Below are 144,179 nucleotides of genomic sequence, written 5' to 3' on the forward strand. Positions count from 1 at the left end.
CATCGACTACAGAGGTTTGAACGACATTACCGTTAAGAACCGTTATCCTTTACCCTTGATTACAGAGCTCTTCGATAGAGTTAGCGGAGCAACCATCTTTACAAAGTTGGATTTGAGGGGTGCCTACAATCTCATCCGGATCCGTGAGGGTGACGAGTGGAAGACCGCCTTTAACACCCGGGATGGACACTATGAGTACCTCGTCATGCCCTTCGGATTGAGCAACGCTCCAGCTGTTTTCCAGCATTTCGTAAATGAAATCTTCAGAGACATCCTGTGCCTCCATGTCGTAGTTTATCTAGATGATATCCTTATCTTTGCAAATAATCTAGAGGAACATCGCTTCTGGGTAAAGGAGATTCTGTCCCATCTCCGTGTCAATCATCTCTATTGCAAATTAGAGAAATGTGTTTTTGAAGTCAAATCCATTCCGTTTCTAGGTTACATTGTGTCCGGTTCCGGACTAGAGATGGATCCTGAGAAACTACAAGCAATCCAGAATTGGCCGATTCCCCTAACCCTCAAAGGGGTCCAGAGGTTCTTAGGGTTCGCCAATTACTACAGAAAGTTTATACGAGACTTTTCCACCATTGTGGGGCCTATCACTGCTTTTACCAAGAAGGGTGCTAACCCATCCAAGTGGTCTGAAGAAGCTACGCAAGCTTTTTATCTATTAAAGCAACGCTTCATCTCTGCACCAGTTCTGAAACAGCCCGACATCGACTCTCCTTTCATCCTTGAGGTAGATGCCTCCTCCGTTGGAGTAGGAGCGGTGTCATCCCAGAGGGCTAAAAATGGTCATCTACATCCTTGCAGTTTCTTCTCCCAGAAGTTCTCCCCAGCTGAGCGCAACTATGCCATTGGCGACCAGGAGTTGCTAGCCATCAAGCTCGCTCTGGAAGAATGAAGATATCTGTTAGAGGGAGCTTCTCATTCAGTCACTATACTTACCGACCACAAAAATCTTTTATATCTGAAAGGCGCACAATGTCTTAACCCTCGTCAAGCCAGATGGGCACTTTTCTTTTCCAGGTTCGACTTTAAACTCCAGTTCTGTCCGGGTTCTCAGAATCGCAAGGCCGATGCCCTTTCCCGCTCATGGGAGCAAGAAAATGAGTCAGAGTCTTCGGACAAGCATCCTATTATTAATCCGTTGGCATTCTCCACGGTAGGGATGGACTCTACGCCTCCACCAGGGAAAAGTTTTGTGAAGCCGGTGTTAAGGAAGAAGCTCATGCATTGGGCCCATGCTTCTCATTTTGCCGGACATACAGGCATCCAGAAAACCCTTGAGTTTATCTGTAGGTCCTATTGGTGGCCAACTCTAAAGAAGGACGTCATGGAATTTATTGCCTCCTTCCCAAAGTGTGCCCAACACAAAGTCTCCCGCCAGTCGCCTGCTGGGCAACTGGTTCCATTATCTGTTCCCCGTCGACCGTGGACCCATTTGTCGATGGACTTCGTTACAGATCTGCCCATGTGCAACAAGTTTAATACCATCTGGGTGGTAGTTAACCGGTTCACCAAGATGGCACATTTCATACCTCTCACCGGTCTTCTGTCAGCTTCCAAGCTGGCTCAAGTGTTTTTTCAAGAGATCTTCCGACTCCACGGTCTTCCTGAAGAGATCATCTCCGATCGTGGTGTACAATTTGTAGCCAAGTTTTGGCGAAGTTTATGTCAAGCCCTCCAAGTCAAGTTAAAGTTTTCCACAGCTTATCATCCTCAGACCAATGGTCAAACCGAGAGGGTGAATCAGGACTTGGAGGCCTTCCTCCGCATTTATGTGTCTTCCTCTCAAGATGACTGGGTTCAACTCCTTCCTTGGGCCGAGTTCAGCCACAACAATCAATTCCATTCCTCATCTTCTTCAACACCATTCTTCATCAACTATGTATTCCACCCTAAAGTTCCAGAATTCCAACCGCTTCCAGCAACTTCAGTTCCAGCAGTGGATGTCACCTTGCGTCAGTTTTCTAACAACTGGAAGAGTGTGCGAGCGGCCCTGCTCAAAGCCTCGTTCAGGTACAAGAAGTTTGCTGATAGGAAGCGTAGAGCAGTTCCTGCTCTCAAGGTGGGTGATCGTGTGTGGTTGTCCACGAAGAATTTGAGGTTGAGAGTTCCCAGCATGAAGTTTGCACCTCGTTACATCGGTCCTTTCAAAATTGAACAAGTCATCAATCCTGTTGCCTACAAACTCCAGTTACCTCCCTTCCTGAAGATACCCAGGACATTCCATGTTTCCCTGTTGAAACCGCTGATCCTGAAACGGTTTCATTCTGCACTTCCTCCAGCTCCGAAAGTCCAAACTCAACGGGGAGTTGAGTATGAAGTGGCCAAGATTCTGGACTCACGTTTCCGTTACGGTCAATTGCAGTATCTTATTGATTGGAAGGGCTATGGTCCTGAAGAACGCTCTTGGACCAATGCTTCAGATGTCCATGCTCCTGCCTTGGTCCGGAATTTCCACTCTAAGTTTTTCTCAAAAGCTGAAGAAGTGTCCTGAGGCCACTCCTAAAGGGGGGGTGCTGTCACGATCCGGGTATCTGGACGCCATTACTTGCCTTTTAGATACCTTCTGAGGCTGGCTCAGCGTTCCAGGGCCGGATCTCATCTGTGTTACTGATGTCCACATTCTGCATATCCCTCCTGTCACTCTGAGACGCTGTCACATCGGCGCCATGTTTGAATCTAGCATGGCGTCTCCAGTCCTCCACTGCCTCCGCCGCTGCTCCTGTGTTCCAGTATGCAGGTTGTCAGAGTGGTGCCCCATGCCTGCCGCGGCCTCCGCTGTCATCCATGTGTCTCAGTGTGCAGTTGTCAGTTTGGCATCTCCTGTCCTCCGCGGCCGGCGCCGCCATTGCTGCTATGTTTCCACATGGTTTTCCAAACCAGCTTCCCTCCAAGTACTAACATGGGCGCAGCCATGTTTGTTTCAGTCACATGTTCAGTCTCCACCAATCTGCTGCACTGTGAACCTGCATGATTGGCCAGCCAATGCCTGCCCTGCAGCAGGTATAAGTATCCTGTGCTTGAACCAGGAAATGGTCAGTGCTTTGAATGTCAAACCTTGTTCCAGTGTCTCTCTCCTGTGGTTGTTTTTCCAGGTTCCAGCTCCTGTCTCCAGCAGCCACTACGAGACCCGCACCTGCCTTCCATCCTGCGGTGCAGCCTGACTCTGCAGCCCTCCGTGGCTATTTCAGCTTCCAGCTATTTATCCATCTGCTTCCAGCGGTCAGCTTCCAGCAGTATCCAGTTCCTTTAAAGTGCCAGTGTTATTCCAGCGGATCCCTACTTACCTGCAGTATCCACTACCACCGGTAACCTCTTTTCAACTCCTCTGTTTCCACGCTCCCTAGCATCTTACAGTATCTACTGCGTGTCTTCATCACCTGGCTGGTTCCATCCAGCATCCACTCCGTGTCTTCATCACCTGGCTGATTCCATTCAGCATCCACTCCGTGTCTCTACCACCTGGCTGGTTCCATCCAGTATCTACAACAGTCTGTTCAAGTTACCAACTACATCTATACTTCCACTGGCGTGTTCCTCGGCTATCTTCACTACTACAGCCAGGCCTGGTAAGGTTAATCCATCAAGGGACTTTAAAATCCATTCCTCAACCTACTAGTGCTCTGTGATACCTCTCATGGTTATAAGTGATCCAGGAACTGTATTATATGCCATTTGCTTTTATCAACTGTGAATACTGTTGTTTATACACGGAGTCTGTTAATAAAACCTTTTATTGACTTTTAACCTGGTTGTCATGGTCACACCTTCGGGTAATCCTTCTACACTTACATGTCCAGGGGTCTGATTAAACCTCCCAAGTTTAATTTAATTTCAGCCCCTACAACTGAGGCTTCCTCCTGTCAGCCTAAACCCTCAGTTGTGACACCTAAGAACATCCTCCCTTATACGTCACCTGCAGCGCATTCATCTTAAGTCATTTTCAAGTTCAGAAACTTTGGGTAAGAGTCAAAGCAGTCCACTAACACCTAAACCCCTTCTTCCTCTTGTACCCAAGCTCCTGCAAGCCACACCACCAACTCCCTCAATGACAATTTCCTCCTCAGTCAGAAGAATCAGTAGTCCTGCAGGCCATGTCACTGGCATGACTGACGAGTCCTCTCCTAACTGTGATTCCTCTGGAGGATCCTTGAGTAGTACGCCTATTGCTGCTGTTGCCGCAGCTGTTTTTTCTGCTGGGAGTCAATCGTCATCTCAGAGGGGAAGTTGGAAGACCACTTGTACTACTTCAAGTAAGCAATTGACTGTCCAACAGTCCTTTGCGAGGGAGATGAAATATGTCAGCAGTCACCATGTTGCAAAGCAATTAGAGCAGTGGGATTTAGGCAGTTGATGAACGTACTGTGTCCCCGGTACCAAATCCCGTCTAGATTCCACTTCACTAGGAAAGTGTTTCCACCCTTATGTTTTATAAACAGGGCATGCACACTTTAACAAACCAATCATTTCAGTGACAGGGTCTGCCACACGACTGTTTCTGAAATGATTGGATTGTTTTTGCCCACACAAATAAAGAAGCAATTAATCCCCCACCAAAAAAGAAGCAATTCATCTCTCCTTGACACAAACTGGCTCTACAGAGGCAAGATGTTGTCCTCATTCTCATCCTCCGATTCCTAACCTCTTTCAGTGTGTACATCCTCCTGTACCTTTAAAAGCCATGGAGTATTTGGCAGATACACATTAAACCAAGTAGGCATATTTGCAGTTATATTATGTGTGATACAGTTGCTAGGTTTTATTTTTTGAGACTCTGTGATAGTGTAGGACCTGCATGAAGATGGGGTAGCTTGGCGAGCAGTTTGCAGGCTTCCATGCATTGGCCAATTCACTAACTATACCCCCATCATTTATTTATTGATGTTGTGAAAATAAGTGAGCTTGCTTTGGTGAGTGCTAAACTTTCTGTTTGTATATTTTTAAGTAGGAGGCCATGGGCTACATGCACCGCACCCTATGAGTGGTGAGTGAAGACACTGCACCCCACTTCTGGGGTGGTGAGTGCTGTGGTTTTATATTTGTTGGTGTGTGTATATATATATATATGTATATATATATATATAATATTGTTCCCTGAAGAATGGCACTGGAAGCTGTTTCAATTGCAATAAAACATGTATTTAACTAGAGATGAGCAGGTTCGGTTTCCTGAGAACCGAATTCCCCCGAACATCACGTCCCGAGCCCGGATCCGAGTCTGGCTCGGGACTTCCCGCCAGACTTGGAAACCAGAACGAGGCAAAACGTCATCATCCCGCTGTCGGATTCCTGCAGGTTTTGGATCCTATATAAACAGCTGTGCATCGCTTACATTTTCACTCCAGACTAGGAGAGTGAGGGAGACAGACCTCTGTCTCTCTCTGTGGGTTGTGGCATCGGCTCGTGTTAATGTGTGCAATGTAGGGGTGCTGCTGCAGTTACAATGGTGTACCTGTGCTGTGTTAGGGGTGCTGTCCTGGCTGTCCTGGCTGTCACTGGCTGTCACTGGTGTTTCATGTGCTGCAGCTGTACATGGGTGTTGCTGTACATGGGTGTTGCTGTCCTGGCTATCACTGTATTGTACAGGGTGCAGGGGCACTGTCCTCCTGTATGCTGGAAAATAGAGAGATGCTGTTGGCCCTGTATAATGTAAACATTCAGAGGTGCAGTTGTTAAAAATTAAAAGCACACTGCTCCTGTATGCTGGGGTGCAGCTGGCCTTGTATGTTGTAAAAAATTAGGGGTGCAGTTAAAAATTAAAAGCACACTGCTGTGGGTTGTAAAATATAGGGGTTTTCTGTTCAAATAATATTACAATGGCCCTGTATGCTGTAAAAATTCAGAGGTGCAGTTGTTACAAATTAAAAGCACACTGCTGTATGCTGTAAAATATAGGGGTGCTGCTGGCCCTGTATGTTGTAAAAATTCAGAGGTGCAGTTGTTAAAAATTAAAAGCACACTGCTACTGTAAGTTGTACAATATAGGGGTGTTGCTGGCCCTGTATGTTGTAAAAATTCAGAGGTGCAGTTGATAAAAATTAAAAGCCCACTGCTTTATGCTGTAAAATATAGGGGTGCTGCTGGCCCTGTATGTTGGAAAAATTCTGAGGTGAATTTGTTTAAAATTAAAAGCATACTGCTGTATGCTGTAAAATATAGGGGTTCTGCTGGCCTTGTATGTTGTAAAAACTCAGAGGTGCAGTTGTTAAAAATTAAAAGCACACTGTTCCTGTATGCTGTAAAATACTGCGGTGCTGCTGGCCCTGTATTTTGCAAAAATTCAGAGGTGTAGTTGTTACAAATTAAAAGCCCACTGCTTTATGCTATAAAATATAGGGGAGCTGCTTGCCCTTCATGTTTTAAAAATTCAGAGGTGAATTTGTTAAAACTTAAAAGCATACTGCTGTATGCTGTAAAATATAGGGGTGCTGCTGGACCTGTATGTTGTAAAAATTCAGAGGTGCAGTTGTTAAAAATTAAAAGCACACTGCTGTATGCATTAAAATATAGCAATGTTGCTGTTAAAATAACATTAGACTGGCCCGGTATGCTGTAAAAATTATTGGGTGCAGTTTTAAAAAAATTAAAAGCACACTGCTCCTGTATGCTGTCAAATATAGGGGTGCTGTTGGCCCTGCATGTTGTAAAAGTTCAGACGTGCAATTAAAAATTAAAAGCACACTGCTGTATTCTGTAAAACTTAGGGGTGCTGCTGTTCAAATAACATGACACTGGCCCTGTAACATACATACATAGTAACATAGTATCTGAGGTTGAAAAAGGACAATTGTCCATCGAGTTCAACCTATTTGTGGTGTCCTATGCATGATGATTTGACTAAAATTTCTGACTGATGCTGCTGTCAGCCATTGCATTTTATCCCTATTTATAGTAACTATAATGCATGACTATGCACCATACCCCTGGATATCCTTATCCAATAGGTATTTATCTAACCCATTCTTAAAGGTGTTGACAGATTCCGCCATTACAACTCCCTCGGGCAGGGAATTCCAAACACGTATTGTCCTTACCGTGAAAAAGCCTTTACGCCGTATTGTGCGGAATCTCCTCTCCTCTAACCTGAGCGAGTGTCCACGAGTCCTCTGTGTTGATCTAACCAAAAACAGGTCCCGCGCAAGCTCTGTGTATTGTCCCCTTATATATTTGTAGATGTTGATCATATCCCCTCTTAGTCTCCGCTTTTCCAATGTAAACATGCCTAGTCTTTCAAGCCTTTCCTTGTATTCCATCGTCTCCATGCCCTTTAATTAGTTTGGTCGCCCTCCTCTGTACCTTTTCAAGCTCCAGGATATCCTTTTTGTAGTGCGGTGCCCAGAACTGTACACAGTATTCAAGGTGTGGCCTCACTAGTGATTTATATAACGGGAGTATAATACTCTCGTCCCTAGCATCAATACCCCGTTTTATGCATGCTAATATCTTATTAGCCTTCTTTGCTGCAGTCCTACTTTGGATACTACTTCTTAGCTTGCTATCTATGAGGACACCTAAGTCCTTTTCCAGTACAGAATCCCCTAATTTTACCCCATTTAGTAGGTAGGTGTAATTTTTGTTCTTGTTACCACAGTGCATTACCTTACACTTGTCTGTGTTGAAGTGCATTCTCCATTTGGCTGCCCATGCTTCTAATTTAACTAAGTCGTTCTGAAGAGACTCGGCATCCTCCTCTGTATTTATAGCCTTACACAATTTGGTATCATCTGCAAAAATTGACACCATGCTCTCTAGACCTTCTGTTAGGTCGTTAATGAAAATATTGAACAATAGCGGTCCTAATACTGAGCCTTGCGGCACACCACTTAGCACTTCAGTCCAAGTTGAAAAAGATCCATTAACCACAACGCGCTGCTTCCTATTATCTAACCAGTTTTTGACCCAAGTGCATATGGTGCTTCCTAGCCCTGATTCTTGTAGCTTGTATATAAGTCTCATGTGTGGTACAGTATCAAACGCTTTGGCAAAGTCTAAAAAGATTACATCCACGTCTTTACCCTGATCTAGGTTTGCGCTTACTGTTTCATAAAAGCCAAGTAAGTTAGTTTGACAGGATCTGTCCTTCATAAACCCATGTTGATTCCTTTTAATGACCTTATTGGTTTCAAGGAACTTCTGAATACTATCTCTTAGAATACCTTCCAATACTTTCCCCACTATAGATGTAAGACTAACTGGTCTATAATTACCTGGTTCAGCTTTACTTCCCTTTTTGAATATAGGCACTACTTCCGCTATACGCCAGTCTTTGGGAACCATACCTGATATAACTGAATCCTCAAAGATCAAAGATAGCGGTTTTACCAGTTCAGAGTGAAGCTCCATTAGAACCCTTGGATGAATACCATCGGGCCCTGGTGATTTATTAATCTTTAAATGTTTTTATCGGTCACAGATTACTTCCTCGCTTAAATAAGTACCTATCAGTGTGATATTGTCATTATTGAGATTGTGTGTCAGTCCCTGAATTGGGTCCTCTCTAGTGAATACTGTTGAAAAAAACTCATTTAGTGTGTCCGCTATGTCATTATCATTTTTGCTTAAGACTCCCAACTTGTCTTTCAAAGGGCCTATACTCTCCTTTTTTAATCTCTTGCTATTAATGTATTTAAAGAATTTTTTGGGATTCGCTTTGCTTTCCTTTGCTACTAGTTTTTCAGTTTCTACTTTAGCCGCTCTTATTTCCTTTTTGCAATTTTTGTTACATTCCTTATAGTGCTGAAATTACTCTGCTTCCCCGTCAGATTTGTATTTTTTAAATGCTCGCCTTTTCTTGCCCATAAGTTCCTTAATCTTTTTGTTAAGCCACATCGGTTTATGATTTTTATTCCCTTTTTTGCTACTCATAGGAATATATTTGAGTGTATTTTTAGCTAGCAGGAATTTTAGTACCTCCCATTTCTCCGTAGTATTTTTTCCTAAAAACAAACCTTCCCATTCAATATCCCTGAAAAATACCCTCATCATTTCAAAGTTGGCTTTGCTAAAGTTTAAAGTCCTAGTTGAGCCAGTATAGGGCTGTTTGTAGAAACTGATATTGAATGTGACCATATTGTGGTCGCTGTTTCCTATGGGTTCCCCTACTATAATACCCGATACCAAATCCTGATTGTTTGTTAATACCAGGTCTAAGATTGCATTGTACCTAGTTGGTTCCTCAATTAGTTGGACTAGGTAGTTATCATTTAGTGTGTTTAAAAACATACTGCCCCTAGCAGTATCACATGAATCGTTTTTCCAGTTTATCTCTGGATAGTTAAAATCTCCCATCACTACTATGTCTCCTACTCCTGCTGCTTTTTCAATTTGCTTTAGTAACAATTCATCATCAGATGCGTTGATACCAGGCGGCCTATAGCATACAACCAATACTAACTTTTTTGTTCCTTTTTCCCCGCATGCAATTTCTACCCATAATGTCTCAACAGTGTCTACAGTCCCCTCCTGAATATCTTCCCATATATTAGGTTTTAAAAACGGCTTTACGTACAGACACACCCCTCCACCCTTTTTATTTAGTCTGTCTCTCCTAAACAATGTATAGCCCTCTAGATTGACTGTCCAATCATGAGATTCATCCCACCAAGTTTCAGTAATGCCTATAATATCATACTGTTTGCTTGCTGCAAGTATTTCTAGTTCACCCTTTTTACCAGTAATGCTTCTGGCGTTTACATACATACAACTAAGATAAGTATTTTCCGTAGCGTTAGGGACATCTTTCACCTTATGTGGCAAGGATGACCTGTAATCGTCATTGGTTAGTGCTTTGGTAAAATCCCTTTTAGTACCCATGTTAGTAACCTTACTGCCTGCTCTTACCCTCCCCCCAACTTCTCCCCCATTTCGTTTACTACCGCCATCCCCACTATTCTCACTGCATGACCCGTAGTTTCTAGCTAAACCCTCCCCCCAGGCTCCTAGTTTAAAATCTCCTCCAACCTTCTAACCATCCATGTATGTTGTAATAATTCAGATGTGCAGTTGTTAAATAATAAAAGCACACTGCTGTATGCTGTACAATTTAGGGGTGCTTCTGGCCCTGTAGTAAAAATTCAGAGATGCATTTTTTAAAAATGAAAAGCACACTGCTCCTGTATCCTGTAAAATATAGGGGTGTTGCTGTTCAAATAACATTACACTCGCCCTGTATGTTGTAAAAACTCAGGGGTGTAGTTGTTAAAAATGAAAAGCGCACTGCTCTTGTGTGCTGTAAAATTTAGGGGTTTTGCTGTTAAAATAACATTACTCAGGCCCTGTATGATGTAAAAATTCTGAGGTTCAGTTGTTAAAAACTAAAAGCACACTGCTGTATGCTGTAAAATATAGTGGTTCTGCTGGCCCTGTATGTTGTCAAAATTCAGAGGTGCAGTTGTTAAAAATTAAAAGCACACTGCTCCAGTATGCTTTAAAATATAGGGGTGTGCTGTCTCTGTATGTTTAATTTAACAGTTGCAGTTGTTAAAAATTAAAAGTACACTGCTGTATGCTGTAAAATATAGAGGTTCTGCTGGCCCTGTATGTTGTAAAAATTCAGAGGTGCAGTTGTTAAAATTAAAAGTTCACTGCTGTATGCTGTAAAATATAGGGGTTCTGCTGGCCCTGTATGTTGTGAAAATTCAGAGTTGCAGTTTTTGAAAACTAAAAGCACACTGCTGTATGCTTTAAAATATAGGGGTTCTGCTGGCAATGTATGTTGTAAAAATTCAGAGGTGCGGATGTTAAAAACTAAAAGCCCACTGCTGTATGCTTTAAAATATAGGGGTGCAACTGTCCCTATATTTTGTAAACAATCAGAGGTGAAGTTGTTAAAATTAAAAGCACACTGCTCCTGTATGCTGTAAAATATAGGGGTACTCCTGGGTCTATATGTTGTATAAATTCAGAGGTGCAGTTGTTAAAAATTAAATTCACCTGCTGTATGCTGTAAAATATAGGGGTTCTGCTGACCCTGTATGTTGTAAAAATTCAGAGGTGCAGTTGTAAAAAACTAAAAGCTCACTGCTGTATGCTTTAAAATATAGGGGTTCTGCTGGCCCTGTATGTTGTAAAAATTCAGAGGTGCAGTTGTTAAAAATTGAAAGCACACTGATCCTGTATTCTTTAAAATATAGGGGTGCAACTGGCCCTGTATGTTGTAAACACTCAGAGGTGCAGTTGTTAAAATTAAAAGCACACTGCTCCTGTAAGCTGTAAAATATTGGGGTGCTGCTGGCCCTATATGTTGTAAAAATTTAGAGGTGCAGTTGTTTAAAATTAAAAGCACACTGCTATATGCTGTGAAATATAAGGGTGCTGCTATTCAAATAACATTACACTGGCCCTGTATGTTGTAAAAATTCAGGGATGCAATTCCATCAACGTCATCTGCTAAGGCTGGAGCCCAATGTCATAGAGGGCACATAAAATTCAAGAAGCACAAATTAATTATTAGAAAAAAAAGAAATGATCTGACGAGAAACGTAAAATTGGCAATATGCCATTCATGACACAAAGTGACCAGGAAAGCCTGAGGCCTTGGCCTATGTTCATGACTGGTGGCTCAGCCTCTCATGAGGATAGTAGCCCTCCTCCCTCTCAAAAATGTAAAAAAGTAGGCTTGTTAAAGCACACGAAAAAACAACTGTGTGTTCAAAGATATCACAAATCTCCAAGGAAAGTCCAAGTGAGTCAGAAGTTTCGATGTCTAGGCCTGACCTTCCCAAGACTGTATGGAAAGAGGAGTCTCCTACCACCATTTGCATGACACCTGCAAGTGCTGGGAAGAGCACAGCCAGTCCAATTGCTGATATTGAGATTGAGGATGTCACTGTAGACGTACACCAGGATGAGGAGGATATAGGTGTAGCTGGTGCTGAGGAGGACGTTGACAATGAGGATTCTGATGGTGATGTGGATTATTTGAAAAAGGCACCAGTGGAGACAGTTGTTGGCCATGGGATGAAAAAGCCCATTGTCAAACCTGGGCAAAATACCAAAAAAGCCACCTCTTTGGTGTGGAATAATTTCTCCACAAATCCCGACAACAGGTGTCAAGCCATGTGTTGCCTTTTTCAATCTGTAATAAGTAGGGGTAAGGATGTTAACAACCTAATGTCACGATCCGGGTATCTGGACGCCATTACTTGCCTTTTAGATGCCTTCTGAGGCTGGCTCAGCATTCCAGGGCCGGATCTCATCTGTGTTACTGATGTCCACATTCTGCATATCCCTCCTGTCACTCTGAGACGCTGTCACAGCGGTGCCATGTTTGAATCTAGCATGGCGTCTCCCGTCCTCCGCGGCCTCCGCTGCCGCTCCTGTGTTCCAGTATGCAGGTTGTCAGAGTGGTGCCCCATGCCTGCCGCAGCCTCCGCTGTCATCCATGTGTCTCAGTGTGCAGTTGTCAGTTTGGCATCTCCTGTCCTCCGAGGTCGGCGCCGCCATTGCTGCTATGTTTCCACATGGTTTTCCAAACCAGCTTTCCCTCCAAGTACTAACATGGGCGCAGCCATGTTTGTTTCAGTCACATGTTCAGTCTCCACCAATCTGCTGCACTGTGAACCTGCATGATTGGCCAGCCAATGCCTGCCCTGCAGCAGGTATAAGTATCCTGTGCCTGAACCAGGAAATGGTCAGTGCTTTGAATGTCAAACCTTGTTCCAGTGTCTCTCTCCTGTGGTTGTTTCTCCAGGTTCCAGCTCCTGTCTTTAGCAGCCACTATGAGACCCGCACCTGCCTTCCATCCTGCGGTGCAGCCTGACTCTGCAGCCCTCCGTGGCTATTTCAGCTTCCAGCTATTTATCCATCTGCTTCCAGCAGTCAGCTTCCAGCAGTATCCAGTTCCTTTAAAGTGCCAGTGTTATTCCAGCGGATCCCTACTTACCAGCAGTATCCACTACCACCGGTAACCTCTTTTCAACTCCTCTGTTTCCACGCTCCCTAGCATCTTACAGTATCTACTGCGTGTATTCATCACCTGGCTGGTTCCATCCAGCATCCACTCCGTGTCTTCATCACCTGGCTGATTCCATTCAGCATCCACTCCGTGTCTCTACCACCTGGCTGGTTCCATCCAGTATCTACAACAGTCTGTTCAAGTTACCAACTACATCTATACTTCCACTGGCGTGTTCCTCGGCTATCTTCACTACTACAGCCAGGCCTGGTAAGGTTAATCCATCAAGGGACTTTAACATCCATTCCTCAACCTACCAGTGCTCTGTGATACCTCTCATGGTTATAAGTGATCCAGGAACTGTATTATATGCCATTTGCTTTTATCAACTGTGAATACTGTTGTTTATACACGGAGTCTGTTAAAAAAACATTTTATTGACTTTTAACCTGGTTGTCATGGTCACACCTTCGGGTAATCCTTCTACACTTACATGTCCAGGGGTCTGATTAAACCTCCCAAGTTTAATTTAATTTCAGCCCCTACAACTGAGGCTTCCTCCTGTCAGCCTAAACCCTCAGTTGTGACAGTAAGCACTGACCATATGAATCCAGTCGGAGACCAGGATCAAGCGGCCAGGCTGATGCATGAACTGGCAGCCAGGCTTGAACATCAGGAGGCTGCACAAGGCCACATCATCCGCTGTCTCCAGGATCTCTCTACCTGACTGGATGGGATTCAAACGACCCTCCGTGGACCTGGCACGTCCGGTGCGTCCACAACAGTGACACCAGCTGTAACCCCACCCACCTTACCCATTTCTACTCCACGTCTTCATCTTCCAACGCCAGCAAAATTTGACGGACCTCCAAGATTCTGCAGGGGATTTCTCAACCAATGTGAAATCCATTTTGAGCTACAACCTGGCAATTTCCCCAGTGACCGTACTAAAATTGCCTAAATTATTTCACTTCTCAGTGGCTCAGCCCTTGACTGGGCATCACCTTTATGGGAGAAGTCTGATACCCTGTTGTCTTCCTATACTGATTTTATAGCTACATTCAGGCGCATCTTCAACGAGCCAGGCCGGGTAACCTCTGCTTGATCTGAGATTCTCGGTTTACACCAGGGAACACGTGCTGTGGGACAGTATCTTATACAGTTCAAAATCCTGGCATCCGAACTGGCATGGAACGACGAGGCCCTGTATGCTGCATTCTGGCATGGCTTATCAGAACGCATCAAGGATGAATTAGCTACCAGAGACTTGCCTTCTAAGTTGGATGAGCTAATTTCACTATGCACAAAGGTTGATTTTCGTTTTAGAGAAAGAGCAACTGAGCGAGGAAGATCATCTTTTCCAAAGTCTTCTGCTCCTCCTCCTCGTCAACCGTCTCCATCCAAAGATGAGCTCATGCAAATTGGCCGTTCCCGTCTATCTCCCGCTGAGCGCCGAAGACGTCTCTCTGAGTCTCTCTGTCTCTACTGTGCAGCTCCGTCTCACACTATCAATGCCTGTCCCAAACGTCCGGGAAACTCCAAATCCTAGCTCGCCAAGGAGAGGGCCGGCTAGGAGTAATGATCTCCTCTCCATCTCCTCATGATTGTAATCTCCCAGTCTCGCTTCAAATTGCTCAACGTTATAGGAACGTCATTGCCCTCCTTGATTCCGGAGCAGCTGGGAATTTCATAACCGAAGCTTATGTTAAACGGTGGTCCCTACCCACCGAGAGACTTCCTACGTCTATTTCCTTGACTGCCGTGGATGGCAGTAAGATTTTTGATGCAGTTATTTCTTTAAGGACTCTACCAGTTCGTCTGAGAGTAGGAGTTCTTCATTCAGAATTTATTTCCTTTTTAGTGATTCCAAGAGCCACACATCCAGTGGTTTTGGGCCTTCCATGGCTCCGTCTTCACAATCCATCGATTGACTGGATGACTACGCAGATACTAGCATGGGGTCCCTCCTGTGCTGAGACCTGTTTGTCCAAAGTGATTCCTGTTTGTTCTTCCTCCCCCAGGTCGTCTGATGTTCCACCTCCTCCATATCAAGACTACACAGATGTGTTCAGTAAAACCTCCGCTGATATCCTTCCTCCTCATAGAGAATGGGACAGTCCAATTGATCTCATCCCAGGGAAGGTTCCACCTCGATGCCGAACTTATCCGTTGTCCCTTCCAGAGACGCATTCCATGGAGGAGTACATCAAAGAGAACCTGGCGAAGGGTTTTATTCGACCTTCCTCTTCTCCAGCTGGCGCAGGCTTCTTTTTCGTTAAAAAGGACGGTGGCCTGCGGCCGTGCATCGACTACAGAGGTTTGAACGACATTACCGTTAAGAACCGTTATCCTTTACCCTTGATTACAGAGCTCTTCGATAGAGTTAGCGGAGCAACCATCTTTACAAAGTTGGATTTGAGGGGTGCCTACAATCTCATCCGGATCCGTGAGGGTGACGAGTGGAAGACCGCCTTTAACACCCGGGATGGACACTATGAGTACCTCGTCATGCCCTTCGGATTGAGCAACGCTCCAGCTGTTTTCCAGCATTTCGTAAATGAAATCTTCAGAGACATCCTGTGCCTCCATGTCATAGTTTATCTAGATGATATCCTTATCTTTGCAAATAATCTAGAGGAACATCGCTTCTGGGTAAAGGAGATTCTGTCCCATCTCCGTGTCAATCATCTCTATTGCAAATTAGAGAAATGTGTTTTTGAAGTCAAATCCATTCCGTTTCTAGGTTACATTGTGTCCGGTTCCGGACTAGAGATGGATCCTGAGAAACTACAAGCAATCCAGAATTGGCCGATTCCCCTAACCCTCAAAGGGGTCCAGAGGTTCTTAGGGTTCGCCAATTACTACAGAAAGTTTATACGAGACTTTTCCACCATTGTGGGGCCTATCACTGCTTTTACCAAGAAGGGTGCTAACCCATCCAAGTGGTCTGAAGAAGCTACGCAAGCTTTTTATCTATTAAAGCAACGCTTCATCTCTGCACCAGTTCTGAAACAGCCCGACATCGACTCTCCTTTCATCCTTGAGGTAGATGCCTCCTCCGTTGGAGTAGGAGCGGTGTCATCCCAGAGGGCTAAAAATGGTCATCTACATCCTTGCAGTTTCTTCTCCCAGAAGTTCTCCCCAGCTGAGCGCAACTATGCCATTGGCGACCAGGAGTTGCTAGCCATCAAGCTCGCTCTGGAAGAATGAAGATATCTGTTAGAGGGAGCTTCTCATTCAGTCACTATACTTACCGACCACAAAAATCTTTTATATCTGAAAGGCGCACAATGTCTTAACCCTCGTCAAGCCAGATGGGCACTTTTCTTTTCCAGGTTCGACTTTAAACTCCAGTTTGTCCGGGTTCTCAGAATCGCAAGGCCGATGCCCTTTCCCGCTCATGGGAGCAAGAAAATGAGTCAGAGTCTTCGGACAAGCATCCTATTATTAATCCGTTTGGCATTCTCCACGGTAGGAATGGACTCTACGCCTCCACCAGGGAAAAGTTTTGTGAAGCCGTGTTAAGGAAGAAGCTCATGCATTGGGCCCATGCTTCTCATTTTGCCGGACATACAGGCATCCAGAAAACCCTTGAGTTTATCTGTAGGTCCTATTGGTGGCCAACTCTAAAGAAGGACGTCATGGAATTTATTGCCTCCTTCCCAAAGTGTGCCCAACACAAAGTCTCCCGCCAGTCGCCTGCTGGGCAACTGGTTCCATTATCTGTTCCCCGTCGACCGTGGACCCATTTGTCGATGGACTTCGTTACAGATCTGCCCATGTGCAACAAGTTTAATACCATCTGGGTGGTAGTTAACCGGTTCACCAAGATGGCACATTTCATACCTCTCACCGGTCTTCTGTCAGCTTCCAAGCTGGCTCAAGTGTTTTTTCAAGAGATCTTCCGACTCCACGGTCTTCCTGAAGAGATCATCTCCGATCGTGGTGTACAATTTGTAGCCAAGTTTTGGCGAAGTTTATGTCAAGCCCTCCAAGTCAAGTTAAAGTTTTCCACAGCTTATCATCCTCAGACCAATGGTCAAACCGAGAGGGTGAATCAGGACTTGGAGGCCTTCCTCCGCATTTATGTGTCTTCCTCTCAAGATGACTGGGTTCAACTCCTTCCTTGGGCCGAGTTCAGCCACAACAATCAATTCCATTCCTCATCTTCTTCAACACCATTCTTCATCAACTATGTATTCCACCCTAAAGTTCCAGAATTCCAACCGCTTCCAGCAACTTCAGTTCCAGCAGTGGATGTCACCTTGCGTCAGTTTTCTAACAACTGGAAGAGTGTGCGAGCGGCCCTGCTCAAAGCCTCGTTCAGGTACAAGAAGTTTGCTGATAGGAAGCGTAGAGCAGTTCCTGCTCTCAAGGTGGGTGATCGTGTGTGGTTGTCCACGAAGAATTTGAGGTTGAGAGTTCCCAGCATGAAGTTTGCACCTCGTTACATCGGTCCTTTCAAAATTGAACAAGTCATCAATCCTGTTGCCTACAAACTCCAGTTACCTCCCTTCCTGAAGATACCCAGGACATTCCATGTTTCCCTGTTGAAACCGCTGATCCTGAAACGGTTTCATTCTGCACTTCCTCCAGCTCCGAAAGTCCAAACTCAACGGGGAGTTGAGTATGAAGTGGCCAAGATTCTGGACTCACGTTTCCGTTACGGTCAATTGCAGTATCTTATTGATTGGAAGGGCTATGGTCCTGAAGAACGCTCTTGGACCAATGCTTCAGATGTCCATGCTCCTGCCTTGGTCCGGAATTTCCACTCTAAGTTTTTCTCAAAAGCTGAAGAAGTGTCCTGAGGCCACTCCTAAAGGGGGGGGTGCTGTCACGATCCGGGTATCTGGACGCCATTACTTGCCTTTTAGATACCTTCTGAGGCTGGCTCAGCGTTCCAGGGCCGGATCTCATCTGTGTTACTGATGTCCACATTCTGCATATCCCTCCTGTCACTCTGAGACGCTGTCACATCGGCGCCATGTTTGAATCTAGCATGGCGTCTCCAGTCCTCCACTGCCTCCGCCGCTGCTCCTGTGTTCCAGTATGCAGGTTGTCAGAGTGGTGCCCCATGCCTGCCGCGGCCTCCGCTGTCATCCATGTGTCTCAGTGTGCAGTTGTCAGTTTGGCATCTCCTGTCCTCCGCGGCCGGCGCCGCCATTGCTGCTATGTTTCCACATGGTTTTCCAAACCAGCTTCCCTCCAAGTACTAACATGGGCGCAGCCATGTTTGTTTCAGTCACATGTTCAGTCTCCACCAATCTGCTGCACTGTGAACCTGCATGATTGGCCAGCCAATGCCTGCCCTGCAGCAGGTATAAGTATCCTGTGCTTGAACCAGGAAATGGTCAGTGCTTTGAATGTCAAACCTTGTTCCAGTGTCTCTCTCCTGTGGTTGTTTTTCCAGGTTCCAGCTCCTGTCTCCAGCAGCCACTACGAGACCCGCACCTGCCTTCCATCCTGCGGTGCAGCCTGACTCTGCAGCCCTCCGTGGCTATTTCAGCTTCCAGCTATTTATCCATCTGCTTCCAGCGGTCAGCTTCCAGCAGTATCCAGTTCCTTTAAAGTGCCAGTGTTATTCCAGCGGATCCCTACTTACCTGCAGTATCCACTACCACCGGTAACCTCTTTTCAACTCCTCTGTTTCCACGCTCCCTAGCATCTTACAGTATCTACTGCGTGTCTTCATCACCTGGCTGGTTCCATCCAGCATCCACTCCGTGTCTTCATCACCTGGCTGATTCCATTCAGCATCCACTCCGTGTCTCTACCACCTGGCTGGTTCCATCCAGTATCTACAACAGTCTGTTCAAGTTACCAACTACATCTATACTTCCACTGGCGTGTTCCTCGGCTATCTTCACTACTACAGCCAGGCCTGGTAAGGTTAATCCATCAAGGGACTTTAAAATCCATTCCTCAACCTACTAGTGCTCTGTGATACCTCTCATGGTTATAAGTGATCCAGGAACTGTATTATATGCCATTTGCTTTTATCAACTGTGAATACTGTTGTTTATACACGGAGTCTGTTAATAAAACCTTTTATTGACTTTTAACCTGGTTGTCATGGTCACACCTTCGGGTAATCCTTCTACACTTACATGTCCAGGGGTCTGATTAAACCTCCCAAGTTTAATTTAATTTCAGCCCCTACAACTGAGGCTTCCTCCTGTCAGCCTAAACCCTCAGTTGTGACACCTAAGAACATCCTCCCTTATACGTCACCTGCAGCGCATTCATCTTAAGTCATTTTCAAGTTCAGAAACTTTAGGTAAGAGTCAAAGCAGTCCACTAACACCTAAACCCCTTCTTCCTCTTGTACCCAAGCTCCTGCAAGCCACACCACCAACTCCCTCAATGACAATTTCCTCCTCAGTCAGAAGAATCAGTAGTCCTGCAGGCCATGTCACTGGCATGACTGACGAGTCCTCTCCTAACTGTGATTCCTCTGGAGGATCCTTGAGTAGTACGCCTATTGCTGCTGTTGCCGCAGCTGTTTTTTCTGCTGGGAGTCAATCGTCATCTCAGAGGGGAAGTTGGAAGACCACTTGTACTACTTCAAGTAAGCAATTGACTGTCCAACAGTCCTTTGCGAGGGAGATGAAATATGTCAGCAGTCACCATGTTGCAAAGCAATTAGAGCAGTGGGATTTAGGCAGTTGATGAACGTACTGTGTCCCCGGTACCAAATCCCGTCTAGATTCCACTTCACTAGGAAAGTGTTTCCACCCTTATGTTTTATAAACAGGGCATGCACACTTTAACAAACCAATCATTTCAGTGACAGGGTCTGCCACACGACTGTTTCTGAAATGATTGGATTGTTTTTGCCCACACAAATAAAGAAGCAATTAATCCCCCACCAAAAAAGAAGCAATTCATCTCTCCTTGACACAAACTGGCTCTACAGAGGCAAGATGTTGTCCTCATTCTCATCCTCCGATTCCTAACCTCTTTCAGTGTGTACATCCTCCTGTACCTTTAAAAGCCATGGAGTATTTGGCAGATACACATTAAACCAAGTAGGCATATTTGCAGTTATATTATGTGTGATACAGTTGCTAGGTTTTATTTTTTGAGACTCTGTGATAGTGTAGGACCTGCATGAAGATGGGGTAGCTTGGCGAGCAGTTTGCAGGCTTCCATGCATTGGCCAATTCACTAACTATACCCCCATCATTTATTTATTGATGTTGTGAAAATAAGTGAGCTTGCTTTGGTGAGTGCTAAACTTTCTGTTTGTATATTTTTAAGTAGGAGGCCATGGGCTACATGCACCGCACCCTATGAGTGGTGAGTGAAGACACTGCACCCCACTTCTGGGGTGGTGAGTGCTGTGGTTTTATATTTGTTGGTGTGTGTATATATATATATGTATATATATATATATAATATTGTTCCCTGAAGAATGGCACTGGAAGCTGTTTCAATTGCAATAAAACATGTATTTAACTAGAGATGAGCAGGTTCGGTTTCCTGAGAACCGAATTCCCCCGAACATCACGTCCCGAGCCCGGATCCGAGTCTGGCTCGGGACTTCCCGCCAGACTTGGAAACCAGAACGAGGCAAAACGTCATCATCCCGCTGTCGGATTCCTGCAGGTTTTGGATCCTATATAAACAGCTGTGCATCGCTTACATTTTCACTCCAGACTAGGAGAGTGAGGGAGACAGACCTCTGTCTCTCTCTGTGGGTTGTGGCATCGGCTCGTGTTAATGTGTGCAATGTAGGGGTGCTGCTGCAGTTACAATGGTGTACCTGTGCTGTGTTAGGGGTGCTGTCCTGGCTGTCCTGGCTGTCACTGGCTGTCACTGGTGTTTCATGTGCTGCAGCTGTACATGGGTGTTGCTGTACATGGGTGTTGCTGTCCTGGCTATCACTGTATTGTACAGGGTGCAGGGGCACTGTCCTCCTGTATGCTGGAAAATAGAGAGATGCTGTTGGCCCTGTATAATGTAAACATTCAGAGGTGCAGTTGTTAAAAATTAAAAGCACACTGCTCCTGTATGCTGGGGTGCAGCTGGCCTTGTATGTTGTAAAAAATTAGGGGTGCAGTTAAAAATTAAAAGCACACTGCTGTGGGTTGTAAAATATAGGGGTTTTCTGTTCAAATAATATTACAATGGCCCTGTATGCTGTAAAAATTCAGAGGTGCAGTTGTTACAAATTAAAAGCACACTGCTGTATGCTGTAAAATATAGGGGTGCTGCTGGCCCTGTATGTTGTAAAAATTCAGAGGTGCAGTTGTTAAAAATTAAAAGCACACTGCTACTGTAAGTTGTACAATATAGGGGTGTTGCTGGCCCTGTATGTTGTAAAAATTCAGAGGTGCAGTTGATAAAAATTAAAAGCCCACTGCTTTATGCTGTAAAATATAGGGGTGCTGCTGGCCCTGTATGTTGGAAAAATTCTGAGGTGAATTTGTTTAAAATTAAAAGCATACTGCTGTATGCTGTAAAATATAGGGGTTCTGCTGGCCTTGTATGTTGTAAAAACTCAGAGGTGCAGTTGTTAAAAATTAAAAGCACACTGTTCCTGTATGCTGTAAAATACTGCGGTGCTGCTGGCCCTGTATTTTGCAAAAATTCAGAGGTGTAGTTGTTACAAATTAAAAGCCCACTGCTTTATGCTATAAAATATAGGGGAGCTGCTTGCCCTTCATGTTTTAAAAATTCAGAGGTGAATTTGTTAAAACTTAAAAGCATACTGCTGTATGCTGTAAAATATAGGGGTGCTGCTGGACCTGTATGTTGTAAAAATTCAGAGGTGCAGTTGTTAAAAATTAAAAGCACACTGCTGTATGCATTAAAATATAGCAATGTTGCTGTTAAAATAACATTAGACTGGCCCGGTATGCTGTAAAAATTATTGGGTGCAGTTTTAAAAAAATTAAAAGCACACTGCTCCTGTATGCTGTCAAATATAGGGGTGCTGTTGGCCCTGCATGTTGTAAAAGTTCAGACGTGCAATTAAAAATTAAAAGCACACTGCTGTATTCTGTAAAACTTAGGGGTGCTGCTGTTCAAATAACATGACACTGGCCCTGTAACATACATACATAGTAACATAGTATCTGAGGTTGAAAAAGGACAATTGTCCATCGAGTTCAACCTATTTGTGGTGTCCTATGCATGATGATTTGACTAAAATTTCTGACTGATGCTGCTGTCAGCCATTGCATTTTATCCCTATTTATAGTAACTATAATGCATGACTATGCACCATACCCCTGGATATCCTTATCCAATAGGTATTTATCTAACCCATTCTTAAAGGTGTTGACAGATTCCGCCATTACAACTCCCTCGGGCAGGGAATTCCAAACACGTATTGTCCTTACCGTGAAAAAGCCTTTACGCCGTATTGTGCGGAATCTCCTCTCCTCTAACCTGAGCGAGTGTCCACGAGTCCTCTGTGTTGATCTAACCAAAAACAGGTCCCGCGCAAGCTCTGTGTATTGTCCCCTTATATATTTGTAGATGTTGATCATATCCCCTCTTAGTCTCCGCTTTTCCAATGTAAACATGCCTAGTCTTTCAAGCCTTTCCTTGTATTCCATCGTCTCCATGCCCTTTAATTAGTTTGGTCGCCCTCCTCTGTACCTTTTCAAGCTCCAGGATATCCTTTTTGTAGTGCGGTGCCCAGAACTGTACACAGTATTCAAGGTGTGGCCTCACTAGTGATTTATATAACGGGAGTATAATACTCTCGTCCCTAGCATCAATACCCCGTTTTATGCATGCTAATATCTTATTAGCCTTCTTTGCTGCAGTCCTACTTTGGATACTACTTCTTAGCTTGCTATCTATGAGGACACCTAAGTCCTTTTCCAGTACAGAATCCCCTAATTTTACCCCATTTAGTAGGTAGGTGTAATTTTTGTTCTTGTTACCACAGTGCATTACCTTACACTTGTCTGTGTTGAAGTGCATTCTCCATTTGGCTGCCCATGCTTCTAATTTAACTAAGTCGTTCTGAAGAGACTCGGCATCCTCCTCTGTATTTATAGCCTTACACAATTTGGTATCATCTGCAAAAATTGACACCATGCTCTCTAGACCTTCTGTTAGGTCGTTAATGAAAATATTGAACAATAGCGGTCCTAATACTGAGCCTTGCGGCACACCACTTAGCACTTCAGTCCAAGTTGAAAAAGATCCATTAACCACAACGCGCTGCTTCCTATTATCTAACCAGTTTTTGACCCAAGTGCATATGGTGCTTCCTAGCCCTGATTCTTGTAGCTTGTATATAAGTCTCATGTGTGGTACAGTATCAAACGCTTTGGCAAAGTCTAAAAAGATTACATCCACGTCTTTACCCTGATCTAGGTTTGCGCTTACTGTTTCATAAAAGCCAAGTAAGTTAGTTTGACAGGATCTGTCCTTCATAAACCCATGTTGATTCCTTTTAATGACCTTATTGGTTTCAAGGAACTTCTGAATACTATCTCTTAGAATACCTTCCAATACTTTCCCCACTATAGATGTAAGACTAACTGGTCTATAATTACCTGGTTCAGCTTTACTTCCCTTTTTGAATATAGGCACTACTTCCGCTATACGCCAGTCTTTGGGAACCATACCTGATATAACTGAATCCTCAAAGATCAAAGATAGCGGTTTTACCAGTTCAGAGTGAAGCTCCATTAGAACCCTTGGATGAATACCATCGGGCCCTGGTGATTTATTAATCTTTAAATGTTTTTATCGGTCACAGATTACTTCCTCGCTTAAATAAGTACCTATCAGTGTGATATTGTCATTATTGAGATTGTGTGTCAGTCCCTGAATTGGGTCCTCTCTAGTGAATACTGTTGAAAAAAACTCATTTAGTGTGTCCGCTATGTCATTATCATTTTTGCTTAAGACTCCCAACTTGTCTTTCAAAGGGCCTATACTCTCCTTTTTTAATCTCTTGCTATTAATGTATTTAAAGAATTTTTTGGGATTCGCTTTGCTTTCCTTTGCTACTAGTTTTTCAGTTTCTACTTTAGCCGCTCTTATTTCCTTTTTGCAATTTTTGTTACATTCCTTATAGTGCTGAAATTACTCTGCTTCCCCGTCAGATTTGTATTTTTTAAATGCTCGCCTTTTCTTGCCCATAAGTTCCTTAATCTTTTTGTTAAGCCACATCGGTTTATGATTTTTATTCCCTTTTTTGCTACTCATAGGAATATATTTGAGTGTATTTTTAGCTAGCAGGAATTTTAGTACCTCCCATTTCTCCGTAGTATTTTTTCCTAAAAACAAACCTTCCCATTCAATATCCCTGAAAAATACCCTCATCATTTCAAAGTTGGCTTTGCTAAAGTTTAAAGTCCTAGTTGAGCCAGTATAGGGCTGTTTGTAGAAACTGATATTGAATGTGACCATATTGTGGTCGCTGTTTCCTATGGGTTCCCCTACTATAATACCCGATACCAAATCCTGATTGTTTGTTAATACCAGGTCTAAGATTGCATTGTACCTAGTTGGTTCCTCAATTAGTTGGACTAGGTAGTTATCATTTAGTGTGTTTAAAAACATACTGCCCCTAGCAGTATCACATGAATCGTTTTTCCAGTTTATCTCTGGATAGTTAAAATCTCCCATCACTACTATGTCTCCTACTCCTGCTGCTTTTTCAATTTGCTTTAGTAACAATTCATCATCAGATGCGTTGATACCAGGCGGCCTATAGCATACAACCAATACTAACTTTTTTGTTCCTTTTTCCCCGCATGCAATTTCTACCCATAATGTCTCAACAGTGTCTACAGTCCCCTCCTGAATATCTTCCCATATATTAGGTTTTAAAAACGGCTTTACGTACAGACACACCCCTCCACCCTTTTTATTTAGTCTGTCTCTCCTAAACAATGTATAGCCCTCTAGATTGACTGTCCAATCATGAGATTCATCCCACCAAGTTTCAGTAATGCCTATAATATCATACTGTTTGCTTGCTGCAAGTATTTCTAGTTCACCCTTTTTACCAGTAATGCTTCTGGCGTTTACATACATACAACTAAGATAAGTATTTTCCGTAGCGTTAGGGACATCTTTCACCTTATGTGGCAAGGATGACCTGTAATCGTCATTGGTTAGTGCTTTGGTAAAATCCCTTTTAGTACCCATGTTAGTAACCTTACTGCCTGCTCTTACCCTCCCCCCAACTTCTCCCCCATTTCGTTTACTACCGCCATCCCCACTATTCTCACTGCATGACCCGTAGTTTCTAGCTAAACCCTCCCCCCAGGCTCCTAGTTTAAAATCTCCTCCAACCTTCTAACCATCCATGTATGTTGTAATAATTCAGATGTGCAGTTGTTAAATAATAAAAGCACACTGCTGTATGCTGTACAATTTAGGGGTGCTTCTGGCCCTGTAGTAAAAATTCAGAGATGCATTTTTTAAAAATGAAAAGCACACTGCTCTTGTATCCTGTAAAATATAGGGGTGTTGCTGTTCAAATAACATTACACTCGCCCTGTATGTTGTAAAAACTCAGGGGTGTAGTTGTTAAAAATGAAAAGCGCACTGCTCTTGTGTGCTGTAAAATTTAGGGGTTTTGCTGTTAAAATAACATTACTCAGGCCCTGTATGATGTAAAAATTCTGAGGTTCAGTTGTTAAAAACTAAAAGCACACTGCTGTATGCTGTAAAATATAGTGGTTCTGCTGGCCCTGTATGTTGTCAAAATTCAGAGGTGCAGTTGTTAAAAATTAAAAGCACACTGCTCCAGTATGCTTTAAAATATAGGGGTGTGCTGTCTCTGTATGTTTAATTTAACAGTTGCAGTTGTTAAAAATTAAAAGTACACTGCTGTATGCTGTAAAACATAGAGGTTCTGCTGGCCCTGTATGTTGTAAAAATTCAGAGGTGCAGTTGTTAAAATTAAAAGTTCACTGCTGTATGCTGTAAAATATAGGGGTTCTGCTGGCCCTGTATGTTGTGAAAATTCAGAGTTGCAGTTTTTGAAAACTAAAAGCACACTGCTGTATGCTTTAAAATATAGGGGTTCTGCTGGCAATGTATGTTGTAAAAATTCAGAGGTGCGGATGTTAAAAACTAAAAGCCCACTGCTGTATGCTTTAAAATATAGGGGTGCAACTGTCCCTATATTTTGTAAACAATCAGAGGTGAAGTTGTTAAAATTAAAAGCACACTGCTCCTGTATGCTGTAAAATATAGGGGTACTCCTGGGTCTATATGTTGTATAAATTCAGAGGTGCAGTTGTTAAAAATTAAATTCACCTGCTGTATGCTGTAAAATATAGGGGTTCTGCTGACCCTGTATGTTGTAAAAATTCAGAGGTGCAGTTGTAAAAAACTAAAAGCTCACTGCTGTATGCTTTAAAATATAGGGGTTCTGCTGGCCCTGTATGTTGTAAAAATTCAGAGGTGCAGTTGTTAAAAATTGAAAGCACACTGATCCTGTATTCTTTAAAATATAGGGGTGCAACTGGCCCTGTATGTTGTAAACACTCAGAGGTGCAGTTGTTAAAATTAAAAGCACACTGCTCCTGTAAGCTGTAAAATATTGGGGTGCTGCTGGCCCTATATGTTGTAAAAATTTAGAGGTGCAGTTGTTTAAAATTAAAAGCACACTGCTATATGCTGTGAAATATAAGGGTGCTGCTATTCAAATAACATTACACTGGCCCTGTATGTTGTAAAAATTCAGGGATGCAATTCCATCAACATCATCTGCTAAGGCTGGAGCCCAATGTCATAGAGGGCACATAAAATTCAAGAAGCACAAATTAATTATTAGAAAAAAAAGAAATGATCTGACGAGAAACGTAAAATTGGCAATATGCCATTCATGACACAAAGTGACCAGGAAAGCCTGAGGCCTTGGCCTATGTTCATGACTGGTGGCTCAGCCTCTCATGAGGATAGTAGCCCTCCTCCCTCTCAAAAATGTAAAAAAGTAGGCTTGTTAAAGCACACGAAAAAACAACTGTGTGTTCAAAGATATCACAAATCTCCAAGGAAAGTCCAAGTGAGTCAGAAGTTTCGATGTCTAGGCCTGACCTTCCCAAGACTGTATGGAAAGAGGAGTCTCCTACCACCATTTGCATGACACCTGCAAGTGCTGGGAAGAGCACAGCCAGTCCAATTGCTGATATTGAGATTGAGGATGTCACTGTAGACGTACACCAGGATGAGGAGGATATAGGTGTAGCTGGTGCTGAGGAGGACGTTGACAATGAGGATTCTGATGGTGATGTGGATTATTTGAAAAAGGCACCAGTGGAGACAGTTGTTGGCCATGGGATGAAAAAGCCCATTGTCAAACCTGGGCAAAATACCAAAAAAGCCACCTCTTTGGTGTGGAATAATTTCTCCACAAATCCCGACAACAGGTGTCAAGCCATGTGTTGCCTTTTTCAATCTGTAATAAGTAGGGGTAAGGATGTTAACAACCTAATGTCACGATCCGGGTATCTGGACGCCATTACTTGCCTTTTAGATGCCTTCTGAGGCTGGCTCAGCATTCCAGGGCCGGATCTCATCTGTGTTACTGATGTCCACATTCTGCATATCCCTCCTGTCACTCTGAGACGCTGTCACAGCGGTGCCATGTTTGAATCTAGCATGGCGTCTCCCGTCCTCCGCGGCCTCCGCTGCCGCTCCTGTGTTCCAGTATGCAGGTTGTCAGAGTGGTGCCCCATGCCTGCCGCAGCCTCCGCTGTCATCCATGTGTCTCAGTGTGCAGTTGTCAGTTTGGCATCTCCTGTCCTCCGAGGTCGGCGCCGCCATTGCTGCTATGTTTCCACATGGTTTTCCAAACCAGCTTTCCCTCCAAGTACTAACATGGGCGCAGCCATGTTTGTTTCAGTCACATGTTCAGTCTCCACCAATCTGCTGCACTGTGAACCTGCATGATTGGCCAGCCAATGCCTGCCCTGCAGCAGGTATAAGTATCCTGTGCCTGAACCAGGAAATGGTCAGTGCTTTGAATGTCAAACCTTGTTCCAGTGTCTCTCTCCTGTGGTTGTTTCTCCAGGTTCCAGCTCCTGTCTTTAGCAGCCACTATGAGACCCGCACCTGCCTTCCATCCTGCGGTGCAGCCTGACTCTGCAGCCCTCCGTGGCTATTTCAGCTTCCAGCTATTTATCCATCTGCTTCCAGCAGTCAGCTTCCAGCAGTATCCAGTTCCTTTAAAGTGCCAGTGTTATTCCAGCGGATCCCTACTTACCAGCAGTATCCACTACCACCGGTAACCTCTTTTCAACTCCTCTGTTTCCACGCTCCCTAGCATCTTACAGTATCTACTGCGTGTATTCATCACCTGGCTGGTTCCATCCAGCATCCACTCCGTGTCTTCATCACCTGGCTGATTCCATTCAGCATCCACTCCGTGTCTCTACCACCTGGCTGGTTCCATCCAGTATCTACAACAGTCTGTTCAAGTTACCAACTACATCTATACTTCCACTGGCGTGTTCCTCGGCTATCTTCACTACTACAGCCAGGCCTGGTAAGGTTAATCCATCAAGGGACTTTAACATCCATTCCTCAACCTACCAGTGCTCTGTGATACCTCTCATGGTTATAAGTGATCCAGGAACTGTATTATATGCCATTTGCTTTTATCAACTGTGAATACTGTTGTTTATACACGGAGTCTGTTAAAAAAACATTTTATTGACTTTTAACCTGGTTGTCATGGTCACACCTTCGGGTAATCCTTCTACACTTACATGTCCAGGGGTCTGATTAAACCTCCCAAGTTTAATTTAATTTCAGCCCCTACAACTGAGGCTTCCTCCTGTCAGCCTAAACCCTCAGTTGTGACAGTAAGCACTGACCATATGAATCCAGTCGGAGACCAGGATCAAGCGGCCAGGCTGATGCATGAACTGGCAGCCAGGCTTGAACATCAGGAGGCTGCACAAGGCCACATCATCCGCTGTCTCCAGGATCTCTCTACCTGACTGGATGGGATTCAAACGACCCTCCGTGGACCTGGCACGTCCGGTGCGTCCACAACAGTGACACCAGCTGTAACCCCACCCACCTTACCCATTTCTACTCCACGTCTTCATCTTCCAACGCCAGCAAAATTTGACGGACCTCCAAGATTCTGCAGGGGATTTCTCAACCAATGTGAAATCCATTTTGAGCTACAACCTGGCAATTTCCCCAGTGACCGTACTAAAATTGCCTAAATTATTTCACTTCTCAGTGGCTCAGCCCTTGACTGGGCATCACCTTTATGGGAGAAGTCTGATACCCTGTTGTCTTCCTATACTGATTTTATAGCTACATTCAGGCGCATCTTCAACGAGCCAGGCCGGGTAACCTCTGCTTGATCTGAGATTCTCGGTTTACACCAGGGAACACGTGCTGTGGGACAGTATCTTATACAGTTCAAAATCCTGGCATCCGAACTGGCATGGAACGACGAGGCCCTGTATGCTGCATTCTGGCATGGCTTATCAGAACGCATCAAGGATGAATTAGCTACCAGAGACTTGCCTTCTAAGTTGGATGAGCTAATTTCACTATGCACAAAGGTTGATTTTCGTTTTAGAGAAAGAGCAACTGAGCGAGGAAGATCATCTTTTCCAAAGTCTTCTGCTCCTCCTCCTCGTCAACCGTCTCCATCCAAAGATGAGCTCATGCAAATTGGCCGTTCCCGTCTATCTCCCGCTGAGCGCCGAAGACGTCTCTCTGAGTCTCTCTGTCTCTACTGTGCAGCTCCGTCTCACACTATCAATGCCTGTCCCAAACGTCCGGGAAACTCCAAATCCTAGCTCGCCAAGGAGAGGGCCGGCTAGGAGTAATGATCTCCTCTCCATCTCCTCATGATTGTAATCTCCCAGTCTCGCTTCAAATTGCTCAACGTTATAGGAACGTCATTGCCCTCCTTGATTCCGGAGCAGCTGGGAATTTCATAACCGAAGCTTATGTTAAACGGTGGTCCCTACCCACCGAGAGACTTCCTACGTCTATTTCCTTGACTGCCGTGGATGGCAGTAAGATTTTTGATGCAGTTATTTCTTTAAGGACTCTACCAGTTCGTCTGAGAGTAGGAGTTCTTCATTCAGAATTTATTTCCTTTTTAGTGATTCCAAGAGCCACACATCCAGTGGTTTTGGGCCTTCCATGGCTCCGTCTTCACAATCCATCGATTGACTGGATGACTACGCAGATACTAGCATGGGGTCCCTCCTGTGCTGAGACCTGTTTGTCCAAAGTGATTCCTGTTTGTTCTTCCTCCCCCAGGTCGTCTGATGTTCCACCTCCTCCATATCAAGACTACACAGATGTGTTCAGTAAAACCTCCGCTGATATCCTTCCTCCTCATAGAGAATGGGACAGTCCAATTGATCTCATCCCAGGGAAGGTTCCACCTCGATGCCGAACTTATCCGTTGTCCCTTCCAGAGACGCATTCCATGGAGGAGTACATCAAAGAGAACCTGGCGAAGGGTTTTATTCGACCTTCCTCTTCTCCAGCTGGCGCAGGCTTCTTTTTCGTTAAAAAGGACGGTGGCCTGCGGCCGTGCATCGACTACAGAGGTTTGAACGACATTACCGTTAAGAACCGTTATCCTTTACCCTTGATTACAGAGCTCTTCGATAGAGTTAGCGGAGCAACCATCTTTACAAAGTTGGATTTGAGGGGTGCCTACAATCTCATCCGGATCCGTGAGGGTGACGAGTGGAAGACCGCCTTTAACACCCGGGATGGACACTATGAGTACCTCGTCATGCCCTTCGGATTGAGCAACGCTCCAGCTGTTTTCCAGCATTTCGTAAATGAAATCTTCAGAGACATCCTGTGCCTCCATGTCGTAGTTTATCTAGATGATATCCTTATCTTTGCAAATAATCTAGAGGAACATCGCTTCTGGGTAAAGGAGATTCTGTCCCATCTCCGTGTCAATCATCTCTATTGCAAATTAGAGAAATGTGTTTTTGAAGTCAAATCCATTCCGTTTCTAGGTTACATTGTGTCCGGTTCCGGACTAGAGATGGATCCTGAGAAACTACAAGCAATCCAGAATTGGCCGATTCCCCTAACCCTCAAAGGGGTCCAGAGGTTCTTAGGGTTCGCCAATTACTACAGAAAGTTTATACGAGACTTTTCCACCATTGTGGGGCCTATCACTGCTTTTACCAAGAAGGGTGCTAACCCATCCAAGTGGTCTGAAGAAGCTACGCAAGCTTTTTATCTATTAAAGCAACGCTTCATCTCTGCACCAGTTCTGAAACAGCCCGACATCGACTCTCCTTTCATCCTTGAGGTAGATGCCTCCTCCGTTGGAGTAGGAGCGGTGTCATCCCAGAGGGCTAAAAATGGTCATCTACATCCTTGCAGTTTCTTCTCCCAGAAGTTCTCCCCAGCTGAGCGCAACTATGCCATTGGCGACCAGGAGTTGCTAGCCATCAAGCTCGCTCTGGAAGAATGAAGATATCTGTTAGAGGGAGCTTCTCATTCAGTCACTATACTTACCGACCACAAAAATCTTTTATATCTGAAAGGCGCACAATGTCTTAACCCTCGTCAAGCCAGATGGGCACTTTTCTTTTCCAGGTTCGACTTTAAACTCCAGTTCTGTCCGGGTTCTCAGAATCGCAAGGCCGATGCCCTTTCCCGCTCATGGGAGCAAGAAAATGAGTCAGAGTCTTCGGACAAGCATCCTATTATTAATCCGTTGGCATTCTCCACGGTAGGGATGGACTCTACGCCTCCACCAGGGAAAAGTTTTGTGAAGCCGGTGTTAAGGAAGAAGCTCATGCATTGGGCCCATGCTTCTCATTTTGCCGGACATACAGGCATCCAGAAAACCCTTGAGTTTATCTGTAGGTCCTATTGGTGGCCAACTCTAAAGAAGGACGTCATGGAATTTATTGCCTCCTTCCCAAAGTGTGCCCAACACAAAGTCTCCCGCCAGTCGCCTGCTGGGCAACTGGTTCCATTATCTGTTCCCCGTCGACCGTGGACCCATTTGTCGATGGACTTCGTTACAGATCTGCCCATGTGCAACAAGTTTAATACCATCTGGGTGGTAGTTAACCGGTTCACCAAGATGGCACATTTCATACCTCTCACCGGTCTTCTGTCAGCTTCCAAGCTGGCTCAAGTGTTTTTTCAAGAGATCTTCCGACTCCACGGTCTTCCTGAAGAGATCATCTCCGATCGTGGTGTACAATTTGTAGCCAAGTTTTGGCGAAGTTTATGTCAAGCCCTCCAAGTCAAGTTAAAGTTTTCCACAGCTTATCATCCTCAGACCAATGGTCAAACCGAGAGGGTGAATCAGGACTTGGAGGCCTTCCTCCGCATTTATGTGTCTTCCTCTCAAGATGACTGGGTTCAACTCCTTCCTTGGGCCGAGTTCAGCCACAACAATCAATTCCATTCCTCATCTTCTTCAACACCATTCTTCATCAACTATGTATTCCACCCTAAAGTTCCAGAATTCCAACCGCTTCCAGCAACTTCAGTTCCAGCAGTGGATGTCACCTTGCGTCAGTTTTCTAACAACTGGAAGAGTGTGCGAGCGGCCCTGCTCAAAGCCTCGTTCAGGTACAAGAAGTTTGCTGATAGGAAGCGTAGAGCAGTTCCTGCTCTCAAGGTGGGTGATCGTGTGTGGTTGTCCACAAAGAATTTGAGGTTGAGAGTTCCCAGCATGAAGTTTGCACCTCGTTACATCGGTCCTTTCAAAATTGAACAAGTCATCAATCCTGTTGCCTACAAACTCCAGTTACCTCCCTTCCTGAAGATACCCAGGACATTCCATGTTTCCCTGTTGAAACCGCTGATCCTGAAACGGTTTCATTCTGCACTTCCTCCAGCTCCGAAAGTCCAAACTCAACGGGGAGTTGAGTATGAAGTGGCCAAGATTCTGGACTCACGTTTCCGTTACGGTCAATTGCAGTATCTTATTGATTGGAAGGGCTATGGTCCTGAAGAACGCTCTTGGACCAATGCTTCAGATGTCCATGCTCCTGCCTTGGTCCGGAATTTCCACTCTAAGTTTTTCTCAAAAGCTGAAGAAGTGTCCTGAGGCCACTCCTAAAGGGGGGGTGCTGTCACGATCCGGGTATCTGGACGCCATTACTTGCCTTTTAGATACCTTCTGAGGCTGGCTCAGCGTTCCAGGGCCGGATCTCATCTGTGTTACTGATGTCCACATTCTGCATATCCCTCCTGTCACTCTGAGACGCTGTCACATCGGCGCCATGTTTGAATCTAGCATGGCGTCTCCAGTCCTCCACTGCCTCCGCCGCTGCTCCTGTGTTCCAGTATGCAGGTTGTCAGAGTGGTGCCCCATGCCTGCCGCGGCCTCCGCTGTCATCCATGTGTCTCAGTGTGCAGTTGTCAGTTTGGCATCTCCTGTCCTCCGCGGCCGGCGCCGCCATTGCTGCTATGTTTCCACATGGTTTTCCAAACCAGCTTCCCTCCAAGTACTAACATGGGCGCAGCCATGTTTGTTTCAGTCACATGTTCAGTCTCCACCAATCTGCTGCACTGTGAACCTGCATGATTGGCCAGCCAATGCCTGCCCTGCAGCAGGTATAAGTATCCTGTGCTTGAACCAGGAAATGGTCAGTGCTTTGAATGTCAAACCTTGTTCCAGTGTCTCTCTCCTGTGGTTGTTTTTCCAGGTTCCAGCTCCTGTCTCCAGCAGCCACTACGAGACCCGCACCTGCCTTCCATCCTGCGGTGCAGCCTGACTCTGCAGCCCTCCGTGGCTATTTCAGCTTCCAGCTATTTATCCATCTGCTTCCAGCGGTCAGCTTCCAGCAGTATCCAGTTCCTTTAAAGTGCCAGTGTTATTCCAGCGGATCCCTACTTACCTGCAGTATCCACTACCACCGGTAACCTCTTTTCAACTCCTCTGTTTCCACGCTCCCTAGCATCTTACAGTATCTACTGCGTGTCTTCATCACCTGGCTGGTTCCATCCAGCATCCACTCCGTGTCTTCATCACCTGGCTGATTCCATTCAGCATCCACTCCGTGTCTCTACCACCTGGCTGGTTCCATCCAGTATCTACAACAGTCTGTTCAAGTTACCAACTACATCTATACTTCCACTGGCGTGTTCCTCGGCTATCTTCACTACTACAGCCAGGCCTGGTAAGGTTAATCCATCAAGGGACTTTAAAATCCATTCCTCAACCTACTAGTGCTCTGTGATACCTCTCATGGTTATAAGTGATCCAGGAACTGTATTATATGCCATTTGCTTTTATCAACTGTGAATACTGTTGTTTATACACGGAGTCTGTTAATAAAACCTTTTATTGACTTTTAACCTGGTTGTCATGGTCACACCTTCGGGTAATCCTTCTACACTTACATGTCCAGGGGTCTGATTAAACCTCCCAAGTTTAATTTAATTTCAGCCCCTACAACTGAGGCTTCCTCCTGTCAGCCTAAACCCTCAGTTGTGACACCTAAGAACATCCTCCCTTATACGTCACCTGCAGCGCATTCATCTTAAGTCATTTTCAAGTTCAGAAACTTTGGGTAAGAGTCAAAGCAGTCCACTAACACCTAAACCCCTTCTTCCTCTTGTACCCAAGCTCCTGCAAGCCACACCACCAACTCCCTCAATGACAATTTCCTCCTCAGTCAGAAGAATCAGTAGTCCTGCAGGCCATGTCACTGGCATGACTGACGAGTCCTCTCCTAACTGTGATTCCTCTGGAGGATCCTTGAGTAGTACGCCTATTGCTGCTGTTGCCGCAGCTGTTTTTTCTGCTGGGAGTCAATCGTCATCTCAGAGGGGAAGTTGGAAGACCACTTGTACTACTTCAAGTAAGCAATTGACTGTCCAACAGTCCTTTGCGAGGGAGATGAAATATGTCAGCAGTCACCATGTTGCAAAGCAATTAGAGCAGTGGGATTTAGGCAGTTGATGAACGTACTGTGTCCCCGGTACCAAATCCCGTCTAGATTCCACTTCACTAGGAAAGTGTTTCCACCCTTATGTTTTATAAACAGGGCATGCACACTTTAACAAACCAATCATTTCAGTGACAGGGTCTGCCACACGACTGTTTCTGAAATGATTGGATTGTTTTTGCCCACACAAATAAAGAAGCAATTAATCCCCCACCAAAAAAGAAGCAATTCATCTCTCCTTGACACAAACTGGCTCTACAGAGGCAAGATGTTGTCCTCATTCTCATCCTCCGATTCCTAACCTCTTTCAGTGTGTACATCCTCCTGTACCTTTAAAAGCCATGGAGTATTTGGCAGATACACATTAAACCAAGTAGGCATATTTGCAGTTATATTATGTGTGATACAGTTGCTAGGTTTTATTTTTTGAGACTCTGTGATAGTGTAGGACCTGCATGAAGATGGGGTAGCTTGGCGAGCAGTTTGCAGGCTTCCATGCATTGGCCAATTCACTAACTATACCCCCATCATTTATTTATTGATGTTGTGAAAATAAGTGAGCTTGCTTTGGTGAGTGCTAAACTTTCTGTTTGTATATTTTTAAGTAGGAGGCCATGGGCTACATGCACCGCACCCTATGAGTGGTGAGTGAAGACACTGCACCCCACTTCTGGGGTGGTGAGTGCTGTGGTTTTATATTTGTTGGTGTGTGTATATATATATATGTATATATATATATATAATATTGTTCCCTGAAGAATGGCACTGGAAGCTGTTTCAATTGCAATAAAACATGTATTTAACTAGAGATGAGCAGGTTCGGTTTCCTGAGAACCGAATTCCCCCGAACATCACGTCCCGAGCCCGGATCCGAGTCTGGCTCGGGACTTCCCGCCAGACTTGGAAACCAGAACGAGGCAAAACGTCATCATCCCGCTGTCGGATTCCTGCAGGTTTTGGATCCTATATAAACAGCTGTGCATCGCTTACATTTTCACTCCAGACTAGGATAGTGAGGGAGACAGACCTCTGTCTCTCTCTGTGGGTTGTGGCATCGGCTCGTGTTAATGTGTGCAATGTAGGGGTGCTGCTGCAGTTACAATGGTGTACCTGTGCTGTGTTAGGGGTGCTGTCCTGGCTGTCCTGGCTGTCACTGGCTGTCACTGGTGTTTCATGTGCTGCAGCTGTACATGGGTGTTGCTGTACATGGGTGTTGCTGTCCTGGCTATCACTGTATTGTACAGGGTGCAGGGGCACTGTCCTCCTGTATGCTGGAAAATAGAGAGATGCTGTTGGCCCTGTATAATGTAAACATTCAGAGGTGCAGTTGTTAAAAATTAAAAGCACACTGCTCCTGTATGCTGGGGTGCAGCTGGCCTTGTATGTTGTAAAAAATTAGGGGTGCAGTTAAAAATTAAAAGCACACTGCTGTGGGTTGTAAAATATAGGGGTTTTCTGTTCAAATAATATTACAATGGCCCTGTATGCTGTAAAAATTCAGAGGTGCAGTTGTTACAAATTAAAAGCACACTGCTGTATGCTGTAAAATATAGGGGTGCTGCTGGCCCTGTATGTTGTAAAAATTCAGAGGTGCAGTTGTTAAAAATTAAAAGCACACTGCTACTGTAAGTTGTACAATATAGGGGTGTTGCTGGCCCTGTATGTTGTAAAAATTCAGAGGTGCAGTTGATAAAAATTAAAAGCCCACTGCTTTATGCTGTAAAATATAGGGGTGCTGCTGGCCCTGTATGTTGGAAAAATTCTGAGGTGAATTTGTTTAAAATTAAAAGCATACTGCTGTATGCTGTAAAATATAGGGGTTCTGCTGGCCTTGTATGTTGTAAAAACTCAGAGGTGCAGTTGTTAAAAATTAAAAGCACACTGTTCCTGTATGCTGTAAAATACTGCGGTGCTGCTGGCCCTGTATTTTGCAAAAATTCAGAGGTGTAGTTGTTACAAATTAAAAGCCCACTGCTTTATGCTATAAAATATAGGGGAGCTGCTTGCCCTTCATGTTTTAAAAATTCAGAGGTGAATTTGTTAAAACTTAAAAGCATACTGCTGTATGCTGTAAAATATAGGGGTGCTGCTGGACCTGTATGTTGTAAAAATTCAGAGGTGCAGTTGTTAAAAATTAAAAGCACACTGCTGTATGCATTAAAATATAGCAATGTTGCTGTTAAAATAACATTAGACTGGCCCGGTATGCTGTAAAAATTATTGGGTGCAGTTTTAAAAAAATTAAAAGCACACTGCTCCTGTATGCTGTCAAATATAGGGGTGCTGTTGGCCCTGCATGTTGTAAAAGTTCAGACGTGCAATTAAAAATTAAAAGCACACTGCTGTATTCTGTAAAACTTAGGGGTGCTGCTGTTCAAATAACATGACACTGGCCCTGTAACATACATACATAGTAACATAGTATCTGAGGTTGAAAAAGGACAATTGTCCATCGAGTTCAACCTATTTGTGGTGTCCTATGCATGATGATTTGACTAAAATTTCTGACTGATGCTGCTGTCAGCCATTGCATTTTATCCCTATTTATAGTAACTATAATGCATGACTATGCACCATACCCCTGGATATCCTTATCCAATAGGTATTTATCTAACCCATTCTTAAAGGTGTTGACAGATTCCGCCATTACAACTCCCTCGGGCAGGGAATTCCAAACACGTATTGTCCTTACCGTGAAAAAGCCTTTACGCCGTATTGTGCGGAATCTCCTCTCCTCTAACCTGAGCGAGTGTCCACGAGTCCTCTGTGTTGATCTAACCAAAAACAGGTCCCGCGCAAGCTCTGTGTATTGTCCCCTTATATATTTGTAGATGTTGATCATATCCCCTCTTAGTCTCCGCTTTTCCAATGTAAACATGCCTAGTCTTTCAAGCCTTTCCTTGTATTCCATCGTCTCCATGCCCTTTAATTAGTTTGGTCGCCCTCCTCTGTACCTTTTCAAGCTCCAGGATATCCTTTTTGTAGTGCGGTGCCCAGAACTGTACACAGTATTCAAGGTGTGGCCTCACTAGTGATTTATATAACGGGAGTATAATACTCTCGTCCCTAGCATCAATACCCCGTTTTATGCATGCTAATATCTTATTAGCCTTCTTTGCTGCAGTCCTACTTTGGATACTACTTCTTAGCTTGCTATCTATGAGGACACCTAAGTCCTTTTCCAGTACAGAATCCCCTAATTTTACCCCATTTAGTAGGTAGGTGTAATTTTTGTTCTTGTTACCACAGTGCATTACCTTACACTTGTCTGTGTTGAAGTGCATTCTCCATTTGGCTGCCCATGCTTCTAATTTAACTAAGTCGTTCTGAAGAGACTCGGCATCCTCCTCTGTATTTATAGCCTTACACAATTTGGTATCATCTGCAAAAATTGACACCATGCTCTCTAGACCTTCTGTTAGGTCGTTAATGAAAATATTGAACAATAGCGGTCCTAATACTGAGCCTTGCGGCACACCACTTAGCACTTCAGTCCAAGTTGAAAAAGATCCATTAACCACAACGCGCTGCTTCCTATTATCTAACCAGTTTTTGACCCAAGTGCATATGGTGCTTCCTAGCCCTGATTCTTGTAGCTTGTATATAAGTCTCATGTGTGGTACAGTATCAAACGCTTTGGCAAAGTCTAAAAAGATTACATCCACGTCTTTACCCTGATCTAGGTTTGCGCTTACTGTTTCATAAAAGCCAAGTAAGTTAGTTTGACAGGATCTGTCCTTCATAAACCCATGTTGATTCCTTTTAATGACCTTATTGGTTTCAAGGAACTTCTGAATACTATCTCTTAGAATACCTTCCAATACTTTCCCCACTATAGATGTAAGACTAACTGGTCTATAATTACCTGGTTCAGCTTTACTTCCCTTTTTGAATATAGGCACTACTTCCGCTATACGCCAGTCTTTGGGAACCATACCTGATATAACTGAATCCTCAAAGATCAAAGATAGCGGTTTTACCAGTTCAGAGTGAAGCTCCATTAGAACCCTTGGATGAATACCATCGGGCCCTGGTGATTTATTAATCTTTAAATGTTTTTATCGGTCACAGATTACTTCCTCGCTTAAATAAGTACCTATCAGTGTGATATTGTCATTATTGAGATTGTGTGTCAGTCCCTGAATTGGGTCCTCTCTAGTGAATACTGTTGAAAAAAACTCATTTAGTGTGTCCGCTATGTCATTATCATTTTTGCTTAAGACTCCCAACTTGTCTTTCAAAGGGCCTATACTCTCCTTTTTTAATCTCTTGCTATTAATGTATTTAAAGAATTTTTTGGGATTCGCTTTGCTTTCCTTTGCTACTAGTTTTTCAGTTTCTACTTTAGCCGCTCTTATTTCCTTTTTGCAATTTTTGTTACATTCCTTATAGTGCTGAAATTACTCTGCTTCCCCGTCAGATTTGTATTTTTTAAATGCTCGCCTTTTCTTGCCCATAAGTTCCTTAATCTTTTTGTTAAGCCACATCGGTTTATGATTTTTATTCCCTTTTTTGCTACTCATAGGAATATATTTGAGTGTATTTTTAGCTAGCAGGAATTTTAGTACCTCCCATTTCTCCGTAGTATTTTTTCCTAAAAACAAACCTTCCCATTCAATATCCCTGAAAAATACCCTCATCATTTCAAAGTTGGCTTTGCTAAAGTTTAAAGTCCTAGTTGAGCCAGTATAGGGCTGTTTGTAGAAACTGATATTGAATGTGACCATATTGTGGTCGCTGTTTCCTATGGGTTCCCCTACTATAATACCCGATACCAAATCCTGATTGTTTGTTAATACCAGGTCTAAGATTGCATTGTACCTAGTTGGTTCCTCAATTAGTTGGACTAGGTAGTTATCATTTAGTGTGTTTAAAAACATACTGCCCCTAGCAGTATCACATGAATCGTTTTTCCAGTTTATCTCTGGATAGTTAAAATCTCCCATCACTACTATGTCTCCTACTCCTGCTGCTTTTTCAATTTGCTTTAGTAACAATTCATCATCAGATGCGTTGATACCAGGCGGCCTATAGCATACAACCAATACTAACTTTTTTGTTCCTTTTTCCCCGCATGCAATTTCTACCCATAATGTCTCAACAGTGTCTACAGTCCCCTCCTGAATATCTTCCCATATATTAGGTTTTAAAAACGGCTTTACGTACAGACACACCCCTCCACCCTTTTTATTTAGTCTGTCTCTCCTAAACAATGTATAGCCCTCTAGATTGACTGTCCAATCATGAGATTCATCCCACCAAGTTTCAGTAATGCCTATAATATCATACTGTTTGCTTGCTGCAAGTATTTCTAGTTCACCCTTTTTACCAGTAATGCTTCTGGCGTTTACATACATACAACTAAGATAAGTATTTTCCGTAGCGTTAGGGACATCTTTCACCTTATGTGGCAAGGATGACCTGTAATCGTCATTGGTTAGTGCTTTGGTAAAATCCCTTTTAGTACCCATGTTAGTAACCTTACTGCCTGCTCTTACCCTCCCCCCAACTTCTCCCCCATTTCGTTTACTACCGCCATCCCCACTATTCTCACTGCATGACCCGTAGTTTCTAGCTAAACCCTCCCCCCAGGCTCCTAGTTTAAAATCTCCTCCAACCTTCTAACCATCCATGTATGTTGTAATAATTCAGATGTGCAGTTGTTAAATAATAAAAGCACACTGCTGTATGCTGTACAATTTAGGGGTGCTTCTGGCCCTGTAGTAAAAATTCAGAGATGCATTTTTTAAAAATGAAAAGCACACTGCTCTTGTATCCTGTAAAATATAGGGGTGTTGCTGTTCAAATAACATTACACTCGCCCTGTATGTTGTAAAAACTCAGGGGTGTAGTTGTTAAAAATGAAAAGCGCACTGCTCTTGTGTGCTGTAAAATTTAGGGGTTTTGCTGTTAAAATAACATTACTCAGGCCCTGTATGATGTAAAAATTCTGAGGTTCAGTTGTTAAAAACTAAAAGCACACTGCTGTATGCTGTAAAATATAGTGGTTCTGCTGGCCCTGTATGTTGTCAAAATTCAGAGGTGCAGTTGTTAAAAATTAAAAGCACACTGCTCCAGTATGCTTTAAAATATAGGGGTGTGCTGTCTCTGTATGTTTAATTTAACAGTTGCAGTTGTTAAAAATTAAAAGTACACTGCTGTATGCTGTAAAACATAGAGGTTCTGCTGGCCCTGTATGTTGTAAAAATTCAGAGGTGCAGTTGTTAAAATTAAAAGTTCACTGCTGTATGCTGTAAAATATAGGGGTTCTGCTGGCCCTGTATGTTGTGAAAATTCAGAGTTGCAGTTTTTGAAAACTAAAAGCACACTGCTGTATGCTTTAAAATATAGGGGTTCTGCTGGCAATGTATGTTGTAAAAATTCAGAGGTGCGGATGTTAAAAACTAAAAGCCCACTGCTGTATGCTTTAAAATATAGGGGTGCAACTGTCCCTATATTTTGTAAACAATCAGAGGTGAAGTTGTTAAAATTAAAAGCACACTGCTCCTGTATGCTGTAAAATATAGGGGTACTCCTGGGTCTATATGTTGTATAAATTCAGAGGTGCAGTTGTTAAAAATTAAATTCACCTGCTGTATGCTGTAAAATATAGGGGTTCTGCTGACCCTGTATGTTGTAAAAATTCAGAGGTGCAGTTGTAAAAAACTAAAAGCTCACTGCTGTATGCTTTAAAATATAGGGGTTCTGCTGGCCCTGTATGTTGTAAAAATTCAGAGGTGCAGTTGTTAAAAATTGAAAGCACACTGATCCTGTATTCTTTAAAATATAGGGGTGCAACTGGCCCTGTATGTTGTAAACACTCAGAGGTGCAGTTGTTAAAATTAAAAGCACACTGCTCCTGTAAGCTGTAAAATATTGGGGTGCTGCTGGCCCTATATGTTGTAAAAATTTAGAGGTGCAGTTGTTTAAAATTAAAAGCACACTGCTATATGCTGTGAAATATAAGGGTGCTGCTATTCAAATAACATTACACTGGCCCTGTATGTTGTAAAAATTCAGGGATGCAATTCCATCAACGTCATCTGCTAAGGCTGGAGCCCAATGTCATAGAGGGCACATAAAATTCAAGAAGCACAAATTAATTATTAGAAAAAAAAGAAATGATCTGACGAGAAACGTAAAATTGGCAATATGCCATTCATGACACAAAGTGACCAGGAAAGCCTGAGGCCTTGGCCTATGTTCATGACTGGTGGCTCAGCCTCTCATGAGGATAGTAGCCCTCCTCCCTCTCAAAAATGTAAAAAAGTAGGCTTGTTAAAGCACACGAAAAAACAACTGTGTGTTCAAAGATATCACAAATCTCCAAGGAAAGTCCAAGTGAGTCAGAAGTTTCGATGTCTAGGCCTGACCTTCCCAAGACTGTATGGAAAGAGGAGTCTCCTACCACCATTTGCATGACACCTGCAAGTGCTGGGAAGAGCACAGCCAGTCCAATTGCTGATATTGAGATTGAGGATGTCACTGTAGACGTACACCAGGATGAGGAGGATATAGGTGTAGCTGGTGCTGAGGAGGACGTTGACAATGAGGATTCTGATGGTGATGTGGATTATTTGAAAAAGGCACCAGTGGAGACAGTTGTTGGCCATGGGATGAAAAAGCCCATTGTCAAACCTGGGCAAAATACCAAAAAAGCCACCTCTTTGGTGTGGAATAATTTCTCCACAAATCCCGACAACAGGTGTCAAGCCATGTGTTGCCTTTTTCAATCTGTAATAAGTAGGGGTAAGGATGTTAACAACCTAATGTCACGATCCGGGTATCTGGACGCCATTACTTGCCTTTTAGATGCCTTCTGAGGCTGGCTCAGCATTCCAGGGCCGGATCTCATCTGTGTTACTGATGTCCACATTCTGCATATCCCTCCTGTCACTCTGAGACGCTGTCACAGCGGTGCCATGTTTGAATCTAGCATGGCGTCTCCCGTCCTCCGCGGCCTCCGCTGCCGCTCCTGTGTTCCAGTATGCAGGTTGTCAGAGTGGTGCCCCATGCCTGCCGCAGCCTCCGCTGTCATCCATGTGTCTCAGTGTGCAGTTGTCAGTTTGGCATCTCCTGTCCTCCGAGGTCGGCGCCGCCATTGCTGCTATGTTTCCACATGGTTTTCCAAACCAGCTTTCCCTCCAAGTACTAACATGGGCGCAGCCATGTTTGTTTCAGTCACATGTTCAGTCTCCACCAATCTGCTGCACTGTGAACCTGCATGATTGGCCAGCCAATGCCTGCCCTGCAGCAGGTATAAGTATCCTGTGCCTGAACCAGGAAATGGTCAGTGCTTTGAATGTCAAACCTTGTTCCAGTGTCTCTCTCCTGTGGTTGTTTCTCCAGGTTCCAGCTCCTGTCTTTAGCAGCCACTATGAGACCCGCACCTGCCTTCCATCCTGCGGTGCAGCCTGACTCTGCAGCCCTCCGTGGCTATTTCAGCTTCCAGCTATTTATCCATCTGCTTCCAGCAGTCAGCTTCCAGCAGTATCCAGTTCCTTTAAAGTGCCAGTGTTATTCCAGCGGATCCCTACTTACCAGCAGTATCCACTACCACCGGTAACCTCTTTTCAACTCCTCTGTTTCCACGCTCCCTAGCATCTTACAGTATCTACTGCGTGTATTCATCACCTGGCTGGTTCCATCCAGCATCCACTCCGTGTCTTCATCACCTGGCTGATTCCATTCAGCATCCACTCCGTGTCTCTACCACCTGGCTGGTTCCATCCAGTATCTACAACAGTCTGTTCAAGTTACCAACTACATCTATACTTCCACTGGCGTGTTCCTCGGCTATCTTCACTACTACAGCCAGGCCTGGTAAGGTTAATCCATCAAGGGACTTTAACATCCATTCCTCAACCTACCAGTGCTCTGTGATACCTCTCATGGTTATAAGTGATCCAGGAACTGTATTATATGCCATTTGCTTTTATCAACTGTGAATACTGTTGTTTATACACGGAGTCTGTTAAAAAAACATTTTATTGACTTTTAACCTGGTTGTCATGGTCACACCTTCGGGTAATCCTTCTACACTTACATGTCCAGGGGTCTGATTAAACCTCCCAAGTTTAATTTAATTTCAGCCCCTACAACTGAGGCTTCCTCCTGTCAGCCTAAACCCTCAGTTGTGACAGTAAGCACTGACCATATGAATCCAGTCGGAGACCAGGATCAAGCGGCCAGGCTGATGCATGAACTGGCAGCCAGGCTTGAACATCAGGAGGCTGCACAAGGCCACATCATCCGCTGTCTCCAGGATCTCTCTACCTGACTGGATGGGATTCAAACGACCCTCCGTGGACCTGGCACGTCCGGTGCGTCCACAACAGTGACACCAGCTGTAACCCCACCCACCTTACCCATTTCTACTCCACGTCTTCATCTTCCAACGCCAGCAAAATTTGACGGACCTCCAAGATTCTGCAGGGGATTTCTCAACCAATGTGAAATCCATTTTGAGCTACAACCTGGCAATTTCCCCAGTGACCGTACTAAAATTGCCTAAATTATTTCACTTCTCAGTGGCTCAGCCCTTGACTGGGCATCACCTTTATGGGAGAAGTCTGATACCCTGTTGTCTTCCTATACTGATTTTATAGCTACATTCAGGCGCATCTTCAACGAGCCAGGCCGGGTAACCTCTGCTTGATCTGAGATTCTCGGTTTACACCAGGGAACACGTGCTGTGGGACAGTATCTTATACAGTTCAAAATCCTGGCATCCGAACTGGCATGGAACGACGAGGCCCTGTATGCTGCATTCTGGCATGGCTTATCAGAACGCATCAAGGATGAATTAGCTACCAGAGACTTGCCTTCTAAGTTGGATGAGCTAATTTCACTATGCACAAAGGTTGATTTTCGTTTTAGAGAAAGAGCAACTGAGCGAGGAAGATCATCTTTTCCAAAGTCTTCTGCTCCTCCTCCTCGTCAACCGTCTCCATCCAAAGATGAGCTCATGCAAATTGGCCGTTCCCGTCTATCTCCCGCTGAGCGCCGAAGACGTCTCTCTGAGTCTCTCTGTCTCTACTGTGCAGCTCCGTCTCACACTATCAATGCCTGTCCCAAACGTCCGGGAAACTCCAAATCCTAGCTCGCCAAGGAGAGGGCCGGCTAGGAGTAATGATCTCCTCTCCATCTCCTCATGATTGTAATCTCCCAGTCTCGCTTCAAATTGCTCAACGTTATAGGAACGTCATTGCCCTCCTTGATTCCGGAGCAGCTGGGAATTTCATAACCGAAGCTTATGTTAAACGGTGGTCCCTACCCACCGAGAGACTTCCTACGTCTATTTCCTTGACTGCCGTGGATGGCAGTAAGATTTTTGATGCAGTTATTTCTTTAAGGACTCTACCAGTTCGTCTGAGAGTAGGAGTTCTTCATTCAGAATTTATTTCCTTTTTAGTGATTCCAAGAGCCACACATCCAGTGGTTTTGGGCCTTCCATGGCTCCGTCTTCACAATCCATCGATTGACTGGATGACTACGCAGATACTAGCATGGGGTCCCTCCTGTGCTGAGACCTGTTTGTCCAAAGTGATTCCTGTTTGTTCTTCCTCCCCCAGGTCGTCTGATGTTCCACCTCCTCCATATCAAGACTACACAGATGTGTTCAGTAAAACCTCCGCTGATATCCTTCCTCCTCATAGAGAATGGGACAGTCCAATTGATCTCATCCCAGGGAAGGTTCCACCTCGATGCCGAACTTATCCGTTGTCCCTTCCAGAGACGCATTCCATGGAGGAGTACATCAAAGAGAACCTGGCGAAGGGTTTTATTCGACCTTCCTCTTCTCCAGCTGGCGCAGGCTTCTTTTTCGTTAAAAAGGACGGTGGCCTGCGGCCGTGCATCGACTACAGAGGTTTGAACGACATTACCGTTAAGAACCGTTATCCTTTACCCTTGATTACAGAGCTCTTCGATAGAGTTAGCGGAGCAACCATCTTTACAAAGTTGGATTTGAGGGGTGCCTACAATCTCATCCGGATCCGTGAGGGTGACGAGTGGAAGACCGCCTTTAACACCCGGGATGGACACTATGAGTACCTCGTCATGCCCTTCGGATTGAGCAACGCTCCAGCTGTTTTCCAGCATTTCGTAAATGAAATCTTCAGAGACATCCTGTGCCTCCATGTCGTAGTTTATCTAGATGATATCCTTATCTTTGCAAATAATCTAGAGGAACATCGCTTCTGGGTAAAGGAGATTCTGTCCCATCTCCGTGTCAATCATCTCTATTGCAAATTAGAGAAATGTGTTTTTGAAGTCAAATCCATTCCGTTTCTAGGTTACATTGTGTCCGGTTCCGGACTAGAGATGGATCCTGAGAAACTACAAGCAATCCAGAATTGGCCGATTCCCCTAACCCTCAAAGGGGTCCAGAGGTTCTTAGGGTTCGCCAATTACTACAGAAAGTTTATACGAGACTTTTCCACCATTGTGGGGCCTATCACTGCTTTTACCAAGAAGGGTGCTAACCCATCCAAGTGGTCTGAAGAAGCTACGCAAGCTTTTTATCTATTAAAGCAACGCTTCATCTCTGCACCAGTTCTGAAACAGCCCGACATCGACTCTCCTTTCATCCTTGAGGTAGATGCCTCCTCCGTTGGAGTAGGAGCGGTGTCATCCCAGAGGGCTAAAAATGGTCATCTACATCCTTGCAGTTTCTTCTCCCAGAAGTTCTCCCCAGCTGAGCGCAACTATGCCATTGGCGACCAGGAGTTGCTAGCCATCAAGCTCGCTCTGGAAGAATGAAGATATCTGTTAGAGGGAGCTTCTCATTCAGTCACTATACTTACCGACCACAAAAATCTTTTATATCTGAAAGGCGCACAATGTCTTAACCCTCGTCAAGCCAGATGGGCACTTTTCTTTTCCAGGTTCGACTTTAAACTCCAGTTCTGTCCGGGTTCTCAGAATCGCAAGGCCGATGCCCTTTCCCGCTCATGGGAGCAAGAAAATGAGTCAGAGTCTTCGGACAAGCATCCTATTATTAATCCGTTGGCATTCTCCACGGTAGGGATGGACTCTACGCCTCCACCAGGGAAAAGTTTTGTGAAGCCGGTGTTAAGGAAGAAGCTCATGCATTGGGCCCATGCTTCTCATTTTGCCGGACATACAGGCATCCAGAAAACCCTTGAGTTTATCTGTAGGTCCTATTGGTGGCCAACTCTAAAGAAGGACGTCATGGAATTTATTGCCTCCTTCCCAAAGTGTGCCCAACACAAAGTCTCCCGCCAGTCGCCTGCTGGGCAACTGGTTCCATTATCTGTTCCCCGTCGACCGTGGACCCATTTGTCGATGGACTTCGTTACAGATCTGCCCATGTGCAACAAGTTTAATACCATCTGGGTGGTAGTTAACCGGTTCACCAAGATGGCACATTTCATACCTCTCACCGGTCTTCTGTCAGCTTCCAAGCTGGCTCAAGTGTTTTTTCAAGAGATCTTCCGACTCCACGGTCTTCCTGAAGAGATCATCTCCGATCGTGGTGTACAATTTGTAGCCAAGTTTTGGCGAAGTTTATGTCAAGCCCTCCAAGTCAAGTTAAAGTTTTCCACAGCTTATCATCCTCAGACCAATGGTCAAACCGAGAGGGTGAATCAGGACTTGGAGGCCTTCCTCCGCATTTATGTGTCTTCCTCTCAAGATGACTGGGTTCAACTCCTTCCTTGGGCCGAGTTCAGCCACAACAATCAATTCCATTCCTCATCTTCTTCAACACCATTCTTCATCAACTATGTATTCCACCCTAAAGTTCCAGAATTCCAACCGCTTCCAGCAACTTCAGTTCCAGCAGTGGATGTCACCTTGCGTCAGTTTTCTAACAACTGGAAGAGTGTGCGAGCGGCCCTGCTCAAAGCCTCGTTCAGGTACAAGAAGTTTGCTGATAGGAAGCGTAGAGCAGTTCCTGCTCTCAAGGTGGGTGATCGTGTGTGGTTGTCCACGAAGAATTTGAGGTTGAGAGTTCCCAGCATGAAGTTTGCACCTCGTTACATCGGTCCTTTCAAAATTGAACAAGTCATCAATCCTGTTGCCTACAAACTCCAGTTACCTCCCTTCCTGAAGATACCCAGGACATTCCATGTTTCCCTGTTGAAACCGCTGATCCTGAAACGGTTTCATTCTGCACTTCCTCCAGCTCCGAAAGTCCAAACTCAACGGGGAGTTGAGTATGAAGTGGCCAAGATTCTGGACTCACGTTTCCGTTACGGTCAATTGCAGTATCTTATTGATTGGAAGGGCTATGGTCCTGAAGAACGCTCTTGGACCAATGCTTCAGATGTCCATGCTCCTGCCTTGGTCCGGAATTTCCACTCTAAGTTTTTCTCAAAAGCTGAAGAAGTGTCCTGAGGCCACTCCTAAAGGGGGGGTGCTGTCACGATCCGGGTATCTGGACGCCATTACTTGCCTTTTAGATACCTTCTGAGGCTGGCTCAGCGTTCCAGGGCCGGATCTCATCTGTGTTACTGATGTCCACATTCTGCATATCCCTCCTGTCACTCTGAGACGCTGTCACATCGGCGCCATGTTTGAATCTAGCATGGCGTCTCCAGTCCTCCACTGCCTCCGCCGCTGCTCCTGTGTTCCAGTATGCAGGTTGTCAGAGTGGTGCCCCATGCCTGCCGCGGCCTCCGCTGTCATCCATGTGTCTCAGTGTGCAGTTGTCAGTTTGGCATCTCCTGTCCTCCGCGGCCGGCGCCGCCATTGCTGCTATGTTTCCACATGGTTTTCCAAACCAGCTTCCCTCCAAGTACTAACATGGGCGCAGCCATGTTTGTTTCAGTCACATGTTCAGTCTCCACCAATCTGCTGCACTGTGAACCTGCATGATTGGCCAGCCAATGCCTGCCCTGCAGCAGGTATAAGTATCCTGTGCTTGAACCAGGAAATGGTCAGTGCTTTGAATGTCAAACCTTGTTCCAGTGTCTCTCTCCTGTGGTTGTTTTTCCAGGTTCCAGCTCCTGTCTCCAGCAGCCACTACGAGACCCGCACCTGCCTTCCATCCTGCGGTGCAGCCTGACTCTGCAGCCCTCCGTGGCTATTTCAGCTTCCAGCTATTTATCCATCTGCTTCCAGCGGTCAGCTTCCAGCAGTATCCAGTTCCTTTAAAGTGCCAGTGTTATTCCAGCGGATCCCTACTTACCTGCAGTATCCACTACCACCGGTAACCTCTTTTCAACTCCTCTGTTTCCACGCTCCCTAGCATCTTACAGTATCTACTGCGTGTCTTCATCACCTGGCTGGTTCCATCCAGCATCCACTCCGTGTCTTCATCACCTGGCTGATTCCATTCAGCATCCACTCCGTGTCTCTACCACCTGGCTGGTTCCATCCAGTATCTACAACAGTCTGTTCAAGTTACCAACTACATCTATACTTCCACTGGCGTGTTCCTCGGCTATCTTCACTACTACAGCCAGGCCTGGTAAGGTTAATCCATCAAGGGACTTTAAAATCCATTCCTCAACCTACTAGTGCTCTGTGATACCTCTCATGGTTATAAGTGATCCAGGAACTGTATTATATGCCATTTGCTTTTATCAACTGTGAATACTGTTGTTTATACACGGAGTCTGTTAATAAAACCTTTTATTGACTTTTAACCTGGTTGTCATGGTCACACCTTCGGGTAATCCTTCTACACTTACATGTCCAGGGGTCTGATTAAACCTCCCAAGTTTAATTTAATTTCAGCCCCTACAACTGAGGCTTCCTCCTGTCAGCCTAAACCCTCAGTTGTGACACCTAAGAACATCCTCCCTTATACGTCACCTGCAGCGCATTCATCTTAAGTCATTTTCAAGTTCAGAAACTTTGGGTAAGAGTCAAAGCAGTCCACTAACACCTAAACCCCTTCTTCCTCTTGTACCCAAGCTCCTGCAAGCCACACCACCAACTCCCTCAATGACAATTTCCTCCTCAGTCAGAAGAATCAGTAGTCCTGCAGGCCATGTCACTGGCATGACTGACGAGTCCTCTCCTAACTGTGATTCCTCTGGAGGATCCTTGAGTAGTACGCCTATTGCTGCTGTTGCCGCAGCTGTTTTTTCTGCTGGGAGTCAATCGTCATCTCAGAGGGGAAGTTGGAAGACCACTTGTACTACTTCAAGTAAGCAATTGACTGTCCAACAGTCCTTTGCGAGGGAGATGAAATATGTCAGCAGTCACCATGTTGCAAAGCAATTAGAGCAGTGGGATTTAGGCAGTTGATGAACGTACTGTGTCCCCGGTACCAAATCCCGTCTAGATTCCACTTCACTAGGAAAGTGTTTCCACCCTTATGTTTTATAAACAGGGCATGCACACTTTAACAAACCAATCATTTCAGTGACAGGGTCTGCCACACGACTGTTTCTGAAATGATTGGATTGTTTTTGCCCACACAAATAAAGAAGCAATTAATCCCCCACCAAAAAAGAAGCAATTCATCTCTCCTTGACACAAACTGGCTCTACAGAGGCAAGATGTTGTCCTCATTCTCATCCTCCGATTCCTAACCTCTTTCAGTGTGTACATCCTCCTGTACCTTTAAAAGCCATGGAGTATTTGGCAGATACACATTAAACCAAGTAGGCATATTTGCAGTTATATTATGTGTGATACAGTTGCTAGGTTTTATTTTTTGAGACTCTGTGATAGTGTAGGACCTGCATGAAGATGGGGTAGCTTGGCGAGCAGTTTGCAGGCTTCTATGCATTGGCCAATTCACTAACTATACCCCCATCATTTATTTATTGATGTTGTGAAAATAAGTGAGCTTGCTTTGGTGAGTGCTAAACTTTCTGTTTGTATATTTTTAAGTAGGAGGCCATGGGCTACATGCACCGCACCCTATGAGTGGTGAGTGAAGACACTGCACCCCACTTCTGGGGTGGTGAGTGCTGTGGTTTTATATTTGTTGGTGTGTGTATATATATATATGTATATATATATATATAATATTGTTCCCTGAAGAATGGCACTGGAAGCTGTTTCAATTGCAATAAAACATGTATTTAACTAGAGATGAGCAGGTTCGGTTTCCTGAGAACCGAATTCCCCCGAACATCACGTCCCGAGCCCGGATCCGAGTCTGGCTCGGGACTTCCCGCCAGACTTGGAAACCAGAACGAGGCAAAACGTCATCATCCCGCTGTCGGATTCCTGCAGGTTTTGGATCCTATATAAACAGCTGTGCATCGCTTACATTTTCACTCCAGACTAGGAGAGTGAGGGAGACAGACCTCTGTCTCTCTCTGTGGGTTGTGGCATCGGCTCGTGTTAATGTGTGCAATGTAGGGGTGCTGCTGCAGTTACAATGGTGTACCTGTGCTGTGTTAGGGGTGCTGTCCTGGCTGTCCTGGCTGTCACTGGCTGTCACTGGTGTTTCATGTGCTGCAGCTGTACATGGGTGTTGCTGTACATGGGTGTTGCTGTCCTGGCTATCACTGTATTGTACAGGGTGCAGGGGCACTGTCCTCCTGTATGCTGGAAAATAGAGAGATGCTGTTGGCCCTGTATAATGTAAACATTCAGAGGTGCAGTTGTTAAAAATTAAAAGCACACTGCTCCTGTATGCTGGGGTGCAGCTGGCCTTGTATGTTGTAAAAAATTAGGGGTGCAGTTAAAAATTAAAAGCACACTGCTGTGGGTTGTAAAATATAGGGGTTTTCTGTTCAAATAATATTACAATGGCCCTGTATGCTGTAAAAATTCAGAGGTGCAGTTGTTACAAATTAAAAGCACACTGCTGTATGCTGTAAAATATAGGGGTGCTGCTGGCCCTGTATGTTGTAAAAATTCAGAGGTGCAGTTGTTAAAAATTAAAAGCACACTGCTACTGTAAGTTGTACAATATAGGGGTGTTGCTGGCCCTGTATGTTGTAAAAATTCAGAGGTGCAGTTGATAAAAATTAAAAGCCCACTGCTTTATGCTGTAAAATATAGGGGTGCTGCTGGCCCTGTATGTTGGAAAAATTCTGAGGTGAATTTGTTTAAAATTAAAAGCATACTGCTGTATGCTGTAAAATATAGGGGTTCTGCTGGCCTTGTATGTTGTAAAAACTCAGAGGTGCAGTTGTTAAAAATTAAAAGCACACTGTTCCTGTATGCTGTAAAATACTGCGGTGCTGCTGGCCCTGTATTTTGCAAAAATTCAGAGGTGTAGTTGTTACAAATTAAAAGCCCACTGCTTTATGCTATAAAATATAGGGGAGCTGCTTGCCCTTCATGTTTTAAAAATTCAGAGGTGAATTTGTTAAAACTTAAAAGCATACTGCTGTATGCTGTAAAATATAGGGGTGCTGCTGGACCTGTATGTTGTAAAAATTCAGAGGTGCAGTTGTTAAAAATTAAAAGCACACTGCTGTATGCATTAAAATATAGCAATGTTGCTGTTAAAATAACATTAGACTGGCCCGGTATGCTGTAAAAATTATTGGGTGCAGTTTTAAAAAAATTAAAAGCACACTGCTCCTGTATGCTGTCAAATATAGGGGTGCTGTTGGCCCTGCATGTTGTAAAAGTTCAGACGTGCAATTAAAAATTAAAAGCACACTGCTGTATTCTGTAAAACTTAGGGGTGCTGCTGTTCAAATAACATGACACTGGCCCTGTAACATACATACATACATAGTAACATAGTATCTGAGGTTGAAAAAGGACAATTGTCCATCGAGTTCAACCTATTTGTGGTGTCCTATGCATGATGATTTGACTAAAATTTCTGACTGATGCTGCTGTCAGCCATTGCATTTTATCCCTATTTATAGTAACTATAATGCATGACTATGCACCATACCCCTGGATATCCTTATCCAATAGGTATTTATCTAACCCATTCTTAAAGGTGTTGACAGATTCCGCCATTACAACTCCCTCGGGCAGGGAATTCCAAACACGTATTGTCCTTACCGTGAAAAAGCCTTTACGCCGTATTGTGCGGAATCTCCTCTCCTCTAACCTGAGCGAGTGTCCACGAGTCCTCTGTGTTGATCTAACCAAAAACAGGTCCCGCGCAAGCTCTGTGTATTGTCCCCTTATATATTTGTAGATGTTGATCATATCCCCTCTTAGTCTCCGCTTTTCCAATGTAAACATGCCTAGTCTTTCAAGCCTTTCCTTGTATTCCATCGTCTCCATGCCCTTTAATTAGTTTGGTCGCCCTCCTCTGTACCTTTTCAAGCTCCAGGATATCCTTTTTGTAGTGCGGTGCCCAGAACTGTACACAGTATTCAAGGTGTGGCCTCACTAGTGATTTATATAACGGGAGTATAATACTCTCGTCCCTAGCATCAATACCCCGTTTTATGCATGCTAATATCTTATTAGCCTTCTTTGCTGCAGTCCTACTTTGGATACTACTTCTTAGCTTGCTATCTATGAGGACACCTAAGTCCTTTTCCAGTACAGAATCCCCTAATTTTACCCCATTTAGTAGGTAGGTGTAATTTTTGTTCTTGTTACCACAGTGCATTACCTTACACTTGTCTGTGTTGAAGTGCATTCTCCATTTGGCTGCCCATGCTTCTAATTTAACTAAGTCGTTCTGAAGAGACTCGGCATCCTCCTCTGTATTTATAGCCTTACACAATTTGGTATCATCTGCAAAAATTGACACCATGCTCTCTAGACCTTCTGTTAGGTCGTTAATGAAAATATTGAACAATAGCGGTCCTAATACTGAGCCTTGCGGCACACCACTTAGCACTTCAGTCCAAGTTGAAAAAGATCCATTAACCACAACGCGCTGCTTCCTATTATCTAACCAGTTTTTGACCCAAGTGCATATGGTGCTTCCTAGCCCTGATTCTTGTAGCTTGTATATAAGTCTCATGTGTGGTACAGTATCAAACGCTTTGGCAAAGTCTAAAAAGATTACATCCACGTCTTTACCCTGATCTAGGTTTGCGCTTACTGTTTCATAAAAGCCAAGTAAGTTAGTTTGACAGGATCTGTCCTTCATAAACCCATGTTGATTCCTTTTAATGACCTTATTGGTTTCAAGGAACTTCTGAATACTATCTCTTAGAATACCTTCCAATACTTTCCCCACTATAGATGTAAGACTAACTGGTCTATAATTACCTGGTTCAGCTTTACTTCCCTTTTTGAATATAGGCACTACTTCCGCTATACGCCAGTCTTTGGGAACCATACCTGATATAACTGAATCCTCAAAGATCAAAGATAGCGGTTTTACCAGTTCAGAGTGAAGCTCCATTAGAACCCTTGGATGAATACCATCGGGCCCTGGTGATTTATTAATCTTTAAATGTTTTTATCGGTCACAGATTACTTCCTCGCTTAAATAAGTACCTATCAGTGTGATATTGTCATTATTGAGATTGTGTGTCAGTCCCTGAATTGGGTCCTCTCTAGTGAATACTGTTGAAAAAAACTCATTTAGTGTGTCCGCTATGTCATTATCATTTTTGCTTAAGACTCCCAACTTGTCTTTCAAAGGGCCTATACTCTCCTTTTTTAATCTCTTGCTATTAATGTATTTAAAGAATTTTTTGGGATTCGCTTTGCTTTCCTTTGCTACTAGTTTTTCAGTTTCTACTTTAGCCGCTCTTATTTCCTTTTTGCAATTTTTGTTACATTCCTTATAGTGCTGAAATTACTCTGCTTCCCCGTCAGATTTGTATTTTTTAAATGCTCGCCTTTTCTTGCCCATAAGTTCCTTAATCTTTTTGTTAAGCCACATCGGTTTATGATTTTTATTCCCTTTTTTGCTACTCATAGGAATATATTTGAGTGTATTTTTAGCTAGCAGGAATTTTAGTACCTCCCATTTCTCCGTAGTATTTTTTCCTAAAAACAAACCTTCCCATTCAATATCCCTGAAAAATACCCTCATCATTTCAAAGTTGGCTTTGCTAAAGTTTAAAGTCCTAGTTGAGCCAGTATAGGGCTGTTTGTAGAAACTGATATTGAATGTGACCATATTGTGGTCGCTGTTTCCTATGGGTTCCCCTACTATAATACCCGATACCAAATCCTGATTGTTTGTTAATACCAGGTCTAAGATTGCATTGTACCTAGTTGGTTCCTCAATTAGTTGGACTAGGTAGTTATCATTTAGTGTGTTTAAAAACATACTGCCCCTAGCAGTATCACATGAATCGTTTTTCCAGTTTATCTCTGGATAGTTAAAATCTCCCATCACTACTATGTCTCCTACTCCTGCTGCTTTTTCAATTTGCTTTAGTAACAATTCATCATCAGATGCGTTGATACCAGGCGGCCTATAGCATACAACCAATACTAACTTTTTTGTTCCTTTTTCCCCGCATGCAATTTCTACCCATAATGTCTCAACAGTGTCTACAGTCCCCTCCTGAATATCTTCCCATATATTAGGTTTTAAAAACGGCTTTACGTACAGACACACCCCTCCACCCTTTTTATTTAGTCTGTCTCTCCTAAACAATGTATAGCCCTCTAGATTGACTGTCCAATCATGAGATTCATCCCACCAAGTTTCAGTAATGCCTATAATATCATACTGTTTGCTTGCTGCAAGTATTTCTAGTTCACCCTTTTTACCAGTAATGCTTCTGGCGTTTACATACATACAACTAAGATAAGTATTTTCCGTAGCGTTAGGGACATCTTTCACCTTATGTGGCAAGGATGACCTGTAATCGTCATTGGTTAGTGCTTTGGTAAAATCCCTTTTAGTACCCATGTTAGTAACCTTACTGCCTGCTCTTACCCTCCCCCCAACTTCTCCCCCATTTCGTTTACTACCGCCATCCCCACTATTCTCACTGCATGACCCGTAGTTTCTAGCTAAACCCTCCCCCCAGGCTCCTAGTTTAAAATCTCCTCCAACCTTCTAACCATCCATGTATGTTGTAATAATTCAGATGTGCAGTTGTTAAATAATAAAAGCACACTGCTGTATGCTGTACAATTTAGGGGTGCTTCTGGCCCTGTAGTAAAAATTCAGAGATGCATTTTTTAAAAATGAAAAGCACACTGCTCTTGTATCCTGTAAAATATAGGGGTGTTGCTGTTCAAATAACATTACACTCGCCCTGTATGTTGTAAAAACTCAGGGGTGTAGTTGTTAAAAATGAAAAGCGCACTGCTCTTGTGTGCTGTAAAATTTAGGGGTTTTGCTGTTAAAATAACATTACTCAGGCCCTGTATGATGTAAAAATTCTGAGGTTCAGTTGTTAAAAACTAAAAGCACACTGCTGTATGCTGTAAAATATAGTGGTTCTGCTGGCCCTGTATGTTGTCAAAATTCAGAGGTGCAGTTGTTAAAAATTAAAAGCACACTGCTCCAGTATGCTTTAAAATATAGGGGTGTGCTGTCTCTGTATGTTTAATTTAACAGTTGCAGTTGTTAAAAATTAAAAGTACACTGCTGTATGCTGTAAAACATAGAGGTTCTGCTGGCCCTGTATGTTGTAAAAATTCAGAGGTGCAGTTGTTAAAATTAAAAGTTCACTGCTGTATGCTGTAAAATATAGGGGTTCTGCTGGCCCTGTATGTTGTGAAAATTCAGAGTTGCAGTTTTTGAAAACTAAAAGCACACTGCTGTATGCTTTAAAATATAGGGGTTCTGCTGGCAATGTATGTTGTAAAAATTCAGAGGTGCGGATGTTAAAAACTAAAAGCCCACTGCTGTATGCTTTAAAATATAGGGGTGCAACTGTCCCTATATTTTGTAAACAATCAGAGGTGAAGTTGTTAAAATTAAAAGCACACTGCTCCTGTATGCTGTAAAATATAGGGGTACTCCTGGGTCTATATGTTGTATAAATTCAGAGGTGCAGTTGTTAAAAATTAAATTCACCTGCTGTATGCTGTAAAATATAGGGGTTCTGCTGACCCTGTATGTTGTAAAAATTCAGAGGTGCAGTTGTAAAAAACTAAAAGCTCACTGCTGTATGCTTTAAAATATAGGGGTTCTGCTGGCCCTGTATGTTGTAAAAATTCAGAGGTGCAGTTGTTAAAAATTGAAAGCACACTGATCCTGTATTCTTTAAAATATAGGGGTGCAACTGGCCCTGTATGTTGTAAACACTCAGAGGTGCAGTTGTTAAAATTAAAAGCACACTGCTCCTGTAAGCTGTAAAATATTGGGGTGCTGCTGGCCCTATATGTTGTAAAAATTTAGAGGTGCAGTTGTTTAAAATTAAAAGCACACTGCTATATGCTGTGAAATATAAGGGTGCTGCTATTCAAATAACATTACACTGGCCCTGTATGTTGTAAAAATTCAGGGATGCAATTCCATCAACGTCATCTGCTAAGGCTGGAGCCCAATGTCATAGAGGGCACATAAAATTCAAGAAGCACAAATTAATTATTAGAAAAAAAAGAAATGATCTGACGAGAAACGTAAAATTGGCAATATGCCATTCATGACACAAAGTGACCAGGAAAGCCTGAGGCCTTGGCCTATGTTCATGACTGGTGGCTCAGCCTCTCATGAGGATAGTAGCCCTCCTCCCTCTCAAAAATGTAAAAAAGTAGGCTTGTTAAAGCACACGAAAAAACAACTGTGTGTTCAAAGATATCACAAATCTCCAAGGAAAGTCCAAGTGAGTCAGAAGTTTCGATGTCTAGGCCTGACCTTCCCAAGACTGTATGGAAAGAGGAGTCTCCTACCACCATTTGCATGACACCTGCAAGTGCTGGGAAGAGCACAGCCAGTCCAATTGCTGATATTGAGATTGAGGATGTCACTGTAGACGTACACCAGGATGAGGAGGATATAGGTGTAGCTGGTGCTGAGGAGGACGTTGACAATGAGGATTCTGATGGTGATGTGGATTATTTGAAAAAGGCACCAGTGGAGACAGTTGTTGGCCATGGGATGAAAAAGCCCATTGTCAAACCTGGGCAAAATACCAAAAAAGCCACCTCTTTGGTGTGGAATAATTTCTCCACAAATCCCGACAACAGGTGTCAAGCCATGTGTTGCCTTTTTCAATCTGTAATAAGTAGGGGTAAGGATGTTAACAACCTAATGTCACGATCCGGGTATCTGGACGCCATTACTTGCCTTTTAGATGCCTTCTGAGGCTGGCTCAGCATTCCAGGGCCGGATCTCATCTGTGTTACTGATGTCCACATTCTGCATATCCCTCCTGTCACTCTGAGACGCTGTCACAGCGGTGCCATGTTTGAATCTAGCATGGCGTCTCCCGTCCTCCGCGGCCTCCGCTGCCGCTCCTGTGTTCCAGTATGCAGGTTGTCAGAGTGGTGCCCCATGCCTGCCGCAGCCTCCGCTGTCATCCATGTGTCTCAGTGTGCAGTTGTCAGTTTGGCATCTCCTGTCCTCCGAGGTCGGCGCCGCCATTGCTGCTATGTTTCCACATGGTTTTCCAAACCAGCTTTCCCTCCAAGTACTAACATGGGCGCAGCCATGTTTGTTTCAGTCACATGTTCAGTCTCCACCAATCTGCTGCACTGTGAACCTGCATGATTGGCCAGCCAATGCCTGCCCTGCAGCAGGTATAAGTATCCTGTGCCTGAACCAGGAAATGGTCAGTGCTTTGAATGTCAAACCTTGTTCCAGTGTCTCTCTCCTGTGGTTGTTTCTCCAGGTTCCAGCTCCTGTCTTTAGCAGCCACTATGAGACCCGCACCTGCCTTCCATCCTGCGGTGCAGCCTGACTCTGCAGCCCTCCGTGGCTATTTCAGCTTCCAGCTATTTATCCATCTGCTTCCAGCAGTCAGCTTCCAGCAGTATCCAGTTCCTTTAAAGTGCCAGTGTTATTCCAGCGGATCCCTACTTACCAGCAGTATCCACTACCACCGGTAACCTCTTTTCAACTCCTCTGTTTCCACGCTCCCTAGCATCTTACAGTATCTACTGCGTGTATTCATCACCTGGCTGGTTCCATCCAGCATCCACTCCGTGTCTTCATCACCTGGCTGATTCCATTCAGCATCCACTCCGTGTCTCTACCACCTGGCTGGTTCCATCCAGTATCTACAACAGTCTGTTCAAGTTACCAACTACATCTATACTTCCACTGGCGTGTTCCTCGGCTATCTTCACTACTACAGCCAGGCCTGGTAAGGTTAATCCATCAAGGGACTTTAACATCCATTCCTCAACCTACCAGTGCTCTGTGATACCTCTCATGGTTATAAGTGATCCAGGAACTGTATTATATGCCATTTGCTTTTATCAACTGTGAATACTGTTGTTTATACACGGAGTCTGTTAAAAAAACATTTTATTGACTTTTAACCTGGTTGTCATGGTCACACCTTCGGGTAATCCTTCTACACTTACATGTCCAGGGGTCTGATTAAACCTCCCAAGTTTAATTTAATTTCAGCCCCTACAACTGAGGCTTCCTCCTGTCAGCCTAAACCCTCAGTTGTGACAGTAAGCACTGACCATATGAATCCAGTCGGAGACCAGGATCAAGCGGCCAGGCTGATGCATGAACTGGCAGCCAGGCTTGAACATCAGGAGGCTGCACAAGGCCACATCATCCGCTGTCTCCAGGATCTCTCTACCTGACTGGATGGGATTCAAACGACCCTCCGTGGACCTGGCACGTCCGGTGCGTCCACAACAGTGACACCAGCTGTAACCCCACCCACCTTACCCATTTCTACTCCACGTCTTCATCTTCCAACGCCAGCAAAATTTGACGGACCTCCAAGATTCTGCAGGGGATTTCTCAACCAATGTGAAATCCATTTTGAGCTGCAACCTGGCAATTTCCCCAGTGACCGTACTAAAATTGCCTAAATTATTTCACTTCTCAGTGGCTCAGCCCTTGACTGGGCATCACCTTTATGGGAGAAGTCTGATACCCTGTTGTCTTCCTATACTGATTTTATAGCTACATTCAGGCGCATCTTCAACGAGCCAGGCCGGGTAACCTCTGCTTGATCTGAGATTCTCGGTTTACACCAGGGAACACGTGCTGTGGGACAGTATCTTATACAGTTCAAAATCCTGGCATCCGAACTGGCATGGAACGACGAGGCCCTGTATGCTGCATTCTGGCATGGCTTATCAGAACGCATCAAGGATGAATTAGCTACCAGAGACTTGCCTTCTAAGTTGGATGAGCTAATTTCACTATGCACAAAGGTTGATTTTCGTTTTAGAGAAAGAGCAACTGAGCGAGGAAGATCATCTTTTCCAAAGTCTTCTGCTCCTCCTCCTCGTCAACCGTCTCCATCCAAAGATGAGCTCATGCAAATTGGCCGTTCCCGTCTATCTCCCGCTGAGCGCCGAAGACGTCTCTCTGAGTCTCTCTGTCTCTACTGTGCAGCTCCGTCTCACACTATCAATGCCTGTCCCAAACGTCCGGGAAACTCCAAATCCTAGCTCGCCAAGGAGAGGGCCGGCTAGGAGTAATGATCTCCTCTCCATCTCCTCATGATTGTAATCTCCCAGTCTCGCTTCAAATTGCTCAACGTTATAGGAACGTCATTGCCCTCCTTGATTCCGGAGCAGCTGGGAATTTCATAACCGAAGCTTATGTTAAACGGTGGTCCCTACCCACCGAGAGACTTCCTACGTCTATTTCCTTGACTGCCGTGGATGGCAGTAAGATTTTTGATGCAGTTATTTCTTTAAGGACTCTACCAGTTCGTCTGAGAGTAGGAGTTCTTCATTCAGAATTTATTTCCTTTTTAGTGATTCCAAGAGCCACACATCCAGTGGTTTTGGGCCTTCCATGGCTCCGTCTTCACAATCCATCGATTGACTGGATGACTACGCAGATACTAGCATGGGGTCCCTCCTGTGCTGAGACCTGTTTGTCCAAAGTGATTCCTGTTTGTTCTTCCTCCCCCAGGTCGTCTGATGTTCCACCTCCTCCATATCAAGACTACACAGATGTGTTCAGTAAAACCTCCGCTGATATCCTTCCTCCTCATAGAGAATGGGACAGTCCAATTGATCTCATCCCAGGGAAGGTTCCACCTCGATGCCGAACTTATCCGTTGTCCCTTCCAGAGACGCATTCCATGGAGGAGTACATCAAAGAGAACCTGGCGAAGGGTTTTATTCGACCTTCCTCTTCTCCAGCTGGCGCAGGCTTCTTTTTCGTTAAAAAGGACGGTGGCCTGCGGCCGTGCATCGACTACAGAGGTTTGAACGACATTACCGTTAAGAACCGTTATCCTTTACCCTTGATTACAGAGCTCTTCGATAGAGTTAGCGGAGCAACCATCTTTACAAAGTTGGATTTGAGGGGTGCCTACAATCTCATCCGGATCCGTGAGGGTGACGAGTGGAAGACCGCCTTTAACACCCGGGATGGACACTATGAGTACCTCGTCATGCCCTTCGGATTGAGCAACGCTCCAGCTGTTTTCCAGCATTTCGTAAATGAAATCTTCAGAGACATCCTGTGCCTCCATGTCGTAGTTTATCTAGATGATATCCTTATCTTTGCAAATAATCTAGAGGAACATCGCTTCTGGGTAAAGGAGATTCTGTCCCATCTCCGTGTCAATCATCTCTATTGCAAATTAGAGAAATGTGTTTTTGAAGTCAAATCCATTCCGTTTCTAGGTTACATTGTGTCCGGTTCCGGACTAGAGATGGATCCTGAGAAACTACAAGCAATCCAGAATTGGCCGATTCCCCTAACCCTCAAAGGGGTCCAGAGGTTCTTAGGGTTCGCCAATTACTACAGAAAGTTTATACGAGACTTTTCCACCATTGTGGGGCCTATCACTGCTTTTACCAAGAAGGGTGCTAACCCATCCAAGTGGTCTGAAGAAGCTACGCAAGCTTTTTATCTATTAAAGCAACGCTTCATCTCTGCACCAGTTCTGAAACAGCCCGACATCGACTCTCCTTTCATCCTTGAGGTAGATGCCTCCTCCGTTGGAGTAGGAGCGGTGTCATCCCAGAGGGCTAAAAATGGTCATCTACATCCTTGCAGTTTCTTCTCCCAGAAGTTCTCCCCAGCTGAGCGCAACTATGCCATTGGCGACCAGGAGTTGCTAGCCATCAAGCTCGCTCTGGAAGAATGAAGATATCTGTTAGAGGGAGCTTCTCATTCAGTCACTATACTTACCGACCACAAAAATCTTTTATATCTGAAAGGCGCACAATGTCTTAACCCTCGTCAAGCCAGATGGGCACTTTTCTTTTCCAGGTTCGACTTTAAACTCCAGTTCTGTCCGGGTTCTCAGAATCGCAAGGCCGATGCCCTTTCCCGCTCATGGGAGCAAGAAAATGAGTCAGAGTCTTCGGACAAGCATCCTATTATTAATCCGTTGGCATTCTCCACGGTAGGGATGGACTCTACGCCTCCACCAGGGAAAAGTTTTGTGAAGCCGGTGTTAAGGAAGAAGCTCATGCATTGGGCCCATGCTTCTCATTTTGCCGGACATACAGGCATCCAGAAAACCCTTGAGTTTATCTGTAGGTCCTATTGGTGGCCAACTCTAAAGAAGGACGTCATGGAATTTATTGCCTCCTTCCCAAAGTGTGCCCAACACAAAGTCTCCCGCCAGTCGCCTGCTGGGCAACTGGTTCCATTATCTGTTCCCCGTCGACCGTGGACCCATTTGTCGATGGACTTCGTTACAGATCTGCCCATGTGCAACAAGTTTAATACCATCTGGGTGGTAGTTAACCGGTTCACCAAGATGGCACATTTCATACCTCTCACCGGTCTTCTGTCAGCTTCCAAGCTGGCTCAAGTGTTTTTTCAAGAGATCTTCCGACTCCACGGTCTTCCTGAAGAGATCATCTCCGATCGTGGTGTACAATTTGTAGCCAAGTTTTGGCGAAGTTTATGTCAAGCCCTCCAAGTCAAGTTAAAGTTTTCCACAGCTTATCATCCTCAGACCAATGGTCAAACCGAGAGGGTGAATCAGGACTTGGAGGCCTTCCTCCGCATTTATGTGTCTTCCTCTCAAGATGACTGGGTTCAACTCCTTCCTTGGGCCGAGTTCAGCCACAACAATCAATTCCATTCCTCATCTTCTTCAACACCATTCTTCATCAACTATGTATTCCACCCTAAAGTTCCAGAATTCCAACCGCTTCCAGCAACTTCAGTTCCAGCAGTGGATGTCACCTTGCGTCAGTTTTCTAACAACTGGAAGAGTGTGCGAGCGGCCCTGCTCAAAGCCTCGTTCAGGTACAAGAAGTTTGCTGATAGGAAGCGTAGAGCAGTTCCTGCTCTCAAGGTGGGTGATCGTGTGTGGTTGTCCACGAAGAATTTGAGGTTGAGAGTTCCCAGCATGAAGTTTGCACCTCGTTACATCGGTCCTTTCAAAATTGAACAAGTCATCAATCCTGTTGCCTACAAACTCCAGTTACCTCCCTTCCTGAAGATACCCAGGACATTCCATGTTTCCCTGTTGAAACCGCTGATCCTGAAACGGTTTCATTCTGCACTTCCTCCAGCTCCGAAAGTCCAAACTCAACGGGGAGTTGAGTATGAAGTGGCCAAGATTCTGGACTCACGTTTCCGTTACGGTCAATTGCAGTATCTTATTGATTGGAAGGGCTATGGTCCTGAAGAACGCTCTTGGACCAATGCTTCAGATGTCCATGCTCCTGCCTTGGTCCGGAATTTCCACTCTAAGTTTTTCTCAAAAGCTGAAGAAGTGTCCTGAGGCCACTCCTAAAGGGGGGGTGCTGTCACGATCCGGGTATCTGGACGCCATTACTTGCCTTTTAGATACCTTCTGAGGCTGGCTCAGCGTTCCAGGGCCGGATCTCATCTGTGTTACTGATGTCCACATTCTGCATATCCCTCCTGTCACTCTGAGACGCTGTCACATCGGCGCCATGTTTGAATCTAGCATGGCGTCTCCAGTCCTCCACTGCCTCCGCCGCTGCTCCTGTGTTCCAGTATGCAGGTTGTCAGAGTGGTGCCCCATGCCTGCCGCGGCCTCCGCTGTCATCCATGTGTCTCAGTGTGCAGTTGTCAGTTTGGCATCTCCTGTCCTCCGCGGCCGGCGCCGCCATTGCTGCTATGTTTCCACATGGTTTTCCAAACCAGCTTCCCTCCAAGTACTAACATGGGCGCAGCCATGTTTGTTTCAGTCACATGTTCAGTCTCCACCAATCTGCTGCACTGTGAACCTGCATGATTGGCCAGCCAATGCCTGCCCTGCAGCAGGTATAAGTATCCTGTGCTTGAACCAGGAAATGGTCAGTGCTTTGAATGTCAAACCTTGTTCCAGTGTCTCTCTCCTGTGGTTGTTTTTCCAGGTTCCAGCTCCTGTCTCCAGCAGCCACTACGAGACCCGCACCTGCCTTCCATCCTGCGGTGCAGCCTGACTCTGCAGCCCTCCGTGGCTATTTCAGCTTCCAGCTATTTATCCATCTGCTTCCAGCGGTCAGCTTCCAGCAGTATCCAGTTCCTTTAAAGTGCCAGTGTTATTCCAGCGGATCCCTACTTACCTGCAGTATCCACTACCACCGGTAACCTCTTTTCAACTCCTCTGTTTCCACGCTCCCTAGCATCTTACAGTATCTACTGCGTGTCTTCATCACCTGGCTGGTTCCATCCAGCATCCACTCCGTGTCTTCATCACCTGGCTGATTCCATTCAGCATCCACTCCGTGTCTCTACCACCTGGCTGGTTCCATCCAGTATCTACAACAGTCTGTTCAAGTTACCAACTACATCTATACTTCCACTGGCGTGTTCCTCGGCTATCTTCACTACTACAGCCAGGCCTGGTAAGGTTAATCCATCAAGGGACTTTAAAATCCATTCCTCAACCTACTAGTGCTCTGTGATACCTCTCATGGTTATAAGTGATCCAGGAACTGTATTATATGCCATTTGCTTTTATCAACTGTGAATACTGTTGTTTATACACGGAGTCTGTTAATAAAACCTTTTATTGACTTTTAACCTGGTTGTCATGGTCACACCTTCGGGTAATCCTTCTACACTTACATGTCCAGGGGTCTGATTAAACCTCCCAAGTTTAATTTAATTTCAGCCCCTACAACTGAGGCTTCCTCCTGTCAGCCTAAACCCTCAGTTGTGACACCTAAGAACATCCTCCCTTATACGTCACCTGCAGCGCATTCATCTTAAGTCATTTTCAAGTTCAGAAACTTTGGGTAAGAGTCAAAGCAGTCCACTAACACCTAAACCCCTTCTTCCTCTTGTACCCAAGCTCCTGCAAGCCACACCACCAACTCCCTCAATGACAATTTCCTCCTCAGTCAGAAGAATCAGTAGTCCTGCAGGCCATGTCACTGGCATGACTGACGAGTCCTCTCCTAACTGTGATTCCTCTGGAGGATCCTTGAGTAGTACGCCTATTGCTGCTGTTGCCGCAGCTGTTTTTTCTGCTGGGAGTCAATCGTCATCTCAGAGGGGAAGTTGGAAGACCACTTGTACTACTTCAAGTAAGCAATTGACTGTCCAACAGTCCTTTGCGAGGGAGATGAAATATGTCAGCAGTCACCATGTTGCAAAGCAATTAGAGCAGTGGGATTTAGGCAGTTGATGAACGTACTGTGTCCCCGGTACCAAATCCCGTCTAGATTCCACTTCACTAGGAAAGTGTTTCCACCCTTATGTTTTATAAACAGGGCATGCACACTTTAACAAACCAATCATTTCAGTGACAGGGTCTGCCACACGACTGTTTCTGAAATGATTGGATTGTTTTTGCCCACACAAATAAAGAAGCAATTAATCCCCCACCAAAAAAGAAGCAATTCATCTCTCCTTGACACAAACTGGCTCTACAGAGGCAAGATGTTGTCCTCATTCTCATCCTCCGATTCCTAACCTCTTTCAGTGTGTACATCCTCCTGTACCTTTAAAAGCCATGGAGTATTTGGCAGATACACATTAAACCAAGTAGGCATATTTGCAGTTATATTATGTGTGATACAGTTGCTAGGTTTTATTTTTTGAGACTCTGTGATAGTGTAGGACCTGCATGAAGATGGGGTAGCTTGGCGAGCAGTTTGCAGGCTTCCATGCATTGGCCAATTCACTAACTATACCCCCATCATTTATTTATTGATGTTGTGAAAATAAGTGAGCTTGCTTTGGTGAGTGCTAAACTTTCTGTTTGTATATTTTTAAGTAGGAGGCCATGGGCTACATGCACCGCACCCTATGAGTGGTGAGTGAAGACACTGCACCCCACTTCTGGGGTGGTGAGTGCTGTGGTTTTATATTTGTTGGTGTGTGTATATATATATATATGTATATATATATATATAATATTGTTCCCTGAAGAATGGCACTGGAAGCTGTTTCAATTGCAATAAAACATGTATTTAACTAGAGATGAGCAGGTTCGGTTTCCTGAGAACCGAATTCCCCCGAACATCACGTCCCGAGCCCGGATCCGAGTCTGGCTCGGGACTTCCCGCCAGACTTGGAAACCAGAACGAGGCAAAACGTCATCATCCCGCTGTCGGATTCCTGCAGGTTTTGGATCCTATATAAACAGCTGTGCATCGCTTACATTTTCACTCCAGACTAGGAGAGTGAGGGAGACAGACCTCTGTCTCTCTCTGTGGGTTGTGGCATCGGCTCGTGTTAATGTGTGCAATGTAGGGGTGCTGCTGCAGTTACAATGGTGTACCTGTGCTGTGTTAGGGGTGCTGTCCTGGCTGTCCTGGCTGTCACTGGCTGTCACTGGTGTTTCATGTGCTGCAGCTGTACATGGGTGTTGCTGTACATGGGTGTTGCTGTCCTGGCTATCACTGTATTGTACAGGGTGCAGGGGCACTGTCCTCCTGTATGCTGGAAAATAGAGAGATGCTGTTGGCCCTGTATAATGTAAACATTCAGAGGTGCAGTTGTTAAAAATTAAAAGCACACTGCTCCTGTATGCTGGGGTGCAGCTGGCCTTGTATGTTGTAAAAAATTAGGGGTGCAGTTAAAAATTAAAAGCACACTGCTGTGGGTTGTAAAATATAGGGGTTTTCTGTTCAAATAATATTACAATGGCCCTGTATGCTGTAAAAATTCAGAGGTGCAGTTGTTACAAATTAAAAGCACACTGCTGTATGCTGTAAAATATAGGGGTGCTGCTGGCCCTGTATGTTGTAAAAATTCAGAGGTGCAGTTGTTAAAAATTAAAAGCACACTGCTACTGTAAGTTGTACAATATAGGGGTGTTGCTGGCCCTGTATGTTGTAAAAATTCAGAGGTGCAGTTGATAAAAATTAAAAGCCCACTGCTTTATGCTGTAAAATATAGGGGTGCTGCTGGCCCTGTATGTTGGAAAAATTCTGAGGTGAATTTGTTTAAAATTAAAAGCATACTGCTGTATGCTGTAAAATATAGGGGTTCTGCTGGCCTTGTATGTTGTAAAAACTCAGAGGTGCAGTTGTTAAAAATTAAAAGCACACTGTTCCTGTATGCTGTAAAATACTGCGGTGCTGCTGGCCCTGTATTTTGCAAAAATTCAGAGGTGTAGTTGTTACAAATTAAAAGCCCACTGCTTTATGCTATAAAATATAGGGGAGCTGCTTGCCCTTCATGTTTTAAAAATTCAGAGGTGAATTTGTTAAAACTTAAAAGCATACTGCTGTATGCTGTAAAATATAGGGGTGCTGCTGGACCTGTATGTTGTAAAAATTCAGAGGTGCAGTTGTTAAAAATTAAAAGCACACTGCTGTATGCATTAAAATATAGCAATGTTGCTGTTAAAATAACATTAGACTGGCCCGGTATGCTGTAAAAATTATTGGGTGCAGTTTTAAAAAAATTAAAAGCACACTGCTCCTGTATGCTGTCAAATATAGGGGTGCTGTTGGCCCTGCATGTTGTAAAAGTTCAGACGTGCAATTAAAAATTAAAAGCACACTGCTGTATTCTGTAAAACTTAGGGGTGCTGCTGTTCAAATAACATGACACTGGCCCTGTAACATACATACATAGTAACATAGTATCTGAGGTTGAAAAAGGACAATTGTCCATCGAGTTCAACCTATTTGTGGTGTCCTATGCATGATGATTTGACTAAAATTTCTGACTGATGCTGCTGTCAGCCATTGCATTTTATCCCTATTTATAGTAACTATAATGCATGACTATGCACCATACCCCTGGATATCCTTATCCAATAGGTATTTATCTAACCCATTCTTAAAGGTGTTGACAGATTCCGCCATTACAACTCCCTCGGGCAGGGAATTCCAAACACGTATTGTCCTTACCGTGAAAAAGCCTTTACGCCGTATTGTGCGGAATCTCCTCTCCTCTAACCTGAGCGAGTGTCCACGAGTCCTCTGTGTTGATCTAACCAAAAACAGGTCCCGCGCAAGCTCTGTGTATTGTCCCCTTATATATTTGTAGATGTTGATCATATCCCCTCTTAGTCTCCGCTTTTCCAATGTAAACATGCCTAGTCTTTCAAGCCTTTCCTTGTATTCCATCGTCTCCATGCCCTTTAATTAGTTTGGTCGCCCTCCTCTGTACCTTTTCAAGCTCCAGGATATCCTTTTTGTAGTGCGGTGCCCAGAACTGTACACAGTATTCAAGGTGTGGCCTCACTAGTGATTTATATAACGGGAGTATAATACTCTCGTCCCTAGCATCAATACCCCGTTTTATGCATGCTAATATCTTATTAGCCTTCTTTGCTGCAGTCCTACTTTGGATACTACTTCTTAGCTTGCTATCTATGAGGACACCTAAGTCCTTTTCCAGTACAGAATCCCCTAATTTTACCCCATTTAGTAGGTAGGTGTAATTTTTGTTCTTGTTACCACAGTGCATTACCTTACACTTGTCTGTGTTGAAGTGCATTCTCCATTTGGCTGCCCATGCTTCTAATTTAACTAAGTCGTTCTGAAGAGACTCGGCATCCTCCTCTGTATTTATAGCCTTACACAATTTGGTATCATCTGCAAAAATTGACACCATGCTCTCTAGACCTTCTGTTAGGTCGTTAATGAAAATATTGAACAATAGCGGTCCTAATACTGAGCCTTGCGGCACACCACTTAGCACTTCAGTCCAAGTTGAAAAAGATCCATTAACCACAACGCGCTGCTTCCTATTATCTAACCAGTTTTTGACCCAAGTGCATATGGTGCTTCCTAGCCCTGATTCTTGTAGCTTGTATATAAGTCTCATGTGTGGTACAGTATCAAACGCTTTGGCAAAGTCTAAAAAGATTACATCCACGTCTTTACCCTGATCTAGGTTTGCGCTTACTGTTTCATAAAAGCCAAGTAAGTTAGTTTGACAGGATCTGTCCTTCATAAACCCATGTTGATTCCTTTTAATGACCTTATTGGTTTCAAGGAACTTCTGAATACTATCTCTTAGAATACCTTCCAATACTTTCCCCACTATAGATGTAAGACTAACTGGTCTATAATTACCTGGTTCAGCTTTACTTCCCTTTTTGAATATAGGCACTACTTCCGCTATACGCCAGTCTTTGGGAACCATACCTGATATAACTGAATCCTCAAAGATCAAAGATAGCGGTTTTACCAGTTCAGAGTGAAGCTCCATTAGAACCCTTGGATGAATACCATCGGGCCCTGGTGATTTATTAATCTTTAAATGTTTTTATCGGTCACAGATTACTTCCTCGCTTAAATAAGTACCTATCAGTGTGATATTGTCATTATTGAGATTGTGTGTCAGTCCCTGAATTGGGTCCTCTCTAGTGAATACTGTTGAAAAAAACTCATTTAGTGTGTCCGCTATGTCATTATCATTTTTGCTTAAGACTCCCAACTTGTCTTTCAAAGGGCCTATACTCTCCTTTTTTAATCTCTTGCTATTAATGTATTTAAAGAATTTTTTGGGATTCGCTTTGCTTTCCTTTGCTACTAGTTTTTCAGTTTCTACTTTAGCCGCTCTTATTTCCTTTTTGCAATTTTTGTTACATTCCTTATAGTGCTGAAATTACTCTGCTTCCCCGTCAGATTTGTATTTTTTAAATGCTCGCCTTTTCTTGCCCATAAGTTCCTTAATCTTTTTGTTAAGCCACATCGGTTTATGATTTTTATTCCCTTTTTTGCTACTCATAGGAATATATTTGAGTGTATTTTTAGCTAGCAGGAATTTTAGTACCTCCCATTTCTCCGTAGTATTTTTTCCTAAAAACAAACCTTCCCATTCAATATCCCTGAAAAATACCCTCATCATTTCAAAGTTGGCTTTGCTAAAGTTTAAAGTCCTAGTTGAGCCAGTATAGGGCTGTTTGTAGAAACTGATATTGAATGTGACCATATTGTGGTCGCTGTTTCCTATGGGTTCCCCTACTATAATACCCGATACCAAATCCTGATTGTTTGTTAATACCAGGTCTAAGATTGCATTGTACCTAGTTGGTTCCTCAATTAGTTGGACTAGGTAGTTATCATTTAGTGTGTTTAAAAACATACTGCCCCTAGCAGTATCACATGAATCGTTTTTCCAGTTTATCTCTGGATAGTTAAAATCTCCCATCACTACTATGTCTCCTACTCCTGCTGCTTTTTCAATTTGCTTTAGTAACAATTCATCATCAGATGCGTTGATACCAGGCGGCCTATAGCATACAACCAATACTAACTTTTTTGTTCCTTTTTCCCCGCATGCAATTTCTACCCATAATGTCTCAACAGTGTCTACAGTCCCCTCCTGAATATCTTCCCATATATTAGGTTTTAAAAACGGCTTTACGTACAGACACACCCCTCCACCCTTTTTATTTAGTCTGTCTCTCCTAAACAATGTATAGCCCTCTAGATTGACTGTCCAATCATGAGATTCATCCCACCAAGTTTCAGTAATGCCTATAATATCATACTGTTTGCTTGCTGCAAGTATTTCTAGTTCACCCTTTTTACCAGTAATGCTTCTGGCGTTTACATACATACAACTAAGATAAGTATTTTCCGTAGCGTTAGGGACATCTTTCACCTTATGTGGCAAGGATGACCTGTAATCGTCATTGGTTAGTGCTTTGGTAAAATCCCTTTTAGTACCCATGTTAGTAACCTTACTGCCTGCTCTTACCCTCCCCCCAACTTCTCCCCCATTTCGTTTACTACCGCCATCCCCACTATTCTCACTGCATGACCCGTAGTTTCTAGCTAAACCCTCCCCCCAGGCTCCTAGTTTAAAATCTCCTCCAACCTTCTAACCATCCATGTATGTTGTAATAATTCAGATGTGCAGTTGTTAAATAATAAAAGCACACTGCTGTATGCTGTACAATTTAGGGGTGCTTCTGGCCCTGTAGTAAAAATTCAGAGATGCATTTTTTAAAAATGAAAAGCACACTGCTCCTGTATCCTGTAAAATATAGGGGTGTTGCTGTTCAAATAACATTACACTCGCCCTGTATGTTGTAAAAACTCAGGGGTGTAGTTGTTAAAAATGAAAAGCGCACTGCTCTTGTGTGCTGTAAAATTTAGGGGTTTTGCTGTTAAAATAACATTACTCAGGCCCTGTATGATGTAAAAATTCTGAGGTTCAGTTGTTAAAAACTAAAAGCACACTGCTGTATGCTGTAAAATATAGTGGTTCTGCTGGCCCTGTATGTTGTCAAAATTCAGAGGTGCAGTTGTTAAAAATTAAAAGCACACTGCTCCAGTATGCTTTAAAATATAGGGGTGTGCTGTCTCTGTATGTTTAATTTAACAGTTGCAGTTGTTAAAAATTAAAAGTACACTGCTGTATGCTGTAAAACATAGAGGTTCTGCTGGCCCTGTATGTTGTAAAAATTCAGAGGTGCAGTTGTTAAAATTAAAAGTTCACTGCTGTATGCTGTAAAATATAGGGGTTCTGCTGGCCCTGTATGTTGTGAAAATTCAGAGTTGCAGTTTTTGAAAACTAAAAGCACACTGCTGTATGCTTTAAAATATAGGGGTTCTGCTGGCAATGTATGTTGTAAAAATTCAGAGGTGCGGATGTTAAAAACTAAAAGCCCACTGCTGTATGCTTTAAAATATAGGGGTGCAACTGTCCCTATATTTTGTAAACAATCAGAGGTGAAGTTGTTAAAATTAAAAGCACACTGCTCCTGTATGCTGTAAAATATAGGGGTACTCCTGGGTCTATATGTTGTATAAATTCAGAGGTGCAGTTGTTAAAAATTAAATTCACCTGCTGTATGCTGTAAAATATAGGGGTTCTGCTGACCCTGTATGTTGTAAAAATTCAGAGGTGCAGTTGTAAAAAACTAAAAGCTCACTGCTGTATGCTTTAAAATATAGGGGTTCTGCTGGCCCTGTATGTTGTAAAAATTCAGAGGTGCAGTTGTTAAAAATTGAAAGCACACTGATCCTGTATTCTTTAAAATATAGGGGTGCAACTGGCCCTGTATGTTGTAAACACTCAGAGGTGCAGTTGTTAAAATTAAAAGCACACTGCTCCTGTAAGCTGTAAAATATTGGGGTGCTGCTGGCCCTATATGTTGTAAAAATTTAGAGGTGCAGTTGTTTAAAATTAAAAGCACACTGCTATATGCTGTGAAATATAAGGGTGCTGCTATTCAAATAACATTACACTGGCCCTGTATGTTGTAAAAATTCAGGGATGCAATTCCATCAACGTCATCTGCTAAGGCTGGAGCCCAATGTCATAGAGGGCACATAAAATTCAAGAAGCACAAATTAATTATTAGAAAAAAAAGAAATGATCTGACGAGAAACGTAAAATTGGCAATATGCCATTCATGACACAAAGTGACCAGGAAAGCCTGAGGCCTTGGCCTATGTTCATGACTGGTGGCTCAGCCTCTCATGAGGATAGTAGCCCTCCTCCCTCTCAAAAATGTAAAAAAGTAGGCTTGTTAAAGCACACGAAAAAACAACTGTGTGTTCAAAGATATCACAAATCTCCAAGGAAAGTCCAAGTGAGTCAGAAGTTTCGATGTCTAGGCCTGACCTTCCCAAGACTGTATGGAAAGAGGAGTCTCCTACCACCATTTGCATGACACCTGCAAGTGCTGGGAAGAGCACAGCCAGTCCAATTGCTGATATTGAGATTGAGGATGTCACTGTAGACGTACACCAGGATGAGGAGGATATAGGTGTAGCTGGTGCTGAGGAGGACGTTGACAATGAGGATTCTGATGGTGATGTGGATTATTTGAAAAAGGCACCAGTGGAGACAGTTGTTGGCCATGGGATGAAAAAGCCCATTGTCAAACCTGGGCAAAATACCAAAAAAGCCACCTCTTTGGTGTGGAATAATTTCTCCACAAATCCCGACAACAGGTGTCAAGCCATGTGTTGCCTTTTTCAATCTGTAATAAGTAGGGGTAAGGATGTTAACAACCTAATGTCACGATCCGGGTATCTGGACGCCATTACTTGCCTTTTAGATGCCTTCTGAGGCTGGCTCAGCATTCCAGGGCCGGATCTCATCTGTGTTACTGATGTCCACATTCTGCATATCCCTCCTGTCACTCTGAGACGCTGTCACAGCGGTGCCATGTTTGAATCTAGCATGGCGTCTCCCGTCCTCCGCGGCCTCCGCTGCCGCTCCTGTGTTCCAGTATGCAGGTTGTCAGAGTGGTGCCCCATGCCTGCCGCAGCCTCCGCTGTCATCCATGTGTCTCAGTGTGCAGTTGTCAGTTTGGCATCTCCTGTCCTCCGAGGTCGGCGCCGCCATTGCTGCTATGTTTCCACATGGTTTTCCAAACCAGCTTTCCCTCCAAGTACTAACATGGGCGCAGCCATGTTTGTTTCAGTCACATGTTCAGTCTCCACCAATCTGCTGCACTGTGAACCTGCATGATTGGCCAGCCAATGCCTGCCCTGCAGCAGGTATAAGTATCCTGTGCCTGAACCAGGAAATGGTCAGTGCTTTGAATGTCAAACCTTGTTCCAGTGTCTCTCTCCTGTGGTTGTTTCTCCAGGTTCCAGCTCCTGTCTTTAGCAGCCACTATGAGACCCGCACCTGCCTTCCATCCTGCGGTGCAGCCTGACTCTGCAGCCCTCCGTGGCTATTTCAGCTTCCAGCTATTTATCCATCTGCTTCCAGCAGTCAGCTTCCAGCAGTATCCAGTTCCTTTAAAGTGCCAGTGTTATTCCAGCGGATCCCTACTTACCAGCAGTATCCACTACCACCGGTAACCTCTTTTCAACTCCTCTGTTTCCACGCTCCCTAGCATCTTACAGTATCTACTGCGTGTATTCATCACCTGGCTGGTTCCATCCAGCATCCACTCCGTGTCTTCATCACCTGGCTGATTCCATTCAGCATCCACTCCGTGTCTCTACCACCTGGCTGGTTCCATCCAGTATCTACAACAGTCTGTTCAAGTTACCAACTACATCTATACTTCCACTGGCGTGTTCCTCGGCTATCTTCACTACTACAGCCAGGCCTGGTAAGGTTAATCCATCAAGGGACTTTAACATCCATTCCTCAACCTACCAGTGCTCTGTGATACCTCTCATGGTTATAAGTGATCCAGGAACTGTATTATATGCCATTTGCTTTTATCAACTGTGAATACTGTTGTTTAAACACGGAGTCTGTTAAAAAAACATTTTATTGACTTTTAACCTGGTTGTCATGGTCACACCTTCGGGTAATCCTTCTACACTTACATGTCCAGGGGTCTGATTAAACCTCCCAAGTTTAATTTAATTTCAGCCCCTACAACTGAGGCTTCCTCCTGTCAGCCTAAACCCTCAGTTGTGACAGTAAGCACTGACCATATGAATCTAGTCGGAGACCAAGATCAAGTGGCCAGGCTGATGCATGAACTGGCAGCCAGGCTTGAACATCAGGAGGCTGCACAAGGCCACATCATCCGCTGTCTCCAGGATCTCTCTACCTGACTGGATGGGATTCAAACGACCCTCCGTGGACCTGGCACGTCCGGTGCGTCCACAACAGTGACACCAGCTGTAACCCCACCCACCTTACCCATTTCTACTCCACGTCTTCATCTTCCAACGCCAGCAAAATTTGACGGACCTCCAAGATTCTGCAGGGGATTTCTCAACCAATGTGAAATCCATTTTGAGCTACAACCTGGCAATTTCCCCAGTGACCGTACTAAAATTGCCTATATTATTTCTCTTCTCAGTGGCTCAGCCCTTGACTGGGCATCACCTTTATGGGAGAAGTCTGATACCCTGTTGTCTTCCTATACTGATTTTATAGCTACATTCAGGCGCATCTTCAACGAGCCAGGCCGGGTAACCTCTGCTTGATCTGAGATTCTCGGTTTACACCAGGGAACACGTGCTGTGGGACAGTATCTTATACAGTTCAAAATCCTGGCATCCGAACTGGCATGGAACGACGAGGCCCTGTATGCTGCATTCTGGCATGGCTTATCAGAACGCATCAAGGATGAATTAGCTACCAGAGACTTGCCTTCTAAGTTGGATGAGCTAATTTCACTATGCACAAAGGTTGATTTTCGTTTTAGAGAAAGAGCAACTGAGCGAGGAAGATCATCTTTTCCAAAGTCTTCTGCTCCTCCTCCTCGTCAACCGTCTCCATCCAAAGATGAGCTCATGCAAATTGGCCGTTCCCGTCTATCTCCCGCTGAGCGCCGAAGACGTCTCTCTGAGTCTCTCTGTCTCTACTGTGCAGCTCCGTCTCACACTATCAATGCCTGTCCCAAACGTCCGGGAAACTCCAAATCCTAGCTCGCCAAGGAGAGGGCCGGCTAGGAGTAATGATCTCCTCTCCATCTCCTCATGATTGTAATCTCCCAGTCTCGCTTCAAATTGCTCAACGTTATAGGAACGTCATTGCCCTCCTTGATTCCGGAGCAGCTGGGAATTTCATAACCGAAGCTTATGTTAAACGGTGGTCCCTACCCACCGAGAGACTTCCTACGTCTATTTCCTTGACTGCCGTGGATGGCAGTAAGATTTTTGATGCAGTTATTTCTTTAAGGACTCTACCAGTTCGTCTGAGAGTAGGAGTTCTTCATTCAGAATTTATTTCCTTTTTAGTGATTCCAAGAGCCACACATCCAGTGGTTTTGGGCCTTCCATGGCTCCGTCTTCACAATCCATCGATTGACTGGATGACTACGCAGATACTAGCATGGGGTCCCTCCTGTGCTGAGACCTGTTTGTCCAAAGTGATTCCTGTTTGTTCTTCCTCCCCCAGGTCGTCTGATGTTCCACCTCCTCCATATCAAGACTACACAGATGTGTTCAGTAAAACCTCCGCTGATATCCTTCCTCCTCATAGAGAATGGGACAGTCCAATTGATCTCATCCCAGGGAAGGTTCCACCTCGATGCCGAACTTATCCGTTGTCCCTTCCAGAGACGCATTCCATGGAGGAGTACATCAAAGAGAACCTGGCGAAGGGTTTTATTCGACCTTCCTCTTCTCCAGCTGGCGCAGGCTTCTTTTTCGTTAAAAAGAAGGACGGTGGCCTGCGGCCGTGCATCGACTACAGAGGTTTGAACGACATTACCGTTAAGAACCGTTATCCTTTACCCTTGATTACAGAGCTCTTCGATAGAGTTAGCGGAGCAACCATCTTTACAAAGTTGGATTTGAGGGGTGCCTACAATCTCATCCGGATCCGTGAGGGTGACGAGTGGAAGACCGCCTTTAACACCCGGGATGGACACTATGAGTACCTCGTCATGCCCTTCGGATTGAGCAACGCTCCAGCTGTTTTCCAGCATTTCGTAAATGAAATCTTCAGAGACATCCTGTGCCTCCATGTCGTAGTTTATCTAGATGATATCCTTATCTTTGCAAATAATCTAGAGGAACATCGCTTCTGGGTAAAGGAGATTCTGTCCCATCTCCGTGTCAATCATCTCTATTGCAAATTAGAGAAATGTGTTTTTGAAGTCAAATCCATTCCGTTTCTAGGTTACATTGTGTCCGGTTCCGGACTAGAGATAGATCCTGAGAAACTACAAGCAATCCAGAATTGGCCGATTCCCCTAACCCTCAAAGGGGTCCAGAGGTTCTTAGGGTTCGCCAATTACTACAGAAAGTTTATACGAGACTTTTCCACCATTGTGGGGCCTATCACTGCTTTTACCAAGAAGGGTGCTAACCCATCCAAGTGGTCTGAAGAAGCTACGCAAGCTTTTTATCTATTAAAGCAACGCTTCATCTCTGCACCAGTTCTGAAACAGCCCGACATCGACTCTCCTTTCATCCTTGAGGTAGATGCCTCCTCCGTTGGAGTAGGAGCGGTGTCATCCCAGAGGGCTAAAAATGGTCATCTACATCCTTGCAGTTTCTTCTCCCAGAAGTTCTCCCCAGCTGAGCGCAACTATGCCATTGGCGACCAGGAGTTGCTAGCCATCAAGCTCGCTCTGGAAGAATGAAGATATCTGTTAGAGGGAGCTTCTCATTCAGTCACTATACTTACCGACCACAAAAATCTTTTATATCTGAAAGGCGCACAATGTCTTAACCCTCGTCAAGCCAGATGGGCACTTTTCTTTTCCAGGTTCGACTTTAAACTCCAGTTCTGTCCGGGTTCTCAGAATCGCAAGGCCGATGCCCTTTCCCGCTCATGGGAGCAAGAAAATGAGTCAGAGTCTTCGGACAAGCATCCTATTATTAATCCGTTGGCATTCTCCACGGTAGGGATGGACTCTACGCCTCCACCAGGGAAAAGTTTTGTGAAGCCGGTGTTAAGGAAGAAGCTCATGCATTGGGCCCATGCTTCTCATTTTGCCGGACATACAGGCATCCAGAAAACCCTTGAGTTTATCTGTAGGTCCTATTGGTGGCCAACTCTAAAGAAGGACGTCATGGAATTTATTGCCTCCTTCCCAAAGTGTGCCCAACACAAAGTCTCCCGCCAGTCGCCTGCTGGGCAACTGGTTCCATTATCTGTTCCCCGTCGACCGTGGACCCATTTGTCGATGGACTTCGTTACAGATCTGCCCATGTGCAACAAGTTTAATACCATCTGGGTGGTAGTTGACCGGTTCACCAAGATGGCACATTTCATACCTCTCACCGGTCTTCTGTCAGCTTCCAAGCTGGCTCAAGTGTTTTTTCAAGAGATCTTCCGACTCCACGGTCTTCCTGAAGAGATCATCTCCGATCGTGGTGTACAATTTGTAGCCAAGTTTTGGCGAAGTTTATGTCAAGCCCTCCAAGTCAAGTTAAAGTTTTCCACAGCTTATCATCCTCAGACCAATGGTCAAACCGAGAGGGTGAATCAGGACTTGGAGGCCTTCCTCCGCATTTATGTGTCTTCCTCTCAAGATGACTGTGCTCAACTCCTTCCTTGGGCCGAGTTCAGCCACAACAATCAATTCCATTCCTCATCTTCTTCAACACCATTCTTCATCAACTATGTATTCCACCCTAAAGTTCCAGAATTCCAACCGCTTCCAGCAACTTCAGTTCCAGCAGTGGATGTCACCTTGCGTCAGTTTTCTAACAACTGGAAGAGTGTGCGAGCGGCCCTGCTCAAAGCTTCGTTCAGGTACAAGAAGTTTGCTGATAGGAAGCGTAGAGCAGTTCCTGCTCTCAAGGTGGGTGATCGTGTGTGGTTGTCCACGAAGAATTTGAGGTTGAGAGTTCCCAGCATGAAGTTTGCACCTCGTTACATCGGTCCTTTCAAAATTGAACAAGTCATCAATCCTGTTGCCTACAAACTCCAGTTACCTCCCTTCCTGAAGATACCCAGGACATTCCATGTTTCCCTGTTGAAACCGCTGATCCTGAAACGGTTTCATTCTGCACTTCCTCCAGCTCCGAAAGTCCAAACTCAACGGGGAGTTGAGTATGAAGTGGCCAAGATTCTGGACTCACGTTTCCGTTACGGTCAATTGCAGTATCTTATTGATTGGAAGGGCTATGGTCCTGAAGAACGCTCTTGGACCAATGCTTCAGATGTCCATGCTCCTGCCTTGGTCCGGAATTTCCACTCTAAGTTTTTCTCAAAAGCTGAAGAAGTGTCCTGAGGCCACTCCTAAAGGGGGGGTGCTGTCACGATCCGGGTATCTGGACGCCATTACTTGCCTTTTAGATACCTTCTGAGGCTGGCTCAGCGTTCCAGGGCCGGATCTCATCTGTGTTACTGATGTCCACATTCTGCATATCCCTCCTGTCACTCTGAGACGCTGTCACATCGGCGCCATGTTTGAATCTAGCATGGCGTCTCCAGTCCTCCACTGCCTCCGCCGCTGCTCCTGTGTTCCAGTATGCAGGTTGTCAGAGTGGTGCCCCATGCCTGCCGCGGCCTCCGCTGTCATCCATGTGTCTCAGTGTGCAGTTGTCAGTTTGGCATCTCCTGTCCTCCGCGGCCGGCGCCGCCATTGCTGCTATGTTTCCACATGGTTTTCCAAACCAGCTTCCCTCCAAGTACTAACATGGGCGCAGCCATGTTTGTTTCAGTCACATGTTCAGTCTCCACCAATCTGCTGCACTGTGAACCTGCATGATTGGCCAGCCAATGCCTGCCCTGCAGCAGGTATAAGTATCCTGTGCTTGAACCAGGAAATGGTCAGTGCTTTGAATGTCAAACCTTGTTCCAGTGTCTCTCTCCTGTGGTTGTTTTTCCAGGTTCCAGCTCCTGTCTCCAGCAGCCACTACGAGACCCGCACCTGCCTTCCATCCTGCGGTGCAGCCTGACTCTGCAGCCCTCCGTGGCTATTTCAGCTTCCAGCTATTTATCCATCTGCTTCCAGCGGTCAGCTTCCAGCAGTATCCAGTTCCTTTAAAGTGCCAGTGTTATTCCAGCGGATCCCTACTTACCTGCAGTATCCACTACCACCGGTAACCTCTTTTCAACTCCTCTGTTTCCACGCTCCCTAGCATCTTACAGTATCTACTGCGTGTCTTCATCACCTGGCTGGTTCCATCCAGCATCCACTCCGTGTCTTCATCACCTGGCTGATTCCATTCAGCATCCACTCCGTGTCTCTACCACCTGGCTGGTTCCATCCAGTATCTACAACAGTCTGTTCAAGTTACCAACTACATCTATACTTCCACTGGCGTGTTCCTCGGCTATCTTCACTACTACAGCCAGGCCTGGTAAGGTTAATCCATCAAGGGACTTTAAAATCCATTCCTCAACCTACTAGTGCTCTGTGATACCTCTCATGGTTATAAGTGATCCAGGAACTGTATTATATGCCATTTGCTTTTATCAACTGTGAATACTGTTGTTTATACACGGAGCCTGTTAATAAAACCTTTTATTGACTTTTAACCTGGTTGTCATGGTCACACCTTCGGGTAATCCTTCTACACTTACATGTCCAGGGGTCTGATTAAACCTCCCAAGTTTAATTTAATTTCAGCCCCTACAACTGAGGCTTCCTCCTGTCAGCCTAAACCCTCAGTTGTGACACCTAAGAACATCCTCCCTTATACGTCACCTGCAGCGCATTCATCTTAAGTCATTTTCAAGTTCAGAAACTTTGGGTAAGAGTCAAAGCAGTCCACTAACACCTAAATCCCTTCTTCCTCTTGTACCCAAGCTCCTGCAAGCCACACCACCAACTCCCTCAATGACAATTTCCTCCTCAGTCAGAAGAATCAGTAGTCCTGCAGGCCATGTCACTGGCATGACTGACGAGTCCTCTCCTAACTGTGATTCCTCTGGAGGATCCTTGAGTAGTACGCCTATTGCTGCTGTTGCCGCAGCTGTTTTTTCTGCTGGGAGTCAATCGTCATCTCAGAGGGGAAGTTGGAAGACCACTTGTACTACTTCAAGTAAGCAATTGACTGTCCAACAGTCCTTTGCGAGGGAGATGAAATATGTCAGCAGTCACCATGTTGCAAAGCAATTAGAGCAGTGGGATTTAGGCAGTTGATGAACGTACTGTGTCCCCGGTACCAAATCCTATCTAGATTCCACTTCACTAGGAAAGTGTTTCCACCCTTATGTTTTATAAACAGGGCATGCACACTTTAACAAACCAATCATTTCAGTGACAGGGTCTGCCACACGACTGTTTCTGAAATGATTGGATTGTTTTTGCCCACACAAATAAAGAAGCAATTAATCCCCCACCAAAAAAGAAGCAATTCATCTCTCCTTGACACAAACTGGCTCTACAGAGGCAAGATGTTGTCCTCATTCTCATCCTCCGATTCCTAACCTCTTTCAGTGTGTACATCCTCCTCCTCACAGTATTAATTCGCCCCCACTAGAATCCACCATCACAGGTCGCTATGTACTTTCTAGGGGCAATTGCTGGTAAAGGTCTTCCTGTAGGATTTTATAATTAATTTTGATGAACATCATCTTCTCCACATTTTGTTGAAGTAACCTCCTATGCCAATCGCTGACAAGGTTACCGGCTGCACTAAACACTCTTTCAGAGTACACACTGGAGTAGGGAAACTTAGGTAAAATAAATCCAGTTTGTGCAAGGGCCTCCAAAATTACTCTTTATCCTGCCAGTATACATACGGACTGTCTGACATTCCTACTTGGATGCTGTCACTGACATAATCCTCCACCATTCTTTCAATGGTGACAGCATCATATGCAATGACAGTAGACATGTCAGTAATCGTTGGCAGGTCCTTCAGTCTGGACCAGATGTCAACACTTGCTCCTGACTGGCCTGCAACACTGCCAGTGGGTGGACTAGGAAATTTTATCCTTTTACTCGCAGCCCCAGTTGCAGGAGAAAATGAAGGAGGAGCTGTTGATGGGTCACATTCTGCTTGAGTTGACAATAATCTCACCAGCAGGTCTTTGCACCTCTGCAGACTTGTGTATTCTGGAAAGAGAGACTTAACGTAGGCTTTAAACCTAGGAGCGAGCATGGTGGCCAAAATGTAGTGCTCTGATTTCAACAGGTTGACCACCCTTGAATCCTGGCAAAGCGAATTAAGGGCTCCATCCACAAGTCCCACATACTTAGCAGAATCGCTCCATCTTAGCTCCTACTTCTCTTTTTTTCAATTATGTGCTCTTTGGGGCCTAGTATTTAAAACTGCCATCCTGTCTGCCACTGCAGTGCCACTCCTAGATGGGCCAGCTGTTTGTGCCACCCAGTTGTGTTGCTAAGCTTAGTCATACAGCGACCTCGGTGCACCTCTTTTTTTATTCTTTGCATTATATGCTCTTTGGGGACTAGTTTTTAAAACAGCCATTCTGTCTGACACAGCAGTACCACTCCTAGATGGGCCAGGTGTTTGTGCCACCCACTTGTGTCGCTTAGCTAAGTCATCCAGCTACCTTGTTGCAACCTTTTGGCCTAAAAACAATATTGTGAGGTTTGAGGTGTTCATAATAGACTGGAAATTAGGGAAATGAATGTTATTGAGGTTAATAATAACGTAGGATCAAATGACTCCCAATTTCGAGTGATGGCGGGGCGTTTGCTCTGAAATGTTGCAAGTTAAATACAGTTGTTACTGCAATTAAAACAGCTTCCAGTGCCGTTCTTCTGGGAAATACGTTAAGTATGCTGCTGTTCTGGCACGGAGGCAAGCTGTCTGTTAAACAGTGAGTTAGGGCTGCTGTGGAACTGTATATATATATATATATATATATATATATATATATATGTGCAATGGAAGGCGGCACTCGGAGACTGTTATCAGGTGAAAAAAAGTGTGCTTTAATCGACGTTTCGGGAGACGTACTCCCTTCCTCAAGACACAGCAAACCTGGTTTGCTGTGTCTTGAGGAAGGGAGTACGTCTCCCAAAACGTCGATAAAAGCACACTTTTTTTCACCTGATAACAGTCTCCGAGTGCCGCCTTCTATTGCACATATACTGAGTCTTTACAGCCTAAGGAGGGCACCGGAGCAGGTACCCAGCAGGGACGAGGAGTGCCGGATCTTGCAGCACAGTATATATATATATATATAGTACAGAAAGAAGACCTACACTATGCGTACAGTCTTATATAATTACCTGAGTTCACTACTGGAGAACTGGAGACAGCTTTCATAAGTATCATATAGTAAGGTTGGCATTCATCAGGCTTTTAAGAAATATAGGGGGTAATTCTGAGTTGATCGCAGCAGCAAGTTTGTTAGCAATTGGGCAAAACTATGTGCACACGCAGTTGGATTTGGGTGGGTTATTTTGTTTCTGTACAGGGTAAATACTGGCTGCATTATTTTTACACTGCAATTTACATTTCAGTTTGAATACACCCCACCCAAATCTAACTCTCTCTGCACATGTTATATCTGCCCCTCCTGCAGTGCACATGGTTTTGGCCAGCTGCTAACAAAGTTGCTGCTGCGATCAACTCAGAATTAGGCCCATAATAGTCTTAGCTTTTAGGTATTCAATGTTTCAATTGTTTTACTGTCATTTTGTCAGGGAACTTATATATATGGAAAGCCCCACCTGGAAATCCTGCGTTTGCCCCTGTACCCTCCCTTCATAATACAAGCAGGTCTAGTGCAAGGTTTCTCGGCACCCTATGTAAAACTTCTGCCTACTGCCCCCACCATCACCACCACCACCATACCATCACCACAACCAATACCCACTATCCAGCCCCTCAGGTGAAGTTGTGGAGATGACATCATAGAAGTTCCAAAAAATATGTTTAAAAATACTGCATGACATTTGCAGGGACACCAGGCAGGCTATATTAAATATATATGGACCTGGGGTTCTAAATTAGCACTAACCCATCTAGATAGCAAGTAAGCCAAAGAGAGGACCCACAGGCATGCTGATCAGGATGTTGATCATGACCTGGGCTGGACACTCCTTCAGCTTCTGCCACCTCTGGCTCTGTTTGTCCAGCATGCAGCAGCAAGTTCACCACAGCCAGAAACACCTGGCCATCCACAAAGTTCAGGGGAACAGTGCCAGGCACAGAGGGGAGTAGCCATACCTGCTAGATGCCTGAAGGGAAGGTAGGGACAGCAGTACAGTAGGAAGCAGCAAACACAGTCTTTCCTGTGGTGGTGGCCCAGGCATCAGCTGTTGATGGACCTTCAAATCGGTGCAGTGGCAGCAGCAATAAGTACTGTTGTGCGCAAAACTTCTGCCCAGGGGCGGATTGGGATGCCTGGTCCCCAGATCAGATCCCAGGGAGCCAGGTCCCCAGCTGCCACAATTGGCCATTCTTCTTCCACACCTTGCTGCCGCGATCAGAGCTTCTGTACATGAGCAGACGCTCATTAAAACCGGAGCCGCGGTAGGATCCTGTGAACGCTGACAGCACTAAGCACTCATCATTCATTGCAGTCCTCTGAGCTCCGCCTCCCACACTCCAGCGCCTGGCCCTGTCCTTTTCCTCACCGTGCTGCTGCTGAGTGCCAGGCTTCCTTCCAGTGACAACAGAGTTTGACTGTTGACTGAGTTTACTGTGTTTTGGGTGTGGCAGCAACTTCTGGGTGAGCACTTGGGATGTGGGACAATGGGCGTGTGTTTGTGGGGGGGGGGGGGGTTTGGTTAAACTGCTTGGTGAGTGCTTTGGGGGGCGGGGGGCATTGTAAAAGTAAAATTATCCTTATAATCTTATTTAAATAAAGACACAGGATGAATAAATGATTAGAATATATTATGTTAATATTACAATAATTTATCCTGTGTCTTTATTTAAATAAGATGATGGTAAACAAGAATGAATTATGTTCTTTGGTTATCTCCTGCTACATTAACAGTATCTTGTTCTAGAGTTATATGCAGCTGCGGATTGGCACACTGGGACGCCAGAGCAGATTCCGTTTGCCTGGTCCGACGTCCCATCCATGGCTGCCGTCATTCCCCATGCTGACCCGACGCTACCCGCTCAGCAAGGGTATGCAAAGCAGGGAGGCGCCGGCCTGGAGAGGTGCTCTCCCTGATCTGCTACCCTACTGCTGTCTGCGACTCTGCAGTGACATGTAGTGTTACGGACGCTGATGCGTCTGTCAAATTCCGAGAGGCACCGGTGCCAGCAGCATCAGCTGGGAAGTGCAGCTCTCCTCTACAGTCGCTCCCCCTCCTCAGTGGCTGATACTGAATGCCAAAGCCCGGCTGGAGGGGAGACAGACAGAAGCCGGACACTAGGACGGCTTGCCAGAGCCCCGACGTCATGTTCTGCGCATGCGCGGCAACTGTGATCACCTGCTTCTTGCACAGCAGGAAATGCCAGCCGCACAGCAAAGTACAGGACCCCACGCTGCCAGTGACATAGGAGCAGTGGCCGCCCACGTGCACTTCCACAGGATAACATCTACATTCTGCAGCCGCTTTACTCCTGCACAGAGCCCTGGGAGTGGCAGGGTAGGACGAAAGTGATGGGGAAAACAGCTACTTGAGTCCATCCAGGTCAGTGGCTAATGACAGACAGGGAATGTACATTGTCACCATGTGCATGACCCACTGTCCTGCCATCCTGAGTATATGTTCCTTCTATCACCACCGTCACCCCCATGCGTACATCCTCCCCGTCACCCCCATACGTACGTCCCCTCCGTCACCCCTGTGTACGTCCCCTCCATCACCTCAAGTGCATGACCCACTTCCGTGTGTATGTCCCCTCCGTCACCCCATGTATGTCCCCACCGTCACCCCGTGTATGTTCCCTCCGTCACCCTCTGTATGTGCGCAACTGTCACCCTGCATGAAAAAATAAGGATTTGGCTCGTGGGGATAGCGTATCCTGAGAGACCATACCCCTTCTATCAACACACGTGCCTTTGGCATTTGCAAATATACCTAGAATTGGTCAAATCGCCCTTGCCCTGTCATGGTGCTAATCCTATCATTTTCTTCTGGATCCCCCCTTGCTTTCAACCCCCACCCTTCCCTTTCTGCTCCTCCTGGCTGTACCTGTAAATTGCTGTAGCCCTGCTGGAGGGAGGTCAGACAGCCACCGGGCACTAGGACACAGCGGCTTGCTGGGATTCCCAACAGGCGCTGCCTGCTTTCATTGGCAGTTAACTCCAGCCAGCCGGTACACACAACATAAGACATTGGTGGCCGGCCAGGTCAGTGGCTAATGGGGTGAGAGGAAAAAAATACGAGAACTGTCCATACTGGATTTAGAGCGTGGTGCATTGTCTCCATGTGTACTGTTTGTCCCTCTGTCATCCCACATATATGCACCTGTGTCACCCTGCGTATGTCCCTGTCACCCCACATATACTGTGTGCCCCTCTGTGACTCAGTGTATGTGTGCCACTGTCACCTTGTGTATGTCCCTCTGTCACTCTGTGTATTTGTGTCACTGTCACCCCGTGTATGTTCCCCTGTCACCAGGTGTGTGTATATATATATATATATATATATATATATATAAAATTATAGGCAATTTGTTAGTGGTGGCACTCACCTGACCTATAAATACAAATAAAGACAATGCACTACCACCAGCACAGTACTAACATTTCTAAATTTAATCCTTCATCAGAGTACTGTGTCCAGTGAGTGCTGCCTCTAACAAATTCCCTGTCTAAATTCTTTAGGATGGCACCGGGGCCATTGTAATGTCTATCAGGCATGCCGGGCTCTGCTGTAGTTTTATATATATATATATATATATATATATATATATATATATATAAAACCACAGAAAGGAGGCGGCACTCAGAGTCTCAATAAATTGGTGAAAAACGACCCGTGTTTATTTCAATGTTTCGGGGGTCGTGCCCCCGTCTTCAGGAAACACAATACAAAGTATTTTTTGGTGAGTGCTGGGTTCTTTGTTTGTATTTATTAGAGCGATGTGGTCATGGGCTACATGCACCCCGCCCTGTGAGTGGTAAGTACAGCTGTGTACCCCGCTTTTGTGGTGGAGAGTGCTGTGTTACATGCACCCCACCCTGTGAGTGGTAAGTGCATAGCTGTGCCCCGCTTCTGGTGTGGTGAGTGCTGTGGTTTTTTCTCTGTGTGTATATATATATATACATACAGGTATATATATATATATATAGAAGGTGGATAGGGGTTTAACCATACCCCTTCACCTCATGCTGATGCCCATAAAATTTGTGAGTGTCTTTGGTTTGCTATATAACAGCCAAGTAGGTGCCAGATAAGCAGGTGGGGGGCAGGTAAAGTGATACAGATAGGTATACCGCAGGGACACAAGTGAGTTACATGTACATCTAGTCAGTCAATGTTCAGGAGCTGAGCAGGTGGACCGCTTGTGGAAAGAAACTTTTGAGGCTTCTGTGGACCCGGCGGGGACGGCCCTGTAATGACTGCCTGAAGGAAGCAAGTTAAACATGCTGCTGCCAGATGTAGCTGGTCCTTTACTATCTTCGTTGCCCGCTTTGTAGCTCTGGAGAGGTACCGGTCCTGGACTGAGGGAAGGTTGACCCCAATGATCTTCTCTGTGGTTCTGACCACCTTCTGGAGCATGCATCTGTCCCTCGCACTGGCGGAGCCGTACCATACCAGTATCAAGGAGCATAGTACAGACTCCACAATCGCTGAGTAAAAGGGGAGCAGAAGCTTCTGTGGTATGTTAAACTTCCTTAGTGCCTGAGGAAGAACCTCTGCTGCACTTTCCTGACAGTGTCATCAGCGTTGGACCCCAATTTAAGGTCCCAGGAGATTGTGGTCCCTAGGACCTTGAAGGAGTCCACTAGCAATACCACTGCAGTCGTTACCGGAGGTGCCCTAGCTGACTTATTCCTGAAGTCCACTATCATCTCAACAGTTTTGAGGGGGTTAAGCTCAAGGTTGTTGTGACTGTACCACTGGGCCGACTGGTCTACTTCCCGTCTATAGGCCGATTCGTCCCCGTCCTTGATGAGGCTGATGATGGTGGTGTCATCGGCAAATTTGATGATCTTTACTGGTTGTGCCTCAGAGGTGCAGTCATTTTGTGTACAGGGAGAAGAGCAAGGGTGAGAGGACACAGCCCTGAGGGGGCCCTGTACTAATGGACTGCACTTAAGAGGTGAATTCCGCTGCTTTCACCACCTGTGTCCTATCTGTCAGGAAGTCAACTATACAGGAACAGGTAGCTTTTGGGACCCCTAGGCAAAGTAATTTGGGTTGGAGGATGCTGGGGATGATTGTATTGCAGGCTGAGCTGAAATCGACAAACAGGACCCTCACATAGGTACCGGGAATGTTTAGGTGCTGTAGAATGTAGTGCAGGACCAGGTTGACTGCATCCTCGACACACCGATTCAATCAATAGGCGAACTGTAGGGGGTCCAGTTGGAGGCCAGTCACGGTTTTCAGGTGATTCAAAATCAGACGCTCGAACATTTTCATGACCACAGACGTCAGTGCTATCGGCCTGTAGTCGTTCAGGTTCATGATATAGGGTTGTAAGATATATTCGCACAAGTAACACTGTACTCTTTTATATATATATATATATATATATATATATGAGGGGCCTCCCAGAGATAGCAGTGTACGGGGATCCAAAGTTTCTGCTGCCAACCATTGATACACGGAGAACTTTGGTTTCTATTATGTGTGCGATTTTTGGCATTTTCTGTAATGTCCAGGCCTTCAGTCACTTACAAGCCACTAGTGGCGCGTCTGTGTTACTACACTCCAGCAGCTAGATTCCTGCATGTATCTCTGTGTTCAGCCTCAGATGAACTTGGCTTAGTTTTCTGGCTGTTATGATTGGGAGTGTCTCCCTTTATATTCCCTTCCTGTTTCCTCTCTTGTGCTGGTTATAAGTTCCTGCTACATGTGAGAACCTTTCAGCACTGTGAACTCCTGAATTTTGGATACCCTGTCTTGTTCAGTTTCCGTACTGAAACCAGCTCTCCTAGAATTCAGGATTTTGTGTGGAACGTCCACATAAATTCTTGTCTTTCGCACTTATTTCATTATTATTACTGCCAACTTGTACATTGTTGCATTTATATTCAGTTAAGTTGCTTATATCACCCTGTGCATTGTTGCGTTTACATATCATCTGTGTTTGTTATTATTTCACCCTGTTCATTGTTGCACCCACGTACTATCTGTTAATTTTCTCTGGGGGTGATTCAGAGTTGATCGTAGCTGTGCTAAATTTAGCACAGCTATAATCAGGCACACTGACATGCGGGGGGATGCCCAGCACAGGGCTAGTCCATCCCACATGTCAGGCCCTACCCTGTCGCAGAAGTACAAAAGCATCACACACAGCAGTGATGCTTTTGTAGTGTAGGAGTAACTCCCTACTAGTGTAGCTCCTGCGCACTGCCAGGAGTTACTCGTCGCTGAGAGGGCCGCAGTGGCAGCATGTGACGTCCCCCTAGCCCCCTAAATTGTGGACAAATGCCACCAGCCCGCCCCCTCTCACCCAACGATCACCTCTACCTGTCAACCACCTCTGATGGGAGACTGTTCCACTTGTCCACTACCCTTTCTCTGAAGTTAGTTTTCCTTAAATTTCCCCTAAACCTGCCTCCCTCCAGTTTTAGTGTATGTCCTTGAGTTCTAATACTCCTCTTCCTTTGAAGAATGTTTCCCTCCTGAACTTTGTTAAAACCCTTGATATATTTGAAAGTTTCTATCATGTCCCCACTTTCCCTTCTCTCCTCCAAACTATACATGTTAAGATCTTTTAGCCTTTCCAGGTAAGTTTTGTAATGTAGACCATGCACCATTTTAGTTGGCCTTCTTTGTACACTCTCTAATGTATTTATATCCTTCTGGACATATGGTCTCCAGAACTGGACACAGTATTCAAGATGACCTATACAGTGGCATTATTACTTCTTTTTTCCTGCTACTGATTCCTCTGGCTATGCAACCAAGCATCTGACTTACTTTTCTCATTGCTTGTTGCATTGCTTTCCTGCCTTTAAGTCACTTGAAATAGTGACTCCTAAATCCCTTTCCTCTTCAGTAGTTTCCATTATAGTACCCTTGATACTATATTTAGGTTTTTAAGACCCAAGTGTATGATTTTGTATTTTTTAACATTAAACTGTAGTTGCCAAGTTCTTGACCATTTCTCAAGCCTATCTAGGTCATCAATCATTTGCTGTACCCCTCCCGGTGTGTCTACACTGTTGCAAATCTTAATATCATCTGCATTAAGGCATACTTTCCCTTTAATACCATTTGCAATGTCACCAACAAAGATATTAAAGAGAGCTGGTCCAAGTACAGATCCCTAGGGCACTCCACTGGTAACATTTCATTCCAAAGATTGCACTCCATTTACTACAACTACCTGTGTCCTATCCTGCAACCAGGTTCTTATCCATTTAATTGTTTTATAATCCACCCCCACGCTTTCAAGTTTATTTAGCAGTCTGCAATGTGGGACAGTGTCAAATGCCTTACTAAAGTTTAGATATGCTACATCTACAGCTCCACCGTGATCTATTATTTTCATCACAGAGTCAAAAAAGTCAATAAGATTTGTTTGGCATGATCTCCCACCAGTAAATCCATGCTGTTTTGGATCTTGTAAGTTGTTTGATTTAAGATATTCCACAACTCTTTCTTTTAATAGTCTTTCCATTACTTTCCCTACTACTGATGTAAGGCTTACAGGTCTGTAGTTACTTGCTTCTTCCTTGCTTCCACTTTTGTACAGTGGAACTACATTCGCTCTTTTCCAGTCCTCTGGAATGGCACCTGTATTTAGTGACTGGTTAAATAATTCTATTAATGGTGCCACAAGCACATCTTTTATCTCTTTTAGTATACTTGGGTGTATCCCATCTGGCCTCATTGATTTTCCACTTTTAGTTTTGAAAGTTCTGTTAAGACCTTCTCTTCTGTAAATGTAGTTTCATCTACCTTATTTTTATGAATGTAGTTGCAGCTTAACTGTGGCCCTTTCCCTTCTCCTTCTGTATTCAATACTGAGCAAAATAATGATTTAGGTGATCTGCTATTGCCTTGTCTTCCTCCACCAAATTCTCACTCTCTGTCTTAAGTCTTATTTTTCCTCCACTTGATTTTCTCCTTTTATTTATATACTAAAAAAAAAGTTTTGCCCCTTTATCTACTGACTGGGCCATTTTCTACTCAGCTTCTGCCTTTGCACGTCTGATCACTTTCTTAGCATCCTGCCATCTGTCAAGATAGACCTCTTTGTCGTTATTATTTTGAGTCTGTTTGTATTTCCTAAAAGCCATCTATTTTGCTGTCACACTAGTTGATACTTCTTTTGTGAACCACACTGGCTTCCTTTTCCTGGTGCTTTTCCTAATGGTTTTGATACAAAGGTCTGTTGCCCTTAGTACTGCCCTTTTCAGGTTTTCCCACCTCTCCTGCACTCCTTCCAAGTTCCTACAGTCCACCAATGAATCACTTAAACATCTCCCCATTTTTGCAAAGTCACCATTCCTGAAATCCAACACCTTAGTTTTTGTGTGACAGGAGTTGGATCCTGTCTTTATACTAAACCATACTGCTTGATGATCACTGGATCCCAGGTGCTCACCCACATACATGTCTGATATCCTGTCACCATTTGTGAGAATTAAATCTAATATTGAATTTTTGCGGGTGGGCTCCCTCACCAATTGCTGGAGATATGCTCCATGTAAGGAATTTAGATATTTGCCACTTGTAGCTGAACTTGCAATAGACCCCTCCCAATTTACATTAGGTAAATTAAAGTCTCCCATGATTATGACTTCTCGCTTTAAAGCCATTTTAGTGATGTCCAACAATAGGTTCCTGTCCAAATCCTGCCCCTGGCCTGATGGTCTATAAATCACCCCAATGCGAATAATAACCTTCCCCCCGGTTTCTATGGTGACCCAAAGGGTCTCAGTTTTCTCTTCAATATTTTGTATTAAAGTAGCTTTTATGCTTTTTTTCACATACATTGCTACTTCTCCTCCGATTCTTCCCATTCTATCCTTCCTAAATAAATTGTATCCTGGTATAGCCATGTCCCAGCCATGATTCTCATTGCACCATGACTCTGTAGTTGCCACAATATCCAGGTTATCCCTTGTCATTATAGCAAGTAGCTCTGGAATTTTGTCTCCTAAACTCCTAGCATTTGCACACATAGCTTTAAGAATTTGGCCTGTGCATCTGTTACTAGTAGCCATGTCAAGACAGTACAAAATAAATGACAAGTTTAAAGTTGAAATTACCTGTTTGGTGATGTTGCTCAGTGTTTGTTATTTGTTTTCTTTTACTAATCAGTAATCATACTCTGTCCTTTACACCACAACTACACCTCACTAAATATAAAGATATAGTACACCTGTCCACAATGGCCAAATGTTCAAGGGAGGTAAACACCAGTCAGCATGCAATAATAAACTGTGTCACCGAGCAACTTCCCCACACATGCAATAATAATTACAAGAAAATCATTACATCAAAAAACATACACGAGTTTGTATAACAGAGAACTGTAGTGAGCAGATTGGGGATGCCTTTTCAAAGGTTAAAAAGACAGATAGTATGCAAAAGATTAATTGCATACTTTTGAGGCATTAAGTCAGTCCATTTGTGGTAGTGTTGGTGTGTTGATGTTTATCTTCTGTTTTCCTTTGGTTTAACGCAGGTATAACGCTAATTTTATAATAACATTTTTATGTCAGCACTTCTATGGAAGCACTCCCAGCCGACAGCTAACAGCCTTATACTAGACTTTAAATAGGAACAATTGCCATGTGAATGCAATGATTGCAAATGCCTCTCAAAACAATCCCACTTCAAACTAAGGAAATAAATTAGCTTAGACAAACAAGCATTACATTCCAACAAGGCAGACAACTAAACCTTTACAAAGGGAAAAAATACAATACAAAACTCTTTTTCAATGTACCTAAACTATGCAATCATGGTATTCATTTGAGATAATCAGCAGATGCAGTACAACTTGCTGGTGACCTGGGGGCATATGAGTACGAATTCACCCTGGAAAGGCGGCTACTAAAGGTGAAGCCTGGAATCGCAGGAGGCTAAAAGACTGCTGGGCAGGGTTAATTGCGTGAGCATCACCAAGTACCACCTGGTAATCCAGATAACTCTGTAGTCCACATAACACAGTCACAATGCAACCTCATCTTAGCCAGGAATAAAAATGAGAGGGAGTCACGGCTCTAGTTCTGCAGATGTGACTGACTGTGAGTAGGTCACAGTTACATAACTTTTTTTAAAAAAATAAGAATTTACTAGTATCGGCTTGAGGTTTTTCAATGGAATGCCAGTAGTTTTGTGATCCACTGATTAACTAAATGCAAAACTGATGTGAATCTGTCATAAATACAGACTTGTAAACACTTGATTAACCTTTCATGGTTTTTATATTAGTGTTTAGAATTCTCCACAAAAATGTGGGGGGTCACCCAGCGGCGGTGGCGGCAGTGGCGGCGGTGGTGACGCATGCGTAGCAGGACATCTGGGTATATTTCCAGAAAAATACCCTGATGATGATGCGGACAGTCATTGCTGGGACAGAGCTTGCTTGTAAGCTCAGTCCCTGCATGCGATAATTGATAGATACATGCGATGTACTCAATTATCCCAGTGCAAGTTTGGCCAATATATCACACCACATCCATATCCTTGGATACGGATGGTGATAAAAAGGCCCCTTTGTCTTTTCTTCTCACCATTTGTCTTATATGACTCATGGTGCAGCTAACTTGGATGGCACACCCAACAGGGCAACAGTATTTGGTGCAATTTGAAGTGTGTGTGAATGAATATGTATAATCTTTGTTCCAACATAAATATTATTTCTTATATTATTATTATTATTTCAATGAAGCAATTTTTGCTTAACTGCGCATGCACCACAGCCAGTGTGCGATCGCATCCCGAAAAATGGCGGTGTACCGCCTGCAGATGCAGCCTAGCTACATCTTCAGGGGTTCATCTTTAATTTCAGCCTCAGTAATGCGATTGCAATTGTTTTGCGATCACATCGCTGGCCGCCAATTAGCATGCTGGGCGGTCTTACCCTGTGCGGGGCGGCCCCAGCATGCTGCAGAAACGATTACAGATTGTGCTTTTTAGCAGAATCTGCAATCCAACCTGAATAGCGTCTATAGAGCCAACATTTTATGCACCACCATACTGAGAGTAAATTTGTCATCCTCGTTAGTTCCAGTATTTTTAAAGCTTACAAGATAAATTCTCAAACACAGAAACTAGAATAATGTTGTCATAATAGTTTACATACCTTCACTGAAAACATGTTGCAAAGTCTCCATTGGAAATTTTAATACATCATCTTGAAAGTTCCGTTCTGAATTAACAGTAAAATATGTTTCCAGATGTTCTCTAGAGTCAAAGCCATCTACAGTATAGTATTTATGGGAGCAGGAATCCATCTCGTATTATTGTATTACGGACTGACTGACCTTCAATTCTTTGTCCCTCTTTTCTTTGAATGGGCCAGGAATTCAGATTATATATTCACCAGGACCCATTTATATTCATCAGAAGCCGGAACATCAATATTATCACATCCTAGATGTGCTGCTCATTAGAATGCATGAGATGGGGTAATTATCTCCTAATATAAACTTGTTTTTTTTCTCACATGTTTTTCATTTTTAACATTTAGATATTTACTGTAATTTTAAATGAGCTTTGGCTGTGAATTGCACCAAAGTAAAGAAGAAAGTTCTAAAGGTTCTGCTCACTCAAACTCAACAAGAGATACATAATCTGCATAACCTCAGTAGAATTCTCAAATTTGCAGCATAAAATGTAATTTTTGCATTATTGTAAATGGTATCCAGACTCTAGGTCGACCACACTTAGGTTGACAGTCATTAGGTCTACATGGTCTATAGGTCGACATGGAAAAAGGTCAACGTGAGTTTTTTCACATTTTTTTCTTAATTTTTTGAACTTTTTCATACTTCACGATCCACGTGGACTATGATTGGGAATAGTAACCTGTGCCAAGCACAGCGGTAGCGGAGAGAGGCACCTTGCCTGAAGCATGGCACTAATTAAGGTTCCTGGTTACTTTGCAAAGAAAATGACACCAACATATTTTCATGTCGATCTTTTTCCATGTCAACCATGTTCATGTTGACCTTATGACAATGTTGACCTATTTCAGGTGTTGACCTAGTCACTGTCGACCAATAGTGGTCGACCTAATGACTATCAACTTAAGTGTGGTCGACCCTATGATCCACACCCATTGTACACCTTGTATACACCTGCTTATTAATCTGATGCAGAGCTGTATCTAGACATTTTAGCACCCTCTCCTCCACTTCAACCTACTGTATACATTTTTACCCCCGCACCCCTTCCCCTATTAAAAGATAAGTGTTTGCATTGGTTCTCTGGAATATTCTCTCATCCACCACACATTGGGCATAATTCAGTAAGCATTGCAAATTCTGCTAATTAGCAGAATTTGAAATCCTACTGTTCGCATGCTGGGGGCCTCCCATCGCAGCACAAGGCCACCCAGCATGGTGACCACCGCCACCCCCCCCTTCAACAAGCAGATATTGCATTTGCATCGCAATTTCTGCTTGTTAGCAGAAATTAAGGTTGCCTCCTGCTGGCGCACCTTAACTGCGACCGCAGTAGGCCCACTGCCATGTTTCTGTTCATGGTGGCTGCATGTGATGTCACGTAGCTGCTGCAATCACACCCACACCACACCTCTGTTTCTAAAACAGCGGCCCGTTTGCCGGCCTTCGCCCCTGCAACGCTCTGTCTCCGCGTTGCATTACCTGATTGGCAGGTAGAGGCCACCGCATTTTCTGCATTTTGCCCGAAAAAAATTACAGGCGCATGCACAGGATGGACACTGCGCATCTGCTCGCATCTTTTAAGCAATTTTTGCAGTTGGATCGCGTTTTACGATCCAACCTGAATTACAGTATGCCCTTTATATATTTTTTGTACTGGGTTTTTATCACTTCCATTCACCTTTAGTTTTTGTTATATATTTTCTGCTATTTTCTTGTATCAACCCTTGTTTGTTTCTGTAGTTTAACACATAACTTTCAATTGATAAAGCAGTATTGATTCTTTTTTATTTTGTACAGATGTAGCCACATTCATCTATCCCCCATATGGCGTGAAGTGGGAAAAATGAATTGCATTATGCATGCCTGTGTCTGGCAGCAGCGCAGCATTTTTATTCCAGGATGCCATATACAGTTACAGTGGGCCTAATACAGACCTGATCACTCCTCTGTGAATTTGCTGAGGTTTGCGATCGTATAGTCCCCGCCCAGCCAGAGTGAAAATCCACCACGTGCAAGTCAGCATACACTGTGTGAAAAGCTTTCCAAACACCGGGACTTACTCTTACAGTGCACAAAAAACAGACTGATCGAGCCAGAGCTGACGTCACACACCATCCCTGAAAATGCTTGGGAATGCCTGCATTTTTACTGACACTCCCAGAAAACAGCCAGCTACCACCCCCAAACGTCCACTTCCTTTCAATCAGCCTGCGGTCACCTTGCGATAAAAAAAATTGTGATTTTTTTTCGCAGTTTGGTCTCATGCGTGCACATTACGATCCATACACAAGCCAGTTGATCGATAATCGTATGCCTTGCAAATTTGCACAACAGCGAGCAGGTCTGAATTGGGCCCAGTGTAAAGAATTGAGTATCTGGAGAGTGCAATACTCGTGTTCATCCACAAGGTGTCGCTTTTGAAAACCGCTATTGCGCATGCAGGAAATCTCTAAAGTAATGTCAAATGATGCTTGCAGTTTAAGAACTACTTTCTTTTACATTTTTCTTATTTCCATTGTATGCCTTGCAAACAAACATTAGGCTTTAGGGGAGCTCTATGATATGATCACTTTATGTTATGACAGAAAATGGACTCTTCTATGAAGAGCTTAGTGTGTGTATGTTTACTCAAGCAAACAAGCAAGTACTATGGCTAATATAGTATATGGCTGGTGCAATCGTGTTCACTTACAGTGCCTACTGGTTTCATTACAGAAAAAAATGTCTTAATGCATTGAACTGACTGTGCGTCTGTTACCTGACTGAAAGTCACAGTGAACAACTACATCACTGCACACAGTCACAGGACAGTAAGAAATAAAAAAAATAATTGAAATCATTGACATCATTATGACACTGCTGTAGTGCAAATGCTGACACTGTGGCTTCTTTAGTCTAGTGGTATTGTGACTGCCTAGCATACCCATGAACCTGTGTTCAATTCCCAGAAAAGACAAATGTTCATGCTTTTTAAAACAATTTAGTATTCTGATATCATCAATATTATGCTTGATATAATGTATATTTTACATTAAAAACCGAATGTTATTTACATACTGCAAATTGTGCCATGCTCATGGACTTTGCAATTCCGGCAGTGTAATGAGGCAGAGATGCAGTAATACTGTAGCATATCTTACAAATTAATGGTGGGCTCCAGGGGAGCACTACAATATAATCTTATTATGGCATGACATAAAAGGTGCTGCTTCTATGAAGTGCTGAGTGTGCTTTTTTTGATGCAAGCAAACAAGCAGGTACTACTACTTATAGGCCCTCATTCCGAGTTGATCGCAGCAGTTCATCGCATCGCAAACGGCAAAAAAAATGCAAACTGTGCATGCGCAAAAGTAGAAATGCGCGTGCGCAAAGGGAGCGATACGACGCTTGTGCAAAATTACTAACTGAAATTCAGCTCGTACTACATCACCGAAAACAGGGAGTGACAGAGGTGTGGCAGAGGCTCGGTTTCGCTATCTAATGAAAAGGGCGTGAAAGTGGGCGGCTAATGTGGGAGTATGCAACTGGCAGTAGGCGTGATTTTAGCAGAAATGCGTATGCGATGGTAAAAAGTACACAACAAATGTTCGCTATCTTAACGCAGCCGAGGAGTAAGTCTGCAGCTACTCAGCACTTGCGAAGTATTGTTACAAGTGTGTCTGCCCAATTTAGCAATTAATTAGCAAATGAATTCACCTGTTGAGCAATTACTTGCCAAACACTGCAGTCACAAATGACTCCAAACAGCAATTGTATGCCCACATAACAAATTTACATTTACCAGGTCTAAATCTGACACACTCACAAATAATGCACTGTCTTTTAATTATTTGGTAAAATACTTTGATGTTAACTGCATGTTTAAATTATTTGCTGAATACTTTGCAATTTAATCAAGTGTGAATAAACCAACTTATAAACTACATCAGCTAAATGTTCTCGACATAGACATCTTCCTTTGTACATACCAAATAACATGAGCGACATAATGCAGCCTACACTTAATGTTACTTACTAACACTTTTTTTTTTTAGAATATATGTCCATATCTAATACTATGCCATGTTGCCCCAAGTAACCCAAGTTCAATTCCAAGTTTTTTTTGTTTTATAGGCCCAGTTAAGTGTTGTGCAAGGCATACATTTTTAACATTATAATACTCAATGTTTGTAAGAATATTTGGTTTGTTCCCTTGTTCCACAAATGTAAATATGCCATGTTAAAGTTTACAGTGCAGTTTTCAATAAAACACACAAACAAGTGTTTTCATTTTTTTTTTACTTCAATAAATAAAGTAAAGCAGCAACACAACATGACTACAAATGAGCATGACATACAAAGTTGGACATAGCAACAAGCAGCTGCCAGTGGCAAATTTGACATAGCAGAACCCAGGACTATGGTAGCCCCATCTACTGGCAAAATATGAAGTATAATATTTACTAAGAATATGTTGTGAACCCCCAGCCAGACGATACTTTTAGGGGAACTGAGGTAGATTCTGGACCCAATACACCAACCCTAACATACACAGCACGCTAGGAAGAGGAAGATGGCTCAAGTGTACAGGAAAATAACTCACAGTCTACAAATCCAAAAAGAACACAACCCCCTTTCACCTTGAGGGAGTTGTAAATTCTGGCCACACAAGCCCAAAAAAATCCATAGAGGCAACATGTCAAACATGGGTGCTGGGCATCTGGAGAGACATCACTTTCTCTTCTTTTTCCCCACCTGATGTTGTTCTTCACGGCTCGGTCTGCGAAGTGACCTTCGAGGGCCCTGCCCAGTGGGATGTTCTTCATGGGCAGAGGGAGGGGAGGGAGCAGATGTGGCTGGCTCTCTGCCACTGTGGGCAAGGCAGCCAGCCAGCGATGTCCTGGAGCCCTTGCAGAATGGAATTTGCAATTTGTTGGAACGAGGAGGCGAGTTGGTCTTGGCCCTGCCTGATCTCTGCCAGACCTTGGCAGAGTTGAGCTACACCTTGCTCCACACTGGTTCTGTGCTCAGTGAGCCGGACAGGTTTCTGGCTAACCTCCCGGATCATCCTGTCCTGAAAATCATTCAGGCTCTCACCATACCTGGCAATTTGAGACAGGATGTCCGGGATAGCAGAGGGTTGGGTGGGGGGGCCAGTTGAAATCTGGACCGATGGAATCTGTGGTCCCACACTGAAAGAGACACTAGGTCCCCCCACCTCAGCCTCAGCCACATAACCCTCCTCTGACTCTACCTGCTCACCCACCTGTGCTGTGTTATGTTAAAAGCAAATGGAAGAATGAGTGGCAAAAGGGAAGAAAAAATCAACATTAGACTTTTGGAACCACAAAATTAGAATTTTACGAATGTGTGTAAACTTACCTGGCAATTCATGTAGATTAACTATTTCAGGCAGGTCCGTGTCCATATGAGACACCCCACCCACCTCCTCGTAGCTCACACAGTGCATCGCCAGCTCCTCAAGATCTGTGTATTCCACAGTGCCAGCTGGACCTCCCCCTGTTGCCCTCGAGGCATTCCACTCCGCAGACCTCTTGCCCTTCAGGCGGGATTTGAAGTCAGCCCAACTACATATGTGAGTAGAATTAGGGGTAAGGGACATAAAACTTAAGAATACCTGTTTTTCTTGATAGTACACATGTTATGTATTTGGTTGCTATAGGCACCATCACATCTAGCTAAGTTTGTAATAATAATTAGGACAGAAAATGGTGTGTCAATATACACTTACCGTCTTCTAACTTCCTGTGAGGTGCGGACAAATGAGCTGACTTCATTAACAGAATCAGTAATGTCCCTCCTGATGCGATCTTTGGTTGCAGCACCCATGTTTTTGCTGCCTCTATGAATTTTTTCCATGGCCTGTGTGACCAAAACACGTAACTCCCTCTTAGTGAAGGCGGGCTGTCTTCTACGTTTTTTGGATGTAGCCTGTGAGCTATCGTCCTGTCCCTCCTCACCATCTTCCTCTTCACTAGCTGGTTGTGTACTTTGGGTTTGAGATGGTAGTCCAGAATCGCCCTCAGTTTCCCCAGTATCTGTGTCTGGAAGGGGATTCACACCTAACTCCTGTGTATCAGAAGATGGGGTTTCAACAGTACTGGGTCCTGCTATTTCAACATCCACACTGGCAGCTTGCAGCATCTGTCTCCGCAGCACTAGGCGCCTAGCTGTCAATGCGGACATCTGCTGCTGCACCATGTCCATCTCTGCAGCCATCTGCTCACGTGTAGCCATGTTGCTGGTGGCATGTGTGTTTGCACAACTGTATTGGGATTTATAGCTGCGTGTGATTCCCAGTGTGGTAATTCGCACAGGTGTCAATTATGCAAATAGGTCCAGTAACTGTTGTACTGGCTATTTAAACGCCTTGTATGCAGCCTGTGTGTGGGGGAGTATGGTGATAAATACAGAAGCAAGGTGGACGTGGTGCATAGCACATTTCTGAGTGAGTTTTTAATGCAATATATTGTATAAAAATGTGCGTTTGTTAGTTTGCAAATTACTTACTGTTGTGTTGCGGTTGGCGTATTTAGCACAACTTTTGTATTGTTTTGAAATTAGTATATTACAAAACAGAGTATGTATGCGTGTGCAATGCTCCTTTGTTGTGGTTTAAAATTTGTTCATTTTGTGTGGTGTTTTATGTTTAATTTATTCTCTGTGTTTCCATGTAGTATCTAATAGTTATGTAACATGTAATTTGCAGTGTGCCCGTTCTAGGGGTGTCAATGTGTGTGTTGCTATTCTCATTGGCCTTTGCTCTTTCTTGTAGGTGGCTCTTTTGTTTTATGAGTGGAAGATTTTTTTTGTGCCGAAGTAGGCCTTTTTTTTCAGTTTGGTACACAAGTGTCGATTCATTTTCTGAGCAGGTAAGTGGCCTGTCCCTGGGTGGCATGGTGTTGGAGTGGTGTCAGTGTGTTTGTTGCTATTCTCATTGGCCTTTGCTCTCTCTTGTAGGTGGCTCTTTTGTTTTGTGAGTGGAAGATTTCTTTTGTGCCGAAGTAGGCCTTTTTTTCAGTTTGGGACACAAGTGTCCATTCATTTTCTGAGCAGGTAAGTGGCCTGTCCCTGGGTGGAATGGTGTTGGAGTGGTGTCAGTGTGTGTGTTGCTATTGTCATTGGCCTTTGCTCTCTCTTGTAGGTGGCTCTTTTGTTTTGTGAGTGGAAGATTTCTTTTGTGCCGAAGTAGGCCTTTGTTTTCAGTTTGGGACACAAGTGTCCATTCATTTTCTGAGCAGGTAAGTGGCCTGTCCCTGGGTGGAATGGTGTTGGAGTGGTGTCAGTGTGTGTGTTGCTATTGTCATTGGCCTTTGCTCTCTCTTGTAGGTGGCTCTTTTGTTTTGTGAGTGGAAGATTTCTTTTGTGCCGAAGTAGGCCTTTTTTTCAGTTTGGGACACAAGTGTCCATTCATTTTCTGAGCAGGTAAGTGGCCTATTATCTTACTCCTTTTTTTTTTAGTATTCCATACTTAGTAGGTAATTCATATCTTGTTGCAGTAATTATATGGGTTTGTTTGTATTTTTTTTAAATCTTTTTTTGTGATGGTAAACTATGTTGTAGCTACGTAGCTAACTGTGGCTTAATGTTTTTTTTTTGTTTTTTTTTAGTATATTGTTCCGTATTTTCATCATGAAGATATGGAGTACGCTCCTGCAGTAAGTGTTTGAACACCCATACACTTTTTTGTAATTTTTGGCAATGTGTGTTGTTATTTGATTGTGTGTTTTAATGATTCTTACCTTCATTTGAAGTTGGTGATGTCCATATATGTGGCAACGGAAGCCCTCCCACCCCAACCTGTGTAAGCACTCCCATCCCAACCGGTGCAAGCCCTCCAACCCCAACCAGCTCCTCATCCTCCAAGGCCACCAATTTTCCGTACCCGTGTCACCCTTTTTGGGATGCCTGATGATGTGGTATTGCACAGATACAGGCTGCCAGCTCATCTAATCTTAGACACTCTCTCCATAATAGAGAGTGATCTGGAACAATCCATTTGGTATCCTACAGCAATACCAGCATTGACACAATTCCTTGCTGTGTTACATTTTTTGGCCACTGGCTCATACCAACATGTAGTTGGGGACCTGGTTGGCATGTCGCAGGGCCAGTTCAGTAAGGTCCTGCGGCGTGTCAGCCAAGCTTTCATACGGAGAGTGAAGCAATTTATCACAATGCCTTTGGATGCTGGTGCCCTGGCTGTGGTGAAGCAGCAATTTCATGAAGTGGGTAGTCGCTTCCCACACGTTATTGGAGTTGTGGATGGGACACATGTTGCCATTGTTGCGCCAAGACATAATGAAGAAATCTATAGAAACAGGAAACTGTTTAATTCTCTGAATGTTATGGTTGTTTGTGGCCCATCCCTCCAGATCCTGTCCCTGAATGCTAAGTTCCCAGGGTACTCCCATGATGCCCATGTCATTTGACAATCAGGGATATGGCAAAGATTAAGAATGATGGAAGGCCAAGACATGTGGCTATTGGGTGAGTTTAAAAAAAAATTGGAACAGTCATATTGTTTGAATTACATTCTTTAATGTTGCTTTTATCCTTTTTCTCTTCTCATATTCTAAAACAGGAGACCGTGAATATCCTTGCACCCCCTGGCTCATGACTCCTTACAGTAAACCCAGGCCAGGACCACAGTCGGCATTTAACTCCACGCTTACTGCCACTAGACAGCTGGTGGAGCGCACAATTGGTGTTCTTAAAGGGCGTTTTCATGTGCTCCACCGCACTGGTGGCGACATCATGTATTCGCCGGAGATGGTAAGTAAAATTGTGGTCCTGTGCGCTATACTCCATAACTTTGCTGTAAAGAGTCGCGTAGGGCTTCCCCACATGGAGAAATTGCCGGATGAGGAGCCAGGGGTTGGCCGGCCATTCAGTGGGAGGAGTGTGAACCGTCGGGGTCATGCCGTAAGGGCTCAAATTGTGCGTGGTTATTTCAGGTATGTTTATTCATATAATTTTTTGTCTCCCCAATCTGTCTGTACGTGTTTAGTTTTTTGGACTGATGGCATTTAGCTAGCTTGGTCAAGTTTTGAGTGTGTTGCTTGTGTTTTGTGAGTATTTTATAGTGTTTTAGTACAGAATTTATCTGTAATGTTCTACTTATCATGTTTATTGTGTAATATTGTTGTATACAATGGTATTACTGTATTTTTTTTTTTATTTGGGGTAATTGTGTTATGAAACAATAATAACAGCAGCCTTTAATGTTTTTTTATGTTTGGCTTGTGCATCTGTTTACCATACAAATGGCACAACATCTGATCCTAAAAAACAAAAACTTTGTGACTTTGTGTAGCTGATTGTTCCTGCAAAATGTGGTGAGTAAACAGAATTTAAAACTTAGTTGTGTTTTTTTGGACCCCAAAAATAGCAAAACAATATATGTGTGTGTGTATGTATATCTAAAGTTTTAATTTTTGTGCTCTCTCTCTCTCTGTTTCTCTCTCTCTCTCTCTCTCTATCTCTCTCTCTCTCTATCTCTCTCTCTATATATGTAGACTTATATGTTTAAAAATTGCGGCCATATATTACTGGTATATGTGTGTGTGTGTGTGTGTGTGTGTGTGTGTGTATGTATCTATAGAACTATCTAGAGACATATATGTAAACATTGTCATGTTTAGTTTATTTAGCTTTTATCCTACAAACCTACAATGCTATTAATTTTGAAGCATGACTTTTGAATACAAAATGTTCATAATAAGTGTGTGTTTGTGTATCCGCGCTTGCGAATCTCCGCTAATGCGAACTGTACACACTGTCCAGCACATTAATGTACACATATCAATAAAGTTTAATACAGATGACACCATAAAATTACAACCAATCAAATGCCACCACACACTATAAATATATGCCCATGTATGGAAAACGCCATTGGCACCATGCGCGCAGCTGCCTTTACACGCCGGGAGCTGTGCGTGTTAATTGCAGTAATGGACCACCGCGTAGGCCGCGCAGGGCCCTTCATTCCCAATAGGGTTAAGCGCGAGGCCTACGCGGAGGTCCGCCGCATACTGCGGACCCGGACACGGCGCACAATTATACAGCTTGAGCGGCGGTGGAGTGACCTCCGCTGTCACACGCCAGAGCTGTTGGCGGAGCTGCGCCAACAGATACGCATTCGCCGCCGACGCAGTAAGTTAAACGCATTACAATAAACATGTTTAATACACTGAGATTAGTAGCAGAAACTTTAAATGTAGACTGCACATTTTCACTAAGAAGTGCTATAGTGAGAAAATTAGCAGACTGTGTAATTACACTATTGTAGCACAAACATGACACAACAAGTTTCCAAATTGTGTGTGGTTAGGGCTTGCAGTACTGACTGTGTAGCAAAGTGCTTGTGAAAAATTTTATGATGTTGTACTGAGTCACTATCACAGGCTGTAGGCTGAACACATTAATAACTTGCTCTGTGTATTTAACATGGGACAGAACAATGTAATTTTGAAATGCTGATGGGAATTTCTTTGTTCAAAAACCTAATTTTTACATATGTCATTCTAGGGCAAGCACAATGGTAAGCAGCGGCTCGAAGGCCTCAGCAAACTCCACTAGCCCAATCTCCTTCCCCACCTCATGTCCCTGAACCCCAACAACAAATTTCCCCTTCAACATCCCCAACCTCACCCTCTGCACCCCCCTCCTCCACTCTTTCCCAATCCCCCTCTCTGCCCCCCTCTCCCTCTCTTTCCCAAGCCCCCTCTCCCCCCTCTCCCTTTCTTTCCCAATCCCCCTCTCTGCCCCCCTCCCCTTCTGTGGCACAATCCCCCTCTCCACAATTGGTGTTCTTAAAGGGCGTTTTCGTGTTCTCCACCGCACTGGTGGCGACATCATGTATTCGCCGGAGATGGTAAGTAAAATTGTGGTCCTGTGCGCTATACTCCATAATATTGCTGTAAGGAGTCGCGTAGGGCTTTCCCACACGGAGAAATTGCCGGATGAGGAGCCAGGGGTTGGCCGGCCATTCAGTGGGGGGAGTGTGAACCGTCGGGGTCATGCCGTAAGGGCTCAAATTGTGCATGATTATTTCAGGTATGTTTATTCATATAATTTTTTGTCTCCCCAATCTGTTTGTACGTGTTTAGTTTTTTGGACTGATGGCATTTAGCTAGCTTGGTCAACTTTTGAGTGTGTTGCTTGTGTTTTGTGAGTATTTTATAGTGTTTCAGTACAGAATTTATCTGTAATGTTCTACTTATCATGTTTGTTGTGTAATATTGTTGTATACAATGGTATTACTGTATTATTATTTTTTTTGGGTAATTGTGTTATGAAACAACAATAACAGCAGCCTTTAATGTTTTTTTTATGTTTGGCTTGTGCATCTGTTTACCATACAAATGGCACAACATCTGATCCTAAAAAACAAAAACTTTGTGACTTTGTGTAGCTGATTGTTCCTGCAAAATGTGGTGAGTAAACAGAATTTAAAACTTAGTTGTGTTTTTTTGGACCCCAAAAATAGCAAAACAATATATGTGTGTGTGTGTGTGTGTATATCTAAAGTTTTAATTTTGGTGCTCTCTCTCTCTGTCTCTCTCTCTCTCTCTCTCTCTCTCTCTCTATATATATATATATATATATATGTATGTAGACTTATATGTTTAAAAATTGCGGCCATATATTAATGGTATATGTGTGTGTGTGTGTGTGTGTGTGTATGTATCTGTAGAACTATCTAGAGACATATATGTAAACATTGTCATGTTTAGTTTATTTAGCTTTTATCCTACAAACCAACAATGCTATTAATTTTGAAGCATGACTTTTGAATACAAAATGTTTATAATAAGTGTGTGTTTGTGTATCCGCGCGTGCGAATCTCAGCTAATGCGAACTGTACACACTGTCCAGCACATTAATGTACACATATCAATAAAGTTTAATACAGATGACACCATAAAATTACAACCAATCAAATGCCACCACACACTATAAATATATGCCCATGTATGGAAAACGCCATTGGCACCATGCGCGCAGCTGCCTTTACACGCCGGGAGCTGTGCGTGTTAATTGCAGTAATGGACCACCGCGTAGGCCGCGTAGGGCAAGCACAATGGCAAGCAGCGGTTCAAAGGCCTCAGCAAACTCCACCAGCCCAATCTCCTTCCCCACCTCAAGTCCCTGAACCCCAACAACAAATTTCCCCTTCATCATCCCCAACCTCACCCTCTGCGCCCCCCTCCTCCTCTCTTTCCCAATCCCCCTCTCCACCCCCCTCTCCCTCTCTTTCCCAAGCCCCCTCTCCCCCCCTCCCCCTCTTTCCCAATCCCCCTCTCCGCCCCCTCCCCTTCTGTGACACAATCCCCCTCCCCTTCTGTGACACAATCCCCCTCTCCACCCCCTCCCCCTCTGTGGCCCAACCCACCTATCTGCCCCCTCCCCCTCTGTGGCCCAACCCACCTCTCCACCCCCCTCTGTGGCCCAACCCACCTCTCCACCCCCCTCTGTAGCCCAACCCACCTCTCTGCCACCCTCCACTTCTCAATCTGACCCACCCTCTGTAACCAGCTCCCCCTTCCATCCTCCTTCCCCAATCCAGACTCCTTTCCCCATCCAGCCTCATTCCGCCATCCAGACTCCTTCCCCCATCCAGAGTCGTTCCCCACCTAGTGAATGGGCAGCAGAGGCCCGGGAGGCACTTCAGGGAGGTGTGCATGTGCCAGAGGAGAGTAAGTTGACACACATTTACAGTAAATTTGTTACCTAATTTAACTTCACATTCAAATAAATGCAGTGTTGTACTGGGGCCAATCTTGGACCAAGGTAAAATGTTTGTCTTCTTCATCATGGGATGGATGTTGCATTTACATTTGTGTGAGGATCATTAGATGTACAGTGTCTACATCTGCAGTGTTTAGGCTGTCCACTCTAGGTCGACACTCATTAGGTCGACAGGGTTGCCAGGACAACAGGGTTTATATGTGCTAGATTATCAGCGAAACAGTTAGACCTGAGGGGATTTTGGTATGTTGTTGGACTTTTTAACTTGCGCCTGGGTATTCCAATATTTGCACAGTCAAATTGCATGCTTCACTTTGTTTGCCAGGCTTAGGACACGGTGAGTTGCTACACTACCGCTTATTTTCTAAGCATTTTCCATTGCAATTGGAGTACATGTGCCGCATGAAGTGAAAAAAAACTTACCTGTTTGTCATTTAACCATACATAACATGTTGATCTTGTGACATTTAGAATTAGCACATGTCGACCTACAGAGGCTGAAGTCCATCCAAAGTTAACTACAAATGACTGCCTAACAATAGTGTGTTTCAAAAACAATCATAAAATATACAGTGTCACATGTAAGGGGTGTGGATCATTATATCGACAGTGTGTGGGTCGACAATGTTTAGGCCCAGCAAAATGCAACAGGCAAGACCACAGTCTGGAACCTGATCCTTAGGCTGCTCATGCATGAAATTTGGTCCACTGGTGCTTTCCCCTGTACCCCTGTGTGTCAGTTCAAGTCTGGGGACATGTGTTGTTAAAGTGACACATCAAAAATGTTGATTAGCAAAAAAAAAAACAAAGACCTGTTTGACCTTATGTAGTAAGTCAGGCTTTCAGGGAGTGTGGGCATGCTAGGATATGTAGTCCTTCTGAAGATGTTGATATGCAGTGTGAAGATGCAGGGCCAACCCCAAAAAAGACAAGTCTGGGTCACTCCAGATTTTAATGAATCCCAGCAATGGTGTGGTACACTTTTAACATGATTTATTTGGAAAAAAAAAATTGCTGAGCATGCTTGTGTGTTGGTCTGCTACTGTTTTATCATTAAAACATCCATGATGTAGTCACTTTGCCATTAAAGTGTGTTTGTGCCTTGCTTGTATAATAGGTAATGTGAGTAAGTTAGCAATGTTTATTTTGCCTCTTAATTTCAGATGTTGCAGTTGGAGATCCCATAACTTTTGCGGGCATTCTGGCCAGCCTGAAAAGGAATCTGGTTGCCTTGCTGCCTGATGTAGATAATCTACAAAAATTTGTTTAAAGTAAAAGAAAAAAAAATATTTGTTAAAAAATAAAAAAACATTTTTTCAAGTTAAGCGGGTGTTGTGTTTATTAATGCAATAAAGGAACAGCAGATTGGCTAGCAGAAATTGGTTACCTTAAACATTTCACACATCTAACTTAAGAATAGTATTTTTATTTTCAAGAACAAAAACAGATGAATTTATGACAGGAGCTTATTGTTTAGAAAAACATGTAAACACATTTATTCAGACACTACACCTCTACACAAAAATAAGCAAATTAGCATTAGACCAGGCACATTTACATCTTTTTCTTTTTAATAAAAAAAAAATGTTGATGGCCAATTATGCCTACAAAGTGTTCTGCAGGTATTCTTTGAAGACCTAAATTGGTCATGACCATTATCATTCATTACACTAATTTGAATCGTAATTGAGGAAGGCTTGTTGAGTTTGAACTGAAAGGTGTTTTTTAACTTAAAAAAACTCATTGCTGTGCGTTTTTTAGCAAAAGCGTGTGCAATTTTAAGAAGAATGTGTAAATCTACGAGAAGTTAGGATGTTTACGATGAGGTTTGTGGTAATGCGATGGGATCGCATTACTGCGATGTCATTTGGCATACGCCTACTTTGTGTAATACTGCGTACGAAATAGCAAAAATACGTTGGGGCGGATATTCGCTATTGTGCAACGTGTTCGCAATTTTGCGTATATGTTGTGCGAAAGAAAAAAATAGCGATCAACTCGGAATCACCCCCATAGAGTATATGGCTGGTGTACTCACTTTCATTTACAGTGACTACCAGTAAGTGACAGGGAACAACTACCACTCACAATCACATTACTACTTCCACAAATTGTTGAAAAACTGATGATCACAATAATGATCTAAAAAGTCAACAACAAAGTGCAGGGTCTTCTGTAACAGTGGATTCCAGTGGGCGTCAGCTAATATTGTGTGATATTAGCATTGATGAAGGTGATGAAGAGAATGATAATGGCATCTACCAAGTGTTTCAATGATTAAGCCCATGGGTAGCTTGGTTTGTGTAGACCCAAACAAGTCAAACACTTTGGTCACAAATGTGGCATTTCATTTTGCTGAAGTACTTGGTTTGATAAAAGGTGGGGGGGAGGGTGTCCTTTATAATATACATCATAAATGTAAACCACTTTTCTTTTCATTGTACTTACTGGGCTCTATTTTACTGGGGCATTGTTGATGGTCTTGTTTGCAAGGTCCATGCTATGGTTTACTTTTCTTTATAGTTCTCTAGGAGACTTTGATTGCAGCTGTAGTAATTATGATCACAGCAGCCACCGGAGAGTGGAACCAAGCTGGAGCTGCTGATGTTATAAGGTGCTGTTGGCAATTACATGCTACTTGGTCTAACCGCAACACTTTCAGTGAGAGAGCTAATTAGACAAGCGATGAATAAGCACTTTAAACCAATTACAGCTGATTACCTGGAATTATGAAATACAATATACAGTATTCTCTACTCAAATGGTTTTTCCTCTCTTAGATTATTTTCATAAACAAATAAGCAAAACAAGAAAACAGTGACTTACATTTCAAGACAATTTAAGACAAGTATAGGGTATATAAACTTAGCTCCATCAGCAGACGACACTGAAATAAGTATCAGGGTGGCATAAAACTAAGAGATTTGTGTTGTGAAACTGCGTATGGAGTAGAAGATGATATCAGTAAGATAAGGAAAGGCATTACCGGAGCAAAGAGGATGGTTAAGAGTGTAAAGGGAAATAAGTTCAGAGATATATATGGGAGAGTAGTAGGTAAGGGCTGAATAAGTGGATTCTGAATGGAAAGAGGTGTCTAGTGAAGTGCTTTTAAGAGAGGGGAGGTGGACATTGTATGTTTGGAAGGATAGATTGCAGTGGAGAGAGGCAATTAAATGGGATTCCGCATACTGTAGATCACAGTAGTCAAGTCTGGAGCTGACCAGTATGTGGATAAGGGTCTTAGTAGCATCCTGGGTAAGAAAGGATCTGATTCTGAACATATTTTTGAGATGAAAATGGCAGGTTTGTGAGAGGTGCTGAATATGTGGCTTGAAGGACAGGGACATGTGAGGTTTTGTAGGAAGAGATAGCAGAGAGACAGTTGGCAATACAAGTGAGGATAGCAGGGGAGAGTTCAGGGTGGAAAGGTAGATCTGAGTATCATCAGCATAGAGATAATTTTGTAAGTCAAAATATCTAATGAGCTTACCTAAAGAGGATGTTTAGAGAGAGAAAAGGAGAGGACCATGAACAGAACCTTGGGAAGTGGGGGGAGGTGAAGTCATGAGAGGAGACAGAGAAGGAACAGTCAAAGAGGTAAGAGGAAAGCCAGGAGAGCACAATATCAGTCAGACAAAGGGAGTGAAGTATTTACAGAAGGAGAGGGTGGTGCAAAGTGTTAAAAGCAGAAGAGAGGTCAAGGAGAATAAGCAGAGTAGTGGCCCATGGATTTAGTAGCAAGGAGGTCTTTGCAGACTTTCATGAGAGCTGTTTCAGTGGAGTGGGGAGGATGGAAGCCCGACTGAAATGGGTCAAGCAGTGAGTGGGAGGAAAGAAGGGCAGTAAGGAAGTTGTAGATAATATGCTCAAGGAGTTTGGAGGCAAAAGGGAGGAGGGAGATAGATGGGTCGCTAGTTGAAGAGGGTGTTTGGATCAAGGGTAGGTTTTTTAAGAATAGGGAAGATTAGTGCATGCTTGAAGACAGAGGGTACAGTGCCTGATGAGAGTGAGATATTGAGGAGGTGGGTGAGAAGGGACAGGCAGGAGGAGAGAGGTAATTGAATATGGAAAGAAAGAAAAAAGAAGTGACCTTTGTTGGGAGCACTCGCACTTGGAGATAGTTATAGAATTTAATTTGTAATGATGAAGTAGTTAAAATATGACTTTTAATAGAACCTGATTTATTATAAAATATAAACACAAAGACAAAGTCTAAATAATTAAATAGGTGACTATGTTAATCGTGAACCATAAATTTAGCTGTATCTGTGAATTTATTAATTAATTCATTAAACATTATATTGCATATCTACTAAATGTATTAAAAAACTGCAAAGTCAGCTATGTTGCTTGTATGATGCCAACAGTAACCTACAACACCTGGTATTCCCTAATGGTCTACCACTTATGTACTGACCAGGCCCAACATTGTATTGCTTCAAAGATCAGACGAGATTGGGCATATACTATGTGGTATGGTAGTAGGTTACGTTTTGATCAGCAGCATTAGGTGCAGATATTATAAAGGATACATAAGAAATAGTTATCACTGAGCCTGACTCCAGTAATCAATGCAGTGCTTGACCAGAGATTTTTAATTAACCATCATTTCGCCATTTTGCAACCCAATCTTATAGGGGTTTAAATCATCTGGTCAGTATAGGCTTATGTCCAGAAGGCCCTTATTTTTATGGACCTAACGATGCCACTAGAAAGACTGGTCTATATATGCTTGCACAATTTATGTAGGCAAATCAACACTGTTTTGTGATCCAGAGAGATGATCTCTCTATTGCTGATCAAATCTCCCTGTTGAGAGTATGAGCATGAAATGTGAAAAATAATCAATTGTAACAATGACAATAACATTTGAAACAAAGGCAAACATTAAATCCTCTAATAGGACTGTAACAAAAAGGGCTGAGACTGTGATGATCTAACCCTTCTGCTGTTCTCCCGTCATGCCAGCATCTTTGGTATAGGATGGGGAATGAGAGAGGGCAGAGTACAATCTTACAGCTGGAAAAAAGATAAGGAGACTTTTAACACTGAGGTTGGTAAAGAGGTACCCTTGATGTGGATATACACCACAGTGCAAGTGGTCCATCTCAATATTTATCCCAAAGTGCGAGTCAGTCATGAGTTAGAAAAAGAGGCACAGGATGGTCCTATATATAAAGATGTTAATGTTAAGCAAATACATGTGTATAGAAATAGGTTCTCAGTAAGCTATTTTTCTTTAGCTGATAAGTAGAATTAAACCCTGTCAGCCAGGAAGTTACAGATCGTGCCTTTGCAACAAAATTAGAAACATATCAATGTTTAAAAAATGTAACATGTGTAGGCAGTGATACATTAATTTTTATCTATAATAATAAATGTTGGAATGCCAATTAATGCAACACTGTAACAGCTCATGCACCAGTGGTAGAGCATTACATTTATAGCGTTACATTCATATCTGCATAGATCAGTGCTTGAGAATACCAGACGTCAGTTGAAAGTAATATCACCGCTATAACAGCCAGAGCCCCAAGGGTTATGTAACGTCTGGATACTCCCAATTAAGCATGTGTAGATCACACAAAACATGTATTTGCACGTATCACCGTTGGTCTGTACTGGAATATCATAACCAGTTGTCAGTGACACTTACAATCAAAGCACCAATATTTTGTAATTAGCAAAGACTTGCTGAAAGACCAATATGTCATTATTGCATGTATAGCTAGGAGGGTAAAGGCTATATAAATTAGGGAAAAGGAAAAGTACTTATATGCCTGTATGCATCTCCCTGTTTGCTGAATGCTGCCAACCACTATACACCATGCGGCGTGTGTGAAAGCAGCTCACCTGGTCTACTCTCCTGCTGGTCTCCTGCCGGTCATGTGAGCACGCCCTCCATGACCGAGAACACGTCACCTGACGTACGTTTCACAACAGCTTGTTCATGGGTAGCATGAACACTGAATGTCAGGGATCTGTTTTATCTAAGAGGCCACCAATCGCGGCTCTCCCTGCTAGATCATTACAGCGCAGTTCCATTATTAATCACATTATGCCTGGCCATATGAATTGATGAGCTTCATATTAAAGATGTATGCCTCAGATTGCATGAAATAAATAGTTGTTAAATATAATGCTTATATAATATGTAGGAGGAAAGACAACAAAAGGTTATTAGATGCAAAGATTACCAATAGTTAGATGTTTAAATAATACCATGTGTATATTGATAATGGGAAATGCGGAGGGAGGATGCTGCCACTTGTATGGATAATATTAAAGTTAAAAATTATTATCATCATCGTGTCTTCATTTATAGGAGTAATAAAAGTAATTGAAATTGATGTATATATTTGCTGTATAATGAAAGGGATTGATGAATAAAATGGGGAGTGTTGATGAGTCTGTGAACGAAATGTGTGAGGTGTGTATGTGAATGTGGAAGCAGGACCTTTTGTGCCTAAAGGAAGGGATATGTAAGTGTTGATGAAAATTACTGGAGATGAATGAGATGGAAGATAGGGGAGGGGAAGGAAGAGAAAGGGGGGGGTTGGGAAACAGTTTTGAGTGTGTACCTGTTTGGTGTGGTGAGGCCTATACTAAATTGTGTGAGTTGCTGTTATTACTAAGTGATTGTGTAATGCTGCTAAAGTAGAGATTGGGTCAAGGGTAGGTTTTTTTAAGAATAGCGAAGATTAGTGCATGCTTGAAGGCAGAGGGTACAGTGCCTGTTGAGAGTGAGAGATTGAGGAGGTGGACGAGAAGAGAACAGGCAGAAGGAGAGAGGTAGCAGAGTAGACAGGAGGGGATTGGGTCAAGTGGTGAGGTGGAGGGGTGATTAGGGCCATGGCCACCAAATACATGGGAGAAAGATGTCATAGTTAATAAAATGCATAGGTAGGGGTTATAGGGGAAAGGAGGTGGCTGATTGCTGATGCTCCGGTGGGTTCATAAGGAGTCAATTTTGTATGTCAAGTAAGTGGCAAATTCAAGGGCAGATATTGAGGATGGGAAATGAGGTGGGGGTGGTTAGAGTAGGGTATTATTAGTGGCAAGGAGGAGTCGGGTGTTTGAAGACTGGGAGGAGATGAGGTTCTTGAAGTATGACTGTTTAGCGAGGGAAAGGGCAGCACTGAAAGATGAGAGCATATGTTTGAAATGGAGGAAGTCTGCTTTAGAGCGTGATTTCCTCCACTGTCACTCAGCAGTACGTAAGCATTTTTGTAGATATCCGATGCATTTGTTGTGCCAGGGTAGAGGTGTTGATCTGCAAGGGTGAATATTGGTTAGTGGATGAACAAAGTCAAGATCAGAAGGGATGCATTATATAGGGAAGTGGCTTGTTCAGGGCATGAGTGAGAGATTAGGAGGAGGTGCTGTTAATAGCCTCAATGTTAGAATTAGTGATAGAATCCTTAGGAGATAGAGATGGAGAAGTAGAGAGACGTAAGTTAAAAGAGAGCAGGTGGCGGTCAGAGATGGTAAATGGGTAGTTGGAAAAATAAAAAATATAACAGCGGTGGGTAAAGACCAGTTTCAGTGAGTTCCCATTCAGCTGGGAAGAGCAGGAAGTCCACTGCGAGAGGCCAAGCAAAGATGTGAGGTTAAGGAGTTTAGAGGCAGGGGATTTGTTGGGATAGTGCCTTGGATGTTGAAATCACCTAAGATAATGGAGGGAATGTCAGAAGAGAGGAATTGAGGAAACCAGGAAGCAAAGTTGTCAATAAATTTGGAGGTAATGCCATGGACTGTAAATGACAGCTACTCTAAGATGAACAGGTTGGAAGAGGTTTATAGCATGGACCTCAAATGTAGAGATTGTAAGTGATGGTTCTGGGTGTAAGAGTTGATAAGAGTAGCTACAAGGTATAAGGACTCCAACACCACCACAATGGCGATCCCTGGATTGGGGTGTGTGTGAGAATGTGAGGCCACCAGCAGAGGGAGCAAGAATGGTGTCAGAGGGAGTAATCCACGTTTCAGTAATGGGTTGGAGATGCAGGGAGTTGGGGACAAGTTTGTTACATATATAGAGACTTTGGCTTGTTTATTGGGTTGGGACTAATATGTGGGCATTCAGGATGCGGGCGGTCAGAACACTGACCACAGCTTCCGATGATTAGAATCCCAACAGGAGTCAGGTAAGTATAATTGCCCTACACCCTCCTTACCCTCCCTTCTGGCAGCCTAAACTTAACCCCCCTTGCAGCATAACCTTAAGCCTCCCCGATTGTTTCTAAACTTAACCCCTCTTCCTGCAGAATAAACCTAAACCTCCCCACCCTGCAGTCTAACCCTAACCCTCCCTGGAGGTGCCTAAACCTAACACCCCCTCACTGAAGCCTAAACCTAACCCTCCTGCCCTCAGCCTAACCCTAATCCTCCCCCTACTGTCTAAACCTAACCTCTACCCCTCAGCCCCATGGTTTACCTCTCCTGCGGCCCTGTGCACAGACATTTGGGATCCCGGTGGTCAGTATTCTGGTGTTGGGATTGTGATCCTATTTGGGATACCAGCACCAGCAATCTGAGCAGTGTCGGGATTCCAGCATCTGTATTTCGACTGTCAGGATCCTGACCGCTGGGATCCTTTCCGGATCCCAGTTAATTGAAACTACAATATGCAAAAGAAGTAAAGGCTACATTTTGTAAGAACCGTATTGTTCACTTAAATACATGAACTCTTAATGAGACATTGTTACAGACTTTGAGGTATATATGCATTAAGAATATGTTACAACTTTTGCTATTAAGTTCATAATGTCAATAATATTGTATTGCTGTATCTAACACTAAATAAACTGATGTTTTCATTTTATGCTGGCTGAACAAATTGTTTTTTAGGTTATATCAGTACAGTTATATTCAACATTTATATCTTTTTTTTTATTACGTTATCGATGTTTGGAAATGATTGATTGATGAAATGGATCTGTGACCCCTATGAGAGACAATAACTATGTGACAATGTAATACTGTATGTACTGAGATAGGATCCAGTATCTAGGTCGACATTAACTAGGTCGACTATCAAAGTCGACCCCTATTGGTCAACAGTAACTAGGTCAAGAGGGTTTCTAGGTCGACATGTTCTAGGTTGACAGGTCAAAATGTCGACATGAGTTTATCACAATTTTTTTCTTTTTTTAAAACTGTTTCATACTGAACGATCCACGCAGACAACGATTGGGAATAGCAACCTGTGGCGAGCACAGTGGTAGCAGAGCGAGGCACCTTGCCCGATGAATGCGAGAGGACACGGTGCACTAATCAGGGTTCCTGGTTACTGTACGGAGAAAACAACACAAAAAAACTATTAAAACTCATGTCAACCTTTTGACCTGTCGACCTAGAACATGTCAACCTACTGACCCTGTTGACCTAGCATCCCTGTTGACCTAGTTACTGTCAACCAATAGTGGTCGACCTAGACACTGTCAACTTAGTTACTCTCTACCTTCCATACCACACCCACTAAGATGCCTGGTGGGACTTAGATGTTTAACAATAGGGAGTGGTTCCCATAATTCCTCAAATATTTGGTGCAGTTAAGGGTATATGTGAACTCATCTGTATAATGAACGATGAATGGGTACAAAGCCCATTGTGGTTGTGCACAGGTTCAAGCAAAGTTTTCAGTCGCACTGACAGCAGCAAGAAGATTGTTTGGTCTGTCTGAGTAATAAAATCTGAAAAGTATATATTAAACAATTTTGAGTTGTTTTTACTTCAATGGATTGATCTGTCAGGTGTCATTGATCATGTAATTAGTATGGTATAAATACACTGTTTGTTGAGCCCAAGAATTACCTTGAAAAAGCTGCACAGCCCGGCAGCGAAATGCATTGGTGGGCCTCCTGTCACCCCTATTTACAGGACTATTTAAACACTGCATGCCGGACATCTCTTTGGATTGGACTCATTTTATGGACCATCTCCTAAAACGTACCGATTACAGACTGAAGCAAGAAAGACAACCGCAGCTCTGGTGAGGATCCTGATCGCTATTTCTTAGTTGGGACTACCCTCCAGCGGATGTTACAGTCGGATTCATGGTACATTGGACTAAGCTTTCAGTTCTATAGGAGTAAGAACTGTCCTTTTGCAATTTCAAGTGGTCCAGCCCACATTGGCAAAATTTGCACATATAAAACTTGGGGTGACTTATTTAATTCCTTTTAAAGTTTTAAAGTGTTATGTGTGTCATTTATACTTACTAAATTGTGTACGCCTTACAGACAATCCATTTACATTTATTATTTAGCGCTGCCTTCTTCTTTTTTGGTTTTATGCTTATTTTTAGGAGTGGCTAATACTATTTTTTGTCAGCTGCTGATTGGTGAACCAGATCTCTGTGTGAGCGCCCGACCCCCAACTTGTTGGTTACCTTTTTTTTATTACAAATAGTCCCTGGTTGGGAAGCATGGGCTGTTTCACTAATTTTAGTGAAAGACTCAGTAGAAGACACTTATTTATCTAAATGGGAAGTGTCTATAGAAGATAGATCGGAGAAACCTGAATTCAAATTAAGAGATGATTTCCAGAAGTTGGAGGATTTATTAAAGTCTGAGACCATACACTGGTTGGACAGTGTCAATTTACAGAAATACTTAGTTAAAAAAATAATACCTAGGGGTCTGAGACTTTTTAAACCCTCCATATTTCAGAATAATGAAGCCTTTCAGGCAAAATGGGATTTATTGTTGGATAAGTGTTCTCTAGCATTGATGGAGCTGGTGATTAATTTTAGGACTACTAAGGTGAAGTTGATTGAGGGAGAAATTGAATCATTAAAAGCTAGACTAGAACCTTCAGCCACAAGAAAGAATTCAATGAACTCATAACAGAAAGAGTCACTAAATTTGAGAATCTACTTCTAGAGAATAAATGTTGGAAATTCCAACGAGACGTAGAAGATTACAAAATAGGGTGTGTCAGGACATTAAGGAAGCAGAAGAAATTATGGACTAATGAGAATACTAGAAAATACAACACAGGTAGACAGACAAATCGAGTAGATGCACAACAAATGAATAGCCCCAGAAATTTTCAAATGAGCAAAGGGTGACATGATAATGCATCTCATTCTAGTGGTTCGAGAGACAACTATACAATAATGACCAACAGGACTAATGAGAATATCTGAGCGAGTTGTTCGGACCTAGGAGCAAAACACAAATTTAGGGCTGATAATAACGGCCTCACATCAGAATGTTTTTTAGATCAGCGAAAGAGACAGCTCCAGGACAGGGACAGAGAGTGGCAAACAGAGCCACCAAAACAAAGAAGGAATTCAAGCCTAGAGGAAGTAGGGGTGGTAGGAATAAGACAGCTAAGAAACTAAAAACATCTAAACTAGCTGGTCAAATTAAGAATATCTTCAACTTGTCATCTAAGAAATTGTCTGATAATGAACTTCGTTTACAAGCAAAGGGACTTAAATTCTGTCCATCAACCCCCCCCAAATGTCTTTGATTTATTTGTGGAACTAAATAGATTTATCAGAACCCTTTGTAGAAAAAAATACTTTGCTAAACAAACCTTAAAAAAGAACAGAGAGGAAGCCTTTCCCATTTTATTAGATACCGGAGACACAGCAGCATTAGAGGCCTTGTCTGATCTTTTGGGCGAGAGTGAAATTGAAGATACACTCAAAATTAAACCTTTATTTGATATTTACATTGATAAGAAAGGTTTTAAAATAAGTCCAATTTTTATCCTATCAAATCAAAAGGACCGAACATTGAAAGTTTTTATAAGCCCACATTAGATGATTTTAAAAATTGTGTATAGACACCACTAAAATCTCAAAAAAGAAATCCAATTTATCAAAGTGGGAGGAGAAGGCCTTACGCAAACTTATGAAAGATAACTCAATTGTCGTAAAAGCGGCAGATAAAGGGGGAGGCCTCATAATACAAGACCGAACAGACTGCATACAGGAAGCTGATAGACAATTGAAAAACAAATAGTTTTATATTACATTGAGCAAAGATCCAACTCAAAGTTATTTGGTGGAACTTCAGGATCTTTTATCTCAGGCCTTTGATGATAAGGTCATTACAAAAGATGAATTATAGTTTCTTTTTTGTTCTCATTCAACAATACCTGTATATTATCATCTTTCAAAAATTCATAAATCCCTTACAGCACCTGCTGGTCGCCCTATTATTTCTGGTGTGAATTCTTTGACTTCCAATTTATCTTTTTATGTTGATTCTTTTTTACAGCCTCGAGTTTCTCAGCTAAAGTCACACATCAAAGACACCACACATTTTTTGAATCTCATTAATCCAATTGAATGGAAGGAATCATATGCTTTTCTAACTCTTGATGTACAGAATCTGTACACAAATATACCTCATGAGTTAGGATTACGGACAATAGCTACAAGATTAACTCAGGATGGTGACCTTACTGAGAAACATCGACAGTTTATTCTTGATTCTATTTATTTTATTTTAAAACACAACTATTTCCTTTTCCTAGACACATTTTATTTACAGGAGATGGGAACGGCCATGGGGATCAGGTTCGTGCCGAGTTATGCCAACCTCTACATGGGCAAGGTTGAGGACCAGCTTGTGTGGGGGTGGGGGGGCAGATATGGCGCGCACCTGGTCCTCTATGGCAGTGATTTTCAACCTTTTTTTACTCGCGGCACACCGAACAATATTTTAATATTACCAAGGCACACCATCAGTTCACCCACAGAAGAAAAAACAAACACACATTGGCCCTTACAGTAAAAAAAATAATCCACACATACATTGGCCTACACAGAAAATTCAATCACATTGCTCCCCACATAAATCATGTTGCTCCCTACATAAATCCTATTGCTCCCTACAGGAGAAATAACATAATAAATATTAGCCCCTACCCTGTCAGCTGTCCTCCCTGTCCCTCAGTAGCGGGGGTTATTCATAGTGGAGTGCTGCAAATATTGAGCAGCGGGAGGTCAGGCAGGTGTGGATGTGGGTGACCAAGGAAAGCTGTGGATGCAGGCGGGAACTGGAAGTTGTGTATGCGGGTGGGCTGGCTGAGTGATGAGACTCGTTGGCAGTGACATATGATATAACACCGCCGCGTCACCAAGGCATAGGTCATGGCCGGAGTATGACTGATCCTTTAAGAAGAACCCGGGCCAACAGTTCATTCTGAAGGTGCAGGAAACTGCTATGGCTCCGCGGCACACCTTGCAACTGGTCGCGGCACACTAGTGTGCCATGGCACACTGGTTGAAAAAGACTGCTCTATGGCCATTATATTGATGATCTTTTTATTATTTGGGATGGGGATCACGAATCTGCTCACTCTTTTGTCTCTTTTTTAAATCATAATCCTTACAACCTTTCATTTACTTATTCTTACCATCCTTCCACTAATAATTTTCTGGATATCACTCTTACAATTGAGAATAATAGAATCACAATATGTAACTTCATCAAGGAAGTGGGCACCAATGCTTATCTTCATTATAAAAGTGCCCATTTCTTGACCTGGAAGAAAAGTATACCCAAAGGACAATTGCTTCGATTACGATGCAATTGTTCCAAATTAACATTTTATGATAGACAGGCCAAAGATATGGCAGAATCCTTTCTTATAAGGGACAATCCAGAGCAATAGGTACAAAAAGCTGTGAAAGATGTAAGAGCTCTTGACAGAGAAATATTGTTGGCATCAAAGAAGAAAAATATTATGGATGGTATACAGGAGAATGATATTTCCTTTATTTCTACCTTTAACATGTGTCATTATGAGATTTAAAATATTGTACTGAAGAATTATAATATTCTTAAACAGGATAACATTTTGTGCAATATTCTTCCTGAAAACCCCTGATTCATCTTTAGGAGAAATAAGACTCTGAAGAATGCTCTAGCACCCAGCTGTTTGAAGGTTACTAGGGAAACTAAACGTAAAGTAGTGAGTGGAAGAAATTGGCTTACACAATGTAACAAAAAAGTTTTTTTTTAAATGCGGCAAAAACAAATGTATCACTTGTGATTATACTTTGGACCTCTCATTGACAGTCAAGACAAAATGTGAGGATATACCCTATGAGATAAAGAGCTTTATAAATTGTACGACATCATACGTGATTTATCTATTAGTGTGTGGATGTGGTCTGAACTATATAGGGAGGACCACTAGACCACTAAAAACTTGATTCTTGGAACACCGTAGAAACATTTTAAAGAAAGTTTTGACTCATAGTGTTTCAAAGCACTATAATGATGTTCATAATGGAAACCCGAAGTGAATGAAATTATTAGGTGTTGAACATATCCCAAAAACCACCAGAGGTGGCGATCGCTATACAAAATTGTGTAAACAAGAGGTGTTTTGGATGTTAAAGATGAATTGCATTTACCCCGCTGTTATGAATGAATCAGTGGAGTTAAATGTCATACTATAAGATACATTTAGTACTAATTAACTTATCCTCTGCTGGTCTTTTGTATTTTTATATACACGATTATTCTTCCTCTGCTTTCCTTTTTTCTTTATATCTCTTTCGATCCGGGTCGGAGCGAAGTGAAATATCGAACATGACCAGTTATGTCATTAGTCCGTTATCAGTGTAGATTATAAATGTCAATTAAACACTATGTGATATTCTCACACTGCCTAAACTATATAAGAAATAGGCTGAAATATCTGTGTTAGAGGTTTATATAATTTTTATTTATACATATTTTTTTTAAGTGAAATACAAGCAATTGTTGTTAGGGATTGAAAACCATATGGTTCATAGTTGATCTGCTCTGATGTTTCAATATGTTTTAGGCCAAATATAGAGTAAGTAACTATTTCCGCTATTCCTAGATGAGTGAAACGCAGGTTGCATGTCAGGGCCCGGATCTGATGCTATTGACCGGAAGTTACCGCACCGCGCTTGCATTTCATTCGGGTATATGTGGGGTAATTGTCAATTTATATTTTTTATTGGCTGTTCCCACTATATGAGAAGCATCATTGAGATATATGTGGGATCTCTGTACTAATTAGGAAACTGAGATTAATATTACGATCACTCTATTAAGAGTTGTAGACTCTACGTGAATTAGGTCTGGGATACTTCCGGTAATTCTAAAGGGCTGAGACGCAAAATGCATGTCAAAGTCCGGAACTGACATTACTAACCGGAAGTCATGTGACCGCACTGTGGGATTGCAGGGTCTCTTTATTATTAATCATGAAATTAAGCGCAACATTACGACCACCCTATAATTTATGAAGGGTGTGAGGTTTGATGTGAATCAGGTTATTCTGGGACACTTCCGATAACTTCCTAAGGTTTGAGACGCAAGGTGCATGTCAAAGTCCGGCACTGACGTCACTGACTGGAAGTCACATGACCACACTTGCACCTCATTACCCGGAAGTGAATCTAAAGTTTATGAATGTGAATCATTCTAAATATATATATATATTGGGAATAATTTTAAATTGTTTGGTCTGTCTTCTAAATAATAAAATCCAAAAAGAATATATTAAATTAAACAATTTTGAGTTGTTTTTGCTTCAATGGATTCATCTGTCAGGTGTCATTGATCATGTAATTAGTATGGTATAAATACACTGTTGAGCCCAAGAATTACCTTGAAAAAGCTGCACAGCCTGGCAGCGAAATGTGTTGGTGGGCCTCCTGTCACCCCTATTTACAGGACTACTTAAACACTGTGCATGCCGGACATCTCTTTGGATTGGACTCATTTTATGGACCATCTCCTAAAACGTACTGATTACAGACTGAAGCAAGAAAGACAACCACAGCTCTGGTGAGGATCCTGATCGCTATTTCTTAGTTGGGACTACCCTCCAGCGGATGTTACAGTCAGATTCATGGTACATTGGACTAAGCTTTCAGTTCTATAGGAGTAAGAACTGTCCTTTTGCAATTTCAAGTGGTCCTGTCCAGCCCACATTGGCAAAATTTGCACATATAAAACTTGGGGTGACTTATTTAATTCCTTTTAAAGTTTTAAAGTGTTATGTGTGTCATTTATACTTATTAAATTGTGTACGCCTTACAGACAATCCATTTACATTTATTATTTAGCGCTATATTCACCAGGACCCATATATATTCATCAGAAGCCGGAACATCAATATTATCACATCCTAGTTGTGCTGCTCATGGGTATGCATGAGATGGGGTGATGATTTCCTAATATAAACATCTAATTTTTTCCAGGAATTTACTTTATATTTACCAGGAGCTGTTCATATATTCATCATTAAATGGAACATCAATATTATCACATGATTTATCATCCTAGATGTGCTGCTCATGGGAATGCATGTGATGGGGTGATGATCTCCTAAAATAAACATCTAGTTTTTCTCACATGTTTTTCATTTTTAAAAATTACATATTTAATTTAAAATGAGCTATGTCCGTGATTTACACCAAAGTAGAGAAAAACATTCTAGAGGTTCTGCTCGTTCCAACTCAACAAGAGATGCATAATCTGCATAACCTCAGTAGATTTCTCCATTTGGAAGAATAAACTGTAACTTTTGTATTATTGTGCATACTGTATATAACTGATTATTAATCTGATGCAGAGCTGTATGTAGACATTTTATCACCCCCCTCCAATATTTACACCATATACAATTTTTGCTGTAATGCCTTCACACCGCCCCATCCAAAGATAATTGTTTGTATTGGTACTCTAGAACACAGGTTCTCAAACTCAGTCCTCAGGACCCCACACAGTGCATGTTTTGCGGGTCTCCTCACAGAATCACAAGTGAAATAATTAGCTCCACCTCTGGACCTTTTAAAATGTGTCAGTGAATAATTAATACACCTGTGCACCTGCTGGGTTACCTGCAAAACATGCACTGTGTGGGGTCCTGAGGACCGAGTCTGAGAACCTCTGCTCTAGAATATTCTCTGTTCCATTACAAATTTTATATATATATATATATATATATATATATATACTGTATATATATATATATATATATATTGTTATATGTGTTGTGCTATTTTCTCTGATCATCCTTAGTTTGTTTCTGAAGATCAACACATAATTTCTTTCAAATGGTAAAGCAGTAATGTGTTACGCTCATTAGGTTGACAGCACTTAGGTCGACAGTCATTATGTCGACCACTATTGATCGACAATAGGTCAATATGGTCAAAAGATCGACATGTACTAGGTCGACATGGAAAAAGGTTGACATGAGTTAATTACATTTTTTCCACTGTTTGAACTTTTTCATACTTTATGATCCACGTGGACTACAATTGGGAATGGTGACCTGTACTGGGAACAGCGGTAGTGGAGCCTGAAGCACGGTGAGCGAGTACGTGGGGACACAGTGCACTAATTGGGGTTCCTGGTCATTTTGCAAAGAAAACGACACCAATTTTTTTAAAAGTCATGTCGACCTTTTTCCATGTGGACCTTGTTCATGTCGCCCTAATGACTATGTTGACCTATTTCAGGTGTCTACCTAGTTGCTGTCAGCCAATAGTGGTCGATCTAATAACTGTCAACCTAAGTTTAGTTGACCATATGATCCACACCCATTGTACACACTGTATATACCTGCTTATGTGAGGGGACATGTGAGGTCATTCCGAGTTGATCACTAGCTGCATTTGTTTGCAGCGCAGTGATCAGGCTAAAAAATGGCTGTTCTGTGCATGCGTTTGCGGCGCAATGCGCACGCGCAATGTATGGCCACAACTAATGATGTTGAAATGAAACACTTTGGCCACAAAAGTTGCAGTTCCTTTCAATGAGGTGCTTGTTTTTTAAAAGGGGGTTATGCCCATTTTAATATACCACATACAGTATATACAATAGAAATGTGAACCACTTTTCTTTCATTGTACTTTACTAGGCTCTATTTACTGGGCCATTGTTGATGGTTTTCTTGTTTGCAAGGTCCATGTCTATGTTTTACTTTTCATTATAGTTCTAATGGAAACTTTCATTGCAGCTTCGGTAATTACGAGCACAGAAGCCACCAGGGAATGGAATTTAGCTGGAGCTGCTGATGTTTTAAGGGTCTTTGGGTGAGTACATGCTACTTGGTTTAACCATAACACTTGCCGTGAGATGGTTTTTTTTACAAGTGATGAATAAGAACTGTACAACAATTACAGTTGATTACAGAGAATCATGAAATATAACATGATATACAGTAGTATATCCTTATACCCAAAAAAAATTTGGAAGGTGTGCCACCCTGGGCGCTTAAATATAGTGAAATAATACAATATAGTGCAGTCACTTATTCCAAAAAAACTTCAGTGTTGTTCCATGTGTTGATGATTTGCTTGATTTCAATTTCCAGAACGATGCAGTGCATGAAATAAAGAAAAAAAAATATATAGTGTAACACAGTTTCAAATGAACAAAGGTTTCTGCGTGATTATATAACGTGATCTGGTATTGTGAGTGATATGATATCCAAAATTTAGCCAAGGCGTACCCCACTCACTATGTGAAAAATGCAGTATAAGCACATCAAGGTATCTTTGATCAAGGAAGAATGGCGTACCCAAATCACAATGTCACAAATGGTTTGAAGCTCATCAAGGTATCTTTCTTGTGGAATTAGGACCTTTGTCTTCTGACCCGAGTTGTTTTAATCCACGTGTACCCAAAACAAGAAACAATTCTCCAATGTGTAGTAATGCTTTCAAAACCATGTAAAGTACATACTAACTGCAACAACCACGTACTTTTTTTAAATTGATATTTTAGAGGAAATAAGCGTACCCCACTCACAAAAATGGAGTAATTTCTGTACACATCAAGGTATCTTTAACTACATCAAGGTATCTTGTGTTCAAGAGTATAGAATGCGTACCCTACTCACAGAATCATGCGAGGTTTGCAAAGCCCATCAAGGTTTCTTTGATTTTCAATCTCCTCTCAAGAAAAAAAGGCTGGATGTTTCTTAAAACCATAAAAATTTTATTGTACAAAAACCCCAATCGGTAGGGGAAAGTTCCAGTGATACAATAAGTGCAATAAGAATGCCAAACAAAACTAAAAACAATTTAAAGCATGAACCATCCATGCTGAAACTCTGGAGGTATTTCTCCAAAAAACAATAATATTAGAGATTACCTGATCCAGAGTTCAGCAGTATATCTTGGATGGATGGAAAAAAAGGCTGGCTGTCCACACTCCTGTTTGTCAGTCAATGCATTTCGGTCTAAAGGACCTTTTTCAAGACATGGGTGGAGTGTGGAATACCCAGCAATTTAAATGGAGGACAGCCAATCACATCTAGAGGAAGTGACCTCATCTTAATTAAATATTTAAATTCATACATTTGTGTTTTTCCTTATACAATCATCTACATATGGCACATAATTGCAGATAGAGATGATACAACATATTTACAAGTCTCAATCCGTATAAATTGGGACTTATATTACAAAACTTTACAGTCTCTGTACTTTTAAACATTTCTTCGGCTGGTTGCCATGGTTACAAATGACCACTGAATAGAAGGGACACTAATGGGAATGATGATACTCTGCATGGGTTTAGTTTGCATGGATCCCAAACCAACACACCGCCAGCAAGATCCCCTTATGGATGTTTTACTATGTATGATGAGAAGGTTTGGATTAAATCCGTCCGTGTTGTCAAGGTAACCGTCCCGGAAATGACGTTTGCAGGACGGACTGGTCTAAACTCGGGATCTTCCTACTAGAAGTGTCACACCTACATGTCCGGATGACGCCCCCGTCGTTATGGAAACCACATCCGGAATTGACGTCCATGGTGCAGCGTGTGTAGCGCCGGGTTCACTCCCCCCGGCAGTGGATGCACGGCGTGTGTGGCGTCGGGTTCACTCCCCCGGAGGTGACGTTTCTAACCAGGCACCCCCTCCTGGAACGCACTCCCGGAAGTGACCACAGTGAGCCGCACACGTGGGCCAATCGTAACGATTGTAGGGGCATGACAATTTCCCAGTATGTAACCATGGCAACCGTCCGTCACAATCTATTGTTCTCTGTGAAAAAACAAAAAAATAAAAAAAATACAACAAGAGTTAGTTGACAAAATCAATCTCACGTCTTTCCAATATTTTATGATTTCAATAGAGACAACTATGCCCATATATGTCTATTATAAAAACCACTTCAATTCAAAGTCGCTATTGAGACCTCCAGGTATAAGGGTTTACATTTGTAAATATAGGACATTTCTGATTTTGCTAATTGTATAGCGCTGTCTCTATATCTTTTACTGGGTTTAATTGCCTTAATTCCACAGAAACTGGAAATCTCCATAAGGGAACAATTATGATCTTTTTTGAAATGAGATGAAAGGGCATGAGTGTCAACTCCTTTTTTTATGTTCCGTTTATGTTCCCCCAAATGGACCTTCAGAGCACGTGATGTTCTCCCAATGTAATGTTTATTACATTTACAATGGATCACATATATTACGTTTTTCGTATTACAAGTTACAAACTCTTTTATTTTAATTTCCGTACCATTGATGTTTATTGACTCAATTTTTTTATGACCCCCCCCCCCCTGGGATGTTTTTGCAACCTATGCAGTCACCACATCTATAAAAACCAGTAGAGGTAATTAATGATTTAGGTAATGAAGGAGCATACATGCTTGACACCAAAGAGGATTTAAGGTTAGGTGCCCTTCTATATATACATCGGGGGTTTTCAGGCAATAAAGGACCCAAAACAGTATCCTTTTTTAAAATATGCCAATGTTTATGCAATATTTTTTCCACACCTTTGTGTTCTTTGGTGTATTGTGTAATAAAAGCAAACTCCGAGTCGCCGTTATATTTTGTTTTTTTAAAAGGAACAGTACTTCCCCCAATTTTTGCCTGTTCACAGGCTCTTTGTATCATAGTTTCATTATATCCACTTTTAGAAAACTGATCACTCATGATGGTCGCTTGTTCCACAAACACTGACTCTTTTGAGCAATTTCTGTGTAGCCGTTTAAACTGTCCCTTAGGGATGGAACTTAACCAGTTGTCATGGTGGCAACTGGAAATTGGAATGTAGCTTCCCGAATCTGTGAGTTTGGTAAAATTTTTAAATTGTATGATGTTATCTTCAATATATACTGTTATATCAAGAAAATTAATTGTTAAATCTTGAATATCGAAAGTAAGTATGATATTTTTACTATTATCATTTAATGAATTGCAAAAGATATTGAGGGTTTCTCGTCCCCCTCTCCATACAAAGAATATATCATCGATATATCTAGCGTAGGACACCAGGTTCGCTCCATGGGGGCTGTGGGTCCAGATATTATCTAGTTCCCACAACCCCAAAAATAAATTGGCATAACTTGGAGCGAACTTGGTGCCCATCGCCGTGCCCTTCTTTTGTAGAAAAAAATCATCCTTAAAAAGGAAAAAATTGTTCTGTAATATGAACATGATACCGTCTATCAAGAATTCCTGAAGGTCCTTGGACAATGACGATAAATTCAAAAAATGTTTGGATGCCTCTACACCATCATTATGATCAATGACGGTGTAGAGGGAACTGACATCCGCCGTTACCAACAGATCCCCCTGCCTCCAATTTATATTTTGTATAACTTTCAAGAAGTCTCCAGTATCTTTCAAGTGAGACTGATTCAACCGTACTAGTGGCTGCAGGTGGAAGTCAATGAATTTTGACAAATTTGCGGTGACTGATGAGACACCGGAGATAATGGGTCTCCCCGGGGGATTTTTTGTGCACTTGTGCACTTTAGGCAGTATATAAATTACCGGTGTAGTGGGAGTTTCATTGATTATAAATTCCCCTTCTTTCTGTGTAATGATGTTCTTATCTACTGCTTTTTTCACCATCATAGCTAATTTCTTTTGTATTTGTTCCGTGGGGTCACTTCTTAGTCTTTTATAGGTATTTGAATCGGATAATTGACGCATAACTTCAGCTTCATATGTTTGACAATCTAAAATTACTATACCTCCTCCCTTATCGGTAGGCTTTATGATGATCTCTTTATTTTGTTTGAGATTTTTCAAAGCCTCCTTCTCTTTCTTTGTTAGATTAGAATTTTTATAGTTAATCTCCAGATTATTTAAATCATCCAGGACCAGAGTACTGAAAGTCTCTATTAGTGGTCCCTTACAGTGCTGAGGGAAGAAGATTGACTTGGGATGAAATGATGTCTCCAAATCATTCTCTCTTTCTCCAGTGTTTGTGGCATTTTGGTTATGAAAAAACTTTTTTAGAGTTAATTTTCGAATGAATTTTTGGACATCCACAAATGTGTCAAACATATCTATATGATTTGTGGGGGCATAATTAAGGCCCTTTTGTAATAATGACATTTCATCATGGGACAGAATATGCGTACTTACATTAAAAAATTTTACCATGGGAATTTCCTTTCGGTTTGCTTTTGTGTCCCTTGATAATTTCTTCTTGGGCTTCCTTATTCTCTTTTTACATTTGCTTCGCTTATTTTTCCGAACCCCACCCCTCTTCCCTCTTGGATGGGAAAATACTTTTATGTGTAATGGTTGCAGTGTCTCGTTTTGTCTAAAAAAGGCGATCTTGGTCTCCTTTCGTTTTTTGATGGATCATATCTTATGTCCTCATTTTCCCTCAAGATTGAGTACCTATTGGATAGTCTAGGTGTGTTATTAGATTCCAATCTCCTCCTCTCTTTATATTTGCCCCCATATTTATATGAGGGTACCCTCCATTCTGGTGTATGTTCCCTATAGTGTTCATTATAATGTCTTTTTGTATATAGGGGACCAGGATTATTTCTATCTGTATATTCATAAATGGGGTTTTTGGGATCTTCCCTCCCATAAAAGTTGTTTTTCTTATTATTTTTATGATACTGGGAATTTCTCTTTTTATAACTGAACCTTGAGTTTTGTGGGTTTTTAAACAAACCTGATTTTTTTGTGGGAGTTTTTCCCACGTCTGATGGTTCACTGGGGTTGCTCCTATTTTCTGAGGTAAGGTCATGTAATTCTTTTTTATCTCTATTGAATTTTTTGATCTTTTACTGAATGAGTAATTTTTCCATTTTTCTGAGTCTACTCCCTATTGTGTTTTCTAATTCTTTATAATCCTCTAAATTGGAATAGGGCTGCACCAAAGATTTATACTCCTTGATGTCATCATCTAATTTGTTTAGTTCTCTCTTTCTTTCTTGGATAATTAGTTCCATCAAAGAAAAGGAGCAATTATTAATTATTTCATCCCATTGCTTCTTAAAATTTTCATTGGCAGTGGAAAATGTTGAGGTCTTATTTATTTTAAGACCTCGTGGGATTAATTTATGGCCCATATATTTTTCTAGGGTCACTACCTCCCACCAGGTTTTGCTCTCTTTTATGAGGACTCTTTCCAATTTAGACATCATGCCTTCTAGATCTTCATCAATCAGGTCTATTGATTCCAAGTTTTCTCTGAAGGCTCTTTCGAAGGTTGATACCCTCTGGTCTCTCTTCGAAAGAGCCTTCAGAGAAAACTTGGAATCAATAGACCTGATTGATGAAGATCTAGAAGGAATGATGTCTAAATTGGAAAGAGTCTTTATAAAAGAGAGCAAAACCTGGTGGGAGGTAGTGACCCTAGAAAAATATATGGGCCATAAATTAATCCCACGAGGTCTTAAAATAAATAAGACCTCAACATTTTCCACTGCCAATGAAAATTTTAAGAAGCAATGGGATGAAATAATTAATAATTGCTCCTTTTCTTTGATGGAATTAATTATCCAAGAAAGAAAGAGAGAACTAAACAAATTAGATGATGACATCAAGGAGTATAAATCTTTGGTGCAGCCCTATTCCAATTTAGAGGATTATAAAGAATTAGAAAACACAATAGGGAGTAGACTCAGAAAAATGGAAAAATTACTCATTCAGTAAAAGATCAAAAAATTCAATAGAGATAAAAAAGAATTACATGACCTTACCTCAGAAAATAGAAGCAACCCCAGTGAACCATCAGACGTGGGAAAAACTCCCACAAAAAAATCAGTTTGTTTAAAAACCCACAAAACTCAAGGTTCAGTTATAAAGAGAGAAATTCCCAGTATCATAAAAATAATAAGAAAAACAACTTTTATGGGAGGGAAGATCCCAAAAACCCCATTTATGAATATACAGATAGAAATAATCCAGGTCCCCTATATACAAAAAGACATTATAATGAACACTATAGGGAACATACACCAGAATGGAGGGTACCCTCATATAAATATGGGGGCAAATATAAAGAGAGGAGGAGATTGGAATCTAATAACACACCTAGACTATCCAATAGGTACTCAATCTTGAGGGAAATGAGGACATAAGATATGATCCATCAAAAAACGAAAGGAGACCAAGATCGCCTTTTTTAGACAAAACGAGACACCGCAACCATTACAGATAAAAGTATATTCCCATCCAAGAGGGAAGAGGGGTGGGGTTCGGAAAAATAAGCGAAGCAAATGTAAAAAGAGAATAAGGAAGCCCAAGAAGAAATTATCAAGGGACACAAAAGCAAACCGAAAGGAAATTCCCATGGTAAAATTTTTTAATTTAAGTACGCATATTCTGTCCCATGATGAAATGTCATTATTACAAAAGGGCCTTAATTATGCCCCCACAAATCATGTAGATATGTTTGACACATTTGTGGATGTCCAAAAATTCATTCGAAAATTAACTCTAAAAAAGTTTTTTCATAACCAAAATGCCACAAACACTGGAGAAAGAGAGAATGATTTGGAGACATCATTTCATCCCAAGTCAATCTTCTTCCCTCAGCACTTTAAGGGACCACTAATAGAGACTTTCAGTACTCTGGTCCTGGATGATTTAAATAATCTGGAGATTAACTATAAAAATTCTAATCTAACAAAGAAAGAGAAGGAGGCTTTGAAAAATCTCAAACAAAATAAAGAGATCATCATAAAGCCTACCGATAAGGGAGGAGGTATAGTAATTTTAGATTGTCAAACATATGAAGCTGAAGTTATGCGTCAATTATCCGATTCAAATACCTATAAAAGACTAAGAAGTGACCCCACGGAACAAATACAAAAGAAATTAGCTATGATGGTGAAAAAAGCAGTAGATAAGAACATCATTACACAGAAAGAAGGGGAATTTATAATCAATGAAACTCCCACTACACCGGTAATTTATATACTGCCTAAAGTGCACAAGTGCACAAAAAATCCCCCGGGGAGACCCATTATCTCCGGTGTCTCATCAGTCACCGCAAATTTGTCAAAATTCATTGACTTCCACCTGCAGCCACTAGTACGGTTGAATCAGTCTCACTTGAAAGATACTGGAGACTTCTTGAAAGTTATACAAAATATAAATTGGAGGCAGGGGGATCTGTTGGTAACGGTGGATGTCAGTTCCCTCTACACCGTCATTGATCATAATGATGGTGTAGAGGCATCCAAACATTTTTTGAATTTATCGTCATTGTCCAAGGACCTTCAGGAATTCTTGATAGACGGTATCATGTTCATATTACAGAACAATTTTTTCCTTTTTAAGGATGATTTTTTTCTACAAAAGAAGGGCACGGCGATGGGCACCAGGTTCGCTCCAAGTTATGCCAATTTATTTTTGGGGTTGTGGGAACTAGATAATATCTGGACCCACGGCCCCCATGGAGCGAACCTGGTGTCCTACGCTAGATATATCGATGATATATTCTTTGTATGGAGAGGGGGACGAGAAACCCTCAATATCTTTTGCAATTCATTAAATGATAATAGTAAAAATATCATACTTACTTTCGATATTCAAGATTTAACAATTAATTTTCTTGATATAACAGTATATATTGAAGATAACATCATACAATTTAAAATTTTTACCAAACCCACAGATTCGGGAAGCTACATTCCAATTTCCAGTTGCCACCATGACAACTGGTTAAGTTCCATCCCTAAGGGATAGTTTAAACGGCTACACAGAAATTGCTCAAAAGAGTCAGTGTTTGTGGAACAAGCGACCATCATGAGTGATCAGTTTTCTAAAAGTGGATATAATGAAACTATGATACAAAGAGCCTGTGAACAGGCAAAAATTGGGGGAAGTACTGTTCCTTTTAAAAAAACAAAATATAAGGGCGACTCGGAGTTTGCTTTTATTACACAATACACCAAAGAACACAAAGGTGTGGAAAAAATATTGCATAAACATTGGCATATTTTAAAAAAGGATACTGTTTTGGGTCCTTTGTTGCCTGAAAACCCCCGATGTATATATAGAAGGGCACCTAACCTTAAATCCTCTTTGGTGTCTAGCATGTATGCTCCTTCATTACCTAAATCATCAATTACCTCTACTGGTTTTTATAGATGTGGTGACTGCATAGGTTGCAAAAACATCCCAGGGGGGGGGGGGGGTCATAAAAAAATTGAGTCAATAAACATCAATGGTACGGAAATTAAAATAAAAGAGTTTATAACTTGTAATACGAAAAACGTAATATATGTGATCCAATGTAAATGTAATAAACATTACATTGGGAGAACATCACGTGCTCTAAAGGTCCGTTTGGGGGAACATACACGGAACATAAAAAAAGGAGTTGACACTCATGCCCTTTCATCTCATTTCACAAAAGATCATAATTGTTCCCTTATGGAGATTTCCAGTTTCTGTGGAATTAAGGCAATTAAACCCAGTAATATAGAGACAGCACTATACAATTAGCAAAATCAGAAATGTCCTATATTTACAAATGTAAAACCCTTATACCTGGAGGTCTCAATAGCGACTTTGAATTGAAGTGGTTTTTATAGTAGACATATATGGGCATAGTTGTCTCTATTGAAATCATAAAATATTGGAAAGACGTGAGATTGATTTTGTCAACTAACTCTTGTTGTATTTTTTTTATTTTTTTGTTTTTTCACAGAGAACAAAAGATTGTGACGGACGGTTGCCATGGTTACATACTGGGAAATTGTCATGCCCCTACAATCGTTACGATTGGCCCACGTGTGCGGCTCACTGTGGTCACTTCCAGGAGTGCGTTCCAGGAGGGGGTGCCTGGTTAGAAACGTCACCTCCGGGGGAGTGAACCCGACGCCACACACGCCGTGCATCCACTGCCGGGGGGAGTGAACCCGGCGCTACACACGCTGCACCATGGACGTCAATTCCGGATGTGGTTTCCATAACGACGGGGGCGTCATCCGGACATGTAGGTGTGACACTTCTAGTAGGAAGATCCCGAGTTTAGACCAGTCCGTCCTGCAAACGTCATTTCCGGGACGGTTACCATGACAACACGGACGGATTTAATCCAAACCTTCTCATCATACATAGTAAAACATCCATAAGGGGATCTTGCTGGCGGTGTGTTGGTTTGGGATCCATGCAAACTAAACCCATGCAGAGTATCATCATTCCCATTAGTGTCCCTTCTATTCAGTGGTCATTTGTAACCATGGCAACCAGCCGAAGAAATCTTTAAAAGTATAGAGACTGTAAAGTTTTGTAATATAAGTCCCAATTTATACGGATTGAGACTTATAAATATGTTGTATCATCTCTATCTGCAATTATGTGCCATATGTAGATGATTGTATAAGGAAAAACACAAATGTATGAATTTAAATATTTAATTAAGATGAGGTCACTTCCTCTAGATGTGATTGGCTGTCCTCCATTTAAATTGCTGGGTATTCCACACTCCACCCATGTCTTGAAAAAGGTCCTTTAGACCGAAATGCATTGACTGACAAGCAGGAGTGTGGACAGCCAGCCTTTTTTTCCATCCATCCAAGATATACTGCTGAACTCTGGATCAGGTAATCTCTAATATTATTGTTTTTTGGAGAAATACCTCCAGAGTTTCAGCATGGATGGTTCATGCTTTTAATTGTTTTTAGTTTTGTTTGGCATTCTTATTGCACTTATTGTATCACTGGAACTTTCCTCTACCGATTGGGGTTTTTGTACAATAAAATTTTTATGGTTTTTAAGAAACATCCAGCCTTTTTTTCTTGAGAGGAGATTGAAAATCAAAGAAACCTTGATGGGCTTTGCAAACCTCGCATGATTCTGTGAGTAGGGTACGCATTCTATACTCTTGAACACAAGATACCTTGATGTAGTTAAAGATACCTTGATGTGTACAGAAATTACTCCATTTTTGTGAGTGGGGTACGCTTATTTCCTCTAAAATATCAATTTAAAAAAAGTACGTGGTTGTTGCAGTTAGTATGTACTTTACATGGTTTTGAAAGCATTACTACACATTGGAGAATTGTTTCTTGTTTTGGGTACACGTGGATTAAAACAACTCGGGTCAGAAGACAAAGGTCCTAATTCCACAAGAAAGATACCTTGATGAGCTTCAAACCATTTGTGACATTGTGAGTTGGGTACGCCATTCTTCCTTGATCAAAGATACCTTGATGTGCTTATACTGCATTTTTCACATAGTGAGTGGGGTACGCCTTGGCTAAATTTTGGATATCATATCACTCACAATACCAGATCACGTTATATAATCACGCAGAAACCTTTGTTCATTTGAAACTGTGTTACACTATATATATTTTTTTCTTTTTTTCATGCACTGCATCGTTCTGGAAATTGAAATCAAGCAAATCATCAACACATGGAACAACACTGAAGTTTTTTTTGAATAAGTGACTGCACTATATTGTATTATTTCACTATATTTAAGCGCCCAGGGCGGCACACCTTCCAAAAATTTTTTGGGTATCTGTATATGTATTCAGATGTTTGGTGACATCTAGGAAGGTAGACCACCTAGGGCAGCTCTGATCTGTTTTAGCGCAACATAGCAGGGATTCTCCATTTTTTCTTGTTTCACAGTAGTATATCCTTATACATTTGATCTAATACCATAAAGAATATCTGGTATTTGTTTTATTATTAATATCCTTTATTTATATGGCACAGCAAGGGTTTTGCAGCGGCCAATAAGAGCATATAAACAAATATGCCAAACAAAAAAAAGTGACATACAGTTCAAGACAAAATAAGACAAGTACAAGGTATATAAACATTGCTGCATCAGCACATAGCACTAAAATAAATATTAGGGTTGTAGAAAACTGAAGGGTTTGGTGCTGTCAAAGGGAGTATGGAGTAGATGTTTTAAGTAAGTGAGTTGATCACTAGCTGCATTTGTTTGCAGCGCAGCGATCAGGCTAAAAAATGGCTGTTCTGCGCATGCATTTGCGGCACAATGCGCATGCACGACGTACGGGCACAACGAATGATATAGTTTTGCACAGGGTCTAGCGATGCATTTCAGTCACACTGCTTGCTGCATAGTGATTGACATGAAGTGGGCATTTCTGGGTGGCAATTGACCGTTTTCAGGGTGTTTGTGGAAAAACACAGGCGTGCCAGGAAAAATGCAGGCGTGGCTGGGGGAACGCTGGGCGGGTTTGTGACATCAAATCCGGAACTGAATAGTCTGAAGTGATTGCAAGCGCTGAGTAGGTTTTGAACTACTCTGAAACTACACAAAAATAGTTTGTAGTCGCTCTGCGATACTACCGTTCGCACTTCTGCTAAGCTAAAATACACTCCCAGTGGGCGGCGGTATAGCATTTGCACGGCTGCTAAAAACTGCTAGCGAATAATCAACTCGGAATGACCCCCATGGTGCACTAATTGGGGTTCCCCGTCACTTTACGAAGAAAATGACACAAAAACATTCAAATATCTCATGTCGACCTTTTTCCATGTCGACCTATTGACCATGTTGACCTACAGTATTGTCCATGTTGACCTGCTGCATGTCAAACTATAGTGGTCGACCTAATGACTGTCGACCTAAGTGTGGTCGACTTAATGGCCCGTATCCGCAGTAATGTTTCCTTTTTTTAGTTTGTATAGATGTAGCCACATTCCTCTATCATCCTTATGTTTAGTGGGAAAAACTAGTTGCATTACGTAAGCCTGTGGCTGATTGCAGGGCAGCATTTTTGGTTGCAGAGTGGCATATGCAGTTGCAGTGTAAAGAATTGAGTATCTGGTGAGTGCAATACTTATGTTCACCAACCAGGTGTCGCTTTTGAAAAATGTCATTACGCATGCGTAAAATCTCCAATGTATAGTCAAGTGATGATTGCAATTTCTGAAGTTCTTTTTTTGAGATGCTTTGCTCCAGTTGTGTTCTGACCACTTTGCATACCCATAAACCTTGGTTTGATTTCCAGAAATGATAAATGTTTACACTTTTTAAAACAATTTAGAATTTTGATGTCATCATTATTATGCTGGATATAATGTACATATTATATTACAAACTCATATTTTTTACACACTGTGACTTGTGCCATGCTCATGCAGTGATTCTGTAACATGCCTTGCAAATTAACAGTGAGTTCCAGAGGAGCTCTATGATACATTCACGTTATGTCATGACATAAAAATACTGCTTCTATGAAGAGCTGAGTGTACAGCTATTGATACAAGCAAACAACAGGTATTACTGCTTATACAGTTTGTGGCTGGTGCGCTTGCATACACTTAGAGCAACTACTGGTATCAGAACTAATACAGTAGCAAAAAATAATAATAATAATAATAATTGTAAACAATGACATCACAAAGTCATTGCTGGTGTGCAAAAGTTGACACTGTGACCTCTTTGGCCTAGTGGTATCATGACCACCTAATAAACCCATAAACCCGGGTGTGATTCCTGGAAATTACTAATTCAGAATTCTGATATTATCAATATTATGCTGGGTATCTATACTCATAACAAAGTTGTAATGGTTGTGTCTGTATATAGAAATGTTTTTGGTGAAATGTACTGTACCTCTTTGGACAAAGTGCAGGGTCTTCTGTAACAGTGGATTCCAGTGGGCATCAGCTAATATTGTGTGATGATATTAGCACTGATGAGGGTGATGATGAGAATGATAGTGGCATCTAGCAAGTGTGTCAATAATTACCAAAAACACTGCTAACTGCCTTAAACCCATTGGTAGCTTGGTTTGTGGGACACAAATAAGCCAAACACTTTGGCCACAAAAGTTGCTGTTCCTTTCAATGAGGTGCTTGTTTATTAAAAGGGGGTTATGCCCATTTTAATATACCATATACATTATATACAATAGAAATGTGAACCACTTTTCTTTCATTGTACTTTACTGGGCTCTATTTACTTGGCCATTGTTGATGGTTTTCTTGTTTGCAAGGTCCATGTCTATGTTTTACTTTTCATTATAGTTCTAATGGAAACTTTCATTGCAGCTTCGGTAATTACGAGCACAGAAGCCACCAGGGAATGGAATTTAGCTGGAGCTGCTGATGTTTTAAGGGTCTTTGGGTGAGTACATTCTACTTGGTTTAACCATAACACTTGCCGTGAGATGGTTATTTTTTTTACAAGTGATGAATAAGAACTGTACAATTACAGTGGATACAGAAAATCATGAAATATAACATGATATTCAGTACTATATCCTAAAACATTTGATCTAATACCATAAAGAATATCTGGTATTTGTTTTATTATTAATATCCTTTATTTATATGGCACAGCAAGGGTTTTGCAGTGGCCAATAAGAGCATATAAACAAATATGCCAAACAAAAAAAAGGTGACATACAGTTAAAGACAAAATAAGACAAGTACAAGATATATAAACATAGCTGCATCAGCAGACAACACTAAAATATATATTAAGGTGGCAGAAAACTAAAGGGTTTGGTGCTGTTAAAGGGAGTATGGAGTAGATGATGTTTTAAGTAAGAGAAGGTAAGGCATAAAAGGCAAGAGAGTCCTGCTCATGAGAACTTATATTCTAAGGAAAGGTGGGGACAGACATACTTGGGTGACACAGATGGGGTTGACAGTGAGCATAGAACTGAGGGTTAGGATGAGAGTTGGCTGGGTTTGATAAAGAAGTGGGTCTTGAGAGCCCATTTAAATTTTGTAGAGAGTGGCAGAGTCTGAAATTTAGAGAATTCTAGAGATGTGAAAAATTTCAGCACAAGACAAATCTTGTACGTAGGAGTGCAAGGAAGTAATCAGTAGGCAGGAGAGTTGGCGTGTCTTAGCAGAGTAAAGAGGATGGATGGGAGTGTAAAGGGAGATAAGGTCAGCAATATAAATGGGAGAGGAGTGGGTGAGGGCTGTGTAAGTCAGTGTGAGAAGCTTGATTTGGATTCTGAAAGGGAAGGGGAGACAGTGCAGGGATTTTAAGAAGGTAGGTGGATTTAGTACATTTTGTGAGGAAGATGAGCTGGATTGCAGTATTGAGAATAGATTGGAGTGGAGAGTGGCATTTGTCAGGGATGCCACATAGGAGGAGATTACAGTAGTCCAGTCTGGAGTTGTTTTAGTAGCATAATGGGTGAGAAAGGGTCTATTTCTGGAAATAGTTTTGAGGTGAAAATTTATGATTTGTGAGATGTGCTAAATGTTTGATTTGATGAAGTGGGTATAATCAAAGATTACTCCAAGACAACACACTTGGGGGCTAGAAAAGATAGTATTGCCATCAATTAAATGTTGGGAGGTGAGGTTGTGCGGGAGGGTGGGAGGATGATCAGATCAGTCTTAAACATGTTAAGTTTAAGAAAGTGCTGTGACATCCATGAAGAGATAGCAGAGAGACAGTTGGAGATACGAGTGAGTAGAGCAGGGGACAGGTAAGGGGAGGAAAGGCAGATCTGAGAATCATCAGCATAGAGATGATATGGTAAGTTAAAAGAGCTAATGAGCTCACTTAAAGAGGACATATAGAGAAAGACAAGGAAAGAACCAAGAATAGACCCTTGGGAAGTAGGGGGAGGTGGAGTCATCAAAGGAGACAGACAAGGAACAGTCAGAGAGGTAAAAGGACAGCCAGGAGAGAGCAGTGTCATGTAGACACTGGGAGTGAAGGATTTGCTGAAAGAGAGAGTGGTGCACATTGTAAAAAGCAGTAGAGATGTCAAGGAGAATAAGCAGAGAGTAGTGCCCATCAAGTTTAACAGAAAGGAGGTCAATTGCAGACTTTCATGAGTACAGTTTCAGTGGAATGTAGAGGATGGAAGCAAGACTGGAATGGTTCAAGCAGTGCGTAGGAGAAAAAAAAGGCACTAATGTGATTGTAGACAATATACTCAAGGAGGTAGGAGGCAAAGGGGTCAGTAGTCAGAGAGGGTGTTTGGATTAAGGATAGGTTTTTTTTTTAATAATAGGGGAGATGAGTGCATGCTTGAAAGCAGAGTGTATAGTGCCTGAAGGATGAGAGTATATGTTTAAAATGAAGGAAGTCTGCTTTAAAGCGTGAATTCCTCCGCTGTCACTCATATCTGGTGCATTTGGTGTGCCAAGGTTGAGGTGTTGATCTGCTAGGGCGAACAGTGGTCAGTGGAGTTACAGAGTCAAGAACAGAAGAGATGCATTATATAGGGAAGTGGCTAGTTCAGGGCATGAGAGAGAGAATAGGAGGATTAAGTGAGTCGTAGTTAAAGGGTTGCAAAATACTGTTAATAGCTTCAATGTTACGCTTAGTGATGGTAGCCTTATGAGGTAGAGATGGAGAAGCAGAGAGAGATAAGTTAAAAGAGAGCAGGTGGTCAGAGAGGGGGATTGGGGAGTTTGAGAAATCAGAAATATCACTGCAGTGAGTGAAGACCAGATCAAATTATCACCCTCTCACATGGGAGCAAGTGAGTGCCCACTCACATGGGAGAAGGAGTAGGCTCACTGGAAGAGACCAAGTGAAGATGTAAGGTTAATGAGCTTAGAGGCAGCGGATTTTGTAAGGATAGCTACTGGGATGTTGAAATCACCAAAGATCATGGAGGGAATGTAGAAGTGATGCTGACAGGAAGCAACGTTGCCAAGAAATTTGGAGGTAATGCCAGGGGGATGGTAAATGACAGCTATTTGAGGATAGACAGGTTGGAACAGGCATATAGTATGAACCTCATATGTAGATAAAGTAAGTGATGGTTCTGGGGGTATAAGTTGTTAGGAGTAGCTAGAGGGTAACAGGATCCCTACACCACCACCATGGCAGGGGGTATGTGAGGATGTGAGGCCCCCAGCAGAGAGAGCAGCAGGAAAAGTGGTGTCATAGGGTTTCTGTAATGGTAAGGAGATGCAGGGAGTTAGAGATGAAGAGGTCATGGGTGTGGACCAGTTTGTTACATTTATAGAGACTTTGGATGGTTAATTGAATATATGCAAAAGAAGTAAAGGCTACATTTTATAACAACCACATAGTTTACTTAAATGTATGAACTATAAATGAGAAATTGTCAAAGCCTTTGAAATACATACTGTATGTATTACATTTTTGTTACAATAATATTTAGATCTTTTTTTATTACGTGCTATTGATATTTGGAACCAATGTATTGAAAAAATGAATCTATGACCCCTATGAGAGACAATAGCTTTGTGCCAATGTAATATATACTTAGACACCTAGTGGGACTTAAATGTTTCACCACAGAGAGTGATTCCCATAATTCCCCAAATGTTTCTCGAACTTTGCAAGTTAATCGCATTGTAGCCAACTATAAATTTGCCTCTAGTGTCCTAGGTATCTATGATTAGGCTTTTTGTCACATTGGAATTGGTATAAATTTGCTGATTAAAGATAACATTGCATGGCACAAGGCATAATGCTGGTCACTCATATCGGACATCTGTCTTTTGCCCTTCTATCCATATTAGAAATTGAATTGCACACATAAATAACATGAAATACATTGCCATGTTTCCGGAGACCTGTGCATGCGCTGTAGACAGAGATAATGCCAGAGTCTTCTGAGCTGAGAAGAGGAGAGGGCTCACCTGGAGTCTGCACATGGCCCTCTCCTCTGTTAAAAGCCCCTGATTAAATGGCAACCTCAATATTCAGAGTACCTGTGCATGAAACATTTTTCCCTTACGTGATGCAGATATGATGTGTTTTCTTTTAAAAAGTCTCTGATGGGATACATGGTGGAGCTAACTTTGATGGCACACCAAACAGGGCTATAGGATTTGGAGCAGTTTGAGGGTAGGTGTGGACTCATCTGTATAATCTTAGTTCCAACATAAAGATTATTATTTCTTTATATAGTGCTGTCATTTTATGCACCGCTATACTGAGAATACATTTGTCATCCTCATTAGTTCTAGCTTTCTTAAAGCTAACAGTCTAAATTCCCTAACACACAAACTAGGGTAATGGTGTCATAATAGTTTCCATACACTCACTAAAAACATGGTGTAAAGTCTTCAATGGAAATTTCAACAAATCATTTTCAAAGGTCCATTCTGAATTATTAGTAAAATATATTTCCAGATGCTCACTAGTCACAGCAATCTACAGGATAATATTTAATGGAACTAGACTAATCATATATTATTTTATGACAGCTTTGCTGAATGTCATGTTTTTGTCCCTCTTTTCTTTGACTGGCACGGAATCTCTGTTTACATTCACCAGAGCCCATTTATATTCATCATAAGCCTGAACATCAATATTTATCATACTTAATGTGCTGCTCATGGGAATGCATATTATGGTGTGATGGTGTGCATTTCCATGAGCAAATAAACTTCTTTACTTTTCTTTTTCTTCTCACAACATATTTTTAATTTTTATCATTTAGATATTTAATTTAAAATGAGCTTTGGCTGTGAGTTACACCAAAGTAGAGAAAAGTTCTAAAGGTTCTGCTCACTCAAACTCAACAAGAGTTGCATAATCTGCATTTCCTCCGTATAATTCTCCAATTTGCAGAATAAAATGTAATTTTTGCATTATTGTGCATACTGGCCCTCATTCCGAGTCGTTCGCTCGGTAATTTTCATCGCATCGCAGTGAAATTCCGCTTAGTACGCATGCGCAATAATCGCACTGCGACTGCGCCAAGTAATTTTACAATGAAGACAGTATTTTTACTCACGGCTTTTTCTTCGCTCCGGCGATCGTAGTGTGATTGACAGGAAATGGGTGTTACTGGGCGGAAACACGGCGTTTTCGGGGCGTGTGGATAAAAACGCTACCGTTTCCGGAAAAAACGCAGGAGTGGCCGGAGAAACGGGGCAGTGTCTGGGCGAACGCTGGGTGTGTTTATGACGTCAAACCAGGAACGACAAGCACTGAACTGATCGCAGATGCCGAGTAAGTCTGAAGCTACTCTGAAACTGCTAAGTAGTTTGTAATCGCAATATTGCGAATACATCGGTCGCAATTTTAAGAAGCTAAGATACACTCCCAGTAGGCGTAGGCTTAGCCTGAGCAACTCTGCTAAATTCGCCTTGCGAGCGATCAACTCGGAATGAGGGCCACTGTATATACCTGTTTATTAATCTGATGCAGGGCTGTAGCTAAACATTTTATCAACCCTTCTCCTACATTCCACCCTATATATTTGTTGCTGTAATGTCTTCTCGTCGCCCCCCCATCCAAAGATAATTGTTTGCATTGGTTCTCTGGAATATTCTCTATTCCACCACACATTTTAGATTTTTTTTTAATGGGTTTTTGTTATATATTTTGTGCTATTTTCTCTGAGCCACCCTTTGTTTATTTCTGAAGATCAAAACATACTGTTACTTTCAAATGGTACAGATGTTGCCACATACATCTATCCTCCAAATAATGTGTAGTTGGAAAAAGTAGTTGCAATAAGTATGTCTGCACCTGGCTGCATGGCAGAGTTTTTGGTCACAGGGTGGCATATGCATTCGAAGTGTAAAGAATTAAGCATCTGGTGAGTGCAATACCCATTCTCTTCCACCAAGTGTCACTTTTGAAAACTGTCATTGTGCATGCGTGAAGTCTCCAATTTAATGTCAAATGATGCTTGCGGTCTGAGAAATACTTTTTTTAAGATGCTTTTTTATTTCCATTGCATACATTATAAATGGACTTCATGGGTACTCTGTTGTATGATCTCTTTATGTTAAGACAGAAAAGGGACTGCTTCTATGAAGAGCTGAGTGTGTGTATTTTTATGCAAAAAAACTGAAAATGACAGTGAATAACTGTAGTACTAAACATAGTCACATCACATAAAACAAATAATCATTTCAATCAGTGAAGTAGGTGTGCAAAAGCTGACATTGTGGCTTATTTGTTCTAGTGGTGCCTAGTATACACATGAACCTGGGTTCAATTCCCTGAAATGACAAGTTTTTACACCTTTTAAAACAATTTAGAATTCTGATGTTATCAATATTATGCTGGATATAATGTATATTTTACATTACAAATCTCATGTTATTTACACACTGTGCCTTGTGCCGTGCTCATGAACTTCACAATTTTGGGAGTGATGTTTAACAAAGAAGCAGCAATATTGTAGCATGCCTTTACAAATAAACAGTGGGTTTCAGGGGCACTCTATGATATATTCACTTTGTGTCTTGAGTGCTTTCATGAAGAGCTGAGTGCATCTGTTGATGCAAGTAAACAAGCAGTTAATATTTCTTATACAGTGTATGGCTGTGCACTGGCATTCACTTAGAAAGACTACTGGTGTCAGCACAGAATTTTTTTTTTTTTGCATTGAGTTGACTGTGCATCTGTTGCCCAACTGAACGTTACAGTGAATAACTACTGTACACAGTAGTCGAGAGAGCACACTTTTCCCATCAAAAAGTGAACATTGCTCCACCCCTAAACCCAGCTCTAACACACAAATAACTCCTCCATTAAAACACCCCCTGACACTCTATGCTTTATGCCAAATTTTTATATAAATTTGATATAAATTTAATATAAATTTGATATAAATTTGATATATATTTTTTAATTTTTCATGTCTGCTCTAATACAAGCT

The sequence above is a fragment of the Pseudophryne corroboree genome, chromosome 10 (assembly GCF_028390025.1).
Source record: "Pseudophryne corroboree isolate aPseCor3 chromosome 10, aPseCor3.hap2, whole genome shotgun sequence".
NCBI classification, from domain to species: Eukaryota; Metazoa; Chordata; class Amphibia; order Anura; family Myobatrachidae; genus Pseudophryne; species Pseudophryne corroboree.